Below are 144,179 nucleotides of genomic sequence, written 5' to 3' on the forward strand. Positions count from 1 at the left end.
AATACTGTGGTGGCATTTGTCATCAGGAAACCTTACCAGTGGGAAGGGTAAAAACATCAAAATCAAGTTCCAGCTTTCCTTCTCCACTTGCAAGGTTCCATCAATCAGTATATTGCTGATTGATGTACACATGAATCTGGTGGTTTCATGTCCACCATGCTACTAATTTTAGGCTTAAGCTAGGACAGAATGGGAGCATGTAGAAAAGGCAGTTTCAAAGTAATAAATCTGTCCTTTGGATGAAGGGTGTACATCTCTTATACTATGAGAAGTCAGAAAGCAAATAACTGAAATATACAGTACTGTCAGGCACCTTAAAATGAAATTATTAATAATTTAGTCAGAGTTCATAAAACTTAGGTAATTTTTTTATATGAAGGAAGAAGACAATAAAATATCTTTGTTCTTTTTACTACTGCTGCTATCAATTATTAAGTAGTAACCATATGTCGTCTTACTTTGTTACCAACTTGGGAAAGTGTTTAGCTAAAAGACATATAGGTGTTTGCATAAGTGTAATAGAAAAATATTAATTAGAAATGTTTGAAACATCCCAGTTGTACGAGCACAGGCCTTATTCTGCACTGTTTTTCTCCTATGCACTCTGTGTAGATGTTTAAAATGTTCCACTCAACCCATGAAACACTGATACAAGCTTTACACAGAACAAAGAAAACAGTAGCATCCATCTGAACATGACAATCTGATATTAGATGGAGCACTATTCTAAGCAATATACACTGTACTGTTCCTGGAAGTAAGCTACTTTCTAAGTCAAAGGCATTAGAGACATCTCCCAGATAAGCAAATTATTTCATAATTATCAGTTAATAGAATTCAGTCACTCTTCTCTAAGGCACCTTCCACTGGTTACTGCCAGACACAGATTTGATACACCATTCATCTGTATTCCAGTATTGTATTCTTCTCTCCCCACAAAGATAAAATAAAGTCCTAGTTGTTTATTCTGGACGTTTTTAGGGGGGTGACTACATGAAGTGTGACAAGGCATTGGGGAATTTATGGGTTTTAAGTTTTTGTTTCAAGATGCTCACTACCACCTCTTTACTTCAAATGCATTAAAGTTATAATAAAAATAATTTAACTACACCTCAGGGAATTAAAAAAAGAAAAATCACCATATCCAAAGAATTTCCACCATTAAAAGCATTGGAAACTGGATTTTGTGTAGAGCAGAAGAAAATTGTGATAAAATTTTTCTAAGCAAGTCTTGACATTCTCTAAAATACAGAAAGGCATTATTTTAAGAAAGAGACTTACATGACAACAGATTTTGAACCCAGACATGCGTCTGTTGGATGGGATTATCATGCCCAGGATGCTTTTATACAGCTTAATTGAGTAACAACAGAAGCAAAGCTATGACAGGCACCAGCATTAACTGCACAAGCCTGCCAGAAATCTTTACTATTAACTCTTGCATCTAGGGCATGCCACAACGTTTGCACTGAAATTGTTATTCAGTCTCACTTGGCTGAGTGGAAAGGAGGTTGCTACAGTGACCATACTGACAGAACTGATAGTGGACCTCAGAATCAGTGAGCTGAAGCCCTTTAAGCATGATTCCATCATGTCCAGTGAATGAAGAAAAAGGCAAAGCACAGACAAAATGTAAATCAGCTTTTTTTTCACCTTTCAACAACTAGCTGAAGAACAATTCACAAAGAAGTGGTGGTTCTGGAAGATCAGAGTCCTGAGATGTCCCTGTTGGAGCATCACCTGATTTTCAGAAGGCAGGCTACTCTAGGGTAAACATTTTTCTCCCTTTCTTTTATTGCAGCTCTATTAAATTTTAATATTTGTATAAAACATTTGAACAGTACAACAGCTTGAGCTCTTAGGCAACCTAGCAGGTGAAATACCAGCTTTTCAAATCCCATTCATGGGGAAAAAAGTGTCTGTATATGAAAAATGAGTTATCAGCAATATACTCCTTGGGAAAAGGAACAAATCAATTTGAACACTTGGGGTACAGGTGCAATGTGAAGTTAGACCTCTTTCAAGAACCATGTATTGCAACCATAGGAACCATAACCCACAATCAAGGCTAGCAGTAAGAAATTTGCTGGGTTTTACTACTTACTTGTGACCATTTGATCAGCATCTGATTCTTATTAACTAAGACAATTTAAATGGTATTTTATTTTTTTTCCTTGTCAATGTATGGTTCTGTTAAGCTTGCATTATCTGAGAAGATAATTAAGGGAAAAAGTAATTATCAAGCCCTAGATCACCATGACATCAGGAGTTGGCTCTGAGCAGAGGCAGCATCAAGAAGAGCATTCCCTCCCAGAAGGAGGTGTGTGGGCAGAGCACAAACACAGCAGCAAAAGTGCTCAAGTGGGCAATGAAGCTGGTGGGGCTGAAGGCTGTGAATGACAAATGTCGCCAGCACAACACAAATTAGAGGTGGGAACATGACATTTAAGTCTGGCTTAGCAACCTCCTAGTTCATACAGGGAAGGGGTATAGAAAGGCTTGGGAACATGTTGAGAATACAGCTTGATTAAAGGGCTGCTGCAGGTATGGTTTGTAGTTGGCAAGGCCAGGGAAGGTTTGAAATGTTGGCACAAGCATGGAACAGTTGAAGGAGAGGAGGGGGCACACCTGTCCATTGGAACAAACAGGAACTGAAGCAGTCAGCTGCTACTGTTTCACCAGTTAGCAGAAAAAAGTGTTTACACCTGACATCACAGAAGAAATACTATTGATCAATACATTAGGCCTTCAAGCTGGTAGTTCCAAGTTGCCTCAGTTAACCATAGACAGTCTAGCACTCACCAGCATAGCTCAGCTGCCTCTATATGAACACATATTTGAAGATCCAGTTACTTAATGGAACATCCATAAAGGACAAGCAGCAGTTTCCTTCTGAAGTGCTCATCTGAGGAGCGAAGACCACAAATGAGTGATTTAGTAAGAGCTGAAATTATCACCTTCCTCTTACGAGTTCCATGTTGTATTTATGAGAGTCAAGCTGCTCTCTGAAGGCTTGGGCCTTTTTCTCTACTCAGAAAATTTTCCCCATGAAAATATTCAGTTGAGCCACTTGAGATTGATGAGAATTCTGAGTATTTTCAGGAAGAGATGTAGCTGCTATAATTGGTGAACAGAAAATGCAAGGTCTTACTTTGATAAGCAAAGACAGTCCAGGCTGCTGAGGAGAAAAATAATATCTATAGCGCATTGGCTTCAATATAGCTTTGAATTTTCCTTGTTTCATGTTCTGAAGAGGTGGCCTGACCAGACCTAGAGATATTAACCAGTCCCTCTCTTTGCCACAACATTTGCACTAGTACAATGATTAGCACAGAACCACTAAGCTGTTTCAAGTTCTCATCCTTGCCGACACGACCTTTAATTTTAATGTCTGAAAAGCATTTTCCTGTTCACTCTCCATAACCCTACAACCACAGCCTTGTCTAGCATTCCTACCCACAGCCCATATTCAGTGCTTGCTAAAAGTGGAGTTTGATTTTATTTCCCTCAGATTGATTATTTTGTTGGCTTGAATGATTCCCTACCAAATGACCACAGGTCACTCCACAGAAACACCATTATGACGCAAATGCAAACCACTTAATACACTTTATCTAAGTGTGGACGTAACTCATTACTGCCCATGGTTAAATTTGATTCTTCGCTCCCTGAGAGAAGTGAGGTAAAGTGATGAAGAGCAAATATTCCCAGAATTCTGAGATTCATTCATCAAGATAACACCTAGTGGCAACAAAAGATAAATGTCTTTATCAAAAACACCAGAGAACCATCTGCACTGTGGTGCTTTTTAAAGCAGGTGCTAATCTAAACACTCTTGCAAGAAGCAGAATATCTACAAATAACCTTGCAGCTTTGTGACATATTCTCAGAATATTAGAGCTATTATAGATCAAAGCTATTTTTAAAAATGTGTAGTTAAAATAGTGCTGCATTAGAGATAATTGTATACAGAAAGTGACTGATTATACACTTAATGGCCAGATGTCATTTTTTTAATATCCTTTTGATGCTGAAAACTGCATTTGAACTTGCTCTTATATTTTTGATGCAAGTGGAATTGCTCGACTTTGTGCTATATTGGTAGAGCTGGAGCAAAGTTAACTCCTATTGCTTGAGTGAAAGGTAAGTCCAGATGACTGTGACATGCATGATGATGAGCACAAAATGGGTGGACATGGATTTGTTAAAAAGCTTACAGGTAAGTGGCACTGTCATCACTTTTCCTACTACAGACACTCCTGTTACTTATATCTTCAGGACTTGAAATTATAAAGTAATTTTAAGTACTTCTACCATCAAACTTGTCTGCCACCAAACCATTAAGAGGTAAAGAATTCTCAAAGTTGGGAAGAGAGATACATAGCAGTAAAATCAGTGGATGAGTGAAAAAAAAAAGATTATGCACAGTGAACATATTAAAATTTGTTTAGAGCTAATATAAAGTACACACATACGTGCAAGACATATAATCATGAAATTTTCAAATGTAGTTTAGTTTAGTTGAATATGTCTCTGAGACATACCTCAATGATTCCTCTTGTACAGTCTGGTCAGTGAGCTTATACTGGAGATTTCAGTTCAGCCTCATTTCTGAGAATATGAGAAACCTTACATAGTGCTGCTGTTTAATCTATTTAGTATTATGTCTGGACAACAATATCAATGAAAACACAATCCATAAACACATTATCAGACTGCCTGTACATAGCGCAATTGCATAGGTAGAATCCCCAGGCACTTTGTGTGTTGGTTCTTGGCTCACAATAAAACCCAGACTGTCAGATCTTTATTCTGGTGTTTTCCCTACTGCAGTCATTTCTGAACCTTCTTACCCACACATGCTCCAAATCTCCTCAGTGTTGTTCCTTTTACAGTTACTTTCTTCTGGAGGGCAAACAAAAACATCCATATTTTTGGACTGTGTGCATATAGACTTGCAAAGATGTGCACTCCAAAAGGGCATAGACATTAACTGGCAACTCCAAAGAAAAGTGCTAAACTTTTGTCTAAGGCAAAAGACTTGAGGTAAAATCCCATAACTCAAAATAACTTTTTCTTGTAGCTGTTCCCAGAGGAGACAGAATGAAGCATTCTGTATTTTCAGCAAATAAAGAACGGAAAGGAGAAACACGTTTCCTTATTCTTTTTGAGGTCATATGTCCCATCACAAATTCCATTTAAACAGGCTACAAGAACCCTGGTGTAATAATCAGGGAGAAATGGAAGCTTCAATCATCTCCTTTTCAATCAAACATTTTAATTTGGAAGCAGAAGACTGAAGTACAGGAATATATGGAAACTCATTCTGCTCCTGGATATTAGATAACTAATTCATAAGGGTGCCACATCTGCTATATGCAGGAGGAAGAGGGAGCATCATAAAGGCAGAGGGAACTGCCAGCGTACTAAGTGGCAAATTTCCATAAATGTCCTTAGATTTCTATCAATCTACACATGTAGACTTCCTCTAAGCACAGCTTCTGACCTTCAAATCAAAAATAATGCTCAAGAGAGGTAAATGAGACTACTTCCGTCTATTTTCATCAGCAACAAGTGGTTTTACATTATCAGTGTCATGGACATGCTATGAAAACCTCTGAGACAATCAGAAATAACAGGAAGTAATCAGTAAATTAGGGTAAATTGGGGGAGTATAAAAAGTAAAAAAGAGGACATTTAGCAGAGCATGTGTGAAACTTGGCATGAAGCACAATTACCCCTCAGATGCTCTCGGTGTTGGTATGAAAAGTATCTTTTTAAATGTTAGCTTAATCTGACTACCCCTGAGTACCCCTTGGAGAAGCAATAAGGCTTTCAGGCATTATTAGAGTAACCATACCAACTAGAAAACATAAACTGAACAAAAAAGCATCCAAAATTTGCCTCACTGCTTCATTTTGGCTTTACTAATAAGCACTAAGAGAAATCAGTCACCCAATAAATGTCAGAAATTTGAATTGAAAAAAATGACAGAACTTGTGATCATTTCATCTGAAGACTGAGATTCTTGGAACTCACAAACTGTAAAAAAACCCAGCAAAAGAGGTTGCTGCCTAAAGGAATATAGGTTAGAATGCAAACAAATGAAGAGTACAAAATCCATAGCATAGTCTCTTCCATTCTCATGGCAGCGCACTGGCCTTGTCTGCAGATCTAATCATTTGGACAGGCTTTCAATTCTGACTCTTTAGTTGACTGGAATGGATGAAGACCCAGCATCTGGAAGGCTGGATGCTAGACTTGGGATCTGAACATATCAAAAAGAGTAAAAGGGCAGAGCATGAGTCTTCAAAACCTGCAGCTTCCCAGAAACTCCTCTAGTCTCCTTGGCACTGATATAAAGGAAGGGCAATACCAGGCAGTGACAAGCCAGTGTCATGTACTCTAAGCTTTTAACATCAACCCTGAGCCTGATGCTCAGGGTAAAGGACAACAGCACATTTCTAGCAGAGTGCCTGGTGGTTGGTATTGATTGCACTGAAAATGAGGAACAAGGAGAGTAAAATGAAAATAATTTTAAGTTCAAGAGTACTGACAGCCAACGAGCAAAGAACAAGATTCACACTGGCATTTACATGTGTTTGTCCTGTTTCAGCCTGGTAAGTACCTACCAGGCCTGCTATATTATCTGTCCATCATGCCACTGACAGTATGCTACTGACAGTCAGGATTAAAATGGTGGGGTTTTTTTCACCTAACACAGCAGAGACACTCCAGCTAGTTACTAAAATCTATTGCATAGAATTTTTAGGCCCTAGAACAAACTCTTCTTTGGTTAAAAAAACCCCCAAAAAAGTACATGGAAGCATCCCTAACAGACCTTTCCTCCACCAGTTTGCTTAATTTTCCAATCAAATAATTTGATTTTTTTGCCACTTACTAATTGGAGAAATGTTCTATACTATAGTTTTTATAAGATATAAGTTAAAGGAAGTAGATCATGACCCTTTGACAGAGACACTAACCTGGGGTGTAGTAGACTGCTATTTAGAAGAACAAAAACTAGGTCTGATAATTTGTTTCCAACAGGAATTTCAATCTGAATACTTGTTATCTGTTTACACCAAGCCAAACCCAGCATTTTTCTGTGAGATTTATTTTATACTAAGCAAAACAAGAGGAGACTAAATCCAGTTACAAAGAATCTGTAAAACATAACCTCCAGGTTGTGCTCCAAGAACAGCATTGTCACTTACTACCCATGCGGAACATGAATTCTCCCTTCACTCACCACTGATAGTGTTTGTCAGGAGCACAAACTCAGACACCAGAATAGCTTTGGAAAAAATAGAACTGGAGACATAAAAATCATCTTAATTATAGCGATGGAGTTTCAGTGAACAGAAGCACCTGCCTTTGGGCAGACAGCACACATGGAGCCTACGCGTGGGTGCAATGCCTCACATCAGAAGGGACAAGTCTCAGTCAGCCATGCGCTGAGACCATGGGAGTGCTCAGACAAGCTCTTTAAACATCCCAAAAAGGTCTTTGGAAGAAACCCCAATGTGCTTCCCAAAGTCTGCTGGATTGTAGTGTTATGCAGGTGGTCAGCATTTGGTAGTGTTAAGCATTTTGGTCAGTGTTACCTGGAAAAGACTTACTCCACACACATGATAACATCACTGCCTTTCATTGAAAAGAAAACTATCAGTATCTTAATTTTTCAAAAACGATCTCTGGGCAAGAAAATAAACAGATTGCATGCTATTAATACTCTCATAGCTTCTCTGTTTGCAGGAGACAAATTTGGTGATGATACTGCTGAATGCTGGATATTGGGTATCCAGTGAGGTATTTAATCTGGCTGTCATTGTGAATAGGAAGAAAGGGGATGGAGAACCTGCCCCAGGAACATGCAGGGGTCTCAGCACCCAAATTATTGGTGGCACACTGAAATCTCTGTCAGAGACCGGGCAGGTGGCCCAAGACAAAGCCTTTTCCGCTACCATGGTAGGTGGCTGCATGCATACTTTGGGGTGTGGTGCCAAGGAAGCCCAAGGGACAAGTGGCTGCCTGGCTGGAAAGCCTGCTCCTTGGGAAAATCAGGGCTGGGTAACCATGAAAACAAGCTGCAAGAGTGGGGAAAACCCTTGCAGCCCTCATGGGATGGGCTGGGCATGCCTTGAAACCCTGCAGGAGTGAAAGGGCCCCAGGTGTTTGTGCAGAGAGGGAACCGTGTGGTGGCTGTGTTCCTTTCAAAGGAGGCATTTGGTGTGGCATGGGCACGTTCCCCCCTTTCTGTGGAGCTGTGGTGTAAGGGGACTGTCAGAGTGGGCTGGTGTTGGAAACATAGCTGCTGTTTTAAGGCAACCAATGGAACTTGGCTGAAAATAACTCTATTTTCAAGTTCAAGCACCTAAATTATCTAGATAGTTTGGAAATTTTATTTGAGAGATCCTAGATTGTTTAAGATATTCAAGTCCTTTTCTTCCCTTCAAAAGAATACTCTGTTCCTGTAATAATTACTCAAACACTTTGATTATCATGCATTCTCCTGCTGCAATTTACCACAACAATTTACCATGCATTTGCTTACACATTTCTTAAAAACCAGGCCTAAACATTTCCACTTTAGCATGTCATCAGAAAGGAGACCAGTGATTCCCTTCTAAAAGTCCCAATGTGCATCCAGTCTTTGACGTCCAGTGTCACTTCCTAATGGTAGTAAGAAGATGAGGGCTATATTTAGTCAAATCTCACCACTTTCCTTTCTGTGGTCCTGTTCTACATGGTCTCTGTTATTTGCTATTATTATTAACCTTTATTTGCCTCCAGAGGCCCCATTTAGCTCTGAGCCGGAAATTGCTTCCTGCAGTTATTGCTGTTGCCAAACACTTGTGCTACAACTTCTCTCAGGAGCCCATTCAAAACCGATCAAAATCAAGAGAGTGATGACTTTACTGTACTGACCTATTTCATACAAAGCTGATTTTGTATATTTAATGTGTACTCTCCAGGGTTCAGAGAGGGAGCAGCATAACTTCCCTCCATCAAGCCTTAGCTCAGGCCAGCTTTCCTTCAAGAAGGATTTGCCTATGATGGGTACCTGATAGGGGCACTAAGGGCATTTAACACTTTCTTTTTTCTGTCAGAAGAGCATTTGCTTGGATGACAAGCCAAGATGCCTTAAACTAATGAATAATGAGCTCCCTCACATTCAACATGTACATTATAAATCCACAAGGTTTGTTTGGGAACTGAAGCAAGGAAGTTTCAATCATCTACTGGTCACACATTCCTGCTGTCCTTAAGGAGATTAGTGTTTGAAAAAAGATAATTAACTGCCTGACACATCAAGGGAAGTATGTTCTTGAAAAACCTTTTTGTCATACACACAAAAATAGTTGTTTTGTGTTTCAGTACTTGTAGCCAGTAGGGCTAAATATGTAGAGCATAATTCCACTTCAAATGGGATTTTATGCATAAACTTAAATTAGTATTTATGGAAAAATATTCCATGCTGATGCTTGACTTTTTTTTAGTGGATTTTAATCATTAGAATGGAAATAGATGCTGTGTTTTACACATGTGTTGGGGATTAGGATTTTTACTTTTGTTTCTTCCTCTCATGGAATTTTGTCCCATCTGTTGCTAAGAAACAATAACTACCAATACTTAGGAGAACAAAAGATGTGGCTGGGAGGAAGTCGGAGGGGGGGGTGTGGGGGGGGCTGTCTTACCTGGGGGGTTCTTAGGAAAGACAAAGATACCGGAGATCTTGGCCAGACGGTCTGGGCTCGGCTCCTTTCCCTCTCTTGCTTTTGACATCGGAGGAGGCACAGACTGTCTGTGGGTGCTGCCCAGAAGATTCGTTGCCATGATGGAGCTTTAGTCATCCCATTGCTTCTGCTGCCATGGGTGAGCCTTTGGTCATTAGAGTAGCTGTTGAACTGGGACCTTCCTACCACCCATTCTGACTGGACCATCTATTCAGGTGCCTCAGGGAAAAAATCCGGGACCCCAGCTGGCTCCCCTTTCCCAGAGAAGGCGTCTCCCCAACTCTGTGTGGCAGCTGCTATGGAGGAGCCTGGCTGCTGCTGCCAAGCCCTGCTGCTTTCTGCTGCTGTCTCAGGCTTTTTCTCTACACTCAAACCCACACCCCCTGCCTGCCAGGACACTCTGTGGCTCCTGCTACATCTGCAGAATTTCTGATACATCTCTGAGGTCTGCTTGTCCCTGCTGTCCCAGCCAGCGCTCCGCGGTTCTGGCTGAAGCCCATTTCCCCACCCGGCCCGCCCGCCATTGCCGTGTGAGGGAGGCCGCGCTCGCCACAGCGCCCCCTGCAGGCGCGGGGGAATCAGCGCACCCGGCCTGCCCGGCCGGGAGCCAGCAGCGCCCCTGCTGGCCGTGAGCGGAACCGCACGGACGGGGAAGTGCCGTGGCCGAGAGGTTTTGGCTGGGTCTCTGGTTTGGTTTGTTGTTGCTGCCATGGGTTTGTTGTCACTGCCATGGGTGCTGTTTGTTTGCCTTGTTATGTGCATGTACATACTAGTAAAGAACTGTTATTCCTTTCCCCATATCTTTGCCTGAGAGCCTCTTAATTTCAAAGTTATAGTAATTCCAAGGGAAGGGGATCATATTTTTTCCATTCCATTCCATGGGAGGCTCCCACCTTCTTTGACAGACACCTTTCAAACCAAAACAATGTGTAAAAGCCAACCCAAGTCCTTCCATCTATTGCCAAAGTACTTTTGTATTTTTCAGCCTGAATTCTTCCAGATGATCGTTCTATTAGTTTCATCTATTTCTGTAGCTCTGGGAACACAACTATTTTACAATATGCAACTGTAAAAGGACAGAGTGGAGTTTTATGTTGGAGACTTGGCAAATCAAGATTTACTTTTGTATAATTTTAAAATTTACCCACTTTTTTGTCAACTAATCAGTTGTGCAAATTCCATTGGGATCTGAAACCTAAATCTTTTTTAGCTCATATCTGACAGCCAGGAATAAAAATATTGCAATTGCAGCTTACTGTCATTTACATTTGATGAAACTAACACCAAATGAGTGTAAAATTGATTGGGAAACAGTATTCAGATAACAGTAGGTAGAGACCAATAGTTTTGTTTCAAACAGGAAGAAAGTATCGATTCAGTTTTGCAAAAATAGTGAGTCACTGTTTTTATTACTAACTTGGATGATGGAATACAGGACACAATTTTAGGTCTAAAGATGATTCCAGGCACTCAGGGTGGCAAAGATGCTGAAAGACTAGGATTCAAACCAATAAGCATATGGGAAAGAGATCTGGAAAAACCAGAAGCAACTCAATAACAATCCATGAAAGTTGTACATCAGAATAATCACCTGCATAATTTGAAGCACTACAGTTTAGGTAACAGTTTTGAAAAAAAAGAATTTGGCATTGATATTATATGAAAAACTGAAGATGAATCAACAGTGTTTTAAAATAGCAAGCACCAGTCCAGACATAGGAGCAGGATAGGTAAGTAAGATGAGGAAAATAATCATGCTGCTCCATGCTCTCTCAACAATATATTTTCTCTGTCTCTGTATCTAGTTTTGAGCACTATACTTGAAAGGAAAAGTGACCAAGAGATGAAGCACAATCTGGAGCATGGTAGAGCAATGGTAGAAAATGACACATAAGGAAGGGGATATTTCTAGCCTGAGATAGCAAAGACTGAGATTAGATATTGTAAAAAATACCTTCCTTTCAAAAAGGAGGGGAATATTCTGTTCTCCATATCCAGCAGGGTTCAAATGCAAACAATGTGCCTCAGCTGTAGCAAGGGAGAGATAAATTTAGTGCCCGGGAAAATGTTTAAAATTAAGATGCTCTGCAATAGGTTTGCAATAGGTTGCCTGGGACAACTGTGAAATCTCTAACACTGGAAATTCATTAGAAGCATGACAAAATTCTCCATTTTCTTACCATCATGCACTGTGGTTTGTGGTTTCTAATTCCTGCTATTGCATGGACCTATTACATGGTGTCAAACAAGGACCAAATATTCTGCAAATAGGGTGAACCATTTCTGTATCTTCTGTTGCTCATGCACAGGGCCTTAAAGCCTTAGGCATCCAAGAAGATAAAAGAGTGAAAGGCAAGGATAGAACTGTGAACAAAGAAGTTAAAATCCTGGCAGATTAAAGGGATCTTTTTTTTTTTAGAGATGCTAAAATATCACAACACTTGTTGTTTACCCTTTGCTGCAGTCTGAGGAGGTGTAAGCTCTGTTTGACACCTTCTCAGCTGATGGGGCATTCAGAACTCTCTGTGCCTCACTTGCTTTTCCTCCTGACTTGCTTTGTGTGGTACATACACCGTGGTATATTTGGCTAACAGAAGAATTTGATGAACTAAGAAAAAAGATAAATGAAAAAAAAAAAGAGGGAGAAGGGTCCTGCAGGTGTGGACTGAGATCAGAAAGCTGAGGGAAAGAACAAATTGACACAAACAGTCAGCACAGAGCAATTTTTCCTTTCTTTACCCTTGCAAAACTGCAGGAATTTTCATGGAAAATGTGTTATTTGTTAGAGTTTTTTCAGCAGATGAAATGAATGACTAATAATAATCTGGGTACTTTCAATTTTTAATTGGTCTTTAGAAGTAGATGATTATTTTGTAGACAAAAAAATGGTTCCTGGGCAATAACTTATTGCAGAACACAGCACTGCATGAGTAGAATTAGCATTTGCACAGTTGTTGGTAAAAACAAAGCAAAAGGCTAGTCACATTTCTTTGGATTATTTTGTAAAGTGAAATTAATTCTTGTGCAAAATGCCAGATAAAGAATCCAGAAGCAAAGCCTCCATTGATTTTAGCAGAGCAGAATCCATTCTTGAGTGCGAATCCAGCCAAATCCAATGTGAAGGGCCAAAGTGCCATGGGTTGCTTGCCAAAAGAGTAATACCCCTGCCTAGGAGCCTATTGCAGACAGACTGACCTTTTCAGGCCCTGCCATCTCAAATAAGACTGCCAACAACAACGACACCTAGGGATACCCATCTGCTACGTATGAGGCTGAGAAAAGCAGCAGTCTGGATGCTATTTACAAAGAAATTTGTTTAACTTAGAGTTAAGCATTTGCCCAAATGTAATAGTGCAGAGGAAGGTCTGTCACTTTCTCTTGGTAGGGGTGTTCACTCAGCACACTGTGAACAGAGTGCCGAAGAAGCATCACCCAGAAATTACAGATGGGCAGGAACTAGCTAGGCCTGCTTTGGAAAAGGGTGACAGGATGGCATCCAGAGGAATCTTCCATAGCAAATTATTCTGTGCATCTCTGAAATGGTGGTTCTGGACAGCATTCTCTCTGCCTAGTTCTGGCCCTGGGCACTGAGTGCAGACAGCAGGACACACAGAGGTTAATGACCAGCAATTGCTGCTACTGCAGCACTAAGGACTCTTTTGGACACTACTCAGTGCCTCCCTGACCATTGCAGAGATGAGAACAATGGTGATTCCAGCCTTTTGAATGCTAACATACTTAGAACAGCACCCACTGCTCAGACCATCAGCTCATTGCCTCATTTAATAGATGAACAAATAAAAATTCTTTCACTTGAGCTGTGACTACTGACTAATAAGACCAAACCTCTTTGGTGAACTGGAGAAATTACTCCGATGTAAACTTGAGTTAGGATAAAGAGGAGAATTTCTGCAGCTCCAAGCAATACATGTAAAGGTTATGTAGTGTCATTTTCGTTTTTCTTCATGTGCATCTTTTTCTTCTAAAGATATGAAAAAAGCAAGGTTAACTTTTCTCAGATAAGGCAAGCTGAAAACATTGACAGTGTTCTGTGGCTTTAAAAGGGGGAATAGCTTTGAAAAGCATTTTGAAAGATAACATTTGTGAAAACAAAGCCATCTTGCCCCTCTGGGGGCTTCTGTATGTACCTAATAGGAAATCCTTTTGAGTCTAGAAATTGCATCCTTGCTTGGAAAGAGTTGATTCTGCCTTTCATCAAACTTCTTCTTTATAGAAAGCTAGACAACCTGTGGAGAATAATATTTCATTTAAAACATATCACACTATTGTGCCTCTCAAAATCTTTGCAAATTTAAATTTATTCTATTATCAAAAATAATTTCAAATAATGAAAACTGAAGACATATATTAGAGTGAAACTGTAAATAACCACAATATAACAGAGTGTATTTATTCTATAAGGTTGTTCTTAGACTTATGCTCTTACAAGTCTGCAGTCATGTGGTTTTTGTGTTATTTGACATAAAACAGCTCTATAAACAGGCTATATCAAAAAGCTTCTGACTACTTGGATGTGAAGTGTCTTTGTGTTCTCAATTTCTCTTAAATCTAATAAAAAATAAGACTATGTTCATCCACCTTGATGAACAGCGGCTTTCATTTTCCTTGTGAAATGTGACCTTTTAAGTAATAAGCAGAGTATTGAGTAGATATTGTTGCCAATGCCAATAGATGTTTGGAAAATAAGGAGTAGGGAAGGGATTATATTCTTATTTCCTGGATTAAGCAAAAAAGTACTGTGAACATTCTCAAACAGACACATTGTACTTGTGTATTTGGTAGTATTTTCTGCCCAGGGGAAAGAAAACACTTGGTGATTCTCCATGGCTTGTACATGAAATTAGATAAAATAACTTTACTACTTCTTGAAGAATCTAAGAAAGTGCTATGTTAGCCCAGTATTAGTAGCCTAAATTAAAACAACAGAAGATTCCAACTGCATTGCTTGGAAATGCTGACCCTTCTCTAAGCTAAGGCTCACTCAGCTTCTGTTCCCAGAGTAGGGATACCAGGAGGTCACACAAAGAGTTCCACTTCCACAGCTGTGGAAGTGGAGAGGAGTCATCCAAACAACTTAATACTCTCCACCTCCAGATAAACTTTATTCAAATAAAATATTAATCAAGAAGCTTGTTTCCCAGCCTTTCTCTTGATCAATTCATTCAAAGAAATGAAGCTGCTTTAATTTTTATGCCTAGCCCAACCTTCTCTTTGTTCTTCAATTTGTAAATGTGTCAAATATAATTAACACTGACAGAGGCCAAGATTAAATCAAACAAAATGTAAACATTGTTTGTGTTACTTCCTCTCACCATAAAACGCTTTTAGATAAATTAATTCAGCTATTAGAGTGCTGCAGCACTGAAACTTTGCTCCAACTGTTTGAACTTTTCAAGGACACTGTCAGGTCATCTTAGATTCAAAACCTAATAAATACATGGCTGGGGTTCTAAATCACCTAAAGGAATCAGGTACCTGACTTCTACTGAAAGTCAGTATGTGGTGGGAAGTTAATTGACTTCCAGCAGGAATTAAATGCCTTTGAAGAGTCTGTTCATGTCCTTGCAAAAAGCAGCCCACGTCCTTCGTGGACATAAATGAATGTAACTGCTTTCACACCTACTTACCAGCAAAGTGCCTGATGCGCACATTTTATAAAACCTAAACAAGCAAGAAAACCCTAAGAGCTACCTCTACTTTTATTTGATTGTATTTTGGTTAGCACTAGATATTTCCTTTCAGTGTAAAATAATTATACTGTTCAATAATGATATTATTAAGTTGTGGCATAACTATAAGGTTAAATTTCAGCAGATTATTCCACTAAGGACTTTCAGTTTTGGCATGGCAGGCTGCAACCTGCGGTTTAACCCACTGATTTTAGTGGTGCTCCTGACCTTTTAAAGTGCAGATGCAGAATCTCAATGCATCCAAGTTTTCCCCAAGCATTTTTGCTTTAAAAACCTCACCCCTATATCTCAATAGCCATCATGAAAATTCATGGCAAGCAACAGAGAAACCCAGTTCTTTTGAAAACAGGTTCTGTCTTGTTGACTGAGATTTTACTGTTAAGCAATATGGCATTAAAATTTGCACAGCTTTGAAAATATCTGACTATTTTCAAAGCTATTTTCCCTATCTCCTTTAATTCCTCATTGCTATTTTAAAAAGTAATGCAAGAAATGTGACATTATTTGTATTTTTATTGTCATTTACTTTTCACACAGGATGGGCATTTGTCCCTCCTGTGTTAAATTCTGCTCTTTTTTTGGTATGTGTACATCTGTATCTCCACTTGGTTTATTATCATTAATATCTTTATTAAATTTAATATCTTGATATTAAACTATAACATTATAGCTTATTATAATCAGAGCTTTTGGGGATTTCTCTCTTCAATGCCTTTAGTAAAACAACTGTAGTAGTACCATGGGACTGTAGCCAGAAATTTCTCTCTCTGAACTAAAAGTCTTATTCACAGATATTCTCTAAGAATTCTCTACAGTCTCCTTGGCAGTTACCTCATTCAATGTTGAGTGTGCCTGCCGTAAGGAGAACTCAGTGACAAAGTCAGGGGTCTCTTAGGGACAGGATGATGTCATGGTACAAGATGGCACAGGGACAGAACACGCTGGTCCTTTATCTCTGGCAATTGACATCTGTATAGAAATGATTAGTGCAGCTATTCCCTCGTTATCTTCAGTGGACATGAAATCCAACCACAAAACCAGTGCAGAGATCTTGCACCTGGCAGGCTTGGGCCATGAGGAAGGCAGTGCTTGAGTGAGCAGAAGGTCAGGGCTGATCAATGAAAACAGAGCTAGTGTACACCAAAGATCCCTCACAGCCTTGCCAAGTCTCTTGGATAAAGACTATTTATTAGTCCCTTGCTTTTATAACCATAGATGTTTTCAGACCTATTGAAAGTAGCTGATAAAGATTCCTCTGTGGTGATGAGAAACCAATGCTGATTACCAGAAAGAATGGAAGAGAGCAACACAACTGTCTCATATCTTGAAACCATCTGAAGACCCTCTTAATGATTGCTGAAGCAATGGGTTAAATCCTATACTATTTCTGCTAGTTGGCAGAGGCATACCTTGATAACAATGAGGTCTTGTGCTTACAGGCAGTGAACAGAGGTGTTTCTGAATAAATTTGGAAAGAAGGCTACAGAGCAGTACTTCTCTGTTTTTATAGCCAAGTATTTTTATTCAGTGAGATTAAGACAAAGAAGGCCTTGAGATTTAAAAAAAAAAAAAAAAGTGTAACAGTGTAATGGATCTTGGGTATTATAATTTCATCTTAAACAGCTCAGTAGCAATTTTTGCTAAAACATAACCCCCCCAAAAAACCAAACAAAACTTCATTTCTCACAAAAGTTAGGTTTGGAAGCTGAATCAGATTTTACATGGATGCAAATGTGAAGGGATACTGTTAAGACTATTCCATTGCTGCACAGATTAGTTGACAGATATCAGAATTTGGACTTCAATTTGAAGCTTTCCTTGTAACTAAGAACAGCAGGATTTGACTTAAATCAGGATTTTTCCCCCTAATAATGTCAAAAGAGCTTGCAATTTTTTCACTAGTTAAGTACATTTGTTGAATATCTTGGGTTAGCTTATTATGTTAATGGATTCCAAGCTTTTGTTTTCAAATTCAAATATTGATAAAATTAGTATAAAAATGTTATTCTACAATATTAGAAACCTAAGTAAAAGAACTTTAGGCCAGAATAAAGAAAAATAATTAACTCCTAGTACAAATTAAAGTGAAGAGGCTATCTGCATTGTTCCGTATGAGAGAACAACATAATGATGTTCTAAATTTCCTAATATTGCATTATTCTGAAAGGCTTTCCAGCTGTGAGAAAACATTTAGTCCTGATGCATATACTACTCTTTCCAGGGGATGGGGTCCTTTGTGACCAGTTCTGCTTATTTACACTCTCGTATATTATTTAGCTTTAATGTGTTGCAAGTATAAAGGAGAACCAGGAATTCAGCCCAGTCTTCCTTAAATTCTTGCTAGATTTTATGTTAATTTACTTCTTATTTCTCTAGCTACCTAATACAAAGGATGATTTCACTGTCATTAAAGATCACTTCTTTTCCTGTTTTCATGATCTTCTCACTGTTATTATTCTTCCCATTGAAATTTCCTTTCTAGTCATAATGAGCACTCAGAGCATTTCATTGAGAAAAACAAGGAATTAAAACATTTTCTATTTCCCTAATCAAGACACTCATTATTATCACTGAAAGCCAGAGAAACAGATGAAGAATGACAGAATTACACAAAAGAGAAAAAGGACACTGCCAAAGTGATTCTGTGATCACAGTCATTTATAACAACACTCTGGATGCTGGCATAGCAATCTAATTGCATACTAAAGCCTGTTGTGTAAACTCAGTTACTAGTTGCACTACAGAATGCTGATGCTTCAGTCACAATTGAGGCAAATATGAACAGAAATTTGGAAAGTCTTCGATTGCTATCATGGAATAATTCATACCACCCATCAGTATGTCAATTTTCAATTTAATTTGACATTTTTGAAGCAGAAAGCCACAGTGATTCAACTCTAAAAGAAAAAGTATCCTTGGAAAATAATCATGTTTTGAAAATGAAGAAAAAAAAAGTAGGATAAGTTTTTATTCTATCACTTTTGACAGTATCCTATTATAGGAAAGACTAAATAAATTCTAAAGGCAGAATTCTCTCCCTATTCACATTACAATAGCTCCAGAATATACCTACCAACTTTCATACTATTTTCCATTAAATTAGATCTGCAATATCACAAAGGCTGATTCATCTTTTGGTCTCAGATAAGTCACTTCCAGGAAACAGGCTTGATGAGAGTAAGACAGAGAGCTCCAAACAATTTCTGAATTAAGAATGTGTTCAATAGACACACTTGGTTTCTTCTCATCCCACAGATTTCTTATCCTGAAATCTGTATGTCACATAATGGAGAAGAACAGGACATAGAAATTTTATCTGAAGGCTAAATTAAAATCCTCCGGCAGTAACCTGCTTGAGGAGCAGTGATGGGGAAGGAGGAAGGCTGCGACTGGTACAATGCAAAAACATTAAGTGACAGCCCCCCAGTCAAGAGGTCTTCCATCAGGAGGTATGCTCTTCACATGATCCCACCCTCAGGTGGTGCTCTCACCCTAGCTATTTCACTTGCCTCACATTGTTTCAATACCTGTTGAAATGGTTCACACTGTTTCACTGCTATTACTGCTATTATTTTACCTATCCACACTTGTCTCCGCCAATCTGTTATTCATAATTGCTAGGGCTCCAACCCCACCAGAGAATCCGTTTTGCTTCGAGTTAGAGCTCATTTGCCTTGGATACCCATTAGCAGTTTCTGACAGCTGTTTCTGCATGATGGCCAGCGAGACTTTATTGGAGGCCAGGAAGTCTTTCATGGAGATCATCTCCCCCGAGAGACGGCGTCCGTCTGTGTCACTCTCATTGACAGCCTCAGTCTCGATGGAGATGTTTCTCCGGCTGCGCACATTTCCCGGCATCACCACATTCCTCCGTGAACGAAATAATCTTCTTTGGCACCTGTGGCAGCACTTGCAGGCCAACTTCTTTAATATCCAGTTTATGGACTGCTTGATGACAATAGAGATCACATTAAATAAGGAATAGATGCAGCACACCCCCATGAGTATGAAGACAAAGTTGCCAAAGCGGTAAAGGCCTTGGCTCTCATACCTGATGTTCTGGCTACTGACCAGATCACCAAAACCAATGGTGCTGAAGGCCACAAAGCAGAAGTAAAGTGAGTCAAAGTAACTCCACCCTTCAATCGGTGTGTACATTGCAGAGGCACAGCAGGAAATGATGAGGGATGCTACACATAAAATCAGCATTACATAGTACACAGAGGGCTTCCAGCCCGCCAGGCTGTCCACCTCAGAGGTCCCTGAGCCCCGGCGGCCGTTGTGAGGGAGAACCCCTTTCCTCCTCAGCTGTCTTTCATGGCAGGACTTCATGACGTAAGCTATGACAGTGATCAAGCGCTCCAGGAACAGGTTAAAGAACAAAATGGTCCCTGCACATCCTATAAGGCCGTAAAATATCAGAAAAATTTTGCCTCCAACGGTGGCTGGGGTGGTCATACCAAACCCTGGAAGACAAAAAAGAACAGTTGAAGAAAATAAAACTGTAGGTATCATGTTAGGACTTTGATCACGTGCAAGATTGATGAACTGGTAGCAAATCCTTGTGGTACAGCTCAGCTTTAAGAAAAAATACAATCTCCCCAGCTGTCACCCACTTGTGCTTGACTATGCCTCAGCTGTAAGGGGAAGGAACACATGCCAGCATTTCCTCCAGAATCAGAATGAAACAAAAAGCAGAACAAAACACATGGACAGGAAAAGAGAGTTTAGAGGAGGCCTGAATTTTGGTCTGGTTGCTAGGTTCACTCTTTCTCTCTTTGTGCTTTGGATTGCTTCCAGGCTTTGGGGTTATTGCGGCTGCTTTCTTCCGTCTGATGCTTTTCTGCACCATGGCTCTGTCCCAGGGGTGGCTCTTGCCTTCCAGAGATCCATCTGCACCAAATCTTTGGAACACAAGGTGAAATTTCTCTGAGGCTCACTTGACTCCTGGTGGTAGTGCAGATGGCACATCACCCTGCACTCAGCATCCACTGCAGCCTGGCTGTGGAAGCCCAGGCTGGGAGTACACATCAGATGACAGCCCCTGACAGGATCATCATGAGTGTCCCAGTAGGAGTTAAAGATGCCCTGCATCTGACTTGGCGGTCTGTCACTCATTATCAACCCCTTTTTAAATCAGCATTGCTGAAATTTTTCTATTTCTCTGTGTCCCACTCCATAGCTCAAGTCTACATATGCATCTTATCAAAAGTTTCCTCTGGTCTGATTCCCTGTAATGAAATTTCTCAGGCCAGAGGTGCTTCAGTCTACTCTCAAATATTTCCCATCCTAAAGCCTGAAAATAGTAATTTTGTTTTGGTTAAAGCTGCTGATAAGATAATCTTGCTTTAATAAGATATTACTAAAGAATAAAAAGATGTCCAGAACATCAGTGAGCAAATTGGAGTAACACTCATGACAAATCTTTGCTGGTGTTTTATTAAGATTATTAAAGGACTACATAACTGACCAACTAAGCAAAAGACATTTTTGTTGCCAGGACAGAAAAATCACAGGATTTTTTCTTTGTGTTTGTAACTATGAGATGCCAATTATGAAATAAACACATTAGACTCTGAGAAACAAAGCAAAATACAGTCAGTATGACACACTCATACTTCAAAGACAAGAAAAGAGCAATGTGAAAAGACCATGTTTCCAACAGTGCCAAACTGCACCTCTCTTCCCTTCACTGGGCAACCTGCTGCCATCGGAGATTCCTCTCCAACACTGGCCCTGCCTCACACTGTGAAGTGTCAGCCCTCACTCTCACCCTTCCAGCTCCAGCCCCAGCCCTGCTAACAACAGCTCCAAGCGTGGGCTCTGCACTGCATCTCTACCTGCATCCACAATCAAACACCAAGTGGTCCTGCAGGAGGCTCCAGCCTCCTCATTAAATTTCTGTGCTAGGGAGAGCTGGACTGCAGCTCTGTGGTGTGTAACACAACATGACAAGTGACAAACCACAGACAAAACTTTCTTCACTACAAGAACTTTTTCCTGTTGTTGCCCTTGGCACACAAATATTTCCTCTTGCTTTCCACCCTCCCTTTCTGTTCCATGGCTTGATTCCTCTATAATTGTAGTTTTAATGCTTATTTTCAGTGCAGGCCTGCTCATATGCAAGTCATGACCTCCACCCTGTGGACAGACACAAAAAAAACAATGGACAAGAGGAATCACAGCAGCTGGTGAGATCTGCTCAAAGAAGCTCTGGGGAGAGAAGTGAGGGGCTGCCATGTCCCTGCCCCAGCTTGTTCCTTGAAAATGGAAGCAGCTGTAGGCTGGGCAGAGATGGAAAGGTGGGGAGCCCCTAGCACAGGGTGAACAGCATTTTGGGACTGGCAGCCATCTCCTACAGCATAAAGCAAACGCCCTGGAAAGAGAAAGGCTCATGGTCCCAGAGGCAGCTTTATGTCTTTGGGCTGCTTCCCACAGGTCCCTCTTGGGATCCTGCCTCTGGCACCATGGCCAGAGCCTGAACTCCTCAGGCTGTTTCTTTAGCTGACTGGATTTTGTTGCTGGGTTTGTCCTGCTACCCACTAGCAAAGGCTTTACAAAGGCATTTAATAGGCATTCCAGGGAATCATGGTGAATTACGAATAAATGACTTAGTGAGCAATTAGAGCACCAGTGTGACCCATAGAGCCCAACAGCAAAAGAGCAAGAAGATACATTGCAGATTGGGAAGAAAATACAAAATGAAATTGTTCACAATCATATAAAAGAGGAAATAAAAGCAGTGGCTGACACTTGGAGACTATTTGAAAGTACAAAATTGCTTCTTGTGGTGAAGAAAAAAAAAAGACACAACTGCAAATGTCGGTGATTTTATGGTAAGAGAGAATGCTGATTTAAGTTTAGTGATTTTTATTTTACAAGCTGGGTGACATTTCTTGAAAGCACTGTTTCGAGTAGCAATTGAGATTATAGTTAATCAAGTGGAAATCAGATCATTCTGGGTTGGGAAAATAAAATGTTTTTAAGGTACTAAAAAGTGTTTCAATCAATTTGTTAGACATGTCTGCAGATATGGCATTAGATTATCACTAACTTTACCATCCCAGCAGTGAAGGCAGCATTCTTAGTAAAAATTTCAGGATCCTATTTTGAAATCAGTATAATGCTGAATTGCCTCTGTCCCATGATCCATTGACTTCTATAAATTAGTGTGATCTTTATTAATATTCAGCTGAACTGACCAAGTACATTCCTTAAGCTTCAATTATTCTCCAGATATTGTGATTTGTGTTTTTTTTAACCTATTGCTTAAGCAAGAATTCTGGCTTTTTTTGGTGAATATTCATATTAATTCTGAATTTCTCTGTAGCAGATCTACTTTATTAGAAGCTGGAGGAAATTTAATTCCAAGTAGAGTCAGCAAAATTTTTCTAAACATTGCATACCTCCTATGGAAAACAAATCTTTAGATTTTATTTTGGCAGCAAAATTTCTATTACAAAACTGCAAAGCACTCTAAAATTCAGCTGTGTGTTCAGGTTATATTGTGTGGATATTCCAAAAGTATACACTTATATTAAAAAAACAGCTAAAAGGGGAAATCACATCAGCAGTATAATATAATCATGCTTCATTAGCTCTTGAAGTACTGGGTATAAATGGAGAAAAGCAAGCAGGTGTAATTCTTATCAATAGCCAGTTTGATAAGAAGGACTGAGGCCAACAGGAAGGTCTCCTAAAGCAGAATCCTCCAACAACAAACAGTGAATAACATCAAGCAAGTATTAATCTCAATCTAACAGGAAAAAGATCATATTGAAATCAAACAAGAGGAAATAGGCATCAACTGCCTATTCCAGGCCAATAATAGGTAATTTCATCTTTTCTGTTGCAAACTGCTCCAGTGCTACCAGCTGCTGTAAGTGTTTCTCATGGGTCATTACGCACACTCATCCCCCTCTGCCTGGTGACACATGGTTTGGCATTTTGTGTTTTAATTCTGGATGTCCTGACATTCGCAGGTTACATTAATTAAAACTTCATTTCCTGGTGCAACTGGTGCCATGAAAAAATATGAGAAATAGCTCATCAATCCAAGTCCCTCAAGAACGAAGCCTGGGGCACCTCATATAGTTTGTGTGTAGGGAGACTGGGGCAGACATAGAGATTTCACAGTTAATTTTAGATCATGCAATTGGGTCTTTCTATTGTTCTGAAAAATACCTCTCTTTTCTGACAGGTCTCATTTATTTTCTGAATGTGTGCAGTTCACTGCTCCTGCCCTTCCCACAAAGAGGAAGTAGGTAGAAAGAGGGGAGCAACAGTGAGTCATTGTGATGTTAGAAATAAAAATATCAACACAAAACAGGTTCCAGTTTAGCTTACAATGAGAGCTCTTTGTGATGTTGTGTCTGTACTCCTAATGTAGTTTATATTTATTTCTTTTTCTCTATCAGTTCAGTTTAGACACTCATTGGAGAAATGATGAATTTCCAGTGAAATAGACAATGGATAATAATTGAGGCTCATGATAGGTGTGAACCAAACGAAATAGGACAAAGAGTTTCAACTGCAGTGAAAAAAAAATCAAGAAAATAGTAATTAATAAAGAGAAATACAGGAAGACTTAGATACTTGCAAAGATGCTGACCCTCTTTTTTCAGACACATTCTGTACTGAACTATCTACATAAGGATGTTTTGTGCTTCTAAAAGAGACAGAAGAAATAACTCTAACATAAGCTGTACTTCAAAGACTAAGTTGAGAAAATGTCCTGTACTTTGTACTGTTCCAACAGTGTGCAGACACCAATACTTTGGCAAAATTCACTTCTGCCAAGATAACTTCCTCTGGTGCTCTCTGAGCAGGATAAGTACTCTGAACAAAACTACTTCTGCTGGACTAATTCTCCCCTGTAGAGACTCCTGTAGGAACAGCTAAAGGACTCTCAAATCTTGTCACATTGCTGCCCTCATGACACTGCTTGTCAGCAAGCTTGTAAAAGTGTCCTGTTCAGAAAAAAGGAGGACATGAAGTCCTTCTTTCCAGAAAGAGAAGAAACAGACTAATTTCTGTGAAGACTTCCACTTATGAGAGATCACATTGATGGAAGCAGGTGTGGTGCTGTCACAGCTACCTGATGGTAACAAACCTGCACTTAGGTCCAAATTCTGATATGAAAAAATATCTTTAGTGTTGTTGATTTTGCTAAGTCTATGCAGAAAAGCACACACACATACGCATGCAGGCACCTCTGATTTTCTATCAGAGAAAGATCAGCATCTGAACTGCGCAGCTGGCTGGTGAGACATACATCCATGCATGTTGTCTTAAACATTAATTTCAACATCTTGATCTTGTCTCTTATGAGGAAGGGAGAATGAGCTAGCCATGAAACTTTCCTTTAAAGGAAAAGCTATTTGACAAAATAATATTTTATCGGGACAGCCTGGGATGTGGTATCATTTATTTAATTGCCAGTGCTGTTTTCTTGTGCAGATGGCTAAGTGGTGGGGAAAGACTCATCCTGCCCAGGGAGGCAGGGACACATGGCTATTACAGCATTCCTTTGTGCTCTATGGTCTTCTGTTTCCAGATCAGTCCGCCCAAGCAACCTCTGCACCTCCTGCCCAGCATCTCCAGCACTCCAGAGCTGTAAAACCTGGAAGTGTCTCCAGGGCTACTTGAGCTGAGTCATAACTGCAGACTGCTGTGATGAGTGCTCAGCTGCTTGGAGACCTGGGACCTGCCCTGAGTGCTGCTGCAGCTGGCTTCATCTGTGTCAGAGTGCACCTGCTATGTCATGCACAGACAGGATGAGAGGGATGTAACCTCCTGCAGACCTCCTGGCAGGGTTCAGTCCATTCCAAAAGGACAAACACTGATGCTGGAACTAATGGTGTAGGATGTCTTGATGAAACAATACATATATGAGATCTTTTTCCCTCTCCAACTTGTTTGGAGATTCATCACACATGACAGACGGTACTCTGGACACTGTTTCAGAGTGGCTGAAGGGCTGGCTGGAGATAATGGTTTGAGGACTGCATGGATGCTGTGCTCGGTCTGTGCCATCACTGGGACAGGAGCCTTGTGTAAGAGCTTGGGTACAACCTTTCTTGCCCTCTGAGAAAAGGCTTCTGTAAACCCAGCCCTGTGACACAGATGCAGGCTGGTGTCACACCAAGTGAATGGGACTTCAAGGTTAGAAATAGCAAAACCTTGGGCTTTCCCTGATTTGTACTGGAAGGCATAAGAAAAACTGGTTTTGTGTTAGTGTGTGAGGCAATGTCTCAATTTAACAAAGCAAAGTGCAGCTCACAGAGAGTCATTGTTAAACCCTCTCTGGAGAGCTGAATGCCTGTTACTGCCCTTCTCTCATCTCACATATGGAAACTGCATGTTCTGCCTTGAACAGAAACCTACCTTAAGAAAAGTTTCCAATGCTAAGGAATCTAAAAGACATAAGCAGAAGGAATACTAAAGGACAACATTAAATGAACAATGTCATCAAAAAATCAGTTTCGATGGACATTTTGAGGGGTCTATTGACAGCTCTGTTATCATCTGTATAATCCTTAAACACAAGACTGTAATTTTCATTATTGCAAGATTTTCACATAAGATAATTTATGGAAGGCTTGCCATCCTGTTTTATACAGTTAAGGTTATATTTCATTTAAAGTTCACACAAGATCTTCTATAAGAAATGTACACAGCCTTATTACAGCTGCTGTGTGATCATAAATTCAATGTATAACCATTTTATGCCTACCTTCAGGTTGCTGTTTATAATTTTTATGTAGCTTTTGATGCTGGAGGTATTAGGTCTAGTGCCTTTCCATCACCCTTAGATAGATTTGTACCTCTGTGGAGCTTTTGTGTTACTATAGGGATAGAACAAAGTTCAGTTTTGAAATACCTTATTACTATTTTCAAACTTCATAACTTGCTTAACAGTCATTCAAAGGTTTTTATTTAGCCTTAAAACATAAAAATGTATCTAATTAAATAACATACCTTGAATATTAAATACAATTTTTGTATTTAAAATACAAAATATACATACAAAAATTGTATTTAATAGTCAGTCATATTTTCCTTTTGGTATGTTGTATGAAAAGACACTTGTGCCTGCATGTGCCTGGCTCCAAGAAAACCTGAAATCCTGTGCTCAAATGTGCTTAACAGCTTCTGCCTTGGTATCGGTACAGTAATACTGATGAGTGGTAGTTCTGTGGACAAAGTTCTTAACTGAAAAATATACAAAATTACATCTGAGTCAGATACATATACATATATATAAACCCTCTTTTTTGTGGAAGAGAAACATTTCTTTTCTGTTGACTAGTCTACCTAACTAACAAATAGCAGTAACTTCAAACCATAATTCATCTTGGCAGGATAATAGTTTATCTGAATTGTGAATCTAATTAACACTGTTTCAAGAGTTTGTTTGCAGTCATTCAGTCTGTGTAAACATAATAACCCCAACTATCATGGAATAGGAACATAATACTGCATACTCATTAAGCTATAAGTTCATCTACCCTAAAATTTTCCTCTTTAAATCATACAAAGCTGCCTGTATTTCAAGAATTTTCAAAGGTTAGTATAAAATTTTATTGCTAACACATACAGCTTTTCTCTAGAATACAGTTTCAGCATTTCTTCTCTCTTTAGGGGTAAAACTATGGGAAATAAGACAGGCTTTTTGGCCCCCTCAGGGAAAAAAACAAGTGGTGCCAGCTTGAATCCTCTTCGTAACCTGAGCTTGGGGACATACTGTTAGCAGAATTTTAGTGCAGGGGATTTTGTAAAATTAAAGCTCTTCCCTGGCTTTATATAACAACAATTTTAAGCAACAGTGTCACTTGTGATTCAACTGAAGCAAAAATGTCTCAGCTGTGAGTATTAAGCTCAAAAAAGAAAAGTAAAGAAAAATAAATCTGTAGTATTAGAGACTGTAAAGAAGTTGGACACAGATAAGAACTTATTTTTGATAAGTTGAAGAAACAGTATATGTGCAGGTGTGTTTGTGTGTGATTACATTTTCCTAACCAATTTCAAGCCTTATCTGGATGTCAGAGAGGAAGTTTGGTAGCCATTGCTACCAGAACCACCACGTGCCAAGGGCCTCAGCATCGCTACTCCCCAGGAAATAAAAACCTCATCCAGAAAATTAGTTTGGCCTGATGCTTGGATACATCAAATGACAAGATAGATCAAAAGACCGTGGCATAAAATCCAGTACTGCTGATACTGCTTCAGTTTCTTGGAGACTGACAGAAAGCCCCAAAAAGTTAGGAATAAAGAAAAAAAATCATAGAACTCAAGCAGGTGCTGCAGGGACTACAAATATGAAGCAAAGCCCATGAGGACACACCATATAGAAAAGGCTGGTGGTATTGTGTGTAAAAAGGATTTTGAAATATTCCATATAAAAGCAGAAGCAGATATTAACATTGTAATTAAAATTTTAAAAACTGGCAGATGATAACAGACAACATTATCAGAGATTTCAGTGAACATTCATCACTGGACAACTGGTTATAGAGAAGTGACAAATCTGAGAGTGGTTGTGATGAGCAGATGATGATAAACTTCGACTTTGTTTTTATTAACTCTGAATTACTTATCCATTAATCTGTGTCTCAAAAGCCAGGAGTTATGAAGAGGACAAAGGCCATTTCTCCTTTTTCTAACATTTTGAAAGCAAACATCTATTCTGGGGTGGGAGGCGCTGATGGATGGACACTTGAGGAAAAATTCTGAGGTTTTTAAAGCAATTATAGAATTACACAACAGTCTGGGTTGGAAGTTGCCTTCTAAGATCATCTCATCCAGTCCCCCTGTCATGGCCAGGGACGCCTTTTGCCAGACCAGTTGCTCAACATGAGTAATGCTGGGCTTCTACAAAGACTAGATCACCTACCAAAAACAAGGCATTTTTGGCACCAGGTGCAAAAATGTCAAGACAAACTTAAGATACCATAACAAAGGCAAAAGAAACCAAAAAAACAGAGAGATGTGACAATGGTAGAAAGCACAGTGAATTTTGGATAAGTGAAAAGAGTAAGTCATTGCTGAAACCTTTTGCTGGCTTCTATCCACACAACAGCAAGGTGCGTACCTTTGCTTTTGAAAGGTCTGGCTTTTTCAAAATGTAAAAGGACTTGCTAGAGTCCCTGGCTTAAATCTAATGCATATGTCCCTTCCTGTGAGGCCAGAGATGCTCTTTTAGTGACAGCTCTAAAGGCAAATGTCTGTAAGACAAGCATGAATTCGGTGATCAAGCCTACTCACATGATTTTAACAGGTCCAAACATTTATGTAAAACAGGGAGGCCATTTGTAGAATATGACAGGGAGGCTCAACACTGCTACTCCAAATCATCCACAGTAACTTTGGCTTGCTGTCCAAGTGTTGTGCCATTGCAAATGTAAAAACACCCACAACACAATACCTATTTCAAAGGCTGAATCTCTTCTCACCTATCTGGGTGATGATCAGTCCTGCTCTCTGTGCATCAGGCATATTCAAAGTCTCAGCATTTGCCTTACCCACGCAAACAGTTAAACAAGGACAAGAGAGGCATGCAGAGGCGGGGAGAACTGAATGAGATTCCGAGATTATAGCAAGATGCTAAGGAGTAGTTAAAAGCTACAGAGCTAGGAGCTAGGCATTTTCTGATAAAATTGAACAAGTGATGTACTATGGGCATCCCAAAATCAGACAGTGGCTAAGGTGGGAAGGGACTTCTGGAGACTGGCCAGACCAGCCCCCTTGCTCAGCAGGGCCTCCCTTGCAAGGTAGGTGCCCAGTCAGATGGGAATTCATCTAGAGGGATCTCTGGTTTCCAGTCAGATATTTATAGATTTGTGGAAATAAAAATCATACTTTATTGATGTCAGGAAGCAGAAATGTTCATATATGCAAAGATAAAACTACAGTGAATCCTTTCAGAGGTAAAATTGTGAAACTATTTCTGAAACACTTTTGATTAAAGCTTAAATGGCCCATAATAGATATTGACATCTTTATTTAAAGATCTTCATTTAAATTATTTATTTATTTCAAGAAATCTTTCTTTATTTTCTCTCTGCTTTATGAGATTTTTCTCTGCAAGTGGGTTAACTGAATTAACAGCTTTTGTTTTGTGAGTCATCACTGCACTGCTGTCGGAAGTGTGAGCCATTCTAGAGAAGCTCTCTTCTCTGCCCAGAGGTATCTGCATATCTGCAGCTACTATTTCCAACAAAATATTTGAGAGCCTCTAGGGAAAGTGAGCTCTTCTCTGATGACAATCGCTGAATGGAAATGACAAGGCTGAAAAGTACAAGAGTAAAAACTTTGTGGGTGAAATGCCTGGCTGAACTTCTAAGAGGTTCCATGCCTCTGGAGTGCAAAACAGCATGCTGCTGATTTTCTTGAAGCCTGAAGGCTGTTTCTTGGCCTTCATGAAAAGGAACAGGGACTCCAGAAAGGCCCATCTTTTCAAACATTAGTGTTTAAAAAAGGAAACTCATTTTAAAATGCACAAAGAGAAATTTATCACAAGAAACATCCTAGAGATTTCAGATTATTTTGGAAGACAGCTTTTCACAGTCTTTGGGAAGCTGTTAAACATGGAAGCAGGAAGGTTCAGAGGCTGGTAGCTTATGTACAACACTCACTTTTGTAACTACCCTTTTCACAGATGTGGCATGGTTTACTTGATACTACTAATGCTGATCAGTCAAAAAACTAAATTTAATTAAATTGTTTTTCCCACTCTGCTTATGAAAATACTGAAGATGAGAAAGATTTTACTAAATATGTTTATCCAAAACCACACTTGTTTAATTCATTGAATATTCTTCCAGAGGAAGAAAAATTCCCAGTTTACTCCAAATACAATCTACTTGTAAATTTTAAAACCCTTGAAAAAATAACAAAATAAAGCCATGGCTCTTTCTAGAAGTTTTGAAGATGCCACTTGTACTAATAATAGGTTTAGAGGCTTCTAGCCTCATAGTTCACAGTACTTATTCCCCAGCTGAATAGCCGATTTGGCTTTGGAAAAGAACCACATAATTAAATAATAGGATTTCTTAGGACTCTTAAGTGTCCAGTGGCTAAGTGTGTGAAAATAAATCTGAAAGTTTTGAGGCCATTTATCAAGTCCTTTCTGCACTAGAAGGACTCTGGGCCATCTTTTGCCTCTCTATAATGGCTTCCTGGAAGCTAAGTTGAAAACAGTTTGCCATACATGAAAAGGCAATAGTGCTTTGATACAGGATATAATGTACATGCTGAAAAATAGGTACAAAACCCTGTGCCACAAAGGATTCTCTTCTAAAATAAAAACTTGTTAGTGAAGTACTTGAAGAGACAGAGTCTGTCAGAGTTGTGAAAGAAAGGGTTTTGAGCTATACAGAAAAAAATCAACCAGCCAGGAGCGGAAGAAATTAATGCTTTCAAAGTCACAGCAATTTTTCTAACAGGGAGAGAAATCAGTCACATTCTCCAAATGAGTTTTAAATGAAGAGGAAAATATTATGCTTTTATGTGAAGTTTTGAAAAATTCTCAACACGTATGATGAAGAATGATATAGACAGAGAAAAATTAACCCTGTTTCAGCAGCATAGGCAGACCACAGCTGCCAAACTCCCACAAGTGCAAAAGATAGGAAAAAACCCTAAAACCGAAACCACACCAGACTGCTGTCAGGAGTATAACATGACTTAAGCATATATTAACATTAGAATGTTGAATGACCAAATTATTTTTATACATATATATATATACACACATATATGTTACAGTACAGAAGTACTGTGTGAATTAACAAAGGATTAAAAATTTGGCTAGTAATTATTCCAAAGTACTCTGCTTCATCAAGGCTATTAGAGCTTTGGGGTGCTGATACTTTAATGAAACTTATGACCTTTAAGGACCTGGCAATGCTGTATTTTGTTGTGTGCTGTATTGCTGCCTTCCAGGACCTTTGGAAACACATGAAAATCTGTATCACACATACTGGATTTGACAAAACCCACCACTGTCCTTTCCTTTCTGGCCTCCTATAAAGTGAAAATTGGCTGAAGTACTTTTTGCTCAGTGTATTTTTAAGTGTGTGTATATATATTTATATATATTTCACGATGTGATTTTAAAGTTTGACTTTGAATAAAATTTTGCTTTTCAAGTGTCACAATGAATGTTTTCTAAAAAATGGTTAAAGAAAAACTAGCAAAAACATAAAACCAGTCAGCAGCTGTTTCACAGTCCCAAGAGTGATGTTTTGTTTACAAACACAACAGTAACATTCTTTACCAGATGTATGCCTGCACTTGCTAAAATTTGTTTTTATATAATCTTTATATCTTTATGGCTTTATGATTTATCTTTTTCGAAATGCATTGCTAATAGTTCTCCTAACAGAAGAACTGGAATGACAAGCTTTAGGTAATTCAAATGACCACTTGAGAGGAGGATCTCTGCAAACTTCAAGAAGTTCAAAAAGGCCCAGTGCAAGGACCTGTGCAGGTCAGGGGGATCCCAAGCACAAATACAGCCTAGCAGAGAATGGATGGAGATTAACCCTGGGGAGGAAGACCTGGTGGTGTTTGTGAATTAAAAGCTCAGCAGGACCCAGTGACATGTGCTTGCAGTCCAGAAAGGCAACCAAATCCCAGGCTGCATCAAAAGATGTGTAACCAGCAGGTTGAGGGAGGTGCTTTTGCCTCTCTGCTCTTGTGAGACCCCACCTGGAATGCTGTGTCCAGCTCTGTGGTCCCCACACAAGAAAGATATGGACCTGATGGAATGAGCCCAGAGGAGAGCCATTAAATTGATCACTAGGCTGGAACACCTCTTCTGTGAAGACAGGATGAGAGACTTGGGGTGGTTCAGCCTGCAGAAGAAAAGGTTGGGGAGACCTTACAGCACCTCCCAGTACCTAAAGGGGGGCTACAAGAAAGCTGGAGAGGGACTTTTCAAAAGGGAATATAGGGATAGGACATGGAGGAAAGGCCTCAAACTGAAGGAGAGCAGGTTTATATTAGATATTAGGAAGAAACACTTTACTATAAGGGTGGTGGGACACTGGACAGGTTACCCAGAGAAGTTGTGGACTCCCCATTCCTGGAAATATTCAGGGCCAGGCTGGATGGTTTTAAGCAACCTGGTCTAGTGAAAATTGTTCTTGCTCATGGCAGGGGGATTGGAACTAGGTGAGCTTTAAGATAATTTCCAAACCAAATCATTCAGTGATTCTATGGAATGATAATTCCTTCTGGTTAAAAAATAAAGCATCCAATGCTGTCCATTATTAAACAACATTTTAAGTATCTAGTGCAAAATCAAACATAAAATCCATCCTTGTTTGAACATTTAATGGCTATTCTGGTAGAGCATGCATAGTTCAGGGAAAGAGGAATGAAGATGTTTTCATGAGTGAATAGCAAATTAAACCCCATCCGAGTGAATGTGCACTGACAGAGGAGGATATTAAGATGCCCTGCCATCCCAAAAAAGTTTTCTTTTGTGTAAGATCTGTTACTGCCCATATAACACCAATGATGAGGTGTCACCAGACAGAAGATCTGAATATACTTGAACAACCTTTGGTTAGAATGGCAGCTGCTTCGTGTGCACGTTATAGCCAATTCATGTTCTCTTCCTTCTATCTTCTAATCTGCAGTTTTCCATATCAGGATTTTCTCAACATCCATTTACAAGACTCACAAGTGACAACATAATGTTTAAAGCTGAAGATGTCTTAGCAGACCTTCTACTGAAAACAGAACTCACAAAAACCCTGACACCTGGATTCAAGAAGCACCTCAGGAACTGGTTCAGCTGTTGACCATCTGTGAGTCATTACCACATACCCCTTGCAGTATTTGGCAGTGCAGAAGGTCTAACAATACCTTCACCTCCTTCCCAAATCGTGGTGGGGTGCAGCCCATAGATCATCGTGTCTGGTTAGATCTTCACTGAGCAGGTGAACTTACTGGAAGTCATATTAATTTCTATTTCCATGTCTAGTAAATTTGTATTGAAAAAGACCTGCTGCTGGACTAAGGGTCCACAAACAGAGAAGATACCTTCTAACATCCACATCCAAGGACTGTGCATGGTAAGGGTATACCAGGGGGATGGACTGCTGACTAACCAGGCTTGCATCCCCAGATGGCATCACTCATGCTGCTGCTGGAATGGCTAGGGGACTAGGGGACCATTGATCTGACTTTGCTGGGATTTTTTTTAGTTTTTACAGGAACTTTGCTTCCCTGCTAGCTCTGTTAGGATTTGTATGTTATTCCAGCTCTGCTGCACATTCTGTCCTTCCTCCCTCCCATCTTCTCCTTTCATTTTGGGTTAGATGTCATATTTCTGTTGTGTTCCTTAGCAAAAATTCAAGCTTAGAAAGTCCTTTTTACCCTACTTCATTACTTAATAAAGCATGTATATTAGAAAATAACTACTATGAAACTTCTTAGAAACTTCTCATTAATCAGCTTCCAGCATTTCATAGAGATTAAACATGACATACTTACTGACACAATAAAAACCAAAGACATGAGGGAGGCTGGGCTAACTGACACCATGCACATGACTGAATTTTGGGTACCGCCTCCCAAACAAGTTTTGATGTGAGAACCAATCTGTCTTCAAAAAATTATTAAGGGATATTAGCAAACCAGATTTACTTTACTGCATGTCAATTTAAATTTGAGAACAAGATTCTGTGGCTAAAAAGATATAGTTTGAATGGCAAATTACTGTATTTTCTCCCTAAATTACTAGGGTACATATTTTTCTTCAACACAAAATAATCATGACTACATGTATTTCAGTTTTATTCACAACTCAATTATGGAAACGCAGAGTGCTCTGTAGATTACCTCCTACATGTCTTGCCACAGCTGGGGCCTTGGAGCTTGTGGGGAAGAGGATGTGCAGTTCTTCCATTCTTTTCTTTCTACAAAACATTCACAATTTCAGTTTAAGACTTTGCCATTTTTACCTTGGAACCATTGTGTCTGAGGAGATCTCTGATGATTCAGGCAAAGACACCATTTACTTTGCAGCCCATTCCGCACATGGAATTATTTTTCTCGGGGATGTTGTTCACCTCAGGTTTACTGAAAACATCACTGCTTACAGTATATTACTTTTGGTACATAAGAAAATGCAACTCTAAAAAACCTCAAATTTCCACCTTTTATATATCACCATAAAAAGCACTCTTTTAAGAAAACTGTATAAGTTATGCTTCTTTTAGTACAAGCTAATATTACTTTATTTGTTCTACTCAGCAAATTCTGAGGTTTTATTATGGTATCCCCCAAATAATTTTATTTTAAATAGGCTGAAGTGACTGTTTTTAAACTCAGCAGTGTGAGGGCAAGTAATTCAGCATAGTCACAACTTACTGATGTGAGCAGGTGTGAGGAAATGACAGATTTATTCCAGTGCTGTACCAGTAAGCACATGCCAACACAGTCTGCTCAAGGATCAGGTCTTCCTCAACACAATGATACCAACAGGTAGAGCATAGACTTCTCTAAAAATGAAATGTGCTTTACTGCTTTGGCTTGTAAAATGTGAACACAATTTTAAAACTCCTGCATCCCCATTTTACACCACCTTTTGCAGCAGTGCTCTCTTTGGAGTGAGCCAAAGCATACAGTGCTGCCTGTACTGATCCTCAAGAGCTGGGTCAGGCACACAGACAATTCAACAAGCTGAACAAATGTAAAACCTTAAACCATGGGTTCACTGCTTTGACTAGGAAGGTATCTTTGGGCAAGCTTTTCTACCCACTGCACTAGCTAAGGAAAATCTAGGTTCCCACTACTGTTTCCATAAGCTTCTCTTCCAAGATTTACACACCTGGTGTGTATTTTCCAAGTCTCTTTAAAACCCATGCTCTACATGACCAATAGGAATTCACATTCAGTTTGAGAAGCAATAATATACTTCCATTTCACTAGAGATCTGCCAAACACACTTCCTTTCTAATTTGTATTTGGTCATGAGAACAGTAATAGCTGTAAGAACAGTAATAATATACTCGCTCCTATTAAGATAGATTAAGGGTAATGCACACTAAATAAGAAAATGAAGGCATTATTACCGTTGATGGGGGGCAGGCTTGAGGATTTTGAAGCCTCAATGCCCAGTTTTGAGCTGCACCACTATTCTGAGTATCAATATGCCAACTTCAGCTGTTCTTGATCAGAGACCTTGCCACATGCAGCCTCGTTAATTGCTGTTGCAGTTCTGCTATTTGGTAAGATGGAATTTGTGTAATCTGATGGGTCAAAAGCTACAGACCAAAAGTTTCACAAGAACATGTTGGGGATGAAGGAAGAAAAGAAAGAGAATGCAGAAGGAGCTTAGAATGAGGATAAATGACCTGATGTAGAGTGCAGATCTAACAGTCCAAACATCCCAACAGCAATGTTGAGAGACTGGGATTTGAATCTCTGGGAACAGACTTGAGAGATGCTGGCTCTGTATCAGCACTGGGCACCTTAGACCAAATCCTTTATGCTTTTAGGTGATGGCAACTTTGAGTGCAGAACTCCAGTGGATCTCACTGTAAGTGGGTCCCACCTACAAAGTTCTGCTTGAGCCCTCCTGCTGCAGTTCTGCCAGAAGAACAGAAGTTGTCAGATACACTGATAATAAACCATAACTTTCTCAACTTACCCTGAAATTTGATAAATACAGAAGTTGTCAGATACACTGATAATAAACCATAACTTTCTCAACTTACCCTGAAATTTGATAAGAATTTATCTCAGTGGCAATGGCAGCAGAAGCAGCTCTTGCCTACTTCACTCTGGCACTGGCTTTCTTGTGCCAGTGCAGCTCTGGTTCACATTAATCCAAAGGAGAAGTTAAAAATCATAGAATGACTTGGGTTGGAAGGGACCATAAAGACCACCTCATTCCAATCCCCCTGCCATGGCCAGGGATACCTTTCACTAGACTGGGTTACTCAGAGCCTCATTCAATCTGGACTTGAACACTTTCTGGCATGGGTCATCCACAATCTCTGAGCAACCTGTTCCAGTGCCTCACCACCCTCACAGCAACAAATTTCTTCCTAATATCTAATCTAAACCTACTCTCTTCCAGTTTAAAAGTGAACCTTTTGTCAGAGTATTTTTAACCTGTTCAGTCTTGATCCAGCTAATTGCACAACCCCACTAGAAGCAGGTAGATGTAAGAGAGGAGCGGTTCTAGGTGTGGAAGGGGTTTGGGACAATGGGGTGCAGCACTGACTCTGAAGGATATCAGGGATAGAGTGTTTCCACCACTCCTAGTAGGTAAGTGATTCATCAAATGCTTTTGGTGCTGGATATGCTGTCCTCTCATGACTGGGAACTCTTGCTTTCTGGAGGCATGTTTCCTTTACTCCTGCTTGCCAGGGGAGGCCCAGAGAGCTGAGCTCTGCCAGTGCTGCTGCTGGCACTGTCAGAGCTCCTGTCATGTCCTGTCCTCCAGGGGAGATGACAGCACTGGGGGCCTTCTCACATGGGTGTTGCTACAGGCAACTGTGTATAGGAGAACGTAGGCAGAGGCTGAGAAACCCAGGGGCATGGAGCAGAGCAGAAACAACAGCCCAGCAGGAACAGCCCAGCAGGAACAGCTATCAGAGCAGGTTGTAAATGCTGATAAAACATTATCTCAAGCACTTTTTAGCAATTCCAAAAAACTACAGCCAATGTGCCAGCAGTCTAAAAGTTATTTTATTGCTCCTGAAATTGAATTTATTGCTCCTGGAATGTGAATTTTCATCCTTTCTAAAATGAGGGTGCTAAGGATGGGGAGCAGAGAGGTGCAGAGGCACAGTGAAGCAGTCAGCTCTGCAGCTTCCTCTGCTGTCTTCTCTCCTCTTGCGAAAGATAAGAAGCTGACATTTGCAGATATCAATTTCCTACCCTCCTCACATTGAACAGGACACTTTTAAAATTGTTTTTTAAATTTATTTTGTAACCATCAGGGAAATTCACATTTAGGTTCTTTGAGAGGAATTTAGTTTCTCTTGCACTGTGTGTGACAGGCATTTGTCAAGCCAGTTTAACCTGAACAGTTCAGTCGTCCAGGAAAAGAGCAGGTAACCCTCCCATGCAACTCTCCATTGAAGAAAAATTTTAATTCCTTCCATAACCACAAAAAGTAGCAGAAACATTATACATCTGAGTTTAAAAGCTCAGTTCTTTTGCAACTCCAGTTCTTTTGCAACTGTATTTAGGAGTGTAAGATGGACAGGTCGATGTTTGCCACCATGCCTCAGCTTTGTAATCTTTCCATGACCACAGCAGTGAGCCAGCCATGAAAGAAACGTAACAAGTATGTATGGCAATGCTACTGCTGGAAGCTTGTGACAGTGTCTTAACTCTGTGTCCTGTGTTTCCTTTTCCTGCTCTCTGGTGGACACTGCTGCAGAGGAACCAGGAGTGCAATACTGTTGCTTCCATCCCAAAGGCCACCTGGACAATCAGGCAATTGATTTTTCTTATTTTAAGAATCCATCCAATTGCTGTTTCCTTTCTTTTCCCAGATCCAAAATAAGCTTAGATTAGCTTGCTTGCCTGTTTTATTTTTCCTTAGGCACTTCACTGGCACAAATCCAAGCCATTCAGGAGGAGGGGGAGGAACTAGGGCATTACACAAATAGTCTTCTTTGGGACACACTTGTTCAGATTAGACTCCATTCACCTCTGCTTTATATGATGGCAATTCAGCTAAATCAACCTTTTTTCAAGTATGGCAAATTATTCACTTTTTAACAAACCCAAGACAAAAGTCTCCTGGGATCTTATTCAGCCAAACCTTACTCAGGTGTAGCTTTGAGTTTCATGCTTTATTTATTTCTAAGACAAGAAATTGACTGCAAGGATTAACAAGAGCTTATTCTGAAATTTGCAAGGAGGTCTATCATATCATATTTTATTTTATTCTTCTATATCCCAGAGAATAGAATAAAGCTCTCTGAAGAAGTTATAGTTCATTGTATAGTCATTGACAGTTTATATTTCATTGCCATTTTTTCAATAAAGGATGATTTTATCCAAGTCAAACTCCAATAAATTGAATTCAATCACATCAGGAACTCTCACATCTTCAGGTCTCCCAACATTTCCCATCATCATTAAACAGGCACAGTAAAAGTCTGCCAGCAGCTCACAGAAACCTGAGACAGCTTCTAAGTAGATGTGATTCTACCTGAAGACAACATTCAGCTCTCCTGCTCCTATTTTTTCTCTTCTCACATTTGATACAGGCATAATTTGCTACAAATCAACAATCTCACATTCTTCACATTTTAAGATTCTCCTCCCTACTATTTATATGCAGGTAAACTAACTGGAACACTGCAAGGGATAATTACAGCTCTGCCCACAAAATACAGAACAGAACAAGATTTCACTTCAAAGCAGATGCACAGCACGTGCACACCCACACATGAAGTGCTGTGTTTAAACATCATCCTGAATAAAATGCAACACTGACACCAATAATTAAGAAATAATTGCTAACACTTCCCACTGTAGAACAAGTGGACCGTTCCATCAATGCAAGCTTGGTCCTGCCAATTTAAAGTAACAAAATACAGGAAATTGCCACATTTACTCTTCATAGAAAGTTAAGCATCTCTTCATGGGCAATGGATACTTTTGAGTTCTTTTCACACATTCTAAAATTTCTCTTTTTCTGACAAAACCTTCTCCTGCCTTCCAGGATGAATCCCACTAAGTGTCAACAAGCAATATTGTACTGCTATGAAGGGATGCTTGGGTTTAGCTTGACAGCTAGAAATCAGAGCCTTTCAATGGAATGTGCACAGATGGTGTGTGGCTTATGCCTTGAAAAAAGTGAAGACAGGAAACATGAACTTCAGCTCTTTTAGAAAGAAAAGCAGTTGTTGATGGCATGTGCAGCTAAGAAGCAGGTGTGCAATGTGCACAGTGAGGTGGAGTCTCAAAAACAGACTTCCTGTTGAGCTTCTCACCAAAATATGAATGACTGAAAATATTGTCACTACTTTCAAAAGCTTGCATATTTGCTAAGTTTATCCTATGGTGAGAAACTGCAGGCTTGAAGCCATGACAAGTTGCAGTGCATGGGTCTTCTCTTCAAGAAATGATTCAACTGATGGATGGCCATTCAATCCCACTGATAATTCTTCTCTGCACTTTAATTACAATAGATGGATCTGACATTTTCTTTCAGTGATACAGAAGTCTGATCTTCTGTGGTCTTTTTTTTACTGGTTTAAACCAATCCTGATAGAATTATAACTGGTTCTCTCAGAGATAACTTTTTTCCCTACAAACCAACTCAAGTATTTATTTTTCTTCTTCATTGTTAATCACACAGTCATAGACTACTGAAAGTGAGAAAAACAACAAGAAGAAAGCATTTCAGTAATTGCCATCTGTGGCTCTTCCAAGGATTTTTTTTATTTAGTCTCTAGTTAGAGAAAGTAAGTGAGTTCTGCTTTTACATCTGGCAGATTCCTGGGCAGCAATATACAATGCCATAATATTTTGGCTGCAAACTCTAAAAAAGTGATGATTTTAAAATATTTCCATTAAATAATCACCATGTCTGCTATAATAATGTGTTTATCAGCGGATGGAGTGGTAATTACAGGCTAGAGTAAAACATTAGACTAACATTTTTCTATTATTTAGGCTTCTATTTCAGAACCTGGAGACAAATACGTGCCACAGAGCATCTTCTCATGTAGTTTGATGCCTAGAATGCAGAGATATATAGGGGTAGTCACTTTTCCCCCATGTATCACATGAAGTTCAGAAAACTTGATAAATAAAAAAGCAAAACCTGTGAATGTCTGAAAGGAAACACATTATGTAAGATGGGATATTATGTTTAAAGCAACAAAACAGTTTAGATTAAGTAATAGTCATTTACTTGGAATTATATCAATATTCTTGCTGTCAATACGTCTTGACATGGGAAAGTAATGAAATTTTCAGCAGGAAAAAGAACCCCTTCTTCATAAATTCTAAATTAATTAATCTCTGTCAATGCTGATGGACAAATTCTGCCATAACTCCAGCTGAAATGAAAGAAACCCTGAAAGTCTAAGCTGGTCAAATGATACAAACCCAACTGTTAGACTGGCTGTATCTAAAATCACTTTTCTGTTTCTCATGCAGGCACAAAAGGATCACAGCCCCCTGCTTTTTCATAAATTAGAATGACCTCCAGACTTTTTTTAGAAAACAAATCTCAGGATACCCTATTATTTCCATAACTTTTTCCTTAAAAATTTATCTTCTCTCTCTACTTTTTGTATGTAGCATGAAGCAAGAAAGACAAAGCATAAACTTGACCAAGGGGGTCCTATTAAAGAAAAAAAAGACCAAGTGGAGAAAACCAAGCAAAGAAGCAGGATATTAAAGACAGTCTGTCATAACAAATGTTTCAATGCTCCCATGTTACTTATTCTCAAACCAGGTGAGGCACAGAATTTCCAAAATATTTCCTAATAATTTTAAACCCCTATGGGGTATCTTAAAAACCCATTCCATTGGGTTAAGTGTAAAAAACCTCCTGCATTTGGAGTAAAATCTTGGCTTGGCTGAACTCAATGGCAAAGAATCACTTTGAAAACTGCAGAAGCTAAAGAAATGATGATTCACAAGGCTTTCACAGTGGTACTTGCTTGTACTTTTCATTACTCATAAACTCAAATATTATACTCTATTGGGATAGAAATAGAATGTATATTCTATTGTGATTAAACTGACTCTCACTGCAGTTGTATTAGATAATTAAGTGTTTGCCTAATTTGGCAGATGTTTAAAACTAAGACATAGGAGGAGCAAAGTCTACCAGCTAGTGATAAAACTTTGACTCCCTTTTGTTTTAACAACTTAAAGCACTAATTCCTTGACTAAACAGATGTACCAGGAGTATAAAACAAGTGCTTATCAGGAGAACATATTAAAATAGTGAAAGCAACAAAAACACTTCAACTCCCAGTATCTAACAAATTTATCCCATTGGCTGGTCTCCAATTGACTTCCCATGGACAAGTTACTCTACACTTGACTGCACATCCACAGCTAAAGCTGCCCTGTGCTGCTGCAGTGGGGGCAGAAAGGATGTACTGCAAAAAGCCATCAACAGCAATGGCCTCACATCTTCCTGGCCTTTCCCACATTTCCAGCCTCCCTAACAAGGCAGCATGTTCACCCTGCAGCCCAGTCCAGGTTTGTTGGCGACTTTCAGTGGCTGCCTCCAGCCCTGTGTGCTGCTCCGCAAGTTACCACTGCCTAAGTACTTCTGCACTTCTAAGAGAGGCCCATTACAAAAAATCTGTTTACACTGGGGAAACACAGTGATGAGTCAGCCACCAAGACAGAAAATTTACTGACATATAAATCTGCTGTCAACAACAGATCTAAAACTTTGCACAAATGATTCAGTATCTAGAAAACAAAATAAATATTATCTCATAAAATAATATTATCTCATATCTCATTGAAAAAATTGGGGGAAAACACCAAAATCGCCAAATAATTTCAATAGCCTAGTTGAGTAATAAGCTACACAGTATTTCAGCTACATTACTTTTATATTATGTAGAAAAATATGAAAAGGTTTAATATTCTGAAAGCTACATGTTGGACATAGCTTATCTGTTAAAATAAAGTTACATGGTATTTCTGAATTTGAAGTAGGATTCTTATTATATCAAGATTGCTAACTCACTGAAGTTATTAAATTGGCTAAAATGTAACATGCAGTAGGATCTGCATAACATCTAACAAAATATCTCTCATTGACTCAACATAATCAAGAGTCCTTTCCTGTGCAAGAACTACATCTTACTAGAAGAGATGTTACATAGGTGCCTCTTCTGCTTATGACTGAGCATGTCAGTTCTCAGCATCTGCAATTGTAGTTCATCTCACACTCCACTTGGCACAATTAAAAACTAGTAAGGAAATAATAGGAAATTATTCACAAAAATTTTAATTATCTCGCCCGCCCATAACCTAACAGACAATCCACGTAGCTGGGACACTTAACACTAAGTATCTTCTAGACCACTGCTGATTCAAAACCACAGTCTGATATCTAATGATTAATAAAATTTCCAATTTTTTCCCTGATATTTATCTTATACTTTTTCTTACTTAATATTAGCCCATTACTATTAATCATGCTTTTTCATGTTAACTAAATCCACTCTTCCCATAAGGTTATGTTTTCAAATACCCACAGATTTTCAACAGTTTATCCTGTACTATCAAATATTTACAAGCTATTACACAACAGACTCCTACCATGCAATTAATATTTGTCTTTTTAAAATTCTGTCTTCTATTCACAGGACCTGCTGGAAATCAGTGTAGCTCTCCCTTAAGCTCTCTTTATTTGGTAATAATTTTGTTTACAATAGCAAAAAAAAAGTAGTCAAAAAGCTCTGTGTGTTTACCCAGATGAAGTTGTGAGAAAGCACTTCAGGGCCCCAAAATCCTCCTCCACTCTGGCCAGGTGTGTAAGGAACTGGTTGGGGCTGGCTGAAGTGGGGAGTTGCCCCAGCTCATTGCCCACCCTCTGGCACCGTTTGTCTCTCCTCTGCCTGGCTCTGGACAGGGATGATGGCAGATGATCTGTTTGCTCCCCTGCCAAATCCTGTGCAGCCCTCTGGTATCCAAACAAGCTTCTAGGAGGCTTCAAGAGGAATCAGCCTGAGGGTCTTCTACAGAGGCTCTGTGCTAGAGAGGCAGTACAATGATTACTGACACTACCCCACTACCTAAGTGAGGGAGGAAGAGCTCCCGGCTGCAGACATCTGCAGAACAAGGAAAATGACATCTTTCCCCTACTTCCTTGTCAACTTCAAAAAACTCTGTGAACTGACTAGGCAATAGCTGAGTTTTCTGGTTTTTAGAACTACAGTGGAAATATATAACTTGACTTGCAAAAAACAATTGTATTTTCCTTGCTGCTAAAGCATTATCATGAGGACATGCCATTAGTGCTTCTAGCGATTGTGACTCAGAGAGGGAAGGGAACTGTTGGGTTCTATTTTAAAGAAAATACTTCCTTAGAAAAGTGTGGGCTTATTTTTAGAAGTCTGTAAAATTCACTTTGATTCCTCAGAATTCTTTCAAAATTACTGGAATGTGTGATGCATTCATAGCTACAATAAGAAAGTCATGCTTAATAAATACTGTTATTTGCTCTAAAAATCAATTTCCATTAATGTTCATGTTCTGAACAATGACCAGAGTTAACTCAGGGCAGCTCTAACAAATACTTAGGAGAAAAGTCTGTATGTAGGCCCCTTTTAAAGCTTGTGGTGACTCTCCAAAATCCAGCTTTCAGTGGTAAACAGTTAGCAGTAAATTTATCCCTCCAAATATCCTGTGTTATAGATTAAATGGATTTTTTTCAGTGTTTTTTTCTGATGAAGACAGACTGAATTAAAACTTTATTTCTAAGCATCTGTTCCAAACCACCATTCATATTTATGTGCTACAATGACTAACAAGGGCTACTTAGACTGCAGCCTTTCTGATGTCATTATATACTCTGTCCATGGCCAAAATTAAAAAGCATACCAAGTGCTAAAATGGCAATAATAAAAAGTATAGAGAGGCTGAGTTAATTTTATCACTAGCAATTTTGCTGTTACTATGGCAAGTGTGAAAGCATTCCCATTATTTAAGGCAGGATTTTGCAGTGCTACAAGTCCTCATCTCAGAGATACTTAAACCCTTTTTTAATATATTAATTACTTCTACTATTCACCTTTGACTTCTCCCTCAGGGATAAAAATCGCCAGACCATGGCTTCATTGGTTGCAGTTTTCAAGATAGTTTCAACACAGCATTTAGACCTGATTCTGTCTAAAACTGCACACATGAACTGGCTCTGCTCCTGATATTATCCTTGGCCAGGGAGACCACAATTGGACCTTGAATTTTGCCAAGAGAATGGTTCAGGAAAGAGTCTCCCTGAAAAAACAAAAATCATCAGGCTGTTGGGGGGAAAAATGAAAATATATATTGAAGAAGCAGCATAAAATATATTAAAAAACCTATTTTAATGCATACGTGTATATAAGTGTCTTAATTAGTGAATGATTTCTTCAGCAAACTATGCCCAGCCATTTCCTGAGAATTTAAGTCAAACTCCATGGTTTGTCTTCCAGGAGAACAATCACAAAATACTTTCCCCTCATTTTCTGGTGCACTTGCTCATTTTCAGTGGACAACTTCACACTCTGTCTCTCTCTCGTCTTTAGTTTCCAAGTTATTAGGTGGTTAATCTCTAAAAAGCAAGCAGCAAAGCCATCACAACAGGTAAGGAACAAAACTCCTAATGCTCCAATTTGTCTTACCTGTTGTTTAAGGGCATACTGTGAAAAAAAATGCTTCATACTTGCATGGGAAGATGTGGGATGACAACCTCATGGAGGTGAACACTTTTCTCCTGATTTCTTTTACCTTGGCAGAATATCATAAATTATTTCTATTTGATAGAGCTTCTAGGAAAGTAGGGAAAAGTAACACCAGCAGACCATTAATCCTACTGTGGTAAGGCTAGGGGCTTAAATCAACAGCATTTATGCATATTACATAACATGAAGAATGTGTGTATAACAGCTGTGTTCAGCCCTCACAAATGCATCATAAACACTATATACACACACATATATGTATACTATCTTATGTTTCTCCTATATATCTTAAAATCATACAAGCACTTTACTCCTGCTACATTTCTATAAGGCCTTATGCTGAGACATTAAGCCAGTGTTTCTTCTATTCATGCATGGTTGCTGTGGAAGCAGGATGTAAAGATCCCACAGCATTTGAAAGGTGTGGGGAAGCCCTGCTGCCCTACCCATCTCCCCACCTTCCTCTCTGCCTCATTGCTTTCACTCTGAGAAGGGTATGCCCCAAATATCAGTGTAGTATGAGATCAAATTTGGAAATACAGGAAGATGTGCAGGAAAACATCACTTCAGAAATAACTAATTTTCAGTAGCTGGCAAATCATTCCTGACTTATATAAGCGGGAACTCTAAGGTGACTGAAACTCAGATTATAGCATAGTCCATTTTAATGTTCAAGACCATCTGTAACAAATTGACAGCAACATCTTGGCTGCCACATCTGCTTAAGTGTGAGAATTAATTTTAGGGTCTAGTCTCTTGCACTGAAATAATCAAGTCTGTAGAGTCCAAAAGGGAAATTTTAGTCTAATTTTCTACTTAAAATACCTTGTTAAGGAAGGCAAATTAGCAAGATGACACTGTGTGCAGTATTGCAAAGACCTTAATCAAGTCACCCCTTCGAGCAATATCCTGCAAGTGTAGCTCGCTGATTTCTTGGCATTTTTCCCATTCCAAAGCACTGAGCCAATCTTAAGATATTTCAGGACTAAATACAAATCACCACAACGAACACAACTGGATGCGTCAGCATGAAAATATTAAGTTACCCATTCCTTAAATACATTTCTTTCCTTCCAGATCAATGTTTATTTTTAAGAACAAAGCACCACTTCTCAATGAATACATCCAGTAATGCAGATTTGGGGTGAGGAAAAAATACATAATCCAAACTCATGTAGGCGAGAAACTGAAACATGTCCTTTTCTCCTTACCTATTATAAACTGACTAGCAAGAAATCAAAGTGTTGCTGAGTTCTCAAATTCAGGACTTTCTAGGCTTAGGTAATTGCCATCAAGCTCTAATCTAAGAAAATAGACTCGTGACTCAAAACACACTCAGTTCCCAGCAACAATCAGTGGCACTGCCTCTATAAGAGAGGAACTAAAATCACCATTAACAGCAAATTTCATATCCCAGTGTGCTAAGCAAAAATGTTACCATTGTAAAAGGGGCAATCACCATTTTTTCCCCTAATGGCAAGGCAACTAATTTCATTGCAGTATGGCTCCCAAAGTGAAGACAGAAGTCTTAGGATGATTTGCATTTCAATATGTAAGCAAGCACCTGAGAGCTGTAAACTCAGCTTCATACACTCATGTTATTAGCACTGCATTAGCAGTGATCTCTTCCTAGCAACTGACAAAAATTCCAAGGACACCAGGCTTTCTTGCCTATGCTTGCAATACTGTTCTTTCTAGCTGGCATGTTATGGTGGTTCTAAATGGTGGTTCCATATTTTTAAAACTATAAATATCTGGGTGAATTGGTGTATTTTTTCCATTCTTTACATTTCAGGGATTATTATTTGTCCTGGATTTTCACTACTGACTATTGAAAGCTCTGATAATTTATGAGCCCGAGGTTTATACTGGGGGATGGAAGAGTGAAAATCTCCCCCACAGAATTTCCCTCAGCTGACTCAAAGGCTGCTTTCTCTGGTAACTCTTATCTTACAACTGCTGAGGAAGAGCCATCGTACTCTTGATTTTCATTAAATGTGATCATGAGCAATGTGTAAGAGTGAAAGATGATTCACTGGATTTTATGGAAGAGAGAAACACAGCTGTTCCATTTATACACAGCAATTTTTTTCATAGTCCCATAACAATGAGAAGAAATGGAATATTTCAACAGAAAAACTGAGGTAACAATAAGGATGCCATATAGTGGTTTCTAAAAATGGAAGTGAAGTTTCATCTCAGTCATTTTCATAAAAGATTTCAGTTTCATCTTATGCATTTCTGCCTTCAGCTCAGAAGTTACTCAAGTTTTAATCCAAGTATATGTGAATATCCAGTCTATATCCTCCCTTCTTATCCTTTATATTCTAGTGTACTTAGATTATTATTATTTACAAAGTAAAAAAATTTTAGACAAAGATCACGGTTGCCCTGCCTAATTCTGTCATGAGAAGCCCCCTACAATTCTTTTGAACCTATGTGTGTACATTTACATACAACATGTGAATGCAAAACTATTCTTTTCATGCCTAGCTTTGTTTTAGAAAGAGTAATTGCACCCATAAATATCTTGTGAAGCTCAAAGCTTTCAGAAGTCTAAAGAAAAGCTTGGCATAGGAAAATCCAGTACTGATGGCATTTAAAATTAAAAAAAAAAAAAAAAAAAGGCATATTTGTACTATTACTTGGGCTTTGCAATAAAATGGAGCTTATGTGCCCACTTGCTCCCATCTCTCTGAGTATCTGTCAGTCATACTATGCTTCAGTAATTTTTGGAGCTGTTGATCAGTGTCTGTCAATTCTCAAAGATAATTATGATCCTACACATTTTCTGACAATATGAGTTTAGGTGACAGACAGAGATGCTAATTCATGTGGTTGTAAAAGAAGAGCAGTCTGATAAAAGTTCTATATATTATGTTTGACAGAGATCAGCATATTCACATTGACTAGCATTTAGCAATGTAACTTCATAAGACACAGCATGTACTGATTTTTGTGAAATTAAGGGGATCAGAAGGTACTTAACAGTTTCTATAGAAGAGGTTGGTTCAAGGAATGAAAGGAATAAATCAAAGGAAACTCAGTTCAAGTAAAAATTAATTTTAAAAACAAATCAGATTGAATCAATACAATTTTAATCAAGTTTCAGTAGATCCTCACAAACAGTAGGCCATTTGGGATGTTAAGACATCCACAGTCCAGTTGAAACATGAGTTACAACCCTCCTTGCTTCCTTGAGGTTATTACCAGATGTCTGAGTGCATCAGGTACAGCTAGAACTAAAATCACCCCTAAACTCAGCTCCTCCATAAGGATTTGACAGTCATCACTAGTCTGTGTAAGACTCTGATCAAGTACCCACATTTTCATGTTCAATACATTACACCTGCATTTTGATCGCTTAACAAACACAGAAGTCAACTATATGATGCAGATGATTACTACATGAAAACATCCTATCTGAAAACCAGAAAATCTCATATCAAGTACTGTCACAGCATCTGTCACAGTTGAGACAGCCACAATACACAGAGTATCACCATACAATTTCAGAAGGCTTTAAGCATTCACCCATCCAGAGCAACACCATACTCCATCAGAAGACTTCAGGCGTCTGCCCACACAGAGTAATATCATGTCACTTCAGAGTGCTGCAAGCAGCTGCCATTTCTTGTTCTTCAGCACAACCTTTTATGCCCCTTACATTCCTACATGGCACCTGTGTGCCTCTGTTCCCTTTGTGGTTGGTCAGTGCCCCTGGGCACTCCATGGCTCATTGCTGTCAATGCTGCTCACATGCTTCTCACAGCTGTGCCCACTGGGGATGAGGCTCAGCCACAGCCCCACTCCTAATTACCACAAACTGTGTACCTACAAAGTACTGATAAATTTAAAGGAAGATTTGCAGGTTTGGTTCATTTTTATGTATTATTCAACTTTCTTGTGTAGGTGTGTAAATGAATGCAGGTCTTCTACATCATGGCACATGTCAAATACACACAGAGGCGTCTCAACAGCCTGGGCAGCCCTTCTCTGTAACTTCAGCAAGGAAGCAATCTGTAAGATAAGAAATCTTCATTTCTAAGTGCTGATGTGTAGCAGACACTGAGATAGCTAGGGCTCTGTGGAGGATGGAGGCTTAGAGATAAGGGAATGCTGAGTCAGAGTAGCTAAGCCTGAAGTGTTCACTTAGGTCCTCCAGGCCTAGCTTATCTCTCTATGACCCCACAGGCCATTCTCCCTAACCCTTACAATTGGCCAGTTCCTGAGCCCCCTAACCTGATATTAGAAGCCACCCAGGCCCATTCTGGTAGAAGAGCTGCCGTTGGAACCCTTCGCGAACTCCCTGTAAAATAAACCATTGTGGAATCCCCAAGGCTGCCTTCTCCTCTCTGTCTGCTCTGTGGAAGCCACTGGCGGCCGAGCACCTTAGCAAGCTAAGAGCTGAAACTATAAAAGAGCTGAAAATCACTAAGAGCTGATAATCACGGAGCTTGCTCAGGTAGCCTAGGCTGCAGGGCGCTTAGGGCTCAGACACCCGGGGCCTCTGGAAGGCTGAGCTGCCTGGCCCAAGACTGCTCACCTGAGACGCCTTGATCCTGTGCAGATCTCACTATCCTGCTAGAAGCGGCCCAGTGGCACTACACTGATGCACAGAAAAAAGTAGTTTCTGCCCAAGACAAAGCCAATCACAGTCCTGTACCTGCAGATCGGCACAGTCTGCAGGCACGGTGGCCTTGGCACTTTGGCTCCTGGTGACACGTTCAGGCACTCTTGGCAGTTGCCTTGTGACATAAGGACCGAAAGGCTCCCAGTTTAGGCTTCACACTTCAGACGTAGGCTTTGACTGATGACCATGAAACTGTTACTGCCATGGTTCATTATGTTATGTCAAAGGGGACAATGACAGTTTTTCTAGCAAAATGCTCTTGATTTAATGGAACTAAACTGGTATTGGTTGCAATCCAGAAAGGTTCAAAGGAGCTAATAATCTCTCAAATGCCGCAGGGTTGTTGTTTTAATTGCTAATTTGTGCATATTTTGACAGTAATCACTGAACCCTATGATGGCCCTAGAGGTTCCCATGGTGCTGCTCTAAGAAGTTTTGACAGATTCTGCAGTCCTCAAACCAACACTAGGAGGATTTACTCAAGAGCATATATTGGGGTTTTTCCTTTGCTTCACACACCACAACTTCAAGCCTATATAGTTTTGTCGCAATACTTTGAAAAGTATTCTTTTCTAAGAATTAAAATTAAATGGAGCTAAAGACTTGAAATCTAATAAATCTAAAATTAAATGGACGCTAAAGACTTGAAATCTAATAAATCTAAAAAATAGCTTTTTTCTCCTGAGATTGAGGTTTTACAGAACATTCCACTTCCTTTTCTGTTTCACCTTACTGTAAAAGATGCCAGTATGAAGAAAATGAGCAATATTTCATTGTCCTGTGAAGAAATTAATGGAGAAAAAAAGGCAAAAGAGAAATTTTAATTTATGTTTTGTATGTAATTGTAGAAGGAAAAATTAAAACTAATTTTTGCAGAGACCTGTTTATATGTTTTACTTACCCCAAGTAAGAAAACAAGTAGCTCTGTTACTTCAGGGTCATTACTAAGAACGTATAAATTAAGCAGTTGCATAAATTTGGACTGTATTTCAGACTATATTTGATTGTTCCTCCACAAAGTACCCAAAGTGCCTTAATATCAGTTGCTGTGAATAAGTTACAGCAATTCAGCCAGAATTCCAAATCCCGCATGCTAGGAGTCATCTAGAGAGATGTCCAAGCTCTCTTTGTATCCTTGACTTATATTTGCTGACTTTATTAGCCATTGGCAATTATGGATTCTGTTCAAAATCACAAGTGGTGCTGCCTGAATTTATTGTATTGCAAGGACTGAAATAACCAAACACCAGAGAAGACAGAAGCTTCTAAGTCCTGCTTGGTCACAGGGAGGCTTCAAGCATTGCTTTCACTCCCCAAAGCAGTACCTAAACCAACCAACTTGAACACAAGGCTGGGACTGAGCCTTTTCTTCTTCTTAGGGAACTTGTGCCATGGTGCTAACTTCACAGGAGGAAACATGGAGCATGGACACAGAGCTGCCATGGAAGGCAATGATTGTGTTGCCTCCTCTTTCATTTTACCGGCATAGCGAAATTTGGACACTGACTATAACCACTTATTAAGGGGTCATCTTTCATCCCTGCCCTAGGAAAGTTAGGTTCTTCATATGAATCTGCTTCTGGAAAAACCATTCCTGTCAGCCCCCTAGCTTATTCCACAACACAGCTGGCTCAGGTAAAAGCCTGAGGGGGCTTCTCCAGACTCTGTCCTAGAAAAGCACTCTTCAGGGAAGCCAAGATCCAGTACAACACAGCCTGAAACCCTCAGTCATGCCTGCGTTGTCATCAGGGGCAAGGCAATGGTCAGGAAAAAATGAAGAAGTAAACAAAGAGGGGGGGAAAAGGAAGATTGAGTGCAATATCTGGGGTTGTTGAAAGCAATTTCATATAAAGTGGAAAAACCATTCACAGCAGCGTCTGTTAAACTTCTGCTGACTTCAGACCCTACAGCTTTACCGAGTCCTGAAACAAAAAACAAGACCCAGGAACACTCTGAGAGGGATATGGTTCTCTGAACAAACTAATGGCAAACACAACATTCTCCATTTTAGAAATAAACTTCTGAAATTAAAACCCCTACTACTATTGCTGCTATTTGACACAAAACTGAATTTCATTATTTTAGGAAACAAAAACTAACCAGTTATGTTATTTCTGAGTCTGATTCAGTGTTTGATTATGCATCTACTCTCCTGAGTATCTTTTTGTTCTACATTGCTCAGTTTTGTGGTGTCTTGCACTGATTTACTTTTTTGGATTTCCTCTCAAAGGGCAAGTGTTGGAGACAGTACACAGCTACAAAAACAGTAGTCATATGTTTCAAAAGTATTTGTCATTCTTTTGATATGGCTGTTATTCCCAGTACTTAAAAGCTGTCTTTGATGTAATTGAGGCTTTTACTCCTCTCTATCTATAGGGCTTTTGACCACCTCCTAATTAATGAAGTAATGACAACCAATTATATTTACATCTAACACAAAGCATATTGTTAAAGTTTGTCATAACCACTTTCCTTTTTTGCATGCTAACACAATGTTGTAACCCTTACATCTTCTGCCTCACTGCTGCTGGGAGAATTAATCAGTAAAGTTATTTATTCCATTTTAACATTTTTATTGACTGGCAATTATACATGAAGAGATGAAATGTCTGCATAACTCATGACTCTCACAAAGCTTCTTTCAAACCAAGTAAAGTAATTTCTTCCATTTTAACATTTTTACTAACTGGCAGTTATATATCAAGAGATGAAATTTCTGCATAACTCATGACTCCCAGGATGCTTCTTACAAGCCAAGTTTTCAAAATACTTAAAGTGTATCAAGATCCTATTGTTTTGCTCTGGACAAAGCTTTGTTAAAGCTATGGAAGGGAGCTACACACCTCTCTGGAGGATAAACATCCATGTTTATCACTGGTTTAAATTATGTAGTCTGAATTAAAGCTCTGCAAGAACACAAGCCTCAGAAATTGTGGGGAAGGCTGACTTCATTTTCTTTTATTCATGTTGATCAGCACTGTTGGGTTGTTTGCCAGTTTGAATTTGGTGCTGTATTTAAGGCAGAGGTTTCTGACATCCTCTATGAAACAAAAAAGTTTGTTTGCTTTCTCTGGATTTAAGTAGGATTCTGTTGGCCACCACAGATGAACTTCACCAGGAAGAAAAAACTGACTTCTACCAAGTCCCATAATAGTTACTTGATGTGAAGAAAAGCCCATGCTTCCAGAGGATTGATTCTTTCCTAATTTTAAAAATAGAGCATCTTTGAAAAATGAAAAACAATAAGGGAACAAAGAAAGAAAATTACTTATATTAGAATTGTTTCTGTTTACTAGAATAAACTAGGAATTTTCTAACAAAACATTTTTTCATGGGATATAACAAAGCTTCAAACCCAAGTGATTCACAGACACATTTTGTTTTTGACATATTTTTCCCAAAACAGAAACAGGATTCTGACAATTGAGCAGTCATCATCCTTAGTGATCTGCTAAAGAGCCCTGGTTTCCTTGTGTGTGGCTTGGCACAGCCCACTCTGTGGCTTGTCCAGTCACAAGTAACTCCTAATCCCAACACAAGTTTGTCACAGAGCCAAAGGTTCATTACCCAGCTGAGCTGACACTTCTCAGACATACAGCACTTCTCAGGCTCCCTTTGGCATGGGGAGAAACTATCCTTATTCCAGGAGAAGGTCCCCAACTGTCCCAATACCAGAAAGGTTCCAGAAAGCACTCTCTTTTTTAGATTCAGCAAGTGGAGTCCTCAGAACACTCAGCAGTGTGCAGAATCCCAGGCATTACATATCTCTCTGCTCTATGCTGCTTTGAAAAATGAGAAAATATATTCCTGCAGATATATTTTCTTGTATGATCTGTAGAAACTTTTGGAATCTCTGTATCTGAATGGTATCTTGAGCCTGAACTAGCTCCCTGAGGTCACCTGCTTCCTGTGACTCCTTTGAAGACAGTGCTATTGCAAACTGTCCTATGGCACTCTGAGCACCAACACTGTGCCCTGCAACAGTTGCAGAGCTGAGGACTTTACTGGGCCAGTTGCCAATTACCAGCCAGCTCCTTCCTCAATAACTTGAGTGTCTGCTTTGTAAACAGTTCTGCTAAGAAATACTTCCATTTGATACCTTGGTCTGTATCATGGAGTAGCACTTCAGAAATGAAATCACAGATATTCTGCTGCCTAATTTACCTTAGCCTGGAGGAAATGTTTTGCCATCAAGATATAGATCTTACCAGTGGCACTTATGGTGTAGCTGCAGCAATGTGAGCTGTATCTCTGCGACAAAGACCGTGCAGAAATCTGCATAATTTTCTACATCCTTAGGAAGGTTCCCAGCATGTTCAGGACAGCACAGAAGAAAGTTCTCAGCAGGAATGCCAGGCTGAAGCTGAGACAAGAGGGAAGTGATATATATAGAGAGATAACTTTTATCCTATATATTTTCCTGGATCATATTAGTTCCTTGTTCGAGAAATTCTTACAACAGCCACAGGAAGTGTCTCTCCCCCATCTGTAAATGTAGATGAAGTTTCAAGTTCAGAGCTCTTGTTTGCAATGAGATTATGCCAATTTTAAGCCTTTGCCATAGTCAAAACACAAACTGCACCTACTCCAAGCAATGATATTTTGTGCAAATGCTCTAGGGGATTAAAACACTTCCCAGTGAAATGGTGAGAAGAAAAACAGGCATTTCCTGTGTGAAATAAATGACATCATTAATGAATGGATCCTTTCATTATGTTAAAGGTCTTTTCCTCTTTAGAAATTTAGCAATAAAAGCTCAAGCTTAAGGTAATTAATAAAGAAATTAAATGTTGTAGGAACAAGCAGCTGTGCAATGCCCTAATTGTGTAAGGACAAAAATCTATCTTAGGACTGATTATAGAATCACAGAATCATTTTGGTTGGAAAAGACCTTTAAGATCATTGAGTCTAATTGTTAACCAAACACTGTCAAGGGCACCACTAAACCATTCCATCGAGTAGTCCAGGAATACACAGGCAGGTTTTGGAGCATAGCTTCATTGACAAAAGGCAAGTGTCCACACTGACCATGCTCTTTATCCAAGTCTATGTCTTCAAAATACCTGAAGAACCTGAGAATGAGGAACAAAGACATTGAACCTGGAAATATTCAGTGGCACTAAAAGACAGCTAGATCTCTGCAGTTTGAGCAAGGCATAGTGAGCACCTGTGCTGCTGCTGCTGCTGTAGTTCAGCAGGTGACTCTAAGCATGTGATCCTCATCCTTAAAACCTGCATGACTACTGGCCCATTACAGGGAGGTCTTTTTTGCCTGCAGTCACCCTGATCACCTCTGCTGGTCCTTCCCTCCTAATTTCTGCCACCTTGCTGCCTGGGTGTCTGCTTAAAAAGAGTGATGATATCCAGATAACTGCAGCTCTGCCTATAATGTGGACAGAAGACTGAAAGTAGGATTTACAAATCATTTACAATTTACAAATTTACAATTTACAAATTTATGATGTGATATTTAGGCTGTTGAACCTCAGTTATAATGGGAAAGAACTTTAGGAAGAGCAAATACATGAACTAGTATTAATGGGTGATATTGGATGTTTTTTATTTAATGGGAGCTAAATTAAAAGTGTAAGTTTGTTACAAAACATGACTGTAAAATCACCTAGTAAACAAAGCAGGTCTATGTGTATTTTGAGTCATACTAATGATTTCTTCAGGGTGAGAAGGCTCTGCAGACAGGCTGGATGACACAGTATTTGATTTGAGTAGTGAAACACTTTACAATCTGTATAGAAGCACAGTGCAATAGATGGTTTTTAAAGTGATTTGAAAATTCACCCACTTTGTTATTTACTTGCTCAATTTTAAACAGAACAGGAAAATGGTTCAAAAGTTTCTACAATAAAACCTCATCCATTTAATTTCTTTTTTCCACCACTCTCCTGAATCAGCTCTTGAGGCAAGAGATAAATCATTCTAGGGGAGCAACACAGAAAAAAATATCTCTAGTAGGAACATTTCTCCTTATAAAAGGACAATTTGAAAAGCTTTTTTTATACAGCTTCAGCTGCATAAATTACAAAACATTTAGTGTTTTGTCATGGCAAACATATTACCTGCTACCTTCTGTTGTTCTGCTTTTTTGGAGTCCAGACAAAGAAATTGGAAGGGAAAAATGTAGAAATGTTGAAACTGTCACTAATGGCTCTCAAGAGTAGTTAAGGACACCCATGAGTAAATATCTTATTTCTTTTTGCAATACTTCAATACTATAACTTCTGAGAGTTGTACCCCATGGGGTGTCAGACAACAGCCAGAATACAGCATCCAGTGAAAACGTGGTGAGAATTCCTTTTATATAGCTTTACCTGGAGGATCAAAATTAAACTATGGGCAAGGCCAAAATTTTACAGAGGGTGCCAGGACTCTTCCAATGTTGCAGGGTTTTGGTTTACAGCTTGTCTGAAAGGCAGCATCTCCTTCAGCACAAGGATGTTTAAATTTGTGGCAAAAGAGGAAAGAATGGCCAGTACTGCTCTCTGGAGCACGCAGACAGTCTTAAGAACCTTCTCATTAAGGCACAATCCAGTTGGACCTGCTGACTTGATAAGCCAGGAATATTGCTGCCTGAGAGGGATGAGGTAGACTCTAGCTCTTTGAGCAGATGAGAATTTCTATTTAAAGCATTATACATGAGAAATGAAAGGAAGAAGAGCAGTCTGTATAACAAAATTAACTCCTACTTAGAAAAATAAGAGAAACTGACCATTACAAAATATTTTTCTTAGAACAAACAGCAAAACAGTGCCAGCACGTAGCATACAGGGAACGGAAAAGAGATGTGATATAGGAAGACTACAAAAGGAAGACATTTTATAATAAGGAATTGTTCTGCAATATGAAAGGAAAGTTGCATATATAGATATTATTTTACCCTAACAGCACTATTCTATTTATATCTTTATGGAAATAACTTCAGAAAAAAATATTTCTGCCGTTAACTGGACTATAATATTCCTTTATTTTCCATGCCATTAATGGACCATGGTTTTGCTCTAAGTGGTTAAAAATTTTTGAGCTTGATTATATTAATAACTTCATGTGTGTGCATAAGAATATGGAATTCAGTATTGTGCCTGTTTGGTGGGCATTATCCTCTACCAGAGAGAATCAACAAAGCTCAGCTGCCCCTACAGTAAGGTATGAATGAGAGAATCACTAGCACAGATGTGCATGAGGAACAGCCTATTTTACAAAAAGGCTGGACATGATTTCTGTGAAATTCTGACCACTTACCAAGAAAAGAGTCTTGCAGAAAAGAACAAAATGGATGCAAATACAGGCTTAAAATAGGAAACTGGGTTTTTTAAAGTCTGCACCTGCCTTTAGTATTTTTAAATTCAATGTTTTGCTACTTGGTTTGCAGTTTTTTTGCAATGTTACATTTTTACACTGAAGGAATGCATGCTTTCCACTTCTTTAGTTTTCTAATAACCGATAACTATCAGATTTTCAGCAGAACTACTTTCTATTAAAAACAGTCACACTTAAAATAAGCATATTAGTTGTGTGTGAATAAAATCACATTTAGGGTCTCATTAATATTCTCATTGTGAGAACAAAACCACCTCAAACTCAAAACTGGTATGAGGTTGCAAAAAGCCTGGGCTATATTTGCAATCAACAGCACCTACTGATATATTGAATTTTCACTTCTCAAGAAGTCTGAAACACTTCCGTGTGCCATATTCTGCCTTCAGGGATGGCAGTGTGAAATCAATGGAACACTGAAGCCTCATGAATGCTATAAAAATCTCCATGCTATAATACTAAATATTTTTCCTGGGAATTTAAATTATAAAATAATATTTCACTATTTAGCTACAAAAGTTCTCTTTTTTTCATTTTTAATATTGAAACAATTCTGGTTTTAAATATTCTTAATGTGCTGAAAAAACTTTAATATGTGAACTGCTGGTATACCAGTCAGCTGAAGCTTTAACAGCACAAATAATTCCACTGGACAAAAGTACTATCTATCAGTAAACAGAAACAGTAACAAAGCCTTTATCTTCAGTATTTTATATCCCGACCAAATTATTCAAAAACTCAGTTAAGACAGTCAAAGACAGTCAGCTAACACTGGGATATAAGTTTGCAAGCCTTCCCCCAGCATTTATGAGATAATTTAGAACAAATTTCTCCCTCTTTGTATATGTGGGTTACTCCAAGTCAAAATAATTATTTTATATTAATAACTATATTATATAACATTATTTAAACTGATTATTAGTTAATAATCACTTCCATCAATATAGTTTTTGCTTTTTTTTTTTACCAGCCTCACTACTCTGCATACCCAGACCTTCTTTGTTCCTAGAATTCATCCATGGGACAAATTAAGATGGCTCCTGTAACCAGCAAGTAATTTGTTTAAATAAGTGTTTTTCTTTTCTCCATCCAACTTATTCCACTTCATGGCATGTCTAATCTTCTCAGCCCTGATTAAGCTTCTGCTTTCAATTAAAAAAGCAAGTTTTCCTCCAGGAAATAGGAAAATTGTGTCACCACTCTAGTCAGAAAACCCTCACGTGCTGAGTGCCACAGGCTGTAGTACTGCTCTCCAACTCAGCCTGCAGGAGGCTCCTTTGGGAACTTCTGGCTTGGAAAATGAGAGATTCCTTGGAAATGAGGATTAGGCAGAAGCAGTAGGATAAGAGCAGGGCTATCAGTTCATGAGGTCAGCAGGCTGGAGAGTGGCCTGGCTGGGGAATGGGCACATTCTCCAATTGGCTTATCTGGAGGAAGGCAACACCTCCTGGAGCTTTCCTTGGCCTGGTGTTTGCATGCCCAGTCTGCCAGGGAGCTGCAAACGCCCTGCTCTCCTCCCTTTTCTGGCAAGGGCTGCAGTGCAATAGCCTGGAGATGGAGGCCAACATTTCATTCACACACACAGGGCTCCTACATGGTCCCTGCTGCATGTCACCTGAAGGACTACATGCAATTCTCAGCAGTGTTCTGTGCAAAACATGGACAATAACAGTCCTTTCGTCATGCTCTTTGTCTCCAAGTCATACCAAAGATATCAAACACAAGCTGAAAGAGGTACGGCTGCCAGAACAGAGACTTCCAGCAAAGTACCTAATTCCCTGCAGGACCAAGTTCTTCAAAGTAACCTTCTGTTTATTTTTAGCTGGTTTTCTTGATGACTATTTTTCCACCCAGTTTTTTTTTTTTTTTCATTTCAGCAGCAGTAAAGATATTGTTATATCTGATTTCACTGCTTTAATCAAGTAAGTACTTCTCAGTCCACGATCAGTTCTATTTTGGGCTGGTTTAAAGTTTATTTAATTTGAGATATATACCAACTAGTGTAGCATTATGGCACATCTCAAGGCCTGCTTGATCCCAATATTTAAATGTTGGTTTATTTTCTGAAGGTAAAAAAAAAATCTAAGAAGTTTCGTGTAAATTTTTCAAAAAATTCTTTTTATCTGCACTCTAAAAATAGAAGTAAAAAACAGCCAAAGAACAAGACTCTATATGCAGTGCAATTAACACCCTGCTTTTTTCTCTTTTCTTTTTTTTAAGGATAAAAGAAATATGAACATATACTATCACTGAACCTGGGGAAAAAAGCCCTGGCAGAGGCCGAAAAATGTAATCTCATCCATTCACTGCACAATGAGGGAATTAAGGATTCTGCATAATTCTTGTGGAGTGTCTGGTTAACCTGAGTGTAAAGGACTCTGGCGATGAAATCTCTATGTCATTGCCAGGCAGGCTGCACACTTGCTTCACTTCATTTAGAAAACTTTTTCTCATATACAATCTGAATCTTCTTTGTTGCAATTTAAGCCCATTGTCTTTTATTTCTTCCTGTCATCATTCCTTTTCTAAAAACTGGCAAAATGTTTGTCATTTTAACTTGCCTGGAATTTCAAACCCTTCTAAGAGTTGCCAAAGTGCCCATTATTGCTTTAGTAATTACTTTGAATATTCTAGAATGCAGTTGAGTTAACTTAAATGATTTTAAAAGATCTGACAGATTTAGTGATTCTAACCTGTTCTTTTACTTTCCCCTTTCTTACAAGTGTTAATTGTACCACACAACAGTTCAACGTTGACCTTTTCAGATACAGAAAAAGCCATTACACATTTCAGCCTTCTTGGAATCATTTGTTGAGAGTTCTTCCTCTTTTCTGTACAGCAGACCAATGTTTTTCTTAGTCTTTCTCATCACTATTGTGCTGATGAATCACTTCACATCACCCATGATACCCCTTGCTAATAGCATAATTTTGTATCTGTTCATCTATTTCCATTTTATTCCTTTTATTTGTCTTCACTGATCTAATTTTCTATCTATTTTCTGTATACTTTCTTCTTGTGACAGAAATTAATTTAAAATCTATACCTTTGTCTTTTACTAGAGCTCTTGTCCTCCTTCTATATTTCACATTTGGATTCCTTGAGCCAGCATCATTCACATTTTTTTTCCAGGAAGCTGAAAGTCCCCCTTAAATAATTTTTCTTTAGTCTTGGTTCCTCTGAGATTCTAAACTGCAGATCTGTATTTAAAGCTTTACTCTCAAAACCCCCTGGTTTTCTGTACTTCTTCCTTTCCCTCTGAAGAACAATGAACTCTGCCACTGCCTGGCCATAGAATTTGCCTTCTACACTTACTAGCTTAAAGTCAAATCCAGAAAGGGTTTTTCTTAAGTTGCTTATATGTTTCAAAAACTTACTAGGGAATTTGTGCTCAGGTCCCAGCATATTCACCTGGAAACAGAGAAATCCCCATATTATTATAAAGTCATGCCCTGGAAAATGCCAACTCCTCACAAAAATCTTAATCCTGATCTTCTTAAGAGAGTGTAACTGATTTCCTTAACAGAATTTAAGTATTTTTAACCACTTACTGCTCTCATTTAAATGAGAGAGGGACAGAACCTGTGGCAGAGAAGTTACAGTCAGTACTGCCAACCGTGCTGATCTGGTTCTGCTGCTGCCTAGGTGTCCACCTGTAGATTGATAGGGTGGGATTAATTTCACCAAAATTTCAACACTAATAGTAGAAGTATGAACCTTTGCACTTGACATGTCAGCTATTTTATTGTAGTCAGGGAACAGGCACATTAGGACATACAAATTCATGGGATTTATTTCAGATATCTTCTGTAAAGCTGGATGACTGGCAGTAACAGAAGTAAGAAAATTTACATGTGAGACCAGACCTGGCCCTTCCCCTAGCCTTTTGCATTACAAACACGTGGCTTAACTTTTGTTTTAACCAGTGTCCAAGAGAGAACATGTTAGGCTATCACATGTGGACCTTTTTTAGATCTTGCTTATAAAAGCAAGATTTCCAGATTCTTTAATTTTATACTTCCTTTCTACAACATTATTTGCTTTAATTTTTCTACATTGTTCTGCATATAGCAGAGACTGGTGACAATCCTATCATTATAATCAATGTTCTCCTTTTCACATTTTCTCTGTATCTTTGCTTTATACAGATCTGCCATATATTATAGAAAGCTTTTGGTAAAGTTAGAGTAAACCATCTAACTTGTCTTTCAAAGGTGGGCAGTGTTCTAGTTTGTTAACAGATGCAATCCAAGGCTGGTGGCAATTACAACTTCAATGAGTTGACAACTACATGGTAGTCTCTGTAAGGCAAGTAAATGGCCTCAGTTTACCTGCAGCTTCCCTAAAAAGCCTTTTGCTCTAGAGATGCCTTTCTTGCTCTACTTATGGCTCAAGGGCTATAGCAGGCAGGCCATTGTGAATTATTAGAGCTGTTTGCAGCTTGTGTGCAGTTTTGAGCACCACAATATTAAAAAGACATTAAGCTGTTAGAGGGCATCCAAACGAGGACTGTGAATACCATGAAGGGCCTCGAGGGGAACTCTATGAGGAGCAGCTGAGGTCACTTGGCCTGTTCAGCCAGAAGGAGACTGAGCAGAGACCCCACTGCAGCCTACAACTGCCTTGTGGAGGGAAGGGGAGGGTCAGGCACTGATGTCTTCACTCTCATGACCAGTGAGTGGACTGAGGGATTGGCCTGAAGTTGTGTCAGGAAAGATTTAGGTTGGATATTAGAAAAGGGTTCTTCACCCAGAGGGTGGTTGGGCATTGGAGCAGGCTCCCCAGGGAAGTAGTCAAAGCCCCAAGCCTGACAGAGTTCAAGAAGTGTGTGGACACTGCTCCCAGGCACATGGTGTGACTCTTGGGGCTGTCCTGTGCAGTGTCAGGAGCTGGACTTGATAACCCTTGTGGATCCCTTTCAACACCTGTGTTGTTGATAGGGATCTACAATTCTATAATTCTAAATACTTGAGGCATGGTACTGTTAGGTAAGGGTAGATTGTTTGGTCTCTTTGACACCAGGAGTAAGCTTGGCCATGGCTCCAGCAAAGTACTTAATTCCTTGCAGGACCAAGGAGCATTTACTGCAGCTGCCACTCTCTGCTCAGTCTATACACAAGAAGACGGGGTGACCTCAAGGCTACACGCAGTAGTCCAGCTCTCTGGGTTTAACGACCTTGGTGGTTTGCTGGGCATTATCACCCACACTTTTCTTTTGCACAGCTGTAACTCCACTTAGCAGGAACTGCACTAGCAGGTGAAAATGAGGAAACAGGCACTTTGTGACACTTTTCAGAACTCTTTCCTTCACTCCATGACACAGCTGTAACATGGACACTGCAGCTGTTTCACCCCATACAGACTTTCCCATTAGCAAACAACACTTCCATGAGCAACCCTTTCTATAAGGCTGCTTAAAGGAGATGCTATGACTCCTTCTATCCCTTCTGTACAGTACACCATGTGTTGCTCATTGCTGTCTATTATAAAAATCCCAGCCTTCACTCCAGGCAATTTTATCTTTTGGGCCTCAGGTAATGTATCAGTTGACAAATTTCTTTTCTCACCTGGTATCCAGACTTTACACCTCCAGCCCAATTTGCTGTAACTTTTTGCAGAGAGGAAGGGCGCAAATTTTAACAATTTCTTCAGAAAATGTATCTCATTTTGTGAAGATGATATAATTTCCTCCTTTGCCTCACTGCTCACACAGTTCACACAGAGAAGACAAGAAGCAACAGGTTCAAATTGAAATAGAGGAAATTCCATTTGAATAGGAGAAAAAGACCCTCTTATAATGTGAGGTTGGCCAAACAATGGCACAAGGTGTCCTGAAAGGATGGGGAGTCTCCACCAAGAGAGATACCCAAACTGCAACAGGATGCAGCCCTGAGCAGCTGACTGTCACTGGCCCCGCTTGGAGTATGGGGGTTGGGCCAGACAATCTCCAGAGATCCCCTCCAACTTCCAGCGGCCTGTGAAAAGGGCAGGAATATCGTAAGTCAGTTTCAGAAGTTACTTCACGTTATGTGTTTTTAACAAGACACATTTTATTCCAGCTCCCTACTTCTTGGAGGCACTACTGTTCCAAGGTACCACAGAAGTCCTTGGATATCAGAGCACCTGATGATGACTGTGACCCTCCAGTCTAAGCCTGCTGAATACCCAGAGCCTACCTAATATGTCTTTGTATAAAACATATAAACATTCACTGAACTGCAAACTGGGACTTAGATCTTGTTTTACTTTCTGGTCTGCAGATGTTTTATTAGGCTATGCAAAGTGGAATAGTTTCAACAGCGGTGGGCAGGGCACTTGGATGAGACACAGGAATTGCTTCAAGTCCTGACTGAGAAAGAGGTGGCTTTGAACTCTTCCATCCTGAGCTATTACTACAACCACTTGACTTCTAAGTAAAAGGGACACTACATTATGTGACAAAGGGTAGACTGAAAGCAAAGTGAGCTTTTGGAGGAGCCCACTGGACATGTATGGATTAGTTAGGCAGCTGCCTTAATGGGATTGAGAGGCTTTGACACCATCTAATTCCTTGGGATCACTTCCTGGACAGTCTAGGCAGTCTCCTAGTTGGGCAAGTATTTGTGGTTATGTTCTTTTATTCCTAACACTTCCCTTACTGCAAAGGCAACCTTACTACTGGGTCACACTGGACACCACTGCATCAAGATTAGAGGTTACAGGCTGAGCACTGATAGGAATAAACACATTTATGGAACAAACCCTTTAATTACTAACCTGAGAAATTAATTATTTTTATTAGTTCAGCTCTGTTTAGCTTTGTATTTTCTTGACAAATGGAAATAGGCTGGTTATATTTAATTTTGACCTCTTGACTTGATGCACTGATACCATGTTCCAAAATTCATGAGTCTAACATTTTATGCAAATCTTAATTAAAAAGACAGGATTGTTCCCTTAGTTACTGCAAAACTCTACTTTCCTCTGAAATACATGATGGTATTTCTTTCTAGCTAAAGTAGGAAGCAGTTGATGTGACAAACAATGTTTGACTGATGCTTTAGCAGTAAATCAGAATGACTAGGTTCCCCTTACTTACTGGGGAAGAAATAAATTTATTCTGGTGGAGTAGCAAAATAATTCCTATTGTGCAAAAGAGAAAAAAAAAACCAAAAAGTTCACAAAAAATATTGTTTTTACAGCAACTTACCTGCTAAATATAAAGCTTCTATACCAGCACATAGTACTGAGTGTAGAAGGTGAGCTGATATTAAGAATATGTCATAAGCACCTATTCCTAAAAAACTGTTTTTAACTGAAGACATCAAATTTTGTTTAGCTGTAGGAATGTACAGAGCCACCAGAAGTATAGACTGAAAATCACATGAAATAAACCTTCATACTTTTCTCAGAACTAGCAAGGCTGCAGCTAGAATAATACATTAATATTGGAGCACTGTACTAGGGCATGAAAGAAGACGTGGGTCATTTGGAAAGAGCTGAGAAGAGCGACAAAATATTGATTTTAGAGGTGTAAAACAAAATCTATTGTTAGGATGCCAATATGGTTGATACAAATGAGTGTGTGGTTGCCTGCAGGAGAACACTCCTGAGTGGCACATCTGAGGAGACCTGGTCGAAGCACAATCCTGAGAATGCCTGGAGAGCTCAGCCTGCAGCACAAGCTAAGTTAAAGCATTGAAATGCACAGTCAGTCCCACAAAGCAGAAGTTCTGCTGAGAAGATTAAAAAAGAGACATGCTATCGATATGATGAAGAAGTGCAATGCTGCTGACAAGATTAAGAAAGAAGGACGCAATTCATAAACCCACTGAGAAAGTGTCATCACTGATAAGACTGAGAAAAGCAATGTCAGGTCAAAAGAAGGAACAGGATGTAAACTGCCAAAGTCTCCAGACCATACACAGTCTGAAGGAAAATGGAGTCCTTAGGACATTTCTGTAGAAACATTAAGGGAGCTGTAAAATGTGAAAAATGGAAATCAGCAAGTAATAGAAACCACCAAAAAGTGTGAGTGGGTAAGTGGATACTCATGTTTGTGATCATCTGCAGGTAACAGGATCACAGACACGCTTCTCTCCTTAACAATCTTATTTATATAAGACAAAAATCAATGCAGAAATACTGGCATCAGTTAACACCTGTGAAAAGTAATCGGGTCACTGCAAGAGGGGTTGCAACACTGTGGTTTTCTGAAATGAAAGAAAGCTGAAGGGACACACTGGCAATGGTCTTTGAGTACCTAAGAGGTCATTCTGAGTATAAAAGATGACAAGAGAAAAATAACACAAGTCACTGAACTGCAGTAAGGCAGACATCAGGAAAACCTCAGGGTAATAATGCACAAGGCTGGATTCCTTGTTGAAGCTGGGGAATCTCCAACAGTGCAGATTTGAAATGGCATCTTGGACAAACACCACCAAAAAAAAGTCCCATATAACTGACCACCTCTAGGAATAGACACAAAGCAGGTGGAATTTTTGAGATCTGGTCCAATCTGATCTGATCTTTTAACTATGATTTTATGGCTGTAGCACATGTTTGCATAAACTCTGCTTATTTATTTTGATCATACAAGGATCACACTTTAAGGGACATGTTATAATGGCAAACAAACTGCAGCAATCCACAAAAATGGTCTTAACAATGTTATAAATTATTTTCAATTGCCAGTTCAGCAGAACACTGAAGCACAGTTCTTGGGTCTTAAAGACTTTACATCTAAGGATACAAACCACTCAAATCTTGAAGCACTGACGAAATACAAAACCAGCCCGATGATATCTTTAACAACAGAATAACCTCAGACTTAAAAAACTCAGTATTAGAGAGGAGTGTGCTGCAGGACAGGGCAAACTCTTATACGTCCCACATAAAGCAAGACATCTCTAATCTCCTCTTCAGAAAAAAAAAAATAAACCAAACAGTTAGTGGAGATTTGGTGAAGAATTAAATAACCATACCTCAATGTATATTTCATTCATGGAGAGGGACTGATGTGAACTGGCTATACCATTACTAAGATTTAGTGATCCCATTTGTCACAGTAATAACTGCATACAGATTGCCTGTCTTTAACTAATCTCCCTTCCTCGAGGCTTTTAGCTGTCTGCAAATGCCTAAATGAAACCTTTCTGTTGACACCCATGGGCTCCCTGGGGTGCCTATGTCAGTTCTTCGTGCTATCCCTTTTCATCTTAATGTACACCTGTCAGACTGCTTGGAATTTCTATTCAGTATCACCTTCCCCTGAAGGCTCCTTCAGCCTGAATAAACTTGGGTTTATTCACAAGTGAAATAAACTGTGCCCACCAACTTGATGGCTCTGTCTTGAAAAGCCTGCAGGAGCAAAAAGCTGAGTGGTTTGAAACCCAATCTTTCCAAGTTGCACACTTTGCAGCTGGACGCCACAAAATCTATTTAGCGGTTCTTGTTAAGACCAGACGATCCTCAGAAAGGGCCCTGAGCGTACAGCCTATGAAACCACCAGGTCTAAGATTTTCTATAACATTTCCCAGAATTTAAAGATATACATGATTGTTTAAAGCTTTCGGCTTTGGATGCGACTGATCTCTCACAAAGTTTATCACCGTATCCCGACGACAAGTTGATCCGCGCTAGCAAATGACACCCGCGACGAGCATCCTTGTGTCCGCTGCCCTGCCTGCCCGGAGCTCGGCCCCCAGCGCCGACCGGGCTGCCCGGAGCTTCCGCGGCGCTCCCTGAGCTGAGCGCTTCCCGCGAGAGGCGCGCCCGCGGCAGCGGCTCTTTGAAGGAAGAAGGCAAAAAAAGGAGCAGCGAAGAGACAGGACCATGCCCGGGCACCGACACGAACCCGCGAGGAGGAGAGAAACAGCGCATCCCCGGGCCCCCAGCCCTGGCCGCGCCGCCGCCCCGGTGCCCGCCCGTCCCGCCGCTCACCGATAGTAGAAACGACGGTGCCCACGAAGTAGAAAGCGCCGGTGAAATCCCATCGGGGCCGGATGTCATCGACGCGGATGCCGGCCACGTTCGCCTCCTCGTATTCCCGGAGGAAGTGCCGGAGCTCGGCACGGCTGAGGTTGTGGCGCCGGGTGAAGTTCTCCAGGCGTTCCTCCCAGCGCTCCTTAGCCTCCCGCTCCGTGGGCAGCTCGATGGCCGAGAAGACGGCGGCGCCGCACAGCATGTACAGCACGATCAGCACCGCCAGCAGGAGGAACCGCGCGTTGTCCGCGTTGAGGCGACCCGCGCTGGAGCAGCAGCAGGCGCCGCGACACGCCATCCTCCGCCCGCGGAACCGGGCTGCCGCGCCGCCACGCTACGTCGGGGCCCTGCTGCCGCCGCCGGGCATCCCGGCGCCGCCCGCCAGCCGTACGCGGGGCCGCGGGGCTCAGGGCGCCGCGGAGCCCGGCGGCGGCGAGCGGCGCTCTCGGGAGCCGGCCGGCTCCTTCGCCCCGGGGGCAGGGCGCGGCCCCGGCACGGCCCCGCGGCGGGCGCGCTTCGGGCTGCCGAGCATCCTGAGGGCCAGGGAGCCGCTCGTCCCGTCCCGTCTCGCAGAGCCCCTCAGCCCCAACGCCCGCCGCGCGGGGCTCCCCGCCACTTTCATATCCCCTTCCTGCCCCCGCCCCGAGCACGTCGGAGCCCGGCGCAGGGACAGGCACCGCCAGGCGCCTCCTGCCTGCCGGGGGGGACGAGGCGGGACCGGCGGCAGCTCGCCCCCCGCCCTTCCGCTTCGCCGCGGGGCTCCGCCGCCCGGTTCCCCGGGCCGCCGGCACCATGGCCTCGGGGGAGCCGCGGGCCGGGCCGGGCCGCGCCCCTGGGGGCGGCTGCCCACAGCAGAGACGCGGCCGCCGCCCCCGAAGCCCAGCGCTGGCGGCGGGCAGGGCGGGCGGGCAGAGGGCGGCTGCCCCGCGGCCTCCAGCCCTCAGAGGGGCGGGGGCCGCCCCCCTTCCCGCCCTCAGGTATTCGGCCCGGGCTGTGGGGCCGGGGAGCGCCCGAGGCAACCGGGCCTCTTAGAGAGACCGGGCATGAAACCACTCAGTCGCTGATATGCCGCCCCATCAAAGCCGTAAAAATTAGCACCCTTTGCTAAAAGAGGACACCTCCTTCTCCACAGGTCTGGTTACCCACTGCCTTCCCGGCAAGGTGTTATATCTCTGTCCTCCAGGGCATGGTAGTCGAAGGGAAATTGTTTAGGGAAGACAGAAGCAGCCTTTCCAGCTGCTATGTGGGTTTAAAACGCGTTATTTGCAGGTTCAAAGAGCAGAGCTGTCGATCCAAATCTGCTGGAAATATCATTCTCACTATAAGAGGAAAAAGCTAAACTCAGCAATATCTGGTAGTTGCTACAGTGCTGAATTCTACTTTTAAATAATTGGGGGCTGGAATTCAGCTCTGCTAAACGTAATAGTATAGAAGCACATTCTTTCCAGGGAAGGACAACCTACATATATTTCTTCAGAAAGCAGGTTAATGAACTGCAACATCCACTTCTCTCCCGCCCCCCAATTTTCTAATAATTGTGTTGCAGTCAAAATGCAATGGGAATGAACACTACGATCTTTGAAATCTCCCTTCATGGCAGATAATTGTACACTCCATGCAGGAGCCATTGATTGTCTCACAGCCTGAGGTATTTGAGTATTGGTCTGAGCCCTAAGGGTGCACTGTGGGCAGTTCCAATGCCAGTGTTTGAGAATGGATCACCATCTGTGTGGCAACAACTGCTATAGCAGTAGGCACAGGGAAAAATGAGTCCTTTTCTTATGTTGCACAGTAAACCACCAGCCAGGGATAAATGGGAGTTGTGTTTCATTTTCTCCTATTTGTTGTTATTCATAGGTGATACATCATGCTGCAGGTTTTTATTCCCTCTTAATTAGCCTTTAGCATAGACTTTAGCATGGAATTTAAAATTAGCAGCAATACTGGAAGACATTAAATAGCCAAAAATAGGAAGATGAGATGCCAGCCAAACTAACCAGACTGTGCTAAGCGCTAAAGGTAACAACATGCTTCCATAATAAAATGCTGGTGTATCTTTAAACTTATTGGCAGTTCCTATTTGAAGAAAAAACCCAAACCCAACCTATATTTCACTGCTTTGCCAGTCAGAAGGAAGACAGAGCTCAGTCATTGCACTCTCAAGCAGCAAGGCAGCAGAACTGAGTGAGCACCCTCTGTCCACACCTATGGTTCCATCCATCAAAGCTGTTCAAGGGTGGCTTGGATTAGCACAGTGGGAAAAAGAGCCTTTAGCTGCTTGCAACCATGACATCAATGTGATTGCCCAAAGGAATGTGAACAACAACAACACTATTCAAAGGAATATCCAAGGCAAATTTTTCAAGGTTATTGAGTTCCTCCTTATTCACATATTATTTTGTTAGTGTGGAATAGTCATTTTTGTGTTTGTCTTGGGCATAGAGATAATTATTGCATTAATGCAGGTAAGATTATCTGGCACAGTTTTGAAAGATGCATACTACTGTCATTGCTCATCAGAAATTGCAAATTCCCTTAATTTGTCAACTTTGATCTTGGCAGTGATTTAATGATCTCTTGAGAAGGTGGCTTTTTAAGGATATGCTCCCTGTTAAAGGGTAGAACAAGAGTAAGTGGATATTGACCGGAATCTTGAAAAAGAAAATGAGAATATGGCTTATTCTAAAGAATACTTTATTGTAAAACAGGTCACTATTCCCACTGCTCTTGGGTGAATAGCTGGAAAAACTGGAGTGTGTGGAGAGCAGGAACAGTGTAATCAGTCAGCCATCCATAACATTTAAGCAAGGAGGAATACAGAAATGCAGCGTGTTCACTAGCACAAGAAAAATAAAAAGTAACTTTTAGTTTCAGGTAAAAAAAAAAAAGTGGTTAAACATGTTGCTGACATTTAAATTAACCCCAAATCAAAGTGAACATCTTGCAAGCCTGAGCCCTGAATGCAATGCCATCGCCCACAGTAGTCACTTGGCATCACTATCAGGAAACATGCTGTTTTCCCTACCCCTCAGCACCATGAGCACACACCTCCCTAGTGTCTTTGTGTGCAGGCATTTGGTGACAACAGATTGGTGGTGGTAAGGCTTAGAACAATTGTAAAATAATAGGAAAGAAAAATCAATATATTTACCAATTCTGTTGATAATACTGACTGACAGCCCTGTAATTAAGAAAGCTAACTGTCACTGAGTACCCCAATAATGATTACTAGTAAGTGTCTGGTCAGAGTAGAGTTGTTATTAATGCATCATCAAATTACCAGGAAGACTCATGTGGAGGTTTAGTTACTCTCATTGACAATGACAGTACTTTTTAATTACTCCTTTAGAGGTGATTAGCTGGTACACTTAACCAAAACTCACTGCTTTTCTTTGTTGAAGCTATGAAATGGCTGCAATGTACTCCTGAGCCAACTTTATGCCTAATGAAATATCCTGACAGAGAAGCAAATAAACCAGCCCTCCATTACTTTTGATACTGAATAAAAATTCTTCAGGAACATCATAACCTCAACAAAAACTAATTTGAACAACAACAAAAAAAAAAGAATACAAAACTTCATGAATATGTGAAACTGGGCATCTAGAGTAGGCTAAACTTTTCAACATCTCTATTGCTTTGCTGGGAGTTTCAAAGAGATTCCATCTTTGGGAGACTCCTTTTGAATGTGAAGTAAGGAATCACATTAGTATTTATCATGTCCAGTTCTGGTCCCCTCAGTTTAGGAAGGACTTCCAACCAGCTCCACTGCCCTTCTCTGGACATGTTCCAGCCCCTCAATGTCTTTCTTGTCATGAGGGGCCCAAAACTGGACACAGCACTCGAGATGTGACCTCACAAGTGCTGAGTATGGAGGAACAATCACTGCCCTGGTCCTGCTGGCCACACTATTTTTGACACAAGCAATGTGTTCTATTGATGGAACGCTGCCGATTTTATAAAACACCTGGGACTACACTTGCAAGATAGAGTTCCAACCCAATCTGAAATGTACACATTTGTAACACAGAACAAAGGATATATTAACAAGATTGCCTTTATTTTAATTTGAATTTTACATATAATAACTTTTATTCCAGCTACTGGGGTCAACTGACAGTCTCACAGAGCAGTAATTTTAAAATTAATTACAGCTATAAATGCAGAGAGACTCTGAGAACAGTTCTTATCTTGAAAACCATATTAGGAACCACAGTAAAGAAAAGCATATAAAAAGGTATTCAAAAAAGTAGGTTTACTTGTGATAATATGGTTACAGATTCTCCAAGAATCTCTCCCTTATTAACATTTTAATGTTTCAACTACAAATTAGCCATTACAGCAGACATTATAGCTTACAGAACAGAAACAAGCAGGTTTTGCAAGTAGCACGGCAGGCTCAGTGTCAGCAAGTGGAACATCACAGAGTACTGGAAACACTTATGATGGAACCCACATATTTCCATGTGTATCAGGGGCATCAGTGTAAGGAATATTCCAAATCCACGGTTGATCTGTAAACCAAAAAAGAAACATACTCATATCAAATTAATTTATCAAATGCAAAATTTGGTTCTCTTCCTCTTTTCCCTTTGGGGGCAGAGGAAGGTAAAAATTCTCACTGATTTTCAATTATCATCATGTGCAATTTCAGTTTAGTGGACAATTTTGTTTTCTTTTTATAAACTGTAAGATACAGCGTTTTCAAAAGGTTTTGCTTTCCCCCCAGATATTATTTTAAATATAGTTATAACCCAATATGCTCACCAGCTGTATAAGAATTGTACTTCAGTTAATATAAAAGTACAGTAATGCAGCCAAATTTGGTATGGCCTAGTGCCAGCAAGTTTTGTGCTGCATCTCTCTTAACCCAATGTAATTATAAATAAGCACTGTAACATATTTTCACAGGGACAATAAGAATTCAGTACCTAAGAATGACTCTGCCTGACCTCTGAAAAGTTCACATTTACCCCTCACTTCTTCAAACATTACACTTTCAGATGAGCAACATAAAATTTGCTCAAGGTAGCTATTATTGGTTTGCACCATACAGTTCCCTCCCACTTCTCAGAATACAGAAGCTCTTTCCATTCTTGGGAAGAGAAAAGGCAACACACCAGAAGTTATCTGCTAGCTCTGCAACCTGCTCTGTGCTCTTCCTCCTACCATACATGTGGCAGAAATGCAGCTGTTCTATGAATCCAAGGTATTATTCTACTCCTTGCAGGCTACTCCTACTGAAATTGAGAAAAATCTTTTTACCCTTTTTTCAGTGAGTTTTCTCAATTAAGATATTTATGTAAATCTAGCCTGCTTCTTCTCTCCATGTACAAAATGAGCCCTGAAGGAATACAGTGACATTAATCTGTAATATGCATAGATTAAACTGAATTGTACCAAGGATGACAGGAATAGCTATTGACTGAGATTACTTTTATCCAATTTGAAATTTACAGGATCCAAAGACAACTCTTGACAATACAGGAAGTGAGAATTACTGTAGCAAGGAAAGGACAGTAAGAAAGTGACAAAATCAGTAATGAAGAGTTAAATAAAGTACACAACAGCACAGTGACAAGTACCATGGCAATTAAACATGGGGCAGAGGGACCACTGCTACTAAGTACTCATTATTACTTGCTACAGGAGTGTCCTTGATTCTTGTACTGTAGTTCCATGTGTTGCAGTAAAACATATCCCAGCTATGCAAATGTTTTAAAATGTGTCTATTTACATCAGAAAGACAGCAGATGGGGAGTTGGTTGGTTTTTTGTTACAGTGGACATATATATATATATATATATTTTATTTTTTAACTATGTTTTTCAAAGCATATAAAAAATAAAAGGCACCAGAAACCAGAAGGAACTATAGCACTTAAGTGACAGTGCACTGCCAAGAAAGCTCTCTAGGTTTCTGGCTCAACTGCAGGTCATCTAGACTTTGAGTCATCCCTTAAAGAAAAAAAAGTAACACCATTATTTTCCTAAGCTTGTTTTATCAGTCTCCTGCTGGACAGCCATGTGTACCTTTTGTATTTTAGGTGAATACATAGTTTAGATAGTAAACATTAGCAGTTAAAAAAATGGGTACAGAATAAAGCAAATGTTGGGAAAAGCATTGAGGATTTCAAACATACATTCAGATTTCAACACTGACCTCCATCTGTGACATCAGAATAAATCCAGTCCCACTCAAGCACTGGAATCTGTCGCTCAAGAGTACATTATGCAGCTGAGACCTATCCATCCTCCCTACTTTCCTACCATCTGGCAGTGACTCTGCTTAATTCAGCAAAACATGCAGGCAGAGAAAAACTTAAGATGTACAGAAATAACTCCAGTCACCTCCTTAAAGCATGCTGAGAGGTCTCAATAGCTAATTTAGCTCTTTCTAATTGTAGCTATCTAAATAAAATTTGCTCAAGGTAGCTATTATTGTACTTGGAACTTTGTTCTGTTAATGGGATGCTGTTGATTTTATAAAACAGCTGACAGTATTTTAATAAGTCATGTGCAGAACTATTGCTGATACAAATTATAATTCAATTATTTATAAAATGGCAGGTTCAATTTAAAACTATTCATCACTTTTAATAGGATCTGTAACAGCAAGAGAAAGACAATGACTGTGCACAAATACTGTATGATGGCAGCTGTTTACTGCTGCACATGAAAATGACTGCCAAGCTTCTCAAAGTTAATTCCTTTGATCTTCCTGGGGTGTGTGTGTATGGAAACAAAAGCCCCATTAAATAATTTTTGAAGTGTCCTTAACATACCTACCTTTCACACATTTCAAGATCAGTGCTTCATTTCTGATGCCCCAATGTTGTCTCAACTACACCTCACTATAGTTAGCTTTATCTACTAGGCTGGTACCACAGCTTCACTCTTGCCTCATTTACAAGAGGCAGAACTCCAGCAGTAGAGTCAGCACTCAGTAAAATAAATGGGGCCATTCCTGTCCCACTGCTACTTAAACATGGTCTAAAAGCTCAGGTGGAGCTTCAGTTAAAGCTCAGTAGTGTTTCAGTTAAACTCAGATCTTTGAACATTCTCTCACAGCATAATAGACTACCACATTTTACTTAAAAGTAGAGAGGCTCTGGAGAGCAAGAGTAACACCTGAGTATCACTCAAAGAATCCATGCTGGCAGGCCACCTCAAGCCTTCATGTTCTCATGAATATGACAGATGGCAGTACAGTCAAAACTAGGCACACACAATTGAATAGCAAAGTATAAAACACAAAGCACCTTTGTGATCCTCTTCCTATGGGTGTCTTTTGTACTGTGAGTGGAGATCTGGATGAGAGAATTCCTGGTTGATTTCTAAACTCAGAGACCAGATTCTTACCTCTACTTAATTTTACAAGGTAGCTTCAAATCAACAAGTATTCATAAGTATAGAAAGCTGACAAATAACCAGACTTCAAGTCATTCTACATGGCAAACTCATTCCCTGCTGCATCAATCTGGAAAGTTCTTCCTTAAGCATTTGCAAAAGGTGCACACTGCATTTCAGTCTCTCTTGTCCCCTTTCCTCTGGATGAGCATGGCATTCAAAAAAGAACTAATCTTGTTCCTCTCCGTGCAAAAATCATACTTAAAGATCTCAAGAAGGAGGAAAGGCAGATGGGGAACAGATGTGGGATCTATATGAATATTCACAAACAAAGTGATGATTTCTGAATGCCAGGACAATGACCCCTTGTTTGGGGGAAAAAAAAAAGAGAAAAAAGCACCACCGAGTACTGCAGCTTTAAACACAGGATTTACTTTGTTTCTCAACAAAGTGCTAATGTGATGAGGGGAAAAAAAAAGTATTTTGACTTTTCTATTTTTTGGGGGACACCTCCCCCAAATTGTTATTAAAAAACCTTGATACATATGAATTAAAAGTTTTCAGTTCCCTCCACACAACAGATGATTTCCTCAGTCAGTAAACTGTATAATATCTAAATCATAAATGAAGTGAAACTCCTTGACTACAATAAGCAACTTGTACTGGCAAGAGAGATAATAGCAATACTGCAACTGGGATGTGATGATGGGAGCTCAATGAGAAAATGTTATACAACAAAATCTCCGTATTCGTTTAAAAGAGTCTATAAGAAAATACAAGTCTGAGTACTGTTAAAGACACAAGTAAATTTTACTTATAATATCTTGCTAAGTAAGATAGGCTATTGTGTGCATGATTCCCAAATACCAGACTGGATAATTTTCAGATTCCCTTCCAAGGAACTCTCAAATCATACTGCTGGTCCATAGGTTTCATTTATTATAGCATAATCAATACATTGAGCTTTGCAATAGTCTTTTTTATTATGACAGCCTGAACCTGCTGGTTAACTACAGAGGCCTTCAGGAGACTGATGTATCTATATGATTTATCTAGATACTGAGGAGTACTGTCAGCTACCAGATTTTTTTTTTTTAATTCTTTAAAGGTTTTGCCCTAAAGACACATCTGCTGACCACAAATGGCCTTCTGCTGTTCAGCTACCTATCAACTGCAATTGCTCAAAACAGCAATGTGAAAAGAGTTAATAATGTACATGTTGCACACAACAAATGTTACCTGCTAAAAACTGATGAGGTCCTTTATCATGTCAGAATAGGAATGATCTTATTCTTTATTTTAAAACTGCCAGATGTAAAATATGCATGTTATTCCCTGCAACAGGGAAACATGCAAGCTACGTATAACATGCATAATATAACTCTTTTGTGCTGGTAATTTAAAGCATTTGTGAAGAAACAGTCTACAGGAAAAATGTCCAGGTAGAAGGCCCTTGTGCAACCTTAACTCTGATCTGTCAGGATGTCATACTGTTAATTTCCACAGACTACAAATCTTGCACTCTGCACAAGATGGCTCAAATCACATGAGTTCTAAACTGGGCATCATACACCTACCCTGAAAAAAACCAAACTGCATTTTAAAATTCTTGAATTCACCAACTATTGAAGCAAAATACTGACCATCTGATGAATTTGCCATCTCATGAGAGTGCTCTCACCTAGTAATCTGAAGCACATCTCCCTTAGCCAAGCATGAGCTTTGAGCTCAAAGAAGTTGGCTGGTAACATGTGGCAAATCAGATAGTCAAGTGGCTCCTTCTGGTCTGCAACCCAATCATAACATTACACAGAAGTGGCCAAACCAAACACTGACTTTGTCACTTGAGTTTCTTCTCATGCAAAGTGTTATTTCTTTACAGGCATAATAAACAGTTGGGATAACAAGTGTACTCAAATGTTACACCTGGACTCTGGGAGGTCCTCTGAGGGCAGTGTGTGATGTCAAGCTGCATTATGAGAGCTTCAATCTCAAACTGCAGGTCTACCAGTCAATAATAATGCTTTTGGTTCTGCTGAGGAAGGAAACTGAGATCAAGACAAATGAGATTGGTTCCAACCCTGGCTTCCTCACCCTGGGCTATGATTTACAATGACAATATACACTTGTTGCTTGAAAAATTGAAAGCTAAACTTCTGAACATACTTTGATTTATATTTACCATTGCTCTGAATGTTAAGTAAGTGGAATATTTTCTTTCTGTTCAATGTATTAGTATCACTAGAAACTGGACAAGCTTCTAGTTGTCCTCTAATAAAAACAAATTATATTCTCTTAGACTTTTTACCATATTAGGCATACTGAAAGTACTTGACATTCTCTAAAAATTCACACAGGATGTTGCTAATCTAGCTCTTTCAAACCCCAAAAAGTACACAGGTTTCAAGCAGCTATGCAACATTAATTAGAAAATAAAGGTAGTTACTGAAAAATATTAGTTACTTTCCCAGAAGTCTTCTATCTAAATTTCTTCAAAAATATTTTACCTGCTTGACAGAGAAAGTAGTGCAGCATTCTAGAACTCAGAAAAAGAAACAAAGGTGAGAGAAAGGTGAAGGCCACATACACTGACATTTTCCCAGAATTTATATGACCTCCTGAGAATATAAGTCTTCCCAGAACTTACAGGACCTCCTGTGAGGGACCTCAGAGTAACAAAGAATTCCTACAGCTTTGCTGGACAAAACACCAATCTCTTCTTTTAAGCACTGTGCCACTAGCACAGAGCAGGGTAAATGAAAATTCTTTCAACTCTTTAAGTAACAGGTTAAACACAAATACCTAAGTGTACCAGAGCTGGAGGCAAATATGCCCATCATGAAGTCTTTCTTCCTTTTATCCAGCACATGTTATATGTAATAAATGAGATGCAGTGTTACTATAGTTTCCTGAAATCACTATAAATATTTACCAAATGTAATTTCATCATACTCCTAATTCCCACACATTGAAAATCAGGCCAAATATCAATCACTGAATATCTGAAGTTACAAGAAAAACGTAATTTGCTTCTCCATGTTAGTGTGGCAGTGGAACATTGAACAGTGAGAACAGAGCCCTTCACAAGAGAGAGCACAGTTCTTGTGAGATATGTTGAAGATCCTTTTGTGCATCTTTAACAAAATCACAGCTGTCAGTGGTTGAAAACTTCAGCTGGAGAACCAATGAATTAAGTGGACTGTCAATTTCTGAACAATGCCTGAACTTGTATTAAAGCTAATTTTCATCTCATTTCCCCACCATTTTTTCAGCATGAGATTTGACAGCTTTAGCCCCCATTTACCAAGGCTAAAATATATTTCCCCACTGGAACATAATGAAATACATCTTAATACATTTTTACAAGTTGTGAGAATTATTCAGGAAAGAAATCTTCAACAAAGGGCAAAACAACTAAGGTAATTAATGTAACTGGCATGTAGAGAGACTAACATGTAGCTTCACTCTAGATTTATCTCAACTGAGTTGGAACTTGTCATATTTTCTTGCATACAGATTTATCTTCTATATACTATTAATCAACTAATAGTTTCTTTCTTTGATCTCAATATACACACTTAAGAGAAAATTAAATGAGAAACAACTTGTTTATTAGAATGCATTTACCCCCTCTATTTTATAAGGTTCTCTTTCAGAAGGTTTAAGAAGTTTCAGAGCATTTTGAACTAAGAGCTCATTCATTAATTCAAAGATTTACTGAAACATTTGAGTTTCAATAAACTATCTGTGTTACTCCTATTTCAAGCTCTGTCCTAGATAGTCTTTCTTAGATCAAGGCTTCTCAAAAAGAAAATTAGTTACAATCTTTTGACATTTGTTTTAAGGCCAAAGTATAAAAATGTACTCTTCCCTAATATTGCAGGCTGCACATCAACATTATCCTCAATATATTTTTATATTTTCAGCCATCACCCCACAGCTGCTCTCTCATATAATTTTCCTGATTTGCATGTTCTAGAGATATCTCAGAAACTGAGACAGTTGAGAATTTGTACACCTCTTCAAGTGTTATGAAATATAACCTGTGAAATATAGAATGGAGCAGAAGCAACTCTTCTTTCTTCTGATTTACAGCAATTCTTTCATATTTGCACTACAGTATTTCTTTCACATTCCACTTCCAGAGGACTGTTTTTAGCTCATGCCTGCTCTCTTCTAAACACTCCCTTTTCAACCCTCCTTCCCCTATAAGTTCTGCAAAAAAATTTTTACTCCATAAAGAATATCTATTTTCTTAATGCATATTGGAATCATAAAAGAGGAATAAAAACTAGCATTGAAGTCATTGATCCAAAGCTTAAACAATAAAGGAAAATATTAGAATAAAGAATCTTATAGTTGCTTTCTTTGAAATCACAAGTAGAACATGGAACTGATATCAAATGGCATATAATCACACCACAAAAAAGTTAAAATAAAGCTTTGGAACACAGCAGTATTCAACTGACTCAGAGTTACTCAATTAGCTTGCTTCATGCAGAACACAAGCCTACTTTTCCTCTCAAGTCACACCTTACCTTTGCTTCCATACTGCTCTGGTGGGAGGTCATAAGGTACAGGAAAATATGCTGCTGAATCTTTCCTTTCTGGAAGCTTTTCCCTTCCTACATGAAAGTAACCTTTGTCCAATCCCTATGAAAGAAGGGAAAAATACAAAAGAAAAGATTCATTCGTTTCTGGGAAAAAAGACAAACAATCTACAATAGACTCTTTCTCAATGAGCTATCTTAATGAACAAACTTTCTGCCTCCTTTACTGAGATTGGATACTTCATGAAGCACCTTCATGTCTTCAAAACTCAGCTTCTCTTACTTCTACTATTTCAGCTCTTCACTTTTTATTACATCCATTGGATTGGCCATGTGGGTCCATATTGGAGATATTCTGCCTTCTCAGGCCCCTACACATACATCAATTTATTTCCATGTTCACTAGGTGAACTCCTTCAGTGTTTAATATTTAACTAAAGTGAAAAGCTTCTAAAAATTTCTCTTTGCTACTTAGTTTCATTCTGATCACATTAACTGGATGCTCAGTATGTTTTATGGACTAAACTAGAAATCACTTTGTGTTACAGAAGCAAGTCTTCGAATCTGTGCTCTTCAGACATGTTGGGAAACATCATCCACAGACAAAAAAATTAATGAAGATTTGAAACTGCTTGCACAAGAGCTTCAATGATTACACTTATATAAGAATAACAGCATTACTGTCAAACAAGGTTAAGAACTAAAAAAAGAAAAAATGCAATACAGTACAAAGGTAGACACATTTAAAGTGATTCGAGTAACTCAGGCAGATGGTATTGCTTTGCTACTTCTCCAGAGAAACTGGATCCCAACTGTAGTGATTTACACAAAAGCAAAATCTCTTAGTTCTGAGATTTCAAATAGCTTACTGTCAATAAAGTACAGTTTAAATAGAACAAACCAGAAATTTAAAAGCTATCAAGTTTCTTTATTAATTTATAAGATATTACTGACAACTACTTTTCTTTCTAAAATCATAGAATAGTTTGGGTTGGAAGGGATCTTCAAAGGTCATCTAGTTCAATTCCTGTACACTGGGCAGGGACATCTTCCACTAGCAGCAAGTTGCTCAGAGCCTCATCCAACCTGATCCTGAATGTTCCTAAGGATGGGATATCTACCACCTCTCAGGACAACCTGTGCCAATGTTTCACTACCCTCACAGTAAAGAATTTCTTCCTTAGATCTAGTCTAAATATACCCTCTTCTAGTTTAGAACCACTGCCCCTTGTCCTGTCCCTACAGTTCCCAATAAAAAGCCTGTCCCCACCTTTCTTATAAGCCTCCCTTAGGTAGTAAAAGGCTGCAATAAAGTTTCCTTGGAGTCTTCTCTCCTCCAGGCTGAAGAACCCCATGCTTTCTCTTGTCTTTCCCCATAGGAGAAGTGCTCCAGCTCTGACCATTTCTGTGTCTCTTCTCTGGACTTGGTCCAAAAGATCCTTCCTGTGCTGGGCCCCCAGAGCTGGATGCAGCACTGCAGATAGGGTCTCATCAAAGCAGAGCAAAGGGGCAAATCCCCTCCCTCATTCTGCTGCCCACATTGCTTTGGATGCAGCCCAAAACACAACTGGCTCCATGGGCTGCTCATGTCCAGTTATTAACTTACACTTGATTCAAGCTCTCTGGTCCACCAGTCTGAGTTTCACAGCATTACTGTTTTGTGATAGTACAAGCAAGAATCCTAATTACCAAAAAATCCCGTGGTATTCAAACGCACACACTGTCTGAATGGAAAGTCCCATCTATACACAATACTGCAAGTCTTTTTTCACTGGAGCTTTACACCACCAAATGTCATCATTTTAAGCTGGAGACAGCAACATCCACATGACCACACAAAGCATGGGAATCAATGCAGCCTTGTGCCTTTTTCTTTATATTCAAGAAGAATAGTAACCTAGAAAAAGGAGAGCTGCCAAAGAATGTCAGACAGCAGTTCTAGCAAGTCAGTTTAAGAATCTCCGGTAGAATATAGATGCATCTTTTGTCTCATGACCCAAAGTAAGAGCAAACTGTAGGTTATGATGTAAGAAACATTATATATTATTTCAAGGACAAGGCAAAAGCCACTGCCCTTTAAATGAAAGGGCAGAGGAAACAAACAAGGTCCATGCTAACGGATTGTGTGAAAGAAAATCCAGTTTGAACTTCCCTTTCTTATATCATTTCAGTCAGATATTTTGATAAATCTGCATTAAAACCAGGCTACAGCATTTGGTGGAGCTTAGCCTTGAGGTAACAAGTAATATGTTGAAAACACACCAAAGTAAATATGCAAGATTATTTTTAAAAACTCATAAATACCTAAGGGTTTGATTGGAAAAAATTCATAATTATTTACACAAAATGCAACAATCAACTTGTATAGCCTTACTTCCAATAAATTTGAATCACTCAGGGATTGGAAGAAATGTCATGTAAAAATGTAAAAACCATACTTCCGTTCGTAGTAGAAAGAACATGAAATATGCCAGGGATTCTACAGCACACAAACAACAGGAACTGCGTAAGTGCTGGTGGTGACGAGAGATATTTTTTCATGACTCACAGCAGTCAGGTTGCACTCAGTGGGAGGGTCTGAGTGGTGTGTATTCCTAGATACTACTCACAAGATGGCATTTAAATTGTCAGCATGTATGTGACATGTATGAGGTTTGATTGCCCAGACATTCCATGAGCTTCTCTTGTCTTCTACATCACCTAGGGAAGAAACGTGGAACAGCAGAGAAGGTTCCTCTGCTGTATTGTGAGATGAGTCTTATGCTAAAACAAACTTCACAAGCCTGATCAACAGCACCACAATTACAAAGCTGCTGCCTGACACCATCTGAGTTGGACATTTGTGAAACCCTTATTATCACAAAGCACAGTGTAAAACACAACTTACCTCAGCCTCTACTTACAAAATAAGGACATTTTTAATATGGTTTTTTTTCCTCCCTGTTATCCATTGTTTTCTTCAACCTAGCAATATTTTTGTTTCTGCTTAATTTCTTCTACACTCCATGCCCTGTTATTTCTTCAGTGTTTTTCTTTTCAGGCATTTTGCTTCCTTCTCTTGTTCTACAGCTTTGGTTTTCTCTGCCTTATTCTTCCTCAGTACTCAGCAATCATATTTCCTCTTCCTCTGAAAGACTCTGATGCTGTCCTCCAATGCTGCTTGACTCACTTCATCCCAAAACTGTTTTATTTGTCTGTCAGAATTTATTTTAACCTATAGAGATCTTCCATTCAGGAAATATTTAGCTAAGAAAAGACATTTGGTTTTCCTCAAAACACACTGGAGTAAGTGTCTAGTTTGTGGACTACATTCTTTAACAAGGCTCTCGGAGGAGATTCACATGCTTTTAAAAATAACTCATGTGTCTATCTTCACATAGAAACTGAAGTAAGTCACACACTTTGTCGGTTTTGAGCATTTCCTGAATGCTGACAGCTCTCACTGCTGTTCCCAAAAAACAAGCCAGCAGGATCTTGCATAAAATAATTTTGTCTGACTTGTATATTTTCCTCAGCCATATTCTATTATTTCAGAAATTTTCCCTCAGCAGCTTTATTTTGCTCTTTGACTGCTGCTTACAGCAATACATTTTGAAATTCTGATAAATACATATCTCAACTGGGAAAGAATTCTTCTTGTACTTTTAAAACTTTAGGTGCTGATATGGCTTCTGTTAGTGCCTTAGCATCATACATTGAAAAAGAAGACATTGGGAAGAATGGGAAAAGGAAGTTTAACAGCTTTTCAAATACTGCCTCTTCCAGTTTTTGAATGTTTTTTGCCCCAAAGACAAAGCAGACTGCAGACTATAAAAAAAGACCACAAGATAAAGGTAAGAATTGCTAGCCCTACTGAAGTGGGAATTAAGACTGATAGCATTACAGAACTTTGATCATACTGAAGTAACTTTTAACAGGAGACAACTGATTATCCCACTGGATGATTATGGGAATAATGCTTCCAATGCCAGTAAACAGAAAAACAGTCCTCTTTGGCAAAACTATTTAAAAACTTGCTGGTTTCAGCAGCAAAGAATTAAGGACACACACAAACTTTACAGGGGCCAGGCTCATCTGGCCAGCAGAAGACACAGCAAAATCCTTCCCACAGCACTGGGCACAATAATTCCAAAGAGAGCTTTATCCAACTGTACCAAAAGATTTTATATTTTAATAGGAAGCAACAGTGACAAACTCAGGTATCTAAACCTGAAGTTTCTTGGTTTGGAAAGTATGTCTCTGGGTGTGTCTTTTAACACTGAATTTGAAAACCTTGTGGCAATTCTGGGAACACTTAAAGCAAGGCTTAGCATATTGAAGTCTACATACAAAATCTTGGTTTACTTACATTGTATTAGCTTTCCTACTCCCACTCCATTTTACATGAGAAACCAAAGAAGAAAGTGGTATTAAATTGCCTTGGAAGTTGATATTCGAGTCAAAGAGCTTAACCAACTTTATTTTGGTTCTGCTGTAAGTTGAGCTATGACTGAAGGTGCCTGGCTCAGTTACTCGAACACAGCAGAAATTTAAACAGTTCAGTTCTGAAAATCACATGCATAATGCCTGGCTGATCTGTAATCCAGATCCAGTTCACACACCCAGACCCAGACTCAACTACAAAACAGTACTTCACTCCAGTGAGTATTCAACATCAAATACAGCACTTCAGGATCTGAACTACTATTGTTAGTTGTCTGAGTTTGATTATCTAGATATAATTACAGGATTTGATAGCACTAGGTAGGCAATTATGGGTAGGTTTTCAGTTTAATATCTGTTTAATGTCTGTTTTAATTTAATATCTGTTATATTTCTCTGAGCTTGTATTTCTAAAAGCTGACTGAGCCAGTACCATATTCAACAAACCTCTAAAAAGATTTCAGTATTTCACAAATTTTTATACTATTTTACAGGTCAAGCTCAAATTATCTTAGCATCTTATCAGACACAGAAGCTGTGAGGAAGAACCATTTACTTAAAAGGCTTTCCATTAGTCACTCATGAGATTTTTTCAAACAAAATAATTACTGGAACATGCTTCCCAGAAATCTTTTGGTCATTTCATTCTCACTACATGTTTTACCTGTTAAAGATGTACTTTATCTCAGCCTCTGGAAAGGAATCCCCAGCAGCTGAAAGAGCAAGTTGAAAAAGACAGAGTGTAGATGTAGGAGGTGAGAAATAGAGATGGAAAGGGAAATGTAGTTCAAACACAGGACAATCTTTCTTATAAACATTATATTTTACTCAATAGAAGCTTGTGATCTAATGCCAGCATCAGCTGATTTTTCCCTAAACACTAAAACTGTAAATGATAACAGCTGCTGCTATATTGGGAACAACCATTCAGCATATTTCTGAGAGTCTGTATTAGCACACCAGGCCAAGACCCAACCTCAAAGCATAATTCTGGAAGCATTTTTTTTTAAAAAGACAAAAACTGGCAGTCAGCTGATAGCAAGTGAGGAACGATCCACTTCCAAATTTGTATTCAGCAGAAAATAGAAGGCACAAACTGCAGAACTAGAGGAGTTCTTAAGATAAGTGACATGATGGGTGCGCTATGCTAATACACCAGGATGGCCAAGTAGTCCCAGATGCTGGATTAAGACTCCAGTCTCTTCTGGAACATGGGTTCAACTTCCATCACTGCCAGGTAGATTTTAATAGTTGGATTATATGATATTAAAAGTCTTTTTTCCAGCCTAAATGATTCTGTGATTCTATGATGCTAAGTCTTAACTTCTACCAGAACTTCTACATGTCATGAATTTTGTGATAATACTGCATGAAATAACCTAAAGAAACAGAACTATCAGAAACTGGCCCCATTAAATCAGCATTCTGACAGCTAGAGTATGGTGAGTCCCTCAAGGCCTAGGAAAGCTCAGTTATATTTCAAAGCACTTCATGTAGTTTATATTTTGCATAACTTTAGTTGTAAACAAGCATTTCTGTTTCTAAAAATTTTAGTCTATTCCCAGTTCTCTGTTATCTTCACTTAAAACTACTCTGCCACAAAGCATTCTAAAACCACAAAGAACCAGTGTGATGAGCAGATTAAGTTATCAAAGAAGCACTTTTTATGCAGTTAACTTCAGGGCATATGCATATAAGAAATTCATAAACTAAACAGTGCATCTTGAGTATCAGATGACTGCATGTACATAAGCCCAGTATCAGTATTTGTCTGACTACCTCCTTGCTCCCAAAAGTCTCTGCAGGCACGCACTTCTCAGTGAAGAAAGGAAAGCAGCTGCAGTGTCTCTCCCTGCTTTGCTCCCACATACACTGTGGGATATCACATACATGTGATAATCAGGTGACCTGTTCTTTTCTGGTTGCCAGTCTTGACAATTAATTATCAATATGTAGGAAATTGGGAGAAGAACTAAGTATTCTCTTCCAAAATATGTAATATATGATATATATTCTCACTAGTTTTAAATGAGCTTCAATTAAGTTGTGCTCTGAGAGGTCTGAAACTCAAACATAAGACTATCTTGTGCACACTGATAGGTTTTAGTACAGCCATCTAAAAGCTGTAGAAATTATAGAAAGCATAGGAGCTTTCTATAATTCACAAAGACAAGAGAGGTAAGGGCTCTAGAGAGAAAGCATTGTATTCACACCATGGTTAGCTAACCTGTTACACACCACTTTGTAAAAATACAGCAGGCCAAACAGACCCAGTGAGGAGAACCCTGAGAACATCATTATGTAATTGTTTTATATCTGGATCTGTTTCTCTAGAATCATATTTGCATTTTAAGTACAATACTTACCAAGTACAATACTCCCAATCCACATGATACAGAGGGAAAAAAAATTGAGAAAAGTAAAAGTGATCAAAAAAATCCTCTCCCCTAGGAACAACTGAGCAGGATAAGAACTCATCATTCTAGACAACAATAAAGGTGTCTGGAAAGAGAGGTATGAAAAGGATGATTAGGGATTACATGGGTCTTGCATCTTTCAGCGCAAGAAGAAAAAACCTTCAAATGAGTGACTTTCAGAACTGCTTCATGTGACATTACTACGTTGTGGAACTCAGCCAGAGCAGACTGTGACTGCCAAAAGCCTACAGACATTTAAGAGCAGACAAGAGATGCTCACAGAATAGGCCTCTAAGTCATGAAATATGCAGGGACAAACTATGACATAAATGCCTGGCCATTATACTTTCCCACAAGTGTCTGCTTTTGACCACTGAGTTTTGAGATGTTCCTTCGATATAATAAAGTAAAGCCTTCTACTCCCCCAGCAATGGCTATTTTGAAGTAACCAGAGTGTCAGAAAGGGAAAGATCTGGAAGCTTGGCTCTACCTCATACTGCACATCATGTTTTCTTACCCAGATCCTAGCCCTTTATTACTATTTTCTATTCAAAACCTCATGGACCATCATTCTCCATAAGCTCTGGTTCCAGAACCAGGACAAAAGAAAGGTACCTCAATATGATTTCCCCACTCACCTTTCTGCCCCTTGAACTTGTCCTTCCTACTTCTTCCTTGCATTAGCCCTCACCTGATCACACTGAGCTGGTTCACAGAATAACTTTGGAAACTTGTCCTGTTTTGTTTTGGCCAGTCTGAGCTGGTTTAAGGGATAAAGAATCCACTCAGCACTTATGCCAGTACAACTAAGGGAATGAAGACAGCCAGAAAGTTGTGGTCAATGGTTCTATATCTAGCTGGAAGCTGGTGACAAGTGATGTCCCCCAGCGCTGTCTGGGGACTGGTGCTCTTCAGCACCTCCACCAATAACAGAGACAGCAGGACTGAGTGCTCCCTCGGCAAGCTTGTGTTGACACCAAGCTGAGTGGTGCAGTTGACACACCTAAAGGATGGAATGCCATCCACAGGAAGCTGGACAAGCTCAAGAACCTCATTAGCTTCAACAAAACCGAGAGCAAGGTGCTGTACCTGGGTCAGGGCACAGACTGCGAGAAGTCACTGAGAGCAGCCCTGTGGAGGAGGACTTGGGGTACAGGCCAGACATGACCTGGCAATATGCACTTGCAGCTCAGAAAGCCAGTTGTGTCCTGGGCTGCATCCAAAGCAGTGTGGCCAGCAGGGCAAGGGAGAGGATTCTGCTCCTCTGCTCTGATGAAACCTCACCTGCAGCGCTGTATCCAGCCCTGGGGTCCCCAGCATGGACCTGTTACAGCAAGCCCACAGAAGGGCCACAAAGATCATCAGAGGGCTGGAGCACCTCTCCTACAAAGACACACTGAGAAAGTTGGGATTCTTCAGCCTGGAGAAGACTCCTCATTTCAGCCTTCCAGTACTTTAAAAGGAGTTTATAAAAATGCATATAGAGAGAATCCTGTGTAGAATGCAAGATTCATGATAGAATGCAAGCCAAATGTTTCTCATGGGGGTTTGGAGGAGGGGGTAGTAGTGGGAGGGGTTTTCCTGTTTCAATGGGGTTTTTTAAATGAAAAGTTTGCAGACTGGCAAGATCTAAAACAGGTATGGCCATTCTTGGCAAAAAGACTAACTCAAATATTCCTGATTTTCTACCCATTTGAAGTATACACAGAAAAGCCTGAAAAAGAATACTCAAATTACATGAATATTACAAAGTTACAGGACTGCATCATCTGGTGATTAATTACATTTATACAAAGCCTGTAATTTACTAGGTACAAATATACCAATACCATAAATTCTTTGCCTGGCAACACCCAGAGACAGCCAACTGGAAGTTGGAGTACCCAAATTCCAAGAACATGAATTTATCCCTTTCAGGTCAGTAGCTGTTAGAAGTCAATTTTTGCACAACTTTGTTTGCCCAATGCTTCATTATTCTGTTATTAATAGTTGTTTACATAAATGGTGTTTTCTTTTTTAGAGATCATTGATATAAAAAACAATGCTTCCTACTAAAAAAAACTGTAGGATTTTTCTTGTTTTACTCTCTGATAAACACATTTTCTTCCACATAAACCATGCTGGAGAAAAATATCTCTAAGGTTCATGATATCAGAGACCTCACTACTATGTAAACTCATTATAAATGTCAAGAGTGAGATACAGGAATTCTTCAGCTGCAGTCAGAAACCATCAAGCTTAATATGCAATCTCAGGAGACTACAATTATCCAGTTAGGGTAGGCAAACATTTTACAATGCCATAATATTAGTAAATATTCATTTGGGACTAGATTACTAATCAGCAGAAATGGCAGAACATTATGTGAACATTATCTAGGAAATAAATACTCTTTATCAGCAAAATATTTCTAAGGACTTTTAGCATACAAATACTTTTTCAGAGAAAATTGCAGTTTCTTCCCTGGAAAGAAGAAATTTCACAAAGGAAGAAGTCTGAATGGTTTGTGATCATAGACTAACTGGTGTTGAGAATATTTTGGTACTGTCAGCTCATCAGAGAGAAGGAGGAATCAACGATGTCTTACATCTCCCCCATCAGGTAATAGATAGAACCCAACCCAAACATAGAAGGGAAGCTTTTTTCTTAAATACAATGTACAATTAAGGACTTTCTACCACAGGATTTCATAGAGGGCTAAAAACCAGCAAGTGTAGATCAATTAAGCGAGAGTCACATGACTGCAAATGCATTTCAGAGAATGAGCAAGAACAGCAACTGGTGCAAGATTAGGAATTGTTTCTCAAGCTACAACACACACCTTACTTCAATGTGAATATGCATTCACAGCCCAGTTTTAAAAAGCACAAGAGAAGAGATTTGATCATCCTTTCCAATAACATTTAGGTATATGTTAGAATTTCAAAATATTATTGCCTGCCAGTAAGAGGAAAAAAGTCACAGCAATACCAAATCCATACCTGCTCTGTAGGAAAACAAGACTCTATGAATACCTCACAAATTTTATTTCCTCTTAACTTTTTTATCTGGAAATAAAGACCCTACTGATGAGATTATTATGCTTGTTTTTATAAATATTTGCTTGTTTTTCAGTTATGCTTGTTTTTATAAATATTTGCAGATTTTTATCATACCCCAGGATCTGTGCTTGAACTATGAACTTACAAATGCTGAAGGCAAGAAAAGAACTCCAAGTTCGTAAGAACGGATCATCAGTTGGCTGCCATTTTTCTCCAGAGCTCCCCAGGCTGCTTTAGATAGATTGGCACTGTGAAGAGAAACAAAGCATTTTAGTGAGGCACAATCTTCAAATGCAGAAAAAGTTTAAATAACATAGCCTAGCAATGTCCTTCTAGCAGGAGAACTTAAATTCAACCAGAAGAATCTTCTCACAAAAAGTGACTTGATTGTTATTCCTTATTGCTATTTGTACAGCACAGTGGGAGCAACAGAGACAATATGTAGAAAGGCATTCATATAACACATGTGGATAATTATACAAGACTATTTCTGTCACACAGATCTACAAGACAAATTCAGCCTTTTGAATCTTCTCTGCATATTTCAGAAAGGAATTTGGTACTGGGAAATAGCTTCAATTTGATGACTTAAGAAAATGAAAGGCTAGCTCAGTTAGGACTAGTTACAATACATCCAGTACAGAGTGGGTTTGCATTTACATTTTAGTACAGAGTGTTAAACAGTATCTTTTGCTCTTGGCATTTTGTTCTTGGATCTTTTTATGATAACAAATACTTATCAAAGAGGTTTTGTCTCAATTTGCTATTGAGCACCATGCTGTATTTAATCTTTCATCAGTATCTACTATAAAGTAGATCAATTTGGAAGTCAAAAATATATGCAATTCTGTTGTCAAAACCTACTTCTGCAGCACAATACAAAATTTACACCTTATGTTTCAACTGATGGACATATTGGATGCTATTTGGTAACAGCAAATGGTAGAACAGAAGAAACATGAGAAGAAAATAAAGCAACCATGAATTTCTGTATTAGGTGGAGTGAGCATCACATTTAAATGACTTAAAACCCTTCAAAAAGCACACTAATCATTATCCCTATTGCAAGCAACAGTATAAATGAGTAATGAAATTTAAAGAGACCAAATATAAAGAGAAAAAAAAATTAAAGTAACTGAGCATTTAAGAGTAAGGACAAATCATAATCTGTAGAATATAGGGTTGCATAAAAACTGAAACATATCTGTAGTTTTCATTTACAACTAGTTATTCTCCCTTCAAGTCAAGAAATTCTTTCCTCCTTTTCTGGCTTTTTTAACAATTAAACAACAGAAATATAAAGCTTATATTTCAAGGCAGACTGCTTAACAACTCAATCTGACAAAAGATCAGATTTCAAATTCTATGTATCTGTATGTTTTATCACAGCAGGGCACCCAAGTACAGCTTCAGCTAACCCAAACTCTACCTATTTTGTAGAAACCATCACATTCATACTATAGCACACCATATCTTAAAGAAACTTAACCCAAATTTAAAAATATTTATAACTTTAATTGGTGTTGAACCCCAAAACTGGCAGTCACAACTCAGACAAGATTTTAGTATGATTATCAACTGTTTCTGTCATAACATTTCAATATGCAGCCTCAAATGGGGCAATGCAATGGAGAAACATTAAATATGGACAAAAATTCGTATCACTAATTGAAGTATTATGTGGGTTATGGAAGTAACTCACCTGGGCCTGCAGCTGACAAAAAAACCCCATATACAAAGTTCTTAAGTGAGAGATGTACTGGTTAGATATTTACCTTGTTACCAAGAACCAAGCAATCTTCTGGAAGTCAGGAGAGAGTCTCATGTAAGTCTTAATGTGAGGTATAGCATGAGTTCGACCCGTGACTTCTGCTGACCATTTGCTAGAAAAGCAAAAGGAATTCTTTTCATATATGGTTTTATTTTCAGGTCTAAAAGATACCATACGACAGTGCCATGATTTCAGGAACATTACTTACACTTGTCATACTCAACACTTAGTTCTCCTAGAGATAATCTTAAAATACCACATTTAACTGAACTGTTAGCAATTCTACTAGAAGTCAGAAGGGCAAGGGTTTTTTTTCCTTAGAACCAGCCCAGAGAGATATTCTCCTCAGTGTGTCAGGTTCTCCTAACAAGTTTTTTCCATTTCTCTGTTCCAGATAGCACTCAAGGAACTAAATGTGCATATTAAAAAAACTAGATTAAAATAACAAGCCATTGCTGGACTGATTCAGCATCAATGTCACAGTACTAAAGTGTAAGCAAGCAGTAAATATATGTAGATAACTGAAAGTATGTAGTTACAGCATTAAGAAGCACTTTACATGTTCACAGCTGTTAGCCCTCACCCAAATTCAGGAAGAAAGCTTCTTAACACACCTTCCTTCACCCAGAGACATTTCTTTCCCCAGATGTGAAGGAAGACTCTGGTTTCAGATGTCACAATCCTGCTTCCCTAACTCAGCATTCTATTCTAATACGCATATCAAAAAGAATCAATTAACTCTGAAAAACTCAAAACTTATTCAAAACTTTATAAATCTAAAGAACATGCAAAGCTCTAATACAACAATCATGTGGACTTGTCAGCCATATGTCAAACTCTTGTCAAACCAACTTCTTCCACTCTATGAAAATAAATATTTGACTAACTGCACAAACATAAGGCACACTGTATTAAAAGCCAATCAACTAAAAGGAATGTTAAACTACAATACTTTATCTACCATTAAAGCTGATCAAATGTTTTGAAAGCAGCAATTATTAATAATTGCAAATCTGTCCTCATAAATTAGTAATACTGGAAGGAAAAGCAAGCAATAATACCAGAGAGAAAACTCTGCAAATTGCTCTGTTTACACAGTAGCTAATCTAACAAAGCAGTCTAGTCATCATTTGCTGCAACCAGAAATGTAAAAGCAACATTAAGTTTAGTCACACTATTTTTTTGAAAAATTAAAGTTCTGAGCTGTATCATAGGTTAAACAGACTCAACTGGCAGAAGAGAGAAAAATAGCCCACAGAGATTATAAAAAGTCACGTGCCTGAGGAAGACATCCTGCCTCTTCAGTTGAGAGGCTGCAGGACATCATCTTCCAATGCAATTAATCTCTTCCTACTTGCAAAAAGGAGCTATTCATTTTCCTTTACTGTAAGCATAAAAGACTTTTTTTTTTTTCCTTGCAGCTTTGGTAGAATCCCTAATCTCCTGCTGGTTTCATATTATTTTCCAGTTTCAAGAAGAATTTTCTAAATTCCTCTAATCCCTCTACTGCCCAAAGATTTGCATTATAGGAAGTCTTTCAAACAGCTCATCTTGCACTTACATCTAGTGAAACCTGCTGTTTTCTGTGTATCCCAGGTTCCACAGATAAAAAGGTGCATTCTCCTGCCCTATGGTAAGAGTTTACATGCAGGCTCTGCTCAAGGGCTACTGTCCTGCATTATGGCAGGGTAAGGGCCTGCATCTGGGTAGTCACTACAGAGCAATTATGCAGGGCCACTGCCATCTGCAGCCAATTCCACAGATGAACTTGAAACAGCCCTTTTGCAGCCAGAGCAGGTTCCTGTATGTCCAAGGAGACAGCTATGTGGGCATTTTCACATTGAAAAGGAATAAATCAATGAATTATATCATTATTAAGTAACATTCTGGGTACTAAATAAGAGACTAACTGAAAAAAGGTTACATCTTTTTTTCTATTAAGATTCTCATGAGGTATGACTACAGAAACCAAATTAAGACTGCACAAACACCCCCAGATTTATGATTTTTTTTTCTTTTGAATCACGACTGAACAATCTTGAACAAGTTGATTGCAGCTTTCTTCCTTTGCTGAATGTGTTCAAAGGACACAGTTAAAAGGCAGGAGACAAAGCCTCACATGCTTTCTGCCTGAGTTCCATTCCTTAGACATTGACCAGCAAGGTTCATGACAGCAATCACCTTCACTCTAGAATGGAGGATGCTCTCTGCCACAAGCAATTGTGTTTCAGTCCCCTGAATATACACCCAACTGAACACAATCTTACTAAGTAAATTTTCTTACCAGAGCAACTTCTGTCCAGAAGAGTTAAACGTTTCTGATGAAAGGAATGGGAAGTTGTGGTCTTGTAAGAGGTTACAAGTTCTATTAATTTTTTTTAATCTTTGCAAAACAACTTTTCCCATTGTTTTCTAAACATGCATAAGTTTTTAACGATTCAGCCTGAGGGAGACATCTGGCATGGAATGTGTCAGACTGTTAGAATTTGGCACAACTAGTAGCACATAGAAATAGAAATTCTTAATAGAAAATGTCAGGCATCTTTAACAAAAGATATTGCCACAAGGGACTGAGAATTTTTGCAGGACTGCTGTACTTAGAAGAAAAAAAAATAAAGCAACCACCAAGAAAAGCCTTTCTAGTCCTGTTGTGGCTCAGTTGAAATCCCATTAATACAGAGGCACGAGTGGGGAAGTGAAATACAACTGGAAGTTAAAAATAAAAAGAAGTAACATTATTCCTGTTCAGAGAAGGAAACACTATAGAAAAGTTTACAGAAACCTAAAAATCCAGTAGCAACATTATCCCACATAATTTTTATAGGTAAACAGCATGTTTTCTACCAACTGTTGGATATAAGACACAGAAGATAAGGAACTAATGGCCTTTATTTTAAGGAGTTTAGGAATGACATGCTTGTAACCACTTCCATTTATTTGCTTTTAACACTCAAACATTACAGCACTGTAACTTTAAGCATACAGCCTGAAATAAAAAAAAAAAAACCCAAAGAATTGGGTTCTACTTACTGAAAATAGGAATGCAACCACAGCTGTTTCTGTGCTGTCTGTATACTGTACGGAAGTGAGCCACCAGCTTAAGGAAAAAACCAGAACATGTACATTTATTTTTTGAAAGACATTCTAAAAGCAGCAAGCATCTCAGGGAATAAGCTATCTGTCCTACTCTCATGAGTTACTTTTGAGAAATTAAGTGCTCCAATAGTATAAAAGGGTATACACTTGCTGGGGTCCTTTCCATTCTTATAATTTAGCAAGTTGCTAAACATGACACAGCACATTTACACTAGAAAAATCAGAAGCTGTATATAAGGAGAACTATGGGTAGTTTTTTTATATCATACTACTTGATATCAACAGATTGGAATCACTACCTATACGAACTAGAGGAAGTAAATCAAGCAGCTTTCAGAAGAAAGAATAAACCTTCCAAATCCCAAACAATGTTATTTTAAAAAGAACTTCTATGATGAAATTATATTTGTATTGATTTGGCCTTTGGCTAATGCACATTGTGATTTCTTGAAATGGATTTAAGAAGAATCAGCCAGGCATACTGAATTACATTAGTGTTGTGTAGTAAAAGCATGATGCAAAGCCTACCATATTCAACATGTCCTAGAAGACACCAAAAGAACTCATTACAAAAGCTTTACTGCTCTCAGGAATGCACTAACTGCAGGAGTCTACAGAACTGCTCATTTGCAACAACACAGTCATGTAATTCACCAAGTGTACTGGGTCTCACCCACTAGAATTATTTACTCATTTGCTGCTGTGAGATAAGGACTAGGAAGAGAGCAAAGCGGGCTCAAACTTTAAAGGGTATAAAGAAAACTTTGTTAATAGAATTAAAAGAAAAATAATAAGAAATCAGAATAACCTTCAGAACACTTCTTCTTCCCCCACACCCTCTTTTCTTTCCCACTGACAATGTAAAAAGGCATGCCACCACTAGTGGCTGATCTCCTGCTGCCAACGCTCACAGCTTCTGAAGCCTGGCAGCTCAGCCAGTTTCCAATCTGCCCCACTTTCCACTCATCCAGCCTGTACTTAATCACATCACTGTAAAGATGTTAGGGATAACGGTCTTTAAAGACACAGGTAAGCGAAACAATATCTAGGGGCACTCCCTCATACATCAAATCACTTATCATAGAAAGACATCAGGTTGATTAGGCATAATTTCTCCTTTAAAAATCTATGCTGACTACTCTGAGTCACCTTCTTTTTTCCATCATATGTTTGGAAATATTTCCAGGATTCCTTGTTCCATTACCTTCCTAGGGATCAAGGTGAGGTGGGCAGGCCTATGGGTCCCCAGATCCTTCTTCTTACCCTTGCTACAGATAGGAAAGAATTCTTTTCTTTCAGTACTCATGAATCTCATGAATCCAATTGCCTTGACCTTTTGAAGACTTGTTTTTGAGTAATAGAAGCTTCCCTGTATCAGAATACTACAGTACCTGTTCCTGTTTCAGGTTGGCTGGGGCTATGCTTTTACAAATATGACAGTGAAAATAAACATGGGAATAATGAACAGAAGAGTTGTATATTACAATATCAAAAAAAGAAGGACCAATAACACCTTAGCCTCCATTGTATCTGATGTGCAAAATGACATTGCAATCAAAACAGAAGGAGAACTTAACAGGTTCAAACCTGAATTTTCTGCCAAAATGAAATCATGACTGGAGTAAGAGCAGTGGGCAGGAGCTGTTGTTTTCCTATACAGTGACATATGAACATGGCTAGGACAGACAAATGTTACAAACCAATGCCCACAAAACCTTATCTATTCAATCAGAGCTCCAGCAAAAGCAGTAAGATTCTACTGCCACCTATTCTGTCACATTATCAGCAAGATGAGAACTTCATCTAACATAAACCACTGAAGTAATTTTGCAGGACATTATGACCACGAAAAGCAAATAAATAGGGATTCATCTGCTTACCAGGATAGCCTTCTAGACTTTGCCTCACATTGTTCACAGTAGGATAAACCTTCATGGAGGTAGAACAAAAAGTAACTTTAATACAGCTCTGAATAGACAAGCTGTTAATTTTCGAACAAACATTTAAAAGAAAACTTGAGAAAAAATAAATTTTAAAAGCTTCATTTTTTTCAAGTAATAAATTTACACTGCAGCCTACAACCACAATTGTGCAAATAACACAGAAAGTTTACCACTCTTACAGAGTGACCAAAATTAGCTAGCAAGTCTCAAGTAATACTGCTTCAGCCACTTCCACAGCAGCCAAAGCTAGTTCTTAATATTATTTGATAATATTTTAGTCTCACACCTCAAATACAAGATATGAGTATGCAGGGGCAATTAGCACATGGTAAAAGCATAGTTTGACCATCATTTTTCCTTAATTTAACAAATTCCTGCCACAAACTTTTCTACTTCTCCCCTTAATTCTGCTCATAACCAAAGGTATTAATGACTAAGGATTCAGCTACATCTCAGCAGGAAAAACAGCTGCATCTACAAAACCCAATGGAAGATGAGCTGTAGAATGAGAAGGTAATTTTGATGAGATGATATAAATTTACTGTCATGCAGATGGAAATTATGGTACACTTTTATAGCAAACCACACACAACTAAATAGCTTTAAGTGGCATATATATAATTTCATGATAAAAACTCCATTACTGTCTTCCAAAAGTTAAAAGCAAAACAATGACTAAGATTTCCAAAACAAATGATTAAGTGTTAAATAAAGGTCACCAGCATCTAAAAGACATACCAAATGAATTGGGACATCACATTTACGGAAAGTTGTCACACTGCTTCCTGCAGCCACCAGGCTCTCCTGGAACTCTGAGCACAGCCACTTGGACCCATCAGCTCCCATTGAACCAATGCTTGAGAACTGTCCAACAAGAGGCCAGGATTCCTGTGCTGGTATTGACACAGCATGCTCCTTCAGAAGCTGGTGAGGGGAATTAAAACACTGTTAGACCTCAACACACACAGAATACCTTCATCAGTTTGATATCACTTTTGATATAATAAATCCTCTATCATTTACTGCTGATAATGAGGGAGATTAACATTCATATGACATATTTAAGTTTGCAATTAAAAAAAAATCATCAGGCTTTCCAAATAAACTCACTTCAAGAGAAGATTAAACATCACAAATTTTATCCAAAAGCATCAAAACCAACCATTAAATAATGGGTGAAAAGAATGTTAACAGCTCTTTCTAAAAACAAGAAACATTAGCTTCAGAAGTTCCAACAAATAAAACAACTAAATATTTTTCATATTTGGTGGTTGTTGGCCATAAAATTCCTCTTGTATCCTAAAGCCATGACACCCAGCTACAATAGAAGTCTACAATAAGAGGGGAAAAGAGAACAATTGAAGAGAAAACTGAAATGATCCTTTTCAACTCTTAACATAATACTGTCAATATTCACCCCTAACCGTATCCCTAAGTCCCACACCTATACATCTGTTAAATATCTTCAAGGATGGTGACTCCCAACACTTCCCGGGGCAGCCTGTTCCAATACATGACAGACTTTGAAGGAATTTTTCTTAATATCCAAACTTTATCTACCCTGACACAACTTGAGGCCATTTCCTCTTGTCCTATCACTTGTTACTGGAGAGAAGAAACCAAACCCCTCAGCTACAACCACAACTTCCTTTCAAGTAGCTGTAGAGAGCAATAAGGTCTTCCTGAGATCTTTTTTCTCCAGGCTGAACACCTCCAACTCCCTGAACTGCTTCTCATCAGCACCCTGGTCCAGACCCTTCAGCAGCTCTGCTGCCCTTCTCCAGACACACTCCAAGACTTCAATGTCTTTCTTGTCATAAGAGGCCCAAAACACAGCACTCGAGGTATGGCCTCACCAGTGCTCAGTACAGGGGAAAATCCCTGTCCTGGTCCAGCTGGCCACACTGTTGCTGACACTGCCCAGGATGCCACTGGCCTTTTTGGCCACACACTGGCTCGTGTCCGCCTGTTGTCTCCTAGCACGCCCAGGTCCTTTTCCACCAGGCAGCTTTACAGCCACTCTGCCCCCAGCCTGTCGTGCTCCATGGGGTTGCTGTGACTCAAATACAGAACCTGGCACATGGTCTTGTAGAATCTCACACAGATGGTCTCCACTCATCGATCCAGCCTGTCAGATCCCTCTGTAGAACCTTCCTACCCTCCAGCAGATCAAGGCTCCCCTCCAACTTGGTGGGCTCAATAAGGAGCCCAGGGGAACACCACTTGTGACTGTCTCCCAGCTGGGTGTAATTCCATTCACCACTCACTGAGATCTGCCATGAACTCATTTTCTACCCAGCAATGAGTGCAACCATTCAGACCAGGAGCAGCCAGTTTCTCCAGGGGAATTCTGTATGAAAGATTTACCGAGTGATCATGTAGACAACATCCACAGCCTCTCTCTGACCCACTAGGCTGTCACAGAAGGACATCAGGTTAGCCAAGCAGGACCTGCCTTTCATACTCGTGCTGATTGGGCCTAATGACCTGAGTATCCAATCAAGTGGGATCTCCTCAGTTAGCCAGAACAGCTGATAAATGATAGCAAGTGGCTCAATGAGCACTTCTCCAGCTCCCTCAGTGGATCCCATTTGGTCCCATGGACTTGTGTACATTTCAGTGTTGCAGCAGGTCATTGATCAGGTCCCCTTGAGTTACGGGGGTTTCACTGCACTCTCTGTCCCTGTCTTCCAGCTTGGGGAGCTGAACACATGGAGTACAGGTCCTGCTGTTGAAGACAGAGGCAAAGAAAGCATCAAGCACCTCAGCCTTTGCCTCATCCTTTGTTACTATGTCTCTCCCTGCATCCAATAAATGATGGAGATTCTTGTTAGTCTTTTTTTATTGCTAATGTACTTATAAACGCATTTTTTATTGTATTTTTCACCAGTAGACAGATTAAGTTAAATTCTAAGTTGCAAGCTTATATATGTTATTGCTAACTTTAACTGTAACAATGTATTAAAAGACTGATGATGACAGCTGGAAAAACTGGAAGGAACTGAAGAATTCAGTCCAAAATTCTGTTTACATTTTAAAGGATATTAACAATAAAGATTACAGTTTTGGTACCTTTCTGAGCCTAAGATGGCCCCACTTTTCTTTATCACTTCCTTGATATCGTCCAGGAGTAGAACCAAGCAGAAACACTCTAAAAATAGAAAAAACCAACAGATTTTTGTAGATCTCAAGTGCTTTGGTTTTAAAGTAGCAAGATATTTAAGTAAAACTTACCAGCAAGATTGAGCACTCAAATGCAACCAGAAATATTTAATGTCTCGCATGGGATTTATAATACAAAGAAAAGTGGATTTTCAGCTGTATAATTTATTATCAGCCTCCTGTATGGCTGTCATACATCACCAGGCTGCTCTACAGCAGAGACAAGAACTAGATCTTTTTCAGTATGCAAAAATGCAGGAGAGAGATGATGCTAGCAATACACACAAACAGCTGGTTTGGCACATAACTGGGCACGTAATTTTGAGTAAAGCCAATCTACTGCTACATCCAAATCAGCAGATTCAGGTATGAGTTTTCATTTGGGCATCTAACAGCTTTTTCAACACTTCCTAATAATGGTTTAGTCACCTATTTGACTTTTCTCTGAAAACAGGGAAGAGACCTGCCTAAGGTCACAACAAAGAGATGCTTTAAGAAGCTGATCGCTACTGCATACATCTCATGCCTGACTTTTTTCATGACTGAATACCCCCTACAGCACATCAAATGGCAATCCTTATCCCAACAAGTGACTTTCTTATCACATGCATAAATTCCTATCAGCTAGGGCTCAACTCATCTGTTTAAACTCATGCTGATGATCAATGCAATCAGAGCAGCTGTTAGCTCACCTGATTATAAAGTACATTTTTCTTTTTTACTCTCTCCAATCTTTAAAGACTCTGTGTAAAGATAAAAGCACTTTCTAATGTATAAACTAGACAAGGTTTCAGTCTCTATTACCACCGCAGTATGTGACCATTTTCAGCATTTCTTTTCAACAATTTTTGTTCAGATTATAAAACAGCAATTAAGTTGCCAAGGAGATTTACACTTTCTGAAGTAAATGCTCATATTTAAGTACAACTACTTATTAGATGTAAATTAAGCATAATGAATTATTTTTAAGTAATATCAGCCATGTGATAATAGAGAAGACTATTCCAAGACCAGTTAGGCACAACATTGCCCACCAAAACCAATCCAAAATTGTATAAATATGTATGTTGATTAAACTCTGCCTTACAAAGAGAAGCCTATTCTGAACTAAATCCTCATTCCAGTAACCTTTACTTATATGCTCTCTCTTACACAACAAACCCTACATAACACAGGTTTTTTTTCCACTGGTAATATTACTGGAGTAAATACTCGAGCCAGACTGGCTCAAATGAAACCAAATCCTTATTACTTTATAGCTTTTTACCTTATGTAAAGTTGATGCTGGTGCACCTTTCTTTCTTCTTTTAAAATGCATGCTTATAAAACTAGAAGTTGGTCTATTTGACATAATCTACGTAAGAGAAATTTTTTAAAACCACAGTCAGATTTGAACACTCAAACCTGAAATAAGATAACCTTACAAAATAAGCACAAGGTCTAACATAACAGATCCTAACACAGATATTTAATTTCTAGAAAAAAAAAGAAAAAACCCATAGTGCAACTCACAAAAACCTTAAGATTATATATACCTTGTTTCTGATAAATCATGTTCTTGAATCAGATCTATCCATTCCTTGAGTGCAGGAGAATTGTAAGCTGCCAAGTAACTTATTAGGTCAGATTTAAAATTAGTTGCAGATTCACCAGCAGTACCAGATGCTCCCTTAGGTAGTCTTGGATATAAAGGGCTTAACCATATTCTTAAAAGAAAAAAAAGAGAAAAAATCAGCCATATAAATAAGCACACCAAGCATTAATAACACATGGGTTTAGTACAGGAGTAAAACACATCTGAAGGTCTTAAACAAATACTTGACAGATTCATTGTGATAATTAAAAATGTCTGTACTAACTGGTCAGGCTCATCCTTAACAACCATAAGTCCTTCCATCAACATTTTCTCCAGGAATAGAACACTGCAATATGTTCTTCTAAACTACTGGTTTGTGCAACTGCCTAGAAAACCACCAATTAAAGCATCTGAAAGGTTTATGTGTGTGAAGAGTAGCCCAATAATAGGTTGCCTCTCAAGAACCTCCATCAGAGTAAAACAGGATGGGCACCACCAGGGAAAACATTTAGCATTTCTTTCCACTCACACATTACTGCAGCCATGGAAACCAAAGATTCTGCATTTTCAACTTCACAATGTGTTGATACTACCCTTTGAAATTCAGAACCACCATATTGTGATCCTGCATAACACTGCAGTATGCAAAAGCTAAAAAAGAAAACTATTTCTCATATTTGACAAGTATGGGAACTTGTTAAGTGTCCCAGTAGGTATTTCCATGCCTTCTTAGCTTTCTGAAAAGCTAACTGCCATAAGATACTAAAGCCACCCATAAGATTTAAAGGCAAAAAAATCACTGCCTATTTTTGCCACTCAAAGAGCTTGTCTCAGACAAGTAAAGTCTCAAAACTCTGCCATATTTAATGGCAGCAAAATGGATGTCAAAGCGACAGTAACCTCTGAAAAGCAATTAGCTTGAAGAAATTTTATACCCTGACTTATTGTGATCATCTAACTAAAAAATGCTCCCATAAAAATAGCTAAAAAACTGAAGAGTTTGAGGACCCTTACATGAACATGCCACTTCGTCCTGTTTTTTGTGCTCTCAACAAAACCATGTCCTAATCTAGTCAGTTTAAATACTTCTACTAAAAAATAAGACAGGAAAAAAATTGCTTCCCAGGAAAGGATACTGGGTGAATACTAGGTCATCTACTGTATTACAGAGCCAATAATGCCCAACAATTATCAGAGTACATTCTAGATACAGTCACAACAAAATCAGAACACTTGCACATCCACAGTATTCTTGCAGTATTAGGACAATTTTTAAATAGCTGCTTCAGATCTATATAAATGGTACTTCATAGCTATGAAGTTTTTTCATAAAGAGACAGCACAGCATGATAAAATTTTGTATCGGTCAGATAGCTTAAAATCAATCAGCCAACTCAGAAAATAGTTTTATTTACAGGAGAAAGCAAGAAAAGTTCAAACCCAGACAACTACCAGCACTCTAAGTCAAATTTTTAAAATTTTTGTTTTAGAATACCTCTATCTTAAGAGTGTAAGGCTTGCAACACTAGATCACCTAATATCCCATCTCCAGCAGAAGCAAATACCTATGGAAATTATTAAGCATTCACCTGCTAGGGATTGTTGCTTACCCCTGAGTTTTCTGGTACCAATCATCAGCAATAAGATTGGATGTATGTATCACAACTCGAAGACCTTCTTCATACAGCAACAACATCATTTTCCTTTAAAAAAAAAGATTTATAACTCTTCATTTATTTCAAGTACATTGAGAGTAGGAGATAAATTAGTAATTCATTAAAAGGCTCCAAGGTAATTATTTTCAAAAATATGTTCTGCATCATGCAAGCACTTAAGACTTCAATCCATGTGCATGCCAGGCTCACGTGGCAGTCATTAGACTATCCCCATATATTTTATTCCAGAGTACAGTTTAACATTTCATGCAACTAATTACCCACAACAAAGTGAATATTTGCAGAACACTTCCTATATTTGCACAGCTCTTTAGACACTTATCTCTTCGCGGATAGTCAGAAAAAGAACTAAGGAACACTCAAAAGCCTTTACTTAAAACTGAATTTATTAAAAACCTAGTTACTTCCTCATGAACCTTTACCTTAAAAGTGGGTATGTATACAGCTAGCCATTGTGATGGCAAAAAAGCTACTCATCATAACTCTTAAGCTACAGCAAAGGAATTTTAAAACTAGTAACTGAGGTAAACATACACATCTGAACCTTTTGTAAAAAAATTGCTCAGATTTTCATATCCAGGTTTTCATTAGCTGTGTAAAGGCAGCATATCCATGTGATCCCAAAGGATGAGATCTGAAACCCAAACTGAACTCAAATGATCTTTGCTAAAACATAAGATCTGTTCTTTTCTCTAGATTTCCATCTACAAAATTCACTTTGAAACACTCCCATTATATCCAATTCAAGTTTTTTTTCTTGAGAAGACCCCAGATTCTCTAGTTATTTTCAGATTCTCCATATGAACTGAAAACTATGTCAGTAAATCAGTGTTGTGTCAGTTCTGCCTATGACTGATGAAGTTTCCATTACAGTTTTGGTAATAAGGCACGAGTTAAGAGCCAAGACCTGCAGTCCACCTGTCTTAGAACAGTTCAACTGTTTAACTTGCACATTTCATATCTACTTAATAGCTAATTTGTCTCATTAAACTAAAACAATCCTGTCATCTCTAAACAGAAGATGCCTATGGAAGCTTTAAGACTCAACAACTTCTATGAAACTCAGTTTTGCTTCAGACATTTCTGCTTCGTGGTGTTACTTACGTATGGTGAGTTCCAAAAGCAATATCCAGTTTAGCCTACAAAATTAAAAGTTGATAATCAAAAATTGCTATTGTGCATTGCTTATTATTTTGTTTAATTTTACTGCTCTCTAGTGGACAGATCACAAAATACATTATCTTCCTTCTCCATAATTCTAATGCACTTTCCACAAGCTAGATTTTAAATGATAATGCTGAAACTGGTCCAGAATTTGTGCCTTTCTTACTAGTAGCATCTTCAGAAACAGTCGGCAGAAAATAACTCAAGGCTCCTACTGGACAAGGAACAGAAGCCAGCAATGTGCCCTTGCATGAAAGATGACTAACAGGGTCCTGGCCTGCATTAGAAGGAGTGCTGCCAACAGGTCAAGGGAGGGCATGCTTCCCCACTGTTGAATACCAGTGAGGACACACATGCAGTACTGGGTCCACATTCACAGGAAACTCAGGATTACCAGACAGTTTCAAAGAGAACAAAATTCTACGATCATTCTCCTCATAACAAAGAGCACAGTGTCCCCGTGATCATTAATATATTTCACCTGGCAAAATCCTGAAACACTGGCAAGTTGCCATAGCCACACCCTCTCCCAGGATGAAGCCAATGGCTTTACCAGTTAGGGACAGCAAAACAATGAACAGAACATCAGAAATAAAATGGCATGTGCCAGGAAGCGTGCTCACAGCAATTTTAACAGTATTACAGAGATTATTTGTATCAGCGTTTTCTTGTGTAACACATGTTTGGGAAATAATAACTCTGATGAGATTTAAGATTATAGCAACACTAGGACTAAGTTCTGTGCTTTACACAAAAATAATGCTTCCTTTTCAGCCACTGTAAGAATTTGAATGCAACATGTTAGTGGAAAAGGTGAGCAGCTCTTCTGTGAGCCCTGTGACATTTCTGTGGGCAGCTGTTCTGTACAAACTTTTGTGGGTGAAGCCTACCATAATCACATCTGACCAAGATCACTGTTACCATGTTCCTATGGGCCTGGTATGGATATTCCTCAAAGTGTAACAAAAAACTTGCCACCTAAGGTGTCTTTTCATCAGTAACAAGATTCTGAGTGTAAGATATGGCTTAACTTCAACCAAAGGATGATACAAATGTTAATTACCTGACAAAAGCTAATATTCTCATAAGGCCGTGCTTGTGCAATTAGTTCAGCTTTGGATTCTCTCTTCTCACCGTGAACTATCAGCAATGGCTTCTTCCTTAAACAAAAGGAGATCACCATTAAAACATCAGCTGAATCAGCAATTAGCCTAAACCATTCCTTCATGTACCTACGATATCTGGCCCCTAAATCTGACAGCCCAGCAGAAAGATGGCACTGAAATCAATATACCTTATTAACTAACTCAAAATAGCAGTAACTACAATAGAACTTCTAAAGAATAGACACTGGAAATTGTAACAGAAAAAAAAAGGGGAAACAGGAAGTGTGGAGTAAAGCAGGCACCAAAATAAAAACTCTTAATACAAGATCATGAAAGAAACTCTTTCCCTAGAGCTCAAAACAAATGTAAGCTCTCAAAAGCACTGATATACACAATGTGGACCTAAGACAATTTTGTAATTATTATCTACAGAGAAGGTGGAAGATTGATTAGGAAAGGGAGGAAGTCTATTCTGGCAGTAATTTGGTGTTCACTTCCTAAAACTAAACTTCTGGTCCTGCCAACCAGATCTAATCCATAAGGAGGTGTGTTGCCTCCCTGGGGTCCAGGTAAGAGACTAGACCACCAAGAAAACTCAGCCCACTGATTATTATGGGTTTTTCAAATGAGAACCAACAAAGTCCCAACAAGACTGCAGACAAGCAAGAGGGACCTCAGGACCTTGGGACAACTGGTCAAGACAACTGGAGCACAAGTTGTATTCTCTTCTCTCCTGCCTGTTACAGGGAATGATGGGACAGGATGGAGATAACTGCACAGAGTACAAGCAGTTAAATACATAACTACAAGACAGGACTACAGGGCATCCCTTTGCACCCCCACTGGGATACTGGCACACTCAAATACTTCTATAAAGCACCAGCATACCATAGTACAGGGAACAAACAGGAGGAACTGGAAAGCTGTGTGCAGTCACAGGGCTTTGATCCCACTGCAATTACAGAGACATGGTGGGATACCCCACACAACTGGAATATTGCCATGAAGGGCTACATGCTGTTAGGGAAGACAGGAAGGTGCAGTAGTGGAGTTGCCCTCCACATGAGGCAACACTTGGAACATATCAATTAAAATCTTAGGGGTTAGGATAAAAAAGCAGATGAGTTAAGAGTGACACTGTTGTTGGTGTTTGCTGCCTGCCATCTGATCAGCAGGGCTAAGTGGATGAGGCCTTCTACAGCAGCAGTACAAGCAGCCTCAGACCCAGGTTCTTGCAGGGGACTAACTACCCTGATGTGTGCTGGAGAAGCAACACAGCAAAGCATAAACAGTACAGAAGTTCCTTGAAAGCATTGATAACAGCTTTCTGACACATGTAGTAGAGGATCCCACAAGGAATGGTGTGCTGCTCAACCCAAAGTGGTCCCTTCCAACCTTACCCACTCTGTGATTCTGTGAACTCTGGATCTACTGCACTTCCAGCAAAATGAAAGAAAAAAAAAAGGCACATTATATGCTCACTTCATCTGCAGGAGTTTGCAACTATCAGAAAGGAATTTCAAGCAAACAAGAACTGCTTTTATGACAATACCTTACTATAATAATAACTTACTATATCATTTCCATGAAATCATCCTGATCCTTTCCACACAGTTTTCTTGTGCCCTTCCTACATTCTCTCCTTTCTCCTGCATTATCTGGCTCTTGACTCAGTGAACTCTACAGCAAAACCTTCTTGCTCAATCTTTACAGGTCATCTACTGCCATCTCACTGAGACCCACAGTGGGACCTCCTCCGTGTTAACAAATTACAATCAGAAACCAGCTATCCTGAACTCTGACTATTTTCCAGTCTAGAAAAGAGTCAAGAAACCAGAGAACTACAGCTGTGGAATAAGAGAAGAAAGAAAACTAAGTCTGTGCATATAAAATTGGTAACAATTATCTGCACTGCAAAGTGTTTATCATTCACTTATAACCCTGTATGAACAGAAATGACCTGGAAATGTCATCATTTCACCTTTATAAAATAAACATACCTGAATTCCTGAGGGTACTGTCTTACAAGCCATCCCACATCTATACAGTAGTTAAACTTGTATGTAAGAAAAAGAAAACAGACTCATTAAAAAGAAAAAAACAGCCATATCAATGAATTACAGCAAAAAAGCTTTTTATGCTCATCACACACTACTACTTACCTCATATATAGCATATTCTAAACACAGGTGTATTTTTGACTTTTATATCCTTTCTTTCATTCCTCTTTAACAATTCAAGAATGAATTTAAGTTTCTCAAAAGTGTGCATTAGTGCTCATAAAATTTACCATCCAAGAAAAAAAAAGACTCACATGCACATAATGTAAAAGGTTAGGTTCAAGGACCATCTCTTTGCCACGTGTTTATATCATGAATAATAGCAAAACTTTTAGACAATAACAAAGATATTCCTAGATTGCCAGGCATTCTCTCTTTCAAAAAACCTCATTTATATGAACATAAATACACACTTCTCAGTTGCACTTTCCTCAAAAACAGGAAAGTAGTCTTATAATTATCTGAATTCTATAGCAGAACATAGGATGGCGTTTATATTTCAATGAATTGTTCAACAGTTGAAAACATTTAATATCAGCTACATGGCACAAGCATGGATTATCAAGTTTAAGATTAATGAAGTGAAACAAGCAAGAGAAATCAGTTTAACAAACAGGAAACTCACCTGGGCAGAAGATATGAGAGTTCCAAAAAGAGGAGACAAAATATCTATTAAAAATATTAAAGCATAAATAAATAAAAGACTTCAAGTAAACATTCTGCATCTTGAACAGCTTGATAACTACCACAGCACAAGGGCCAGATTGTTCATAGACCTGGTATAACAGAGGCATTCACAAGTTTACTGTTCCAAGTATTTCAAGTAATTGACTCTCCTGTGAATCATTTAGGATCATATGCTTACAAAAATTAATAATCCTCTCAAAACAGAAAACAAGTTTTAAAAGCTGATTAGGAAAAAGTCCAACATCATATTGAGACAGGGACATTAAATTACTCTCTCCCCTATCAAGTGGCCTTGAAGAACTGTGGCAGAGTAGCAGCAATAAGGGCATAGCTAATGCTAATTTATCTGCTGCAGACTGATTGTGGGATATGTGTATCCATAGTACAATCACATTAACATAGGAAACTGTATACAATTCTCTTACTAATACTTGTTTCTGAATCTGTCTTGCGATGTATAAGATTTTATTTCTAACTACAGGAATATTTAAGGGTGCAGAAAGCTCTTCCCCCTTACATCAAACGACAACAGAGCATTCCTGAGGCGTCAGCATTGTACACCAAAGACTCCACTCCATCTTGACTGATGGACAGCTCTCTCCCAGCTGAATTTAAACAGACGTAGACACAGAACTTCAGAAGTACTTAATCTAGTAATAGTGAATTACAAGGTCCAAACCACTCAGCAGCACAAAGGCAAGTACAAACAAATACTCAAAGAGTTATGCACCCAAGAAAAGCACCCCTTAAAGTGCCACAGGTGGTCTTCCCCAGACTAGCTCACAGGGAAAGCAGCAGTAAGAAGCAGCATGACTCGCTTGCCTTGGCTAAATACACATTGGGTTTCTGCAGCCTACCTCAAGTTAAAACAAAGTATCAGCAGGTAATGTTTTATACACTATACTTCTAAAAGAGAAAGGTCCAGATAACAGAACCAATTTCTACAAACCTGCACATTTAGAATATGAAACCTCAGCAACGCCAAGAAATACCTGCAATTAAAAATACCCGCAAACTAAAAATAAGCATTCCCTTGCTTTCTCCCAAAAGCCCTCTTGTAGTAGAAGACACTTGTTCACCTTTTATGTGCAGGGCTCCAGAATTAAAGTTCTGTTCAATTCCACTGACTTTAGTGAGAAAAAACCTGAAAGGATTGCCTCCAGTCACCAAATCCCAGATATCTTGGGCTTCACTGGGTGTTAGATTATACTCCTCTTCTTTCAGATTCTCTGAGAGTTTGTCATCTTTACAAAGATTCGAAGGATGCTCTTTGGACACATTGTGTTTTTCTTCTTTCACTGTTTCTTTGTGGACATGCTTTTGCTGATCTTCAGGCTCTTCATCACTACTAGAAAGACACCAACCTGAGCCTTCTTGGCTTGGTCTCTGTTTTACTACTGGAGGTGCTTCTGTAGAAAGACTTTTGTCAGTGAGCTTCACGGGGGAAGCTTTTCTCTTGTAAGCAGCTTTCCTAGCTTCAGAGCATGGATATTGTGGTCCACTAGTTCTACCACATGCAGCGTCCGATAGTGAGGATGTACATGGTTTTTCACCGTCCGAATTTTCCTCGGCACTTTCATCACTGCTAGATACCGTCCATTTACCGTGTGCGCCCTCCTGAAGCATGTTCCTAGGAATGGAAAAACACCAAACAAAAATGGTACGTTTTTGTTATGATCAAGTCTGTCTCCCTTCCTAGCTCCCATTTGTTCATTACTAAAGAACTGTGCTTAGGTATTTGGCAGAGGCTCCGGCTTCTTTCTGCGCCCGGGGAACAAAGAAACACGTGCAATGGGGGCAACCATCAAATGGCAAGCAGCAAAAAAAAAAAAACCCGCACATGGAAAACAGGCTAAAATAGGGGCCCCTATGCCTCTGGGAAAGCATTCTAAAATTCAGAGGTGCGATTTGCACGACACAGATATTGCCCCACCGCTGAGCGATCCAGCGCGCTCTGCTGAGCGGATCCAGGAGCACGGGGCCCAGCCGGGACGGCGCTTTCCGGCAGCCCCCGCGGGAACACCCCGGGACCGCGGCCTTCCTCCGTCGCCCCCGTGCCCCCGACGAGCCCCTCCGCCGTGCCTCCCCCCCTAAACCCCGGCGGCAGAACCCGGCCGCCGCGGGTCGTGCGGCCGCGACCGCGGCTCCCGCCATCGGCCCAAGTGAAGGCAGCGCCCGCGGCCGGGGGAGGCGCCGCGCGGGCCACGGCACCAAAGAGCCCCGGCAGCCACTCGGGGCCTGCAGCCCGCCGGAACCCCCTCCGCCAGCACTCACTCACTCCACTCGCTCACCGCCCCGCCGCCCGCCCGGCAGCGCCCGCGATGCAGAGCAGGAGCGAGAGCAGGCCCAGGCCCGGGCCCGGGCCCGCCTTCTCCGGCGCGGCCCCGCCCCCTCGGCGGTGGCGCGCGGCCGCCGTGAGGTGGCCCGGCGGCTCCGGGGCTGCAGCGGCAGAGCAGAGCGGGCGCGTCTCAATGAGCTGGGTTATTCTAACGAGCCTTCATTGGACCTTAATATTAGTTATGGGCAGGTGCGGAATTTGCATAATGGTTCGTTCGGCGCGGTGTTAATTGCTGTGTGTGAAGTGCCCCGCTAATGAGATAACTGCGGGAGGACTTGGGGAAGGAGAGGAGGAAAGCAGCTGTGAAATTAATCAAAGGGGGAGCGCGGCCCGCATCAAAGCGCGCTTCGGCTGCTGCGGTGAACTGAGCGCTCGGTTCTCGTTACTCTAATTTATTGTAAGCTTGTGGCTGCAGCTGACAAATTCTGGAAGTTCACCACGCGATGAAAACGGCAGGCTACTCTTTTCTAAGAGTTCCGCTTTCCTGAAAATTCAGCTGGTTTGTGTAATTTTCTCAGGTCTTGTCCGCAGAGTTGTGTGTAACAGTCTTCCCTGAAATGCTCTGTAGATAAACCCTTCGCTGCTGTAAGATATGATGCTGTATTATCAACCCTTGCTGAAGGTGTTCTGTGGGAAAAGCTCTCAGGAACGTTGGGTGGTTTCCTATGTTAAGTGTGTAGTTCCTTCTCCAAGTACAGGCTCTGGAAATGCTTTTTTGTTTTCTACAAGTACCTCAGAAAATTTGATGGCTTCTGACTATGCTTTCATTGCACTCTCTCCTCATAGTTCCTGTCTGTATAGTGGCTTAATGAGAATTAAAACTATCTGGCATTTTTCAAGAAAAAATGTATGGTCTGGTAGAAGCAAGTTTCATGTGATTTGTTTCCCAGAAGTCTGTACTATGAATTTTAAGTTTGCAAAAAGCTTTTTCATTGTAAGCACATACAATGTAGCGGTTTGAAAAATTTTATTTTAACCTAAAAATCCCAAACTGAATGGACTTGCTCATTTTCAATTTTACTGGAACAGAGTAGATGAATAGAGGTCAATAAGTGTTTCTTTTGTTTTTCCTACAACAGTTAGACAAAATAAAAAATCCTAGGTTAGGTTTATTGGTTTTTATTGCAAATCACTTTCTTTCTGCAGGCTTTTGAAGTGTGCAATGAAGATAGCAGAGGCTATGTAAGCAGAGAATACAGTTGGTCTAGTAATGTCTTTTTTGGTAGAAACCCTCAAAGGTATATGCTTTTTTTATGTTCTGAAGATCCAGCCTACAGATGTCTCACTGTTGAGAACAGTGGTCTACACTAATTGGAGTGGATTGCTGTAGGTGTGGTAAACAGAAATACCTACAAATCCTACAAGTAATTTTCTAATTTGCCCATATTTATTCCAAAAGAAAATAATTAAACCCCTGGCTTTTCAGTTGAAAACTGTGATGAGTATAAGGTTGTATTGTATTTCACATGTGTACAAGACATATAAAGTAAATTACTTACTGAGCTTTTTATTGGTTTTTATTAGTGGTACATTCAGTTCTTTATTCAGTGGTTTCAGTAAATGTGAAACTGCTACATGTCCCAATAATGAGCATGCATTCTCAAAAATATATCTGGTTTTAGTTTCAAGTAGTTGTTGGACATTTTTAGCCATGACTTCTCAAATGTAAATCTACAGCTGTACAGAAATCTTAAGAAAAGAAAGATTGAGAGAAATAATGTGTTTCCATACTTACAGGAAAATACAGGATATCTTGTATGGCTTAATGTAGTTTTAGAAGTCGTATTTTTATTCAAGTAAGTACAAGGGAATTAAAAAAGAGTATGAAGAACACAAAAGATTTCAGAATATACACAATGGGTCTGTCTTTCTCATGCCATGTCAATAAATGAGACCAATCTACTATAAAGTATATTATATATGTAAATTATAGAAAGGCTTAATCATCTTTCTTCTCCAGCTTGAGCAAATCTTCCCTTAATGACCACTTGCAACTAGTTATTATTATTTTAAAATTAAACACGTATTTTAGAAGGACTGTCTTGACAAGGTTGTAAACAAAATTGTGCTTATGATAATTTAGAGTAAAACCCACAAAAATATATATTTTAGCAAACTGTGAAAGTAGCAATTTCTGATGCATTTCAGCTGTGGGTAAACATTTTCTCAATGAACTGTGGCCAGATCTAAAAATGCTTAAGGCTTCTAACATGAGTCCTAACTGCTGAATTATGAATCTCAAAATGCTCAACTTCTTCCTTATCTATCTTCTCCTAGCTATTTTTACCATATAAAAATTAAGTGTTCTGTCAAATTCCCTGGATGTTTCTTCCAGCAGGAGTACTCAAAACATGCTTAAGGCATTTAAACAAGAGCAGGCTCTGTGCATGAGTCACTGATGGCATCTCCTTGGAAAGAGAATACAAGTAGAGGACTCCTGGGAGACAGGAGATGCAGGTTTAGTTATTTCTTCCTGAAAAGGTGCCAAGTCGCACCTGCTGTGGCTTTAGGCACTACTGTGACCATTTGGTCTGTGCAGCTGCACAAAAATTAATTAAGAAACCTTTGTTCTAGGGCTGATTCTGTCATCTAGTGGTTTTGTTAGCTCCTTAAGTGGGCCCAATTCCAGCAACTGTTGCCCTTTACCCAATTACTGCTCGTTGTGAAGATCCCTAAAAGGTCCCTAGGGAGACAGATACTTTTTTTTTCTTTTTTTCTTTTTTTTTTTTTTTTTTTTGGTGGCTTCTGCTAGCCTGCATTAGCTAAGGTTTGTAGCACAGCCGCATGTTTTGCTTTTCTGATGACTCGGTCCTGAATGTGTTCCTTTCAATGTGTGTGTGGTTTGTAATCTGGTTCTGAGAAACACAACTTTCTCTGTGCACCAGAGGGGAACCAAATGCAGATGTTGCAATCCTAGAAGTTGATTGTTAGGATCCAGTTCTTGAGCATGTTATTGTACATATTGCTTTGTTGTCAAAATTCACAAAATCCTAAGCTGTAGGAACAGCCCTTCTAATTTTTTGGAAATGATTAAGAACAGCCCTGGCAAGGAGAGTCCTTTCAATTGCTTTTGCAAGACATGGGGAATAGTGTGCATTCATTACTTTTTAAGGTGAAATTGTTTTTCAGCTGCACTACATACTAACATAGTATTTGAGTAGAAATGGCAATTGCTAAGCATCATCAGGTGCAGTCAAGCAGCTGAATTTTTAGTAAATTGTTGCTGCATTTTTTTTGGTCACGTTTGCATTTATTCTATAAGTTAAAAGTAATACTAACTTTACCCACCAGATGTCATGAATGAACTCTTCTTTGGAAAAGCTGAGCTCTAAGAATTTGAATCACATTCCTAATCCGCTTGATTTTTCTAATTAATTTGTTATCACAATGCTATATTGTGAGTAAAATATTTTAGTGTGGTTATTCATAGAAATTTGGAACTTTATGTAATTTTAATGTTTAAAATTAAACCTTCTGAGGCAAATAACTGGGAAAAATGTAACCAGAGATTAAATTCATTGTTGAACTGATACTGTATGTATATCTGCATATAAATGCTGTCATTTCTGGGAGCTAGCAATGTTGTAGGAATCATGTCTATGTGGCTTTTATTTTTTCATTCTCTGACAGTTTGGATCAGTGTTCCTCTTTTCCCCAAAATTATTTGAAGTCATCTAAAATGCTCTTATATTTCAGCAAACATTCAGCTAAACAGCTGCTAGCATTTAATCTTCCAAATAAAAAGGGGACTGCAGGAATTGTAGTCATTAAGATATGTCATTTCCCAAGCTGAAGTTTCCTTCCTGGTACTGTTACATTTAGACCTAACTAAAACCGCTCTCTGCAGTGTTCCTGGGGGGCCAGGCCCCCAATATCCAGTGTTTTCCTTGACCCAACACTGTAGCTCCACAGGAGGACACCAGCAGGTCAACAGCTGCTGGCTGGACAAGATGCCAGCAGCAGGACACCCTGATATCCAGGGCAGAGAAGGGCAGTCTGAGCTCAAGGCTGCTTCCAGCTGCTCTCCTGGCACATCTTATCAAAGCTTTCTAGACAGGACTCCCTGGTTTGTTTATATATCTGACATGGTCATGGGGGAAGTGTTGCAGGCATGGTAGAACATGCAGCCTTAGCTTAAGTGGTCTCATCATGTTTGGCTTGTCCTTTCTCCAGAATGGAATAAACTTAGGTTGCTCTGCAATCTGCTCACAACCCCTGAGGTGGCTGTCTCAGTGCTGCAGCTATGTGCAGTCTTATGCTCTGATAACACAGATGTAAGAGTTTAGACTCATGAGCACTCAGTTGTGTCAAAAAATAATATAAATATAGCTCAAAGTGGACCTCTTTGCTTTACTTGGCTATTTCTTCTTCCTTTCTCTTCCTTACATTGTTTAAAGATGTTTTGCTGGGATCTCTTGGTCACCTCCTAAATCAATTCTGAAAAATCTTTTTTTTTTTTACTGTTTTCATCATGTAATTTAGCTTATTGCTTTTGTACTAAAAATTAGTGGTGACACACTAATATTAGTGAGTATTAGTGAATCTTGGAAATTTGCTAATCAACATGTGTCACTCCAGTGTTCCTGTCAGGAAAAGTTGTAAGGTAAGAACCTGCTGAAAGACACTAATGGAAGTATATAGTACATAAAATAAGATGGGTGCCAGAAAAGCTGTAGAAGTATAAATGATGCAAATATTTTTTGCATTTCCTCTTAGTTTTTTCTATATTTTTATTGAAGTTTTTATTTTAGACAGATTTACCAAATTAATTTTGATCCAGCTGGTCTTCAGTAAATATGATTTCCAATCTGAATATTAAACCACAAATTTCATTGTTTAGAGGAAATAACAGATGTGGGTGCTGATGCTCCAGAAGTTAGATTTGAATGTTACAAATCCTTTGTGTACAAAGAACTCAAATTTCTATAAAGTTAAGCATCTTTGTTTAAACAGACTGAGTTTGAGATTTTGATATTGATTAGAACTCTATTAGGACTACATATATACTTCTTTTTTGGAAAAAAAGGTGGGTTTATTTTAATTAGAATAAAATATTTTCTTACTTAAATGCCATAGTTGCTACTGTTGTATAATATGTCCTAATCACAAAGCTGGTAAGGGGTCAGGAGAGTCAGCATAGGAGGAATATCTTGGGTTGTTTAGCCTGGAGAAGAGAATGATAAGGTCCTCCTGAGCTTTCTCTACAACTACCTGAAAGGAGGTTGTAGCCAGGTGGGGGTCAGTCTCTTCTCCCAACAATCAGCAAGAGTCCAAGAGGAAATGTCCTCAAGTTGCACCAGAGGAGGTTTAGACTGGATATTAGGAAAAATTCCTTCACCAAAAGGTCTGGACAGGCTGCCTGGGGAAGTGCTGGAGGTTCTGGAGGTATTTAACACACATGTAGATGCTGTACTTAGGGACCTGGTTTGGTGGTGAACAAGGCAGTGCTGAGTTAACAGTTGGTCTAAAGGATCTTAAGGGTCTTTTCCAACCAAAATGGTGCCATGATTCTGATCTTTGATTCTGTAAATGAGCTGACCATGGCTATTAAAGAGATTTCATACATTTTTGTAATATTTTTAGTGCTTCTATGTTACGTTTAGCTTGAACTTATTCTTGCCACTCAAAGTGGCATTTCTTAATAGCAACATTATATTGATTAATGACAGAGAAAAGTGTTTAGTAACTTGAAGTGTTCAAGCTGGTAAGTGATGAAAATTTCTATGAATTTTTTGATAGTGATACATTATTAACTTGGGAAAATACTGGAGTCCTACACCATAATTTAATAAATAAGCTTCTCATTTATATAGTCTTGCTTGGGTTTTGTTGTCCTTGACATTACCATTTTACCCTCAAACTTCTGTTTGTGAGGTCATGTGGCAAGTCTTATTGGATAAATTATTCATATAAATAATGAAGTTGCAAAAAACTGAGGTTGCTTTCTTGCTAAATTCTGTCTCCCCTTTTGCCACATGGCTCCACAGGTATTTGTATCAATATGTTTGGAAGGCATTATGGAAGCTGATTCTGTTTACAATGCTAGAACACATGCTCATTAAGCCACACCCTTTCTTGTAAATCTTTAATTTAGGCCACAAATACAAAATAAAGATTGTTTGGTTTGGGATTTTTTCCAAGAGAAAAAGCACATGAATGTCTGAATCAGGAATAGTGAACTAAGATAAAAAGGTAGATCATGGATTTGTTAATACCTAAGGGCTTTTATAATTTTTAAGATGTCCTTTTTGTGTGTTGGCATAGCTCTGCAGCCTGTTCTAGTAGTGCATGAATCGGCAGCTCTCCAAATCAATGAATAGGAGGGACTCTATTATAGGAGTCATTCTATAAAAGGAAAATGGTATACTGTAATTTTCTGGGCTCTTATGTTACTATGAAAGGGAAGGAATAAATGGATAGAAAGCTTATACTGCTTTTTTATAATTTTGCTTCCATAGTTATCCAATTGAATGGAAAGCTGCTCATGCAGGCAAGTTCAGCATGTTTGGGCAACCTCTGTTATTAGAGAAATGGTGCATGCACAGAACCTAGCAGTTGAAAGCAGCAAGACTGTGTAATCCAGGAAACTGAGATGATAATAGTTCTTAATATATGATTTTCCAAGAAGAAGTAAGCAAAAAGGCACTGGAAATCTGTACACTGATACACAGATTTAAATTGAGACAGCAGGTGGAGCTGAAGGAGTTCTGCTTTTGAACCACTGCAGAAAGAAGAGAATATGAATGAATCAAAAGAAAAAGACGTGCAGAGCTTTTGTTATGTTACCAGATAAAGGAAAAATTCCTGTAGGATACAGTCATCTTCTCAAGAAAACGAATTTGTTTAAAATGAATATAAGTAATATATCAGAAATTATGAGAGAAGAGTATTAATGTGTTAACATATTGAGCTGAAGTGGGATCCCTTTTCCAAAAAAAGATGCATCTGCTGAATTTTTGCATCAAGATTTTTGCACGTTTTATGGAGAGGGCTTAACTTTTGGGGGTCAGATTTTTGTGTTAATTTTTATGTTTTACTTTGATTTCAGAGTACATGGTCAATTCAGAGCTTACAAATTAGATTTATATTTTAATTTCTTTAATTTTCTGATCATTAGAAAGGGAAACATAAATGTACAAGACTTACATACAGAAGGAATAACCAATTCAGTTTTACACTCAATTTTATTATGGGTTTCACAGGAATCTGGAGCTGGAGTTATACATTTTTTCAGACTTGGCTTCTGGGAATGATGCCAGGTAGATTGTTTATGCAGCATGGATCTTTATCCATGGCATGCAAATGGCTTAGAAAAGTCCAGGTTTTTCTCCAGTGTAAAGGAACATGAGATGGCAGGTAACAAGAAAAAAGTAGAGGTAAACAGAAGTATTATGCTCAAGTATAGAAAATATGTGAGAAAAATTTAACTATATTGAAATGTTTTCATGATTATTCTCTAACTTTGAAGGTTATTATTGGAGTTTTATTTTTATTTATATAATTAAAACTATTCATAATCAGTAGACCTTAGTTGTACATATTTTTCAGGAGGAAAATTAAACTGGCTCTTTTTTTTTTTTTTTGGCAGGGAGATTTATTTAATTTTACATTTTTCTAGGTCCATTATCTGAAAAGTTTGTTAAATTTTATGAGCACATTGAAGATTGCACAGTTATACAGTAATGAAACAAGTAAATATTTACAGCTCTTGATATGTAACATAAGGATTTTTTCTTCTTAATATTTGAAATATTAATTTAATTCTGAAGCAATTAAGCAAAATAGAACACCTGAAGGAAAGAAAAAGATGAGATGTCCTGGATGCAGCACAGTTAAATCAAGCAGTACTAGACTAATAAAGATGGTGTTGATGTGACTATGAATAAAGTCGGGCTCAGTGGGCTGCGGCGTTCTAGACTGTAGCTCTGTCTGTGGTAGCAGGAGCTCCAGCTGTTAAAGGAAATCTCTGGCCATTCACCTCTCCTATTTGCTGTTACTGCCTTATTATGTCTCTATGACTCATATTTCCCCACTCAATTATGCCACAGGTTTTACCAATTCCCTTGGTTGTGGCTATAGATGTTTTTTTACTTCTCATAACAGACCAAGGAAGGTAAACCAAAGGGACAAGGGGTTTTTTTCCTCATTCTCATTAGGAAGTAGATGTGGAGATTCTTTCTCATTCCTGTTGAACAGCAGAGGATGTCCCATCACCAAACTGAAAAAGGGAAAACTTTATCAGAAACCTCTGAGCTGATGGATTTTCAGATCCTCTGCCTTTTTTTTTTCCTGATCTCAGACAGGACTATGGTCCTTGAAAAGAGGGAAAGTGAAACATATGGCAGATCAGATGTTGGGATGATCTGATAAGCATGCATTCAGCTTTTTGCCATGAACTAAAAGTAGCTTTTCAAGTGTTATTTTTAGTGGGTTATTTCAAAGGACTTAACTGTTTCAAGCACTGTGCTTTTGTTTGCCTTGCTATCTGCTGCATACAGTCTACAGTAGCCTTGTTTGAGATGCTGTATTTTCCAGATGAGTGTGGGAGTAAATTCATAACCTACATGATTGATCAGCCAGTATTGCTCTGATATAATGCATTCAGCAGGATTAAACTGAACGAATAATTTGAATAAGTGGATTGTAACATTTGTGAAAAAAAAATTTGAAACTCAATGTTCAAAATATCTAAGTTGTCAATGAAAATGGTAGACTTGAAAAGTAATTTTGAATATCTTATAGTCTATATTTTCAAAGATTTGCAAATTTGAAACTTTCAATTTGTTTGTTCAGTTTTTCAAAATGTCTATTTTTAAAATGAAAACATTGTAGATGTAGGCACATTACTTTTGAACAGAGTTCATACTGGCAAAAGGGAATAATCGGTATAAAATCTGGTTTAGATTGTTCATCTTTATATAGTTGGCTTTCTAAAACATTTTGCTAATACAGTAACTTAGAGTGTTCATTTCAGAACTGGGAATTGATTAGCTTACATGCAAACATTGTATTAAGCAGTTTTAAAAACCACCCTAATTTACATTATTTTTCTCTTGCCTATTCCTGATCTAAAAGATAGAGGATTTTTGCCTTTTGAAGACTTCAAGAGAGCTTTCAATTCCGCTTTTCCTAAGTTATCTGAAAAAATCATATTTGAAGCCACCAGGTAAGATTAACAAATTGATCCATATTCCTGGATAGCAGTCTTTTTGTTGTTTCAGTTAATTGAAATTATTAGATTCTATCATGCAGCTGAAGATAAAAGCTTCAGCACCCCATTACTGTTTCAGTGCCTTTATTAATAAAGATTATACACAAATTAATGTGTAAATAATGTAATAATTAATATAAATTTTATAAATTGTATTTCTAAAATAATAAATAATAAATAACAGGTACAGAAGGTAATTTGTTGCCTGTACTGTTTCTTAAGACGTTTAAAACTATTTGTTTTTACATTTTCCTCCTCTAATTAGGAAGTCCGTGTTCAAGAGCGGTCTCGAAAAAATTTAGTTAAACAGGAGTGCATATTGCAAGGTGGTAGTGGTGAGATTGGCTCAGAAGTGTGGATGTTGAGCTTTTTTTAGGGAAACAGAGCTAAGACTTTTGTCCTAAATTGATCTGTACAATTGGATTAAGACTGTATGAAAAGAAAGCCGTAAGAAATATTTTGGTCACAGATGTTTGTGAGAAGTTTCATGTATTTGTGACACAGAATCTGTATTACAATAGATTGTAACAAATGAAGCATATATATTTTCTTATTTGTAGATACATTTGTTGTTCTTCCCTCTTTTTACCACAGAGATCAAAATTAAATTTTGGGACTGAAGATAATTTTAAAATGTTTCTTTTATGTTATGTGAAATAATGTACGATACTGAGAAGATCTTTAGAGTTTTTAAATGTGATGACTGACCAAATGTGTGTTCTAAAATTATCTATGTATTACCAATTAATACAACACAAAGGGATCACATCTGGAGAGCAGGAAGGTTTTGATGGGGACCCAATATCTGTATTGAGGGGTTACTTGGCCCAGTTCTAGTGTGATCAACAGACTGAACGATCCCTAGGAGGTGGAGTCCTTTGGGTGCATGCCAGGAGCATATCCTTCAGTTTAATTTCATCTGGAATAAATGCAGTTTGTATACTGTGAGCACTGTGATGTTCCCCATAGTACAGTTAGTGATGGAGACAGATAAATTAAACATAAAAAAGCATTCCAAGTCTAAAGTAAAACATAGGTAAATATTGAGACAAGGGGGAAAAGTTTAATTTGTATATTCAGAGCTCTGATATCGTTAAACGAAAAGGGTTTTTTATGTTTATTTACAAAATTTTCTCTTTGGTGGAAATGCTGTTTTCAAAGTGGTTCCTTTAATTTGGAAAGCATTGTTGCATGCATTATTTTCTTATACTTTAAGTAAGATGTTGCAGAAGAAGTGGAGTCTGTTCCTAGTGTCCCAAAGGCAGGAACGGAAGGGAGGGAGAAAAAGAGTTAAAGGCACATTCATGATACTTACCATACAGAGCAGGCAATTTTATGCTATGGAATGTAATTCTCAACATATTCTGAGATGTAAAATTGAAAACAAGCGTATTCAAGCTATGCAGAACACAAGGAAGGAATAATACCAGTAATTGATTTGCATGAAGAGTGAAGGGCCCCACCAGAGTCATTTAGCTTTCAGAGAAAGTAGAGTTGATTTGTAGGTATGCAAAATGCTCATAATAAGGGCATATATACATGTTGAACTAATTTTAACAAGCTTGCAGCTTGAAAATTGAATATTTTTCTTTATCATTCATATATATGCATTATTAATATAAAAGTCTTTAAATGTTCAATATAATGTAGCAAGAAAGAATAATGGATTATTCTGGATTATTCTTCTAACCTACCTGTTAAGAGCTTTTATGCTCAAAATCTTTATTTGGCTACAAAGGAGACTTAAAGCCAGTATTTATCTTTACTATATACTAAAATCTCAGCAATCTAATTAAAGAATTCTTTTTAGTATAGATTTAATAATTGGAAAAAAAACCCAAGTATAAAAAAATACTATGCAGTAAAATGTCTCAAAGCAATTGTTATGTACCTCCTACTACCTATCCCTTTCTCTGTGGTTACTCTCAACCTTCCAGTGTTCCTCTCAGTCCTCAAGGTGAGGTTCAAGGCAGGCATGTAGAGTGAATTACCATTATCCTGACTTCTTCACCAGAAGGAGTGTAATATTCATGTTTTCTAGCATCTACTCTGGGTTATTTAAATATGTTTGCCCACCCAGTTTACACCTTTTTCTTTCTTCTGAGGTCTGCAAGCTCGCATTGCATTCTAATTTCCAATATATGGCACAAACTACATATTTCAGATATTTGTTCTTTGCTCAGTCACCTATAAAAATATTTTTGTCCAGTTTCTGTGTCTGCATGTCTTTAACTAACCATAAGTGAGTCTTGGTCTTTCAGTGTTAGCTTGTGCCCTGTATTTTAACATCCCATGCCTTTACTACTCCATATGGCATGTCTTTACATCTGCTGTGATGCCAGGCCTATATTTCTCTACATAAATATATAATTTTACATAGAAGAAATTCTTGTTACTACTATCTGTGTAAAGCTATGTTTATCCTGTATTAAGAACAATTTAGACGTAGCCACTTGGTCCTTGAAAGAAGTGTTGTAACAGATAAAGCAAGTAGAATCTCCAGGGCAGGTTAAACGAGTTCAGACAAAGCCTGAAAAGCCTCAGTCCCTGCAAACTCACTGCAGAGTTTGTGGCCTGTTACTTGGAGTGGCTGTACTGAATTTACTGAAATCTCTTGAGGACCATATCTAATCTCATCTCATACTGATAAAATAATATTTCATGTAGATGTTCTTTCTCCTCAGGGGTTGTTTTCTTACAAATGTCAATAATATATTGCACTCAGCTGTTGCTGAAGTTTGGAGAATATGGGCAGGTTTTCAGTTTATATTTGATTGTATTAACTGACTGTAATCTTGCCTGAAGAGTAGATTAACATTTGTTTCTGATCTAATATTGCAGTCATATTCAAAAAAATGATCAAGGGTTTATTATACACCTGATATGCACCTGATTAGAATGCCATTGTACCATAAAAACTCAACGTTCTGGACACAGGAGTTGCAGAAGTGGCTGCCAAGGTAAATGGTATGTTCTTCCATGGTGGAGTTCTCTCTAATGGGTAAGAAACCCATTAGAAGAAGAATTGCTTTATACTATTGCTGCTGATCTCCATGTAGCTACAAGTATATGAAGTACGTCAAGTCCTTTGCAACAATTATTTGTGATAAATGGCCATCTGTAAGTGAACATGTTGTCATTTAAGGTAGGATTAAAATTGTTAAAAAACTACTTTAAGTACTGTTTTCCTTTTTTTTGTGAATATGAATGTCATATTTCAATTATATAGCATTATTAATGATATATGCTGAAAAAATATTTGTCCTAACTGTAACATTTGCTCAGAAAACCAGTTTATTTGTATGTTAAAGCCTCAGAGCATGATAATGGGAATAATAACAGAAGTAAGCTGAAAACCAATGACGTGTAAATGTGGATGAACCTATAAATGATGAAAAATGTCTTACAAACCAAAAGTGGACAGAAAATTCCCATACAGTTTTTAAAGCTAGCAAGCATAAGTCAGATCTTAAGGAAGAAAAGAAGGCATTCATGGTCGGCTTTTTATGCTACTGTGCTTTTAGATTGATAGTATCTCACAGTAGAGGTATATTAGTACTTTTGTATGTATTGGTACTTTCCATACAAAAAAATGACCTAATTGTCTCATTTTTCTTTCATGTAATTATCTAGTAATGAGAAAATAACCTGTTTTTCAGAGCCACCCCATGGAAGAAATCTTATGCTCTTCTATGCAAGTTTGATTTATAGACATGTACTGCAGAGCACAGTGAATATGAGACATTCATCTTCTTATGGCTAGTTGCTATGGAAACATAGTACACAGTACAATGTCATTCCTGCTCTGGTGATGCCTGCAGTAGTTTATCCCTTTGTTGTTCTTGTTTCTTAAGCAACTGTCTTGCAGCCTTTCATATTATCGCATTTCTTCACATATACAAATCTTTTTCCTTATCTCTTGAGGACCATATCTAATAGAAAAGATCCATTTTTTCTCTACCTGTACATGTCAGTGCATTTTTTTTTAATCATGGGTTAAAAGCTTGTCCCATGCATAAGAATAATATGCCATTGCTCTAACATTGGTAAAAAAAGATGCAAACCAGACTGCACATCTTAATGTAAGGCATCTGTGTCAGCATCTTTATTTACCATTTCTTGTCAGGTACTAGAGTTAAGAATTATTTTCTCTAACCAGTGTCCTATCCAAGGAAGACAGAAAGGAAAATTAATCAGAATGTCCCACCTGTCCTTAGCTGGTATTTGTAAAGTGTACAAAAATCCAATAGCTGTCTCAAAATACCCACTCTGTTTCACACTTGGGAGGGAAGAATTGGAGAAGTAAAAGGAGATCCTCATAATTTGCATAAAAAAATACTAAGGGTTATGGGGAACAAGAGTCAAATTGAATGTTTATTGTATTGAGAGGCTGTACCCCAACACAAGTTCTTTTTTGAGGCAGTATCTGTTTCATAATTCGTTGCACAGGGAACCAACACATTAATTAAGAGTGTATGTGTCCCAGGTTCTGTGTAAGCGGCGTGATACTTTGGAAGAAAACTTTTTTCCGTTTACACCTAAAGATAGATGTATCTTTTGGGTAGTAGTAGTGCTAATAAGGTTTGTTTTGCTTTTTCTATCTCTAACTTTGTTGCCAATTCTGTCATCCAATTACTTAAACATACTTTGCTATTTGTGGTGGGCTGACCCCAGCCAGTGACTCACTGACTGCCCCCACTGTGGGGCGGGGGAGAGAATCAGGAGAGAGAGAGCGAGAGAACTCTTGGATTGAGATGAGGACGATTTAACGAGCTCTGCAAAACTGAGCATGCAAGCAAAGCAGAATACAGGATTTATTCACTACTTCTCTTCAGCAGGCAGATGTTTAGCTGCTTCCTGGAAAGCAGCACAGCTAATCATTACTTTGGGAGATAAACTCCATAACCACAAACTTCGCTTCCTTGTCTGTTCCCTAAACTTTAATTGCTGAGCATGACATCAAAGGATCATAGAATGATTTAGGATGGAAGGGACCTTTAAGCATCATCTAGTCCAACTCCCCGGACATGGGCAGGGACATCTTCCACTAGATCAGGCTGATCAGAGCATTGAGCATTTCCAGGTGTGGGACATCCACAAGTTCCCTGAGTAACCTGTTCCAGTGTCTCACAAGCCTCACTGTAAAAATTCTTCCTTGCATTAGATCTAAATCTACCCTCTTAATAGTTAAAACTATTGCCACTATCTTGTCACTTCTACTATAGATAAATCTGACACCAAATCCTTCTAACAAAAAATTTAAATATAATTTTTAGCAGTTATAACTCAAGTCTGTTATCCCAATCCTACAGAAAATTCATTAAAAAATCTGACCTTTTATTCATATCACTTTTTCTGAAGAAAATTTTGCGTAACTACACGTATGTATTTTTTCAGGTTTGAAAGAAAAACCTAGCATGCAAATGTTATACAATGTGCCACACACACATTTATCCCTTCTAAATAGTTAATTTGAGCAAAATTACTACATGAAATAAAAATTTCAATATGTGAAGTTAATTTTAATTAAATTCATATGTAAATTTAAAATTTGTGCTTTTTTTGAAGGTATGTCCAAACAAGTATTTAAAATTATTTTAGCAAATTTAAATAAGTCACTGGTTCCTACCTTAGTTATCACTCCTGCCTTTCACACTGACCTTCTTTCGTTGGTCCTTGAGGTTCAGAGTAAATTGGTTCAACAGAGAACATCCTTATTTAACATGAATCCTTTTTATTTTGTATTGCTGCAAGTAGGGATAGGCACGTGATCAGTTGCCATAATACATTCATGGTAATACAATTTATTAAAATATGTAAATGCCATAGGAAGTGCTTAGCTGGTCATATCCTCAGGATTCTTGTTTCAAGCTATTTTCCTTCATATTCAATAAAACTGTGACATAATAAAACTATTAGAATGTGGCAGCTATAAAATAGACATCAAATTTATTTTTTTTTTATTGTGATTAACATCTGTGGTAATAGCAGTACACCTGCCAACATGCCTCAAATGTCAGTCAATTCTTTTAGCAATAGCTTATATTTATTCAGCTTGGTGATGTCTTCACAGGGACTACCCACACAGCTGCTGATGATTTTTTAATTGCATTGGATGATAGAAACTGGAAAAAACCTGACCCAACCAAACTGATTTCAAATAAACTGTTGAACAGCCATTAGATGATAACAACTCATGCTCATTTTCATTTGAAGCTGAACCTTTACTCTGAATGGAAAATTATTACTTAAGTTCTTTCAGAGCATACATTTTATTAAAAGCAGATTTTTCTCCAGAATTAAGAACAAAAGATTTCTTTTAAATACAAACTGCATCTTCTATTTGAAATGCAATTTTTGGTGTATGCTGATAGACTGAAAACTTGATCCATCACCTGTCTAGGAAACCCCCGTTGCAGGGTTTGATACTCTCTTGGTAAAGAATGTCCAGTCTAAAATCCCCAGATGGAACTTTGAACCATTCAAATGTTCTGTCACTGGATCACAGAGAGAAGGGGTCAGCACCTCCCTCTCCATTTTCCATCCTCAGTGAGCAATGAGGTCATCCCTCAGCCTCCTTTTCTCTAGACCAGATAAGCCCAAAGTCCTAGGTTGCTCCTTACAGGACATTCCTTCCAGATTTTTTGTCCTCCTCTGGACACATACAAAGAGTTTCACGTCCTTCTTAAATTGTGAGGCCCAGACTGGCACACAGGAGTCAAGGTGAGGCCCACCACTGCTGAGTACAGTGGGATAGCCATCTCTATTGAGCAGCTGTTTGTGCTGGGTTTGGTGTGCCCCAGGATGGAGTTCACCCTCCTGGCTGCCTGGGCACACAGCCGACTCACACCGAGCTGCTGCCAGCCAGCACCCCAGATCCCTCTCTGCTGGGCTGATCTCCAGCCACGCCTCTCCCAGTCTGTACTAGTGCCTGGCCCTACTCTGTACTTGTGCAGAATGTGGCGTTTTGGCATGTTACATTTCCTCCCATCACTCATTGTCCAAAGCCCCAATCTATCTAGATCCCTGTGTCAACATCTGTTCCTCAAGATGGTCAACAGCACCTCCCCATTTGGTATCATCAGTAAACCGGCTAATGGTGCATTCAAGTCCTGCATCCAGATCACTGATGAATATATTGAACAGACCTGGCCCTAGAACCTGAGGCACGCCACTGGTGACCAGGCACCAGCCAGATGCAGCCCCATTCACTACCAGTCTTTGAGCTCAGCTCTTCAGCCACTTCTTCACCCAGTACACAATGAGACTGCTCATTTGAAATTGTGAATTCCACAGCTGGGCAGCTTGTCTAGAAGGAAGCTGTGAGGGACAGTACAAAAGGCCTTATTAAAATCCAGAAAAATTAAATCCACTGCCTCCCCTACATCTACAGGTGGGTGACCATATCATAGAGGGATATGAAATTGTTTAAACAAGACTTTCCCCTTGTGAACTTCCCCTTGCACTGACTGTGCCTGATGATTGTGGTATTCTTTAAATACCTTCCAATGTCACCCAGTATGATGATCTCAATAATTTTTTCAAGAACTAAGGGTAAACTAAGTCTAGTTTCCTGCACCTTTCCTCACAGCCTTTTTATAGACAGGAATAACATTGACTATCATTCAGTCAGCTGGGACCTCCTCAGACTCCCATGATCCTTGGCAGATGACAGAGTGGGATCCTGCCCTAACATCTGCCAGTTCCTTTAGAACTCTAGGATGAATCCCATCAAGCCTCATGTACCTGTGAACATTCAGCCAGTTTTGTGTCCACAAATGCAAAGTCACTATTCCCACACTTGTGGTCATCTGAGTCAAGGGCCTGAGCAGGCCAAGGTCCCCCAGTGTTGTTAAAGACTGAGACAAAACCCCACAGAGAGTACAGTAGAATAATATAGTACAAATAGTATGAATAATATATATAGCAATAACTCCTTTGCAGTAGCAAAGAAGTGTTTGCAAAGTCCAGGGTCCCTTTATAGTAGGAAAAAAACATGACAAAAATAAAAATGAGCCAGTCTATGGCATAATAACAGAACAGTCTTATGTCAAATAGTTAACTAATTTTCTTTGGATTTAGATTTTTTCTCTTCTCTTGCCGTCTCTGCTGCATTTTGAGAAAATGAATCAGCATCAGAAATGTAACACAATTAAAAAGGAGATATTTTAATACCACATCCTAACAAAACTTAAGCTAACTAGTTTGAAAATACCTGATGGCAGCACTTATTTTTAATTTGACAAAATAAGTTATTATTTAATTTAATAAATTTAAGTGACAGCATGTACTCTTTATAACACAGCTGCATGGTGTCCCTTCATCATTAGTATTTTGTTTAAATTAAGGATGTTATTAATAGTGTTTAACTCATCTATGTGCTCTTAGCAAACCTTATATTCCTGAACTGAACAAAGTTTATTAAAACATTCCTGTTTCAATTTTACAAGAATTTCTGTGGGATTTTTAACTGTCTTCTTATGAGACTTACAGAATAATGGGTGTCTTACTGATACCTGTGGACCTTACAGGCTGGTTTCAATGAGAGCTGAGATCAAAGAGATCATTTTACTTCTGCAAGTTTTATAAAAATAGGTGAGCAAAGAAGACAGAGGTGCTGCAAGTGCCCCAATGGAGGAAAGGGAGTTTTATGAGTTAATATATCTTAGCAAGCATCACAGTCTTCATGAAAGCAAGACCTCATGAAAACCCAACTGTGGAGAAGCTTTAGACAAAGATTTCATCAGACTTGATACTTTGTCAGTCATAACATACAAATATACAAGGAATCAGGATTGTTAGTTCAACTATTCCCAGAATTGTTTGATATGATCTATAACTTAATCTTCTTTTCTTGTAATAGTTCCCTCAGAAGTTTGAAAAGCATAATGCCATAAATCCTGAAAGTTTAAGACAATATCTGAATTTTTTATATGCATCCACTGATTTTTTTCCTCCAAATCTCTTATACCTTGTTCAAATTCTCTTGAAATAAACTTATTGTCAAGAGAAGATTCCCTTTTAATCGTAGATTCCTAGAAAAAATAAGATTACGTTTGTGCTTGAGCACATGCTGCAACTTGTGTCTTGGAGCATTGATGATACTGCAGAAGAGGAGTCCTCAGTACGTGATGATGCACCATGACAAGAGGCAGTCTGTACACATTGTCTCAGGGAAAATTCTGGCTGAATGCGAGAAAAAAAATCTTCATTGTTGAGAATAGCCCCACTCTAGATTTCCTTCTCTCAGATGGAGCCAGAAATTGGGTCAGATTTCTTCAATGTGCTTAAACACTGCAGTCGTTGTAGGAAAGGTAGTTGGTTCACACTAAATTCTCTATTCCTTTGCAAAATAAATCTTTCATGGCAACTTCTCACCCTATTGGTCTTTGGTTTCTAATGTCTTAAAATTTTTAGTTCTTCATCCCATCCCACCCCCTCCCTAAGAATTCTCAACTATTTTTTATTATATTTATTTCTTTGTCCATTTTGGCTATTAACTAGGAATAGGAAAAAAATTGTTAGAGAGAAAAGTGCTCCATAATTATTCTTTATTTGGAACATCTGATGATGCCCAGTGTGATGTGTGGGTAATGGGGCAGTATGTTACTTACTCATCAGATATCCTGTTGTTATTGCTATATTGCTGTTGAAAAACATTCTTTTTCCCTAGCTCCTCAAAATTCTGTTTCAGTCAGGAACTGTCCCTGTTCAGGTTCTGTATCCTAGAATTGAACATCAGCTGAAATTGTATTCTCTGCATAGACCCTTCTAAATCAATTCTTATTATTTATTTCTTTTCAGATCCTGCCATTGCTGTTGAAGGTATAAGTTTCCAATTCTATGGCATGGGATTAATCTGATGTGGCCTCATTACTTAAATTTGTACCCATATAGATATTAACAAGACAAAATTAACCTTTTATAAAAATCTGACATACCACCAATGCTATGGGTCCTGTGTCAGGACTACTAGGCATGACATAATCATTCTATCTTGGTATGGGATATGCCTTGTATATACTGCATGAGTATTGCAGGTGTATTTCTGGAATGTATATCTGTGTTTAATAAACTCTAAATTAATTCAATAATTTAGATTTGGTTTTTTTCTCTTTCAGGATGTTTTTCTCTAAGATAATCATGTACCAATAGGCTTAGAGCTTTAAGGCACATTGCTGATAACCCAGACTGTTGGTTAGCTTAGAAGCAGAGATTCTCCTCTTTTGTTTCCTTCTCCATTTCCAACTGGCTACTAACAATCCAGAATTCACGATGACTTCCCTCATAAATAGGATTGTGGGTGTTAGCCATTGTGGAGTCTCTTGTATCTGTACAAGTATTTTCTTTATAGAATTTGATTATTAGAACTACAGAATAATTGGTTTGGAATTTAAACCAATTTCAAGATTTAAACCAATTTCAAGAAAACCAAGGTTTTACTTGTCATGTTTCCATTACTTGGCTGTTGAAAGCCTGTTGTCAGCATTAGTAGAAGGCATTAGAATGTGTGTATACTGTTCAAGCAATTGAGAACAGCCCTGGAGTTGCTCAGACACACACAGAGGTTGTATTTCTACACTCAAAAATGCATAGGGAGACAAATTCAGATCTTACTATCAAGACAACCCAACACTTCATAGTCCCAAAGGGCCTGCAGAAACAGGTAAAGAAATTATTTCGAGTTCTTCATGAGTCAAAGTCTTATTCTCCAAGTAATTTATGAGTCTTGCTGAAAGCATGCCAATTCCCATATTCAGAGTGCAGTTCTGCTGTCGAGAAAGTGATCAGTGATCTCTGTAATTTACCTAGGAAGTGCATTTACCAAAGCAAAATAGTGATTTTTTTTTGTAACTGCCTTGTATTAAGAATAACTAATAACTAATAACTAATAACTAATAACTAGCAGACAGACTAACTAAGAATATGATAAAAATAAAAAATAAAAATTATTTTTTATTTTTATCATATTCTTAGTTAGTCTGTCTGCTGTGTTATATGTGTGTCTGTCTCCTGATTATAAACTCCTAGTACTGTTAATCTCTTTTGGAATCAAATAATTCTAGGAAATGAGCAAATTAACAGCCCTTGTTTTCTTGACAGATAGCTTTGATTTGTCTTATCTACGGCAACTACTGGTGTGTCTTGCTCAATCTAATAAATACTAAGATGTTTGTCTTACACATCTAAATCACAAAAACTTCGCAGCAAATCTCTTCTTCCTCCTATTGGTTTTTATCTGCTGGGTTTTCCTCCCCTGAGTAACATAAATATGGTATATGCACTACAATGCCAAATGTAATACTAATTCTTTACCTAAGTTAGGGAATGCCAAATACATAGTGGCATTGTCTTCTGCTTAGGCATAAATATACACAATACACTATGACTGGAATTTTTGAGCATGAGTGTTATTCCCATTTAAGAAATAGATTTTAAAATATTAATATTAATTTTACAGGGAAAATAATAATTCTGAAAAAAACCCAGTAGCATTTTAGTGTAATTTTAAAGGCTGTGTTATGTTTTATTTGAAAGAAGGAGTACATCTGCTCTTTGTTCTTTTCCTCCTGGCTTCTTGTGTTGGAAGGTTATTACATTCTTCAGACAAACATTTTCATGCTGTCAAACTGTGCTTCATAAACACTTCAAGTGGAGTCATGTCTGGAGTAATCTAGTAAAATGGTCAGTAAGGAGTCAAAGATGCATTTCAATAACAAGACTTGATTAACTAATTTCTTCTCTGGCCCTCACCTTAGTGTTATTTTTTCTGTTTATCTTAGTGCTTTATATGTGCTATGGTTATTTTCATGGATGTACATAGCACAGTCATACTATTTTATAGACTCATTCCTTTGTTTCTCATGCATTTAAAATCCTGACTGTTTGGGACTGCAGGATTTTCACCATCAGCCCTCTCTCATAGTGAATTTCCTTTTGCTTTTGCTTATGTCCATCACTTAGAATAGAGTGAACAATAGTCATACCTCACGTGTGTGCCTACCGATAACTCAGGATGGTATGAATTTTAGTAGCTTCTGAAGTCAAGTGTACTCAAAGATCATTGATTTCCCCTGAGCAGTGTCTGTAGTTAGACTTTAATGGATTTGGAAAATACTGTTCTTACATGTTAACAGTTCTTCATAGTAATGGCTTGTAGTGGACATTTTTGTATTTTATCTTGCTTTATACTTGCACTTTTAGGATGGAATGTCTTCACAGAAGCTGAAAATAACTTCTTCCTATTCTTTTGATGAATTAGTTTTTGGTAACAACTAATTTTAATTTAAGTCCAGAACTTATTAATTAATGTCAAGGAACATGGTGACAATGCCATAAAACTTTATCAAAAAGTTTTTATGAAACTTGATTAGGATTTTTTCACTGGCATGAATTGAAATGATGTTATCTTGCTGAACTGAATGCATAATGAAGCCTGCAGAGGCATTCATATGTATTTATTGCTTATTTAGCACATATGTTATTTGATTTTCAAATCTTCATAAACTTTCAATGGAACAAGATGCCATGTACAGCCTCCTAGTGTCACTGTGATCTCCTTCATAGTCTTGTGACTTGATAACTGTCATGGTTTAATTCCAGCTGGAAACTCAGTACCCCACAGCTGCTTGGTCATTCCACCCCCAGTGGGGGGGTGAATCAGATTGAGATAAGAGCAGTTTAATTATTGAAACAAAGTGAAAGAATTATAATAATCATAAAAAGGAGAGAGGAATAACATCTGAGAGGAACAAGTGGTGCTCAGTACCATCACTCACCACCCACAGAGCGATGCCAAGCCTGTTCCCCAGCAATGATTGGCCCCTCCCAGCCAATTCCACCAATTTATATACTGGCCATGATGCTCTATGGTATGGAATATCCCTTTGGCTCGTTCAGGTCCCCTCTCCTGACCATGCTCCCTCCTGGCTTCTTGAGCACCTGCTAACTGTCAGATCACAGGAAACTGAAAAGTCCTTGACTTAGAGCAAGCACTGCACAGCAGCAACTAAAACATCAGTGTGTTACCAACATGATACTCCTACTGAATCCACAACACAGCACTCTACCAGCTACTAGGAAAAAATTTATTGCTGCCAAAACCAGGCCAATAGTATAAGGCCTTTTAGATGTTACAGAAAATATTATCTACGACTGCAGCTTTATTGGGAATCATGAAGCATTCTTGATAGTTATTAAGTTCATTTAGATTAAGTGGATTTAAACTTCTGAAAATTCAGGAAAATCCAGCATGATGACAGATGTCCAGCCACATCCAGCTGTGATTTACCTTTGGTGACTAAAGGGATATGGGACCTTTGATTTGGTTGGCTTGTTTGCTGAAGCTGGTGCTGCCAAACTGTGTTCCCATATGAATGGTATAATGTATTAGAGAAAATCTTAGGAGAAATTGTTGTATCAATGGAATTTCTGGTTTCGACTACCTTCCCCCTCAGCCCTTTTAATGTTTTAATGCTTCTTAGCCCCAGGAAAACATGTATAAAGTGCAACAAGATTTTTTGAATAAATAGAAAAACTTGGTTGAAATCAAGTTCCATGCCAAAGAATAAAGCTTTCTTTTTTGTGTCAAAAGAGTGATTTGAGACTGATATATCATATAACTGCAGTTTATTAAAGATCTTGTGCATTGCCTGTGGATGGTGCCATTTGGTGTACTTTCAGAGAGGGATACGAAGTACTTTTGTCAGTGCTTGAATATAGTATTGATTTAAGAGGTCAATCTTTATTGTATAATTCAGTGCCAAGTTAAAGGCAAAGTTAGAAGCCCTGAGAAGGGACTGTGTATGTGCTGACATGTAGAAGAAAGACTTAAGACTGGGTAGCTGGAGCAAATTGCAACATGCTGCCTGCTCTGCAGTAGGGAGACACCTTGGCTTTTCATTCTCTATGGTGATTTTTGATCAATAGTAACTCTGCTTTTTCTTTCACTGTATACAATTCTGGTTTTCCAGGGAAGTAATTCTAATGTGCATACACTTTCTGCCTATCCTGTCTTAATTATTTTGTAACACAATGTCCAATTTCAACTGAATTAGAGAAAAATAGAGGCTAAGTCTTCCTAAGTTTCTATAATTCAGCAACATGTATTGTTTTCCAGCTGAGGCAGAAATTCAGGCTGAGAAATAGAAGCAAATTATCAGTTAAGCCCGTATTTATTAATTTCTTTCATATATATCATTTTTAAACAAAGCTAAAGCTTCAATCAATTATGGCATATAGTGTCTCTTACTCAGCCAAACAACAAGGAAAAAGAAAAGGGTGAGAAGTGTGAAGAGAACCAGAAATATTGTAAAGTGAGGAGTCACTGAGGAGTCAGGTTATTGTGGTAGGTAGATGAAACAAGTCTGTGGACGGCTAGATGAATTATTTCTCCCTTCATTAAACAACTTGTTTCTACTCCTCTAAGTAATTTTTTTCTAGAAGAGAAAATTGGATTGATGCTGACAGCATCTGTTATTGGCAAGGCTAATTCCTTGGGACCTTATTAACCCCTTTCTAGCCTGCTATAACCCTGAGTGGCTTTTTGAAGAGAATTTATTAAATATTCCATGGCTTAGAAAGAATGTCAGAGAACAAAAATGAATAGAATTACAGGAGACTGAAGGATGGCAAGTGGTTGAATTTCTTTCATATTCTGTAACAGCTTATGGCCAGTATTTTTCAGTTTTTAGTAATTGTAATGCTTGAAGACAGACACCTGTGATGTCTCTATAGGAAGTCTTAACAGTCATCCAGAGAAAGCTTACTGAAGTTAACATGTATGCTATTCTATGTATCTTAAAAGAAACACACAGTAGCAAAGTCTTCTTGAAGATGGATGAAGCAATTGGTTCATCCAAAACATCCTATGTTTTAACTCCTACATTTACTCCTGTGTCTTAACTGCATCAGATTTACTCTACTCTCTACCTCCATGACTGTCATATTTATGAAACAAGTTCCATCTTGTGTACTAGCTCATGGTGTCTTCTACCCTTCCTGCAGGTCTGTTCTTGAAGGTTTTTCTCCTTTTTGTATTCTTAACTTTGCGCCTCTGTCCAAGTTAACAGATACATTTCTTCATAGAGAATATTTTGTGCATTATCTTTCTTTTTAATTAGATAGAGATAAAAATCAAAGAAATACCATCAACACTGCATACTAAACTATATTTGCTGTTTAGGCATTATTTTTAAAAGTCTGTGGGTCTTCTTAAGCAAGTTACTCTGAACAAGGTGTGAAAAAATGTGGAAATAACAGCAGGATGGAATGGGATAAAATACTGGAAAAGGATGACACAAACAGGAAGTAGAATGGGTTCAAAGAGAAATGAATGTATATCCTAATGTTATGCATGTTGCCTAGCAACAAGCAGTAAAAGTGTGGATGAACAACTGAGCACAAAAAGTAATTAAAAGAAAAAGGCATGGTATGGGTAACAACCAGAAATACAAAAAAGATGAGAAAAGCAAAGATTGAGAAAATAACAGATTTAAAGCATGTTGAGAGAAATATTGAAACTTCTTTTTTATTCTTTGTAGACCGAGTTTTTCCCAGTAACATTAGCTAGAAAAAAATAGGCAGCAACTTCCTCTGTAATAATGCCTCATTATGATATAGCTTATTCTAAGGAAAAACAAATTTGAAAATGTGAATTGACTATAAAAAATGTAAAACACTCCCACAAAATAATAAATGGAAAATATAATAAAAGTTTATTTGGCAACATAGAATTATTACAGAGTTTTAATTACTTAAGTTACTTAGGAAATGAGCATTTGAAATAATAACCTTCTTTTTTAGCAAAAATCCAACTTGCCTGTCTCTGAATCTTCTCCAAAGAGTGTGTCCATGTTTTTTCTTCTAAAGCCTTATTTTCAAATGCTTAGACAAACTATCTTACAGTGCAGTTGTTCACTTAACTGTCTTCAAATATGGTTAAGAATTTTTTATAAAAAGTCTATCAAATATTAGCCTTTTTTTTTCTCTGTAGTGGAAGATAGAGTATTTTTTAATCAAAGGTAGAATAAGATATAGTTTTGGAGAGCCTGATCCGTGGAAACTTCATAAAAAATACCTGATTAGTATATAGTACTTCTAATCAGCACATCACAAATCTCTTTGTGTAAGAGAGTGTCATTCTTTCATTTCATAGAAGTAAAATGTGGAGATCTCATAGTAAAATATCTGTCATCTTTTAAGTGTTCTTTAGATGAAGAAAGTATTTTCTTTTGCTTTGTTTTTTTCGTCTTCACTCTTGTTTGCAGTTTTTGGAAAGTACAGGAATGTTATGCTGTGAAAGCTGAAACAAAGTTTCTCTGTTTTTTAAGGATCTTAAAGGTCTTTGAATTGGGAGCTAGCTTTCAACTTTCCTGGATATAGTGAGAGAATGGCCAAATGTCAGCACTGACATAGATGAGACAAACCCATAGATGGGTTGTAAATAATATTTTCTATAGAAAACTTGGTGCAGTTGGAAAACCTGAAGGTTTTCAGATGTAACAGCTTTTATTGAGGTCAGAAGACCAAGCCTTTCTTTATCAGTCTTGTGTATAAATTCAGTCTTTATCTGAATTTGTGCCAGAATTCATCAGTTGTAAATGGGTATCTAGTTGCTTAGGCTGGGCTACCAAACCTTAGCTATCTCACACTCATATTGTTGCCTAGAGAAAACAACGAGTAGAAAACTGTTCCACCGTAATGACTATTTAGTTGGGATTTGATTTCTGACCTTGACTCTTCAATCTTTCTTTAAATCTTGAACAAATCTATATTCCAATTGTAGGCCTGTACGTAGATAAATCAGTGATGCACTCTCGACTAAGATCCATTTATTTTAACAGCTGCACTGGTACTGCAGCATATGCTGAATCAAGAATCAATTGGTTAACAAATGCTGCTCTGAACTGGGCATTAGAAAACACAGGCAAGACTCCAATTTCATAGGTACACAATAAAATACCTTTGGCTTAGGTTTAAGGTAAAAATTCTGTAAAGTATTACTTCTTTTAGAGTTGATAAGAGGAATTTAGACTTAAAACACTTCCAAATCCTCACATTCTCTTTCATTTTACTTTCTTAGTAATATATTCTTTTTATAGTAAATATATTCTTTTTATAGTAAAAATCCATAAGTTCCAAACTTTCGGTTGTAGAAACAGTAGTGCTAACCTGAGAAGAAAGAGATTCTTCAAAAATATGTTAGTTAAAGCAGACATAGCCATGTGCTTTGCTTAGAGGGAATAATCAATCTTGTGATAATTGCAGCTTATGAAAGTCCTTACCAAAGGCAGAATAAGTAGGACTGTGGTGCTTCTGTGTCCATTCCTGGACCCACGTGATGGCTAATTTTTCTGCTCTTGAATAGGAAGTAGCTAGTGAATTGTTGGATTTTGAATGGGAATCCAATCTTATATTACTCTCAGAGTGTGATTTCAGCATAATAAAGAACTCTACCATGTACATAGTATACCAGCTTGGAAGGGACCTCATGGGTCATCTGGTCCAACCTTTATTGGCAAAAGCACAATCTAGGTTACATGTTCTAACACCCTGTCTATCTGGATCTTTTAAGTGTCCATCACTGGGGAATCTACCACTTCCTTGGGAAGATTATTCCAAGGGTTGATTTTTTTCATTGAGCAAAAATTTTTTTTTGTGACCAGTTCAAATCTCCTTAGGGGTAACTTGTACCCATTACCCCTTATCTTTTCTATGTAACTCCTTGTAAAAAGGGAGTCTCCATCTTGTTTGCAGCTGTCCTCTATATACTGGAACATGATAATAAAGTCCTCTCTCTAAGCCTTCTTTTCTCAAGGCTGAACAAACCCAGGTATCTCAGCCTTTCCTCTTGTGGCCAGCAATTCCAGTGGCAGAAGGCAAGTAATTTGTTCATTTTGCTTTTAGAAACACTTGTCATTGGTCATATTAACATATTAATCTTTGTGATAACCTTCAGAGAGCCTATATAGCTGTGTGTAATGGTATACCCAGCTACTAAGTACATCCATAGGCATGGCTCACCATTCCCAGAGAATGTCTTCAGGATACTTCTCAGGCCCTTGTTGCAGGCTCACAGGATGATGTAGACATGTAGCCAAGACCTCTCCTAGCAGCAGCACTGTAAGTGATGCTAGTAAGACAGTCCAGTGAGATGCAAATGTCTCATTTCCAGATCTGGGTCAAAACCAACCATCTGCTTTAAATTCAAGGTCACATACCAGCAATGAAGCATAAGTGCCCTTGAGAGTTCCCATCTCATGTATCTTGGACAAAAGGAATGACATTTAATTATAGTTTTAATAATGTGCTTTGGTTAACAAGTTTCTGAAGTGTCTGGTATTCATCTTTGGCTCAAACCTGAGCTTTCTGGACCATTATAAAGTACCACTAGTATTTTTTATAAGTTCCAGGAAAGACCATGCTTTTTACATCTACCATTTAGAGGTAATATGAACTATGACAGTGTATCCAGGTTCTTTACATTGTTATAGTCTCAAATGGAATTATACCAGAGCTGAGGGAAATGAGAAGGAAAATAAATATGGGGTTTAATTCTCATTTGACAGATCAAAAACTGAGTCACAGAAATGAGACATACAGAAGATAACACATAAAATTTGTAGATGGAACATAAACTGAATACAGAATTTATGAGAGTTGACAGATATAGGGACCCCAAAGTCATTCTCTTTTCCTTGGACAGGTCTTTTTTCCCCCTGTTAAACCAACCATTACAACATCCATTTTTAAAGACATTCAGCATCATAGTTCTCTTACTCAGTGTGCATGGGTCCATGTCCTTTAGCGAAAGGAAACAAATTCAGAGCTACTGCATGGTTCCTGACATCTTTCTGAAATAATTACATGGGGGTTTGTATTTTGCCTCAGGTTCTGTGTGTGCCTCACCTTCATTAACTCTACTCAAAAAGCAAAGTAAAGTGCAAACTGAAATTACTGCACCATGGCTGCTAAAATTAGGCAGTTTGCAGTTTTGTCATTGGAGACCTGGTACTAACCTGCAGTTAGTCTTGCTACACAGTTACAGAAAGGTGAGCACTGAAAAAACCTAGAAACACTGAAGACCAGCAGAAAAGGAAATAATTACCCATTTTTTTTGCTAACATTGAAGAAGTAGAGATAAAGCCAGCTGCCTTCTCCTTCCATCTTCTTCTCTCTACAGCAATTAGTAATAAAACACACTTTTCTCCAGAGAGTCCTGAGTCTTAAAACATGTGTTGGCAGGGTTATAGGTGGTATGGTAATTATTTAAAGATGAATCAATTATGGACACTGAAGCTGTAGGCAACATGTTACTCTGACTCATATTTCAGAATTTCTACAATTTTCATTATAACAATTGGTCATATAATGCCCATGATATGAATAGATTCCAGAGTTTTTTAACAAGAAGTAAAACTGTGATAACTTGATCTTTGAGCTCTGGAGGTCAAAAATGTAACCTTTTTGTAGAGCTCATTAAAATGAACATGATAGATATGTGCAACCAGATAGAAAAGTTCAGAAGACTCTGTCAGTAAAAAGACTTTCTTTAACTAGAATCCCCTACCTGCCCTGTGTGTGTACTTTTTGTGATTACCTGACAATACTAATTATCCTACCCACATCTCTTTCATAGAGATACATAATCAGTAGCAGGAGTTCTGCAACATACTTAAGAAACATATGGAGCCTGAAGCAGTTTCTTTTACATGTACTGGGTATGGCTAAGGATCTCAAGTTTAATATGTGAAATTTCTTGTCCACATAAACAAATTAATATCTTATATTTATGATTTTTCTTTTTTTCTGTAAAATAAGTAGTGGGAATGTTAAGGTTCACTGGAAGCATGACAATTGAATTCTATAAGTGGTTAAAACTGTAGAACTTTCATGGACTCTGCTGATCCTGGAAATAGCTTAAAATTCTGTGCTCCAGTTTTGAAAATTAAAAACATAGTGTTATTAGAGGTCAGAAGAAAGTGTTTCACAAACATATTCCTGATATACATTCCTTGGACACTAGCAATATTTTATCATAGGAATCACAAAATTTTTAGGATTGGAAGGGGCCTCTGGAGATCTAATCCAACCAAGCCACTGTCACCTAAACCAGGATCTCATCCAAGTGGGCTCTGAATGTCTCCAGAGAGGAAGACTCCATGGCCTCCTGGGCAGCTGTTCCAGTGCTCTGCTGCCCTCAATGGAAGCAAGTTTTCCCTTGTCTTGGGGTGGAACTTTTTGGGGTTTAGTTTGTGGCCATTGCTCCTTGTCCTGTCGCTGGGCACCGCTGAAGACAGTCTGGCACCAACCTCTTGGCACCCACCTTTGAGATATTTGCATGCATTAATGAGATCCCCTCTCTGTCTTCTCTTCTCCAGGCTAAGCAGGCCCAGCTCCCTCTGTCTCTCATTAGAGAGATTCTCCAGACCCCTAATCATCAGATTTTGGCCCCTGCTGGACCCTCTCCAGTACCTCCTTGTCTTTGCTGTACTGAGGAGCCCAGAACTGGACGCACCATTGCAGATGTGGCCTCGCCAGGACTCACTAGAGAGGGAGGATCAGCTCCCTTCACCTGCTGGCCATGCCCTTCCCAATGCACCCCTGGAATCATTGGCCCTCCTGGCCACAAGGGCACTGCTGGCTCATGGCCAGCTTGTGCATACACATCAAGGAAAAATAATTCACAGCTCTTGTTTCTTTGTAATCAAATTAAATATTCAAAAGTAATTCCATAATCTCAAATTATCCAAGTCAGGGCATCTCTGTCTCTTAGATACTCAAGATTTTGCATGAGCATACAGAGATGCCATGAATATATGGCCATACAGAGAGACCATATCTAAAATCAGATGAAATTATATTTTATTTAACTGAATTATTTACTATAGGTATAGTTCCACTGTGTTATGTTCTACACTGCCCATTTCTTTTTCTTCAAGCCTAGGCTAGTGGAGCCTGTAACAATAAGAAAATAATTCCTTTTTGTGCTGATTTTATCACTTGATTTCTGTGTTTCCTGGCTTTTATCCACTAGTTTCTTTGCTGAGACTGCACATGGAGCTATTGCAAGTGGTAGCCTTTTGGCAGAGGCATTAACTTGTAAGAAACAATATTAACACTGTAACTGGGTAATAATTGGTTTAATGATTTTAAAAATTTTAAAGAATATAGATCTGGTAAATTGAAGGGGGAGTCCTCTGTCCAATTACATATCTCTTTGAAAAGAGCCCAGTTCCTCCAAATATACAGTTGTTCAAAGTACTTACTAGTATGAAGAGTAAGAAAAGATGGCAGAAATTCCGTACTTTGTTGCATTTTTAAAGTTTCTCTGATCAAAATTGTGTTATACACAGCAGTGTCAGAATTTTTTGCTTTTGGAGCAGATTCTGTTTTAATATGAACACATGAAAATTGTTACATGGGAAGACACATGCATGGCTAACTCTATCACAATTATTAATTCCTATTGTATCTGTGGGACAGGATTTCATCCAAAGACATGGAATGGAATCACTTCTGTTCTCAAGTAATCTCTCTTTAGATTAAGCTTGGGAAGCTCTTTCCAATTTGTTTTTGTTTTAATTTCTATGACAGTTTCTAGTGGTTTCAAGGCCAGCAGACAAGAGGATCTGTCATGCTGGAAATCATTATTAGTGGAGGAAAAATGAGCATGTTCTCAACAGCATCTCTTAGGTTCTTAGGGGGTTTTTACTTCCTTTTACTAGAAATGAAAATCATGTTCCATAAAGTACTTCCTTTTGGTGCAAGTTCCATTTAGATATTTCATTATATAAATCTAGATTCATAAAAGAATCCTACATATTTCTACAATGTAGTTGCAATTTTTTGGTCTAGTCAGTGCAACCTTTTACTCTCTTCCTGTTCTTCTATTTAATTTTATTTACTTGCTCCCACAGATCTTGAGATTTGAGAGGTTTTTTCCTTAAAATTTAAATCCTTATCGTTTCCTTATTTAATTCCTTAAATTTTCCCAGCTGTTCTTGTATCTTCTTAGTGAGTGGTCTGTTGAAAGCTCCAAACAGCTAAGAATATATGCCTTCAAAAGTAGATTTGCCTTCCTCCTGTTCAAAGGCAAGAGGTTCCTCACCCCACTCAGCATACCCCATGTATAAAAATATATCCACAGAACAGGCCCATTCACCTATTGCTGCATTCGGTTTCTTCCTTGATTGGACATTTCTCTAACCACCTGAATTTGTAAAAGACAAGCAATAGATTTATGTACTATAATGCCTAGAATAGTCTATTTAAATGCTTTTCCCAAAAACCTGTCCCATCAATGGTTAAAAAAAGGGAAGCATGCAATTTCCTAGCATTCCTAAAATCCTTATTGAAAGTATTGCTTTGCTAAAATTGTTGTTTACTATAAAATCAGTGAACTCATGTTTCTGGTGAAGCACAGCTATTTAAATTTAGGAAGACTGATTTATACATGATTTATATAGATATTCTACAGTTTGATTCTCTTCCTGAAGAAGCTGTCAGTATTAATATCCTCAGAATTTACATAAACAGATGCAGGAGTTCTGACTCTTATCCCTACATATGTTATCTTGATTATATTTTCTGTTATTTCAGATGTGTGTGTGAAAGTAATGTTGAAGTGTTCATTTTATTTGTACAGATGTAACTCTGAAAAGCAAAGCTGGAATTCAGTTATTGGTACATTAGTAACTTGGAATTATGTATGTTTACAAACCTTATGAAGGTTGGAACATGTAATTCATTGCCAGTAGCTCACTGTCTTTCCTCTTCTTGAAACTGTTTTTTTTTACATATTCTGTTACACACATGAAATATATTTTTCAGAGTGTGTGATTCTTGCAACATGCTGCTTTCCATGCCTTCCTCATATTTACATAAAAAAGTTTTCCCTGACTTGGATGTATCAGCCATTTATGACTAGGTTGGGGGATTTTTTTCACTTAGTTGAAAACGCTAGCAACCTGTTTCCCCTGGAAAACATATTTAGTGAAATTACAGTCTTGTTTGCCATATGGTGCATCATACAGATGGATGATTATTATGCAAATCTTTTGATTAGTGAGTTTTTGCCATTCTAGGAATCATTTGCTTTATGTGTGTTGGCTTTGTACACAATTAGTTCCATTCTTAGGATGATCTGGGACTGTGCCAAATCTTTGATACAGTTTTTTATAACTTTGTACTTTTTTCTTGTATTTATGGTTTGTTCTGTTTTCTTTGTTCATCAGGCAGAAGAAGTAACTTTTACTTCAATTTACCATATGAGAGATATAATGCAAGAAACATCATGCCATGCTGAATGAAATCAGTAGCAAAATTTGCATCTTTCCCTCATAGACTCTGCCTCTATGGTTATAGGCATGTGAGACTGATGAGGGGAGTAGTCAAATAAAATATTTCATTCTGTTTGCAACCAGAATCTAATCTGATGATTTCTGCTAGCTTTTCTCCAATAAGCAAGTTTTGTAGTTGAGCTCTGGACAGTTTGACGCATAGTGCTAAGAGTCTGGGTTTTTTTCATTTCTATATAGTTCACAAAGATTCTGGGTAGGAATTGTATCTTCAGTTCTTCATCTATGACCATGGAATTGTATGTGAAAAGAAAATGTTACTTTTTGTAACCAGGCCAACGGCTAACCCTACTGGTAAATTTAGATTTATTAGTTACAAGGGGCTAAGGTCTGTGAGAGATGGAATTCATTCAGTATATGTTTAAGTAAGGCCCTTACTAAACTTAAACTACTGTCTGTTGCAATTTGTTAAAGCTCACAAAAAAATAGAGGTTTTTTTTACACTGTCTCAAGCAGGTATGATATTAATAAAAATGAAAAAGCATTTCTATGCGAAACAGTTTATGTGAATGGACAGGAGTATCTGATTTCTTATTTCTTGTGAGAGGTAAAAATTAGCCCCTAGTACAGCTGAGACCCAGGGAGGTATCAGTGGTCATCTGGGCTCTCCCACAGGGTGGTAAACTGCTCATCACAGGATGTGTTCCAGGAGCGGAGTTTTGTAAATTAGACTGATCCTTTATTTTTGTCACTAAACTTTCTTATGAATCTCCTAAATTGAAATTTAGGTTTTTAAATGTTTTATTATTTGCAATATATTGACATTGTGGAAATATCTCAGACATAAACAATATAAATGATACTGTAACTTAACAGTATAAAATGTAGAGTGATATTCCTTTACTGTATAATTCAAGGTTATAGTGAAGGAGATGGTTTCCAAAAGTAAAAAGTATTTTATGATTAAAACCATTGCCTTTCATCCATTTATCTAAATCAGCTCATTAAACATTTAATGAATATAGAGATACCTATCCCATGGAAAGCAGCTCTTATTTCTTCAAAGCTTGCTGAAAATAAAGCAGTTTTATCTAAGATAAAAACCAAAATTGACTAGCTGTAAATCCAAACTGAGTAATTTTCTTCATCAGAGGCATTATTGGTTGGAAATTTCAGGGCCTAGATGGTTAGAGCAAACCATTCTAGTTTTAATCTCATTCAGCTATTAATAATCTGTCTTTAACCAGTTGAATTTTAGATTTTTTAAGCCACTGCAAGATAAAAGACTAATTCTACTGTTGTCAGACAAAGAATCATTTGAAACACATTTCTGCATTTTGAAAAAATGGGTGTAGGCCATTATGTGAAATATTACTCTTAATTCAGTTCTGAAAATATGTTTAAATACCTGGTAATATAAATAAATGAAGTGTTCCAGAAGTGGGTCCTATTTTGATGGAAATAAAACCTTCTTTGGACCTTCTTTTTCAGTCTTATTTTGTGCGTCAAAAATTTTGTCACTTAAATCTGAATATTTATCACTTTTCTCTCTGTCTTGAATTTCCCACTGCCTCAAGATGACATATTTGCTTTAATAAGGACCTTCTAAATATCTTATCCAAACACTAAGCATATAGAGCAACAACTGATAAATAAATAAACCAAATCTCTTGCTAAAAGGTTCAATGTCAAATCACTTAGAATTCAGAGAATTTGTTCCATAGGAAAGTATACAGCCTGGATGACTTTCTCTCTCAGCTGATGAGTGTCTCAGTTTCTTCTCTGAAGCTTTTAGATCATGATTTCTTATCCCTCCTGGTTGCAAATCTCAGTTCTGCTGTCAGTTTCTCTTGAATCTTCTTGACAGTTCTATCAGTGAGTGTTGTGACCCTCAGTTCTGTTGCGACATGTGTCCTACACTCACATGTTATAGCACTAATCTGTAGCTCCTGACAGGGCTTCCTAGAATATTGTGTAGTGACTGTTCAGTGTGTAGTCAGGATTGCAAGGAATTCCATTAGTAACTGAGAAATTTCCTGGCATTAGGACCCTCAAAATAATATCCTTCATCCTCATAATGGTATGCTTTATCAGAAAAAGTGAAAGGAGGGAGGGAGGGAGGGAGGAAGGAAGGAAGGAAGGAAGGGAGGGAGGGAGGGAGGGAGGGAGGGAGGAAGGAAAGGAAGGAAGGAAGGAAGGAAGGAAGGAAGGAAGGAAGGAAGGAAGGAAGGAAGGAAGGAAGGAAGGAAGGAAGGAAGGAAGGAAGGAAGGAAGGAAGGAAGGAAGGAAGGAAGGAAGGAAGGAAGGAAGGAAGGAAGGAAGGAAGGAAGGAAGGAAGGAAGGAAGGAAGGAAGGAAGGAAGGAAGGAAGGAAGGAAGGAAGGAAGGAAGGAAGGAAGGAAGGAAGGAAGGAAGGAAGGAAGGAAGGAAGGAAGGAAGGAAGGAAGGAAGGAAGGAAGGAAGGAAGGAAGGAAGGAAGGAAGGAAGGAAGGAATATTTAACAGCATTGAAGATT

The 144,179-nt window shown here is 38.6% G+C and overlaps 2 protein-coding genes across 5 annotated transcripts; both read right to left on the reverse strand.

The window, feature by feature from the left end:
- Nucleotides 1-18,633: 18,633 nt before the first annotated feature.
- Nucleotides 18,634-67,094, reverse strand: KCNK13 (potassium two pore domain channel subfamily K member 13; the record flags this gene model as incomplete). The annotated part of the gene is made up of 2 exons (XM_084207502.1): nucleotides 18,634-19,917; nucleotides 66,755-67,094. 2 exons carry the CDS (start codon nucleotides 67,092-67,094, stop codon nucleotides 19,025-19,027), a joined length of 1,233 nt encoding a protein of 410 aa, XP_084063628.1. The 3' UTR covers nucleotides 18,634-19,024.
- A 3,761-nt stretch (nucleotides 67,095-70,855) lies between these two features.
- On the reverse strand, nucleotides 70,856-109,193 carry TDP1 (tyrosyl-DNA phosphodiesterase 1). 4 transcript variants are annotated; one of them, XM_084207277.1, is made up of 16 exons: nucleotides 109,108-109,193; nucleotides 107,896-108,446; nucleotides 106,755-106,798; nucleotides 106,070-106,125; nucleotides 104,027-104,123; nucleotides 102,904-102,938; nucleotides 101,734-101,826; nucleotides 100,083-100,253; nucleotides 98,458-98,536; nucleotides 96,124-96,309; nucleotides 95,323-95,371; nucleotides 93,377-93,443; nucleotides 90,351-90,458; nucleotides 88,721-88,823; nucleotides 78,684-78,798; nucleotides 70,856-71,310 (listed from the first exon to the last, which is right to left on the reverse strand). In XM_084207277.1, exons 2-16 carry the CDS (start codon nucleotides 108,440-108,442, stop codon nucleotides 71,237-71,239), a joined length of 1,824 nt encoding a protein of 607 aa, XP_084063403.1. In that variant the 5' UTR covers nucleotides 108,443-108,446; nucleotides 109,108-109,193; the 3' UTR covers nucleotides 70,856-71,236. The 4 variants fall into 4 exon arrangements, with proteins under 4 accessions (XP_084063403.1, XP_084063402.1, XP_084063404.1 ...); XM_084207276.1 differs by having other exon boundaries at nucleotides 109,091-109,187; XM_084207278.1 differs by lacking the exon at nucleotides 109,108-109,193 and adding an exon at nucleotides 109,095-109,107.
- Between the last annotated feature and the right edge of the window lie 34,986 nt (nucleotides 109,194-144,179).

Source organism: Fringilla coelebs (assembly GCF_963513975.1).
Source record: "Fringilla coelebs genome assembly, chromosome: 6".
Classification (NCBI taxonomy): domain Eukaryota; kingdom Metazoa; phylum Chordata; class Aves; order Passeriformes; family Fringillidae; genus Fringilla; species Fringilla coelebs.

Excerpts from the sequence above, each read along its gene's own strand:
- TDP1 (XM_084207277.1), bottom strand. The coding sequence starts at position 108,442 with ATGCTTCAGGAGGGCGCACACGGTAAATGGACGGTATCTAGCAGTGAT. Across the intron at positions 100,254-101,733 it reads TGGTACCAGAAAACTCAGGG|AATATGGTTAAGCCCTTTAT; the intron begins GTAAGCAACAAT and ends TTTTCTTTTAAG. Across the intron at positions 98,537-100,082 it reads CATGATTTATCAGAAACAAG|AGTGTTTCTGCTTGGTTCTA; the intron begins GTATATATAATC and ends TTCTATTTTTAG.